At 44.6% G+C, this 144,179-nt stretch overlaps 1 protein-coding gene across 1 annotated transcript; it reads left to right on the forward strand.

Annotated features, from left to right (window-relative positions):
• Positions 1-27,345: 27,345 nt before the first annotated feature.
• Positions 27,346-108,069, forward strand: LOC124719815. Its single transcript, XM_047245005.1, has 8 exons — positions 27,346-27,505; positions 35,909-36,164; positions 63,891-64,057; positions 74,917-75,068; positions 86,480-86,655; positions 95,230-95,438; positions 105,080-105,358; positions 107,912-108,069. The coding sequence occupies exons 1-8, from the start codon at positions 27,346-27,348 to the stop codon at positions 108,067-108,069; spliced, it is 1,557 nt and encodes a 518-aa protein (XP_047100961.1).
• Positions 108,070-144,179: the final 36,110 nt, after the last annotated feature.

The following is a 144,179-nucleotide window of genomic DNA, read 5'->3' on the forward strand; positions in this document are numbered from 1 at the left end:
CTTGTCTGGCTCATCTGACTTGCTTTCCTTCTCCAGGCCATAAACGTGTACCTGTATTCCAGGATTTTGTGCCTCGAATTTAGGTATGTCCTGGACCTTGATGGGGAACTCAATACCATCAAAGTTATAATATGTGTTAATATCGCTGACTGTGTATGTACCTGGATGATGAGGGCAATCTCTATAATTATACTTTCTTTTGCAAGCCAGGATTGACCATGCAAAACAAGCCTGATCGTTATTTTGGACATAAATGCATGCATGTTTATTTGGTGTATGTTTAGGGAGCTTGATATAGCTACACCCTCCATTTAACGGATCATGGACACGTATATGGATGTCCATGTGTACAATTCTGCTGAGTGCCTTAACCCAATACGACACTCAAGGTGAATTTATGAAACCACTCGGCGATTGATGTGCTCCACGTTATCACGTCATTATCCCCCCAAAGATGATGGATGCTGGTCTCTCCATCGCCAGACTGAAGTTTGGGGGGGGGGGGGGGGGGTGTGATAACTCAATGCAGAGCACTGCACTGCACTTAACAGCGGGATAAGAGTCCAACAGGATCGCCGTACCCCCCTGCACGGTTTTCGATCCTAGTGATCGAGATTCGCTCCTCAAGGGCGTCCGCAATCGCAGAGTACTGCAGCTGAGGTATGGTACCGCCGACCTGACCTACTTCTCTAAAAGGGCGGTAGAGAGAACTGCCACTAGCCTCTGGATCACTAATGCTAGAGCTATAACCAGGTGAGGCGTGCTGTACCTCACACGGTGGTGGTGGTGCACGTGCTGGCTGCTGTGAGGGACCAGTCTGAGCAGGTGGGGACGTGCTCTGTGACCTTGGTAGCGGCTGGAGGCGCAGGTGATGCACGTGGCGGCCGGGAGGCGCCAGGCTGTGTGACCTCGGCGACGGCAGATGCAGCTCTGCGCGCAGTGGCGAGGGTCGTTCCAGCCGGAGAGGTACGTCCCCGCGGGCGTTGCTGACGGTCCAGTTTGGCCACGAAAGGCACGCGCGCGACTGCAAGCTGGGAGTTGACCGCTGTAGAGATAAAATTAAATAAGTACACTGTCTATGGCGATTAATTCTAACGAACACAAACATGGTTGTAATGAGAGTGAGTAATTAACTTTCTGGCACTGACTGCAGGGCACGAATAATTGATCTGGGCAGTCTATTGCCCCCTCAAAAAATTCATCGAGTCCATCATCCAATAAGGACTTACAGTCACCTAGAACAAAAAAACGAACGATGCGGCCGACGATGGACGAGTGAGAAAGATGAGCAGGGGGTGGCTCCTTACGTGAATGAGTTCACTAACAACTCTGGTGGCTGAAAGCTGAACCACGCAGATGCTTCCAGCACATGGGGGAGGGCTGAGCATTTTATAAAATTATAGAAAAGTAATTGATCGTATTTAGAATGGAGAGTGATCTGAGGACTTGAGATCATAAAGTGTGTTGAGATGGGTGATTTATTATTAAAAGTATGTTATATAGGTGTAACTGGATGTTCTCGGTATTAAGAATGGCGTTAGTAAGGCTGAAGGACACGATTTAAAAAGTATGGAGATGATTATCGTTAGCTATTTTTTTTTTTCTTCGTAAAGGGAAGGTTAAGTATTTATATAAAATTTTGTTGAGTTCTTATTTTGTGTAGATGTGGATTTGAGTTGCGAACTTCGCGTTAGATCGACTTGCGGAGGGGATTAGCTACGAGCGCGCGATGGATTGCAGTATTTCGCGGTAAACTAGCGAGCGATGTTCTCGACTTAGGTACTGGAAGGCGTGCTCTGGCCAAGTTCTAGATCGCGTGCATTGAACAACAGTATTCAGTTCATAGTTAGAATATTTACGGAGGAGTATGTCAGACAAGAGTACAAAGGTGGCGACTGTGACGTGGGCGGCCTCGCGCTCGTGGCACGAGAGAGAGAAGCAAAGGTGACTTAGGTTAGCGGTTTTGTTTCCTAGAAGTGGAGTACACATTAGTACATGTTAGCGAATAAACATGGATCGGTAAAGGGACGTAGTGGTCAGTAGAGAGTTTAACTATTTCATTCGTCCAGGTGGACGAAAATTGATTTCAGGTCGAGGTGAACTTTGCATTTTCGGAGAAGAGACGTTAATTAAGTGGTCGATTCAATTAACTAGTTCAAATGGCTCTGAGCACTATGGGACTTAACATCTGAGGTCATCAGTCCCCTAGAACTTACAACTACTGAAACCTAACTAACCTAAGAACATCACACACATCCATGCCCGATGCAGGATTCGAACCTGCGACCGTAGCAGTCGCGCGGGTCCAGACTGACGCGCCTAGAAACGCTCGGCCACACCGGCCGGCTAATTAAATAGTGATGGGCACTTTATGTTATATTAAATTAATTGTGCACACGACTAGGGACATGCAATCACTCTTGTATACAGGAGTGTGTTGCTAATGAACGGATATTGTTTGGATAATGTGAATAGGGTGATTAGTTAAGTTAGGGCCGAACACACATGCTGTTGTGGAAGTTTCCAGTCTTAAGGAAATAGCTCTTGGCGCAAAAAGCGTGGCAGGGCATTCTTTGTCCGAGAAATACACGTGGTAGATGGTGAACGGTTGGTCTTGGCAGGTACTAACTTGTTCTGGAAAAACAATTTTGGCGGGAAACGTGTAGGCAACGGACAGTTGGAACGTCAGCAAGTGTGAGTAAAATAAGTTTTTACAAGGGCAGTCGTGAGGTAGGTATGGACAGGGTGCAACGTGTCCTGCAGAAAGAAAATTGGCGGGAAACGTGTGGCATGGCTTTCTTTGTTTCCTAGAGATGTGCAGGTTTCAACATGCTGCTTTGGGCAGGGGGTAGACTCTCCTGTCTGGGATAATATGTTGTTGTTGTTGACGAGAACGCAGGACCGGCCGTAACTTGGGGGTATGCGGTCGCTCCCTTACCTGTGGCGACCGTGGCGGGTAGGAGTAGGTCCCTCTGCAGGCGACGATTTCAACTAAACCAGTTCTTGTGTGAATATCGTGGTGAGCGCACTGGGTGCAGCTGCCATCTCCAGGATGTGTGTACTAAGTGAGATGGAGAACAAGTGATGACCATACTTATTGAAATAAAGACCTGCATCATCCTTTCCTGCCAATTCACAGGAGGTGACTTATGTTAGTACAAGTGCCATTTATTATTATTATTATTATTTGACATGGTTAGGATAGGTAAGCAGTAAAAAAGAATGTAAGTGAGTGGGAATGTTGGCTGTTTCGTACATGTGATAGATTATGGTGTTGGAATTTGAAGTAGGGACAGATTTTTGTTGTGAGTGTAAAGGAAATGATTTTATGACTGCAGATATTGGACATCTTGATTCTATGTTAGTGGAGGCAGGCAAATAATAATAATAATAATAAATGATAAATAATAATATAGGCCAGTACGGTTTTGCATGCATTATCCTGTTGGAATTTGAATTTCACGCCTATTTTTTCTGGAGGCTTAGGTTAGTGGACGTAGCCCAATTGGTCTATTTTCCAGCCAAAATTCAAAATTCCCGCCATTTTTTCTGGAGGTTAGGTTAGTGGACATAGCACAGTTGGCCTATTTTCCCGCCAAAATCGGCCATCTTTGATGACGTCATGCGCTGTTGCCAAGTCTAGATGCCGCCATCTTTGATGTCATCGCCGCCATATTGAATAAATTTGGCAACAATACAGCGTGTCATAGCACATAGTTTGCCCCACTACTCATGTTAACTGACAGTCGCCTGCCCTATGCCGGCGCATAAATACAATGCTGCAGTTCCTTTGTTGTTCAGAAATACGATGGAATGTTTCTTCGGACATGCATGCATGCATAAATGCATGCGTGTTCGAAAGAACATTGCACTGTATTTCTGAATAACAGAGGTAGAGCAGTATAGTACTGATCGAAGAAAGCTCTCGTCCAACGAAAAAATTTTGACCATTATTTTAGTCACATTGCTTTCGTTTGTTTACGTGCGTTGGACACATTTCAGTTGTGGTAATCGTTCAAATAGCTCTAAGCACTACGGGACTTACAACTACTTAAACCTAACTAGCCTAAGGACATTACACACATCCATGCCTGAGGCAGGATTCGAACCTGCGACCGTAGCAGCCCCGCGGTTCCGGACTGAAGAGCCTAGAACCACTCGTCCACCGCGGCCAGCTAAGTTGTGATCTGAGGAAAACGTCAACAGGACTGGAAATTATGAGCAATGTGTTGCAAATTGACTTGCGCACCAGGATGTAACCTATGGATGCTAATATCTGTAAGTAATGTGTGGTGTCACCGCCAGACACCACACTTGCTAGGTGGTAGCTTTTAAATCGGCCGCGGTCCATTAGTATACGTCGGACCCGCGTGTCGCCACTGTCAGTGATAGCAGACCGAACGCCAGAGAGACGTCCTGGCACTCGCCCCAGCTGTACAGCAGACTTTGCCTGAGATGGATTACTGACAAATACGCTCTCATTTGCCGAGACGATAGTTAGCATAGCCTTCAGCTAAGTCATTGGCTACGACCTGGCAAGGCGCCATAGCTTTGATAATTAATATTTTGAGGCAAGTATCATCAAGAGCGATGTTCTACAAATATGGATTAAAGGTAAGTATTACAGCAACTGCGTCCATTTTCTGAGTTCTCATTTCCTTGTAACTGTTCCAGGCCTCACGCCAATTTGCGTGAGCTTAACGCGTGCCTTTCGGCTATCTCTCGTTGTGACTTGGCTGTCTTGCTAAGTCACAACATATTTGGCGACGACGATTTAACGGGTGGTTAACACGCATCTTGGTTTGTACCGATTCAAAAGACTGCCATTCGGGTGTGCATCCGCCCCTGCATTGTTTCAGCAATATGTGCAAACTGTTTGCCGGCCGAAGTGGCCGTGCGGTTAAAGGCGCTGCAGTCTGGAACCGCAAGATCCCTACGGTCGCAGGTTCGAATCCTGCCTCGGGCATGGATGTTTGTGATGTCCTTAGGTTAGTTAGGTTTAACTAGTTCTAAGCTCTAGGGGACTAATGACCTCAGCAGTTGAGTCCCATAGTGCTCAGAGCCATTTGAACCATTTTTTTCTGCAAACTGTTTGTGCGTCGGTCCCTACTGCAGCAAACTATCTGGACGATATTGTGATCTCCGGAAAGACGGAAGAAGAACATTTGGCCAATCTCTGAACATTATTTCAGGTCTTGCGACAAAATGGTCTTCGCTTGCGGAAGGACAAATGTGTGTTTTTTGCTCGTGACTTGCCATATTTGGGACATGTAATCAATGCACAAGGCATACATCCGAGTCCAGAGCACCTACGTGCCATACAGGACTTGCCTTCGCCGCAGAATATGAAGCAGCTACAGAGTGTGTTGGGTAAAATTAGTTACTACCATAGATATGTTCCCCATGCCTCTTCCATTTCAGCTCCGCTTCATCGCTTACGCCGTAAAGGTGTTCCGTTCGTCTCGACGACGGAATGCGAACGCGCCTTTCGCCAGTTGAACTCGGCGTTCCTTCCCAATACTTGCCTAACGCCATTCGATCCCCAGAAACCCCTTTTGTTGATGGTGGATGCATCGGATATCGGGATCGGTGCTGTGCTTGCTCACAAAGATGGCTCGCATGATCGTCCTATTGCCTTTGCGTCCAAATTGCTATCGTCTGCGCAAAGAAATTATTCACAAATAGAGAAAGAAGCCTTGGCTCTCGTATTTGGTGTTACTAAGTTTCACGATTTCTTGTATGGTTGTCACTTTACCATCATCACAGACCACATACCTTTGACATCGCTTTTTCATCCGAACAAGCCTGTACTTCCACGTACAGCGCAGAAATTCACTCGCTGGTCACTTTTTCTCTCGCAGTACCGCTACGATATCTTGTATCGGTCCACTGCTAAGCACGGCAACGCTGATGCGTTGTCCCGTTTGCCTGTTGCTGAGCATAGAGCATTCGATTCTTCCGAACTTGCTTGCATGTTCATTGATTCGGAAACCGATGACGTGGTCGAATCGTTTCCTATTGATTTTCGTCGTGTAGCTACAGCCACAGCTGCTGAACCTGTCCTTGCTACAGTTTTGCGTTTTGTTGCTATGCAATGGCCCTTGTCAAAGTCACGGATCGAGGATCCGTTGGTTCGCCGATTTTTTGCTCACAAGGAGAGACTTTTCGTTCGACGTGGTGTTTTGCTGTTGCGTTGTGATAATGATCAGTCCAGGGTCGTGGTCCCCCGTTCGTTACAGTCCTCTGTCTTACGGCTTCTCCACCAAGGGCATTGGGGTATAGTGCGAACGAAACAACTTGCTCGTCAGCACTGTACTTGGTTCGGAATCGATGTTGCGATTACGAATATGTGCTCTTCTTGCATGGCGTGTGCCGAACAACAATCCGCACCACCGCGGAAATTCCTTGCATGGCCGAAAGCCACTTCCCCTTGGCAACGCTTGCACATCGATTTTGCTGGTTTATTCTGGAATGCTCGATTGTTGGTTGTGGTAGATTCGTTCAGTAATTGTCCTTTTGTTGTTCGGATGTCTTCCACGACGTCATCTGCCACGATCCAAGCGTTGTCTGCTATCTTTTGCATTGAAGGTCTTCCACAGACTATTGTTTCCTACAATGGCCCACAATTCATGTCCGCAGAATTTCAGTCATTCTGCAAGGCCAATGGTATTCAACATCTGACATCCGCGCCGTTTTCGCCTCAGTCAAACGGTGCCGCTGAACGATTGGTCCGGACTTTCAAGTCACAGATGTTGAAGTTGAAAGAGTCGCATTCTCGGGAGGACGCGTTATTGCTCTTCTTGTCTTCGTATCGCTCTCAGCCCCGCGATGGTCGCTCGCCGGCTGAGTTGCTCCACGGTCGTCCTCATCGCACCTTGATGTCTTTGCTGCATCCGCCGCATCAGGTTCCTGTGCAGCGGCAGACTCTTGCTTTTGCTCCGGGCGACGTTGTATACTATCGCAACTATCGAGGTTCACAGCGTTGGCTCGCAGGGCGCATTCTTCGCTGCCTCGGCCGCGCTACGTATCTGGTTTTGGGGGCCTCTGGTGAGGTGCGTCAGCATCTCAATCAGCTGCGCCTCTGTCGTCGCACGGGTTCTGCCGCTCCCCGTCTGCTTTCAGCGACGGTGCCGTCCGGTCAGCGCCCTGGGGACCCATCTACTGCCTCGCCTCATCCCCAGGTGTTACCGACGATGTCTTCCATTTTGCCCCATGGCGACGCGCCGCCGCCGCCGCCGGTCCTCCCGCCGGCGCCGCCCGCAGTGGACGCGTCGCTGCAGCCACCGGGCGCCTCCCTGGGTCACGCGCCGCCGATCGCTTCCCGTGACCAGCTGTCCTCCGACATGGACCTCTTGCCCGCTCCGGACCAGATGTCGTCTTCGTCCGTCGGGTACCCCGACGCGATGGAGGTCGACCCTTCGGCCCCTCCTGTCTATCTAAGGGCGTATACACCGCTTGTTGGCGTGCACCCTGGACTAGGATTTCAGGCGTTTCCTAGCTCCCCTCGGACCGAATGGCCGGGTGCGGGTGGCACAGCCTCTCCTGTTGTTAGGCTCCCCACCTCGTCGCATACGTCAACATGGGGTCCTCCCCCTGGCGGGCGGAAGCCTTATAACACAACCGTACGCCCAATTGCGGGGGAGGAATGTGGTGTCACCGCCAGACACCACACTTGCTAGGTGGTAGCCTTTAAATCGGCCGCGGTCCATTAGTATACGTCGGACCCGCGTGTCGCCACTGTCAGTGATTGCAGACCGAACGCCACCGCACGGCAGGTCTAGAGAGACGTCCTGGCACTCGCCCCTGTTGTACAGCAGACTTTCCTAGCGAAGCCACACGGACAAATACGCTCTCATTTGCTGAGACGATAGTTAGCATAGCCTTCAGCTAAGTCATTGGCTACGACCTAGCAAGGCGCCATAGCTTTGATAATTAATATTTTGAAGCATGTATCATCAAGAGCGATGTTCTACAAATGTGGATGAAAGTTAAGTATTATAGCAACTACGTCCATTATCTAACTTCTCATTTCCTTTTAACTGTTCCAGACCTCACGCCAATGTGCGTGAGCTTAATGCGTGCCTTTCGGCTATCTTGCTAAGTCACAACATAATGCTTTCAGGTGTACCTAGTGACGTAAGGAATTGCCGGTATCTCCAACAATTCAGTGCTTACTTTTCCGATTTTTCTGTACCACCACACACTTCCTTCGGTTACCTAGTTAACGATTCCTTGATACCTGAGGATGTATCCTATCAATCGATTCCTTCAATTGGTCAGACAGGGCCACTATTGATTCTATTAGTTCGATCCCTTACCTCTTGATTATGTATTCGATTTAGCCATCTTCAGAATTATTCTGTATCACATTTCACATTCTACAACGATGAATGCATGACAGTTGTATGCTTGCCATCATCCTCCCATAATACCAACGTATGGGGGGCGTGTGGGCATAGCCACACCTTCTGAAACTCATCTGGACTGGCCCCCTCTAACTAAAGAATAGGCTGCCTCCCACTTCGGGAACCATATGTTGGTCTGACTGCTGTATAGACGCTCCTTCCACGTTGTTGCATCTGTAGTATGGCTGTCTGCATCACTGGTGCAGACACGGCACCCCACCTCTGTATGGCCTTGTTGCTAAACTGTGGAGGAGGAGGTGGGACTGGAGTATTGTAGTCTACGCTGTCCAATATTTTCCTTGGTTCATAAATGACATGAGGGTATCTCTGTATCCTCCCTTGCACTGATAATCGCCAGGTAAGACTGCCTTTACGTCTACTGAATCCTTTAAGTCTTCTTAGTCTTTGTTCTTATTTCTAGAATGAAATTTTCACTCTGCAGTGGAGTGTCCGCTGACATCCTGGCAGATTAAAACTGTGTGCCGGACCGAGACTCGAACTCGGGACCTTTGCCTTTCGCAGGCAAGTGCTCTTCACATTCTAATATAAAATCATGTATCCGCATCTCTAGGTATACAGTTAAAACAGAATGAAGCGATTACCAGTGGTTATAGATATTCCGTAAGGAGAAAATTTATTTTAGATTCTTTATAGGTATTTTGTATGAAGCCCTTGCCGACACAGACAGTATGTAAGCGACAACATTTCGTAACATACATTTAGAAGCGTATGTGGATTAATTGATTCATCAGAAATGAGCGATTTGTGTCGTGGGATGGTTTTGGACAAAGGTATTTCGCATAACCCCAGGAAAAGAAATGAGTTGGTGTCAGGGCCAGAACTCTAGCGGGCAGGGAACGCAGTACCGTCGTGGCAAGGACGACGGATTCAACGTTTTGGGAGGTGCTGATTCTAAAGTGTGCAGCGGCTTCCGATTCGCAGCTCTTGCATAACGATGGAAATTCTGAAGTTAATTTTACATTGTCATTAATGCTTATCAATGTACTGGCAAGTGTTAGCTGCAGTCATGTGTCACCGCTGTAGTGATTTTCGGTTGGCCCGTACGGTGGGCCCCAAACTGTACGGTCTCGGTCCGTGTCGCTGGCCTCCCACGCCCTGCATTATAACGCCCACAGCCGCGCTGTCGCAACCGGGACGCAGTTTGGAGAACAAACAGGATTTCAGCTGACCGCAGACCTCTAACCGCCTGCGGTCGCAGCTGTGATATGACGTCAGTACTCGTGTCCGCTGTTCCAAGACACACACGTAAACACGTGGAGCTTCCCGGCGCACATCCGCAGTGATGTCGGTACGCAAATACGCGTTCCTGCGACAGTGGCTTTCCGCTAAAGGCGAAACATGCCCTTAAATGGCAAGTACGTGTATACTGGATGGAGGCCACGTCTGTGACAGGTCGTGTCACTTAACACTAGCCTTAAAATGGTTATGCAGGTTCTTACCTAGGACTTCAAAGTGTCAGTAAAGACATTCACAAGCTCCACTGACACACGTGTGAAGAATGTGAAATATGCATTTGAGAATAATTAGTCCACGACATTTTTCTGTTAACCGAGTAGCAACAGAGTTTCTCAATCGCATCATATAGCTGACCATCACCAGAAGCAAATCTTGTAAAACTGTTTTCAGAAACATTGTACTCAGAAAATGAAAGCATTGGATTAGAAAAAGGTTTTTACTTCTTGCACCTTCATTTGCCTTATCATATTCACCATGTTTTAAAATTTCACAAAGGTTCCAAAATATACTTTCAATTTTATTTGTGTCGTTAACAAAATATCAAACCAGAACACACGACGTTTCAACACATTCTATTTTTGTTTACTCATCAGTGAGAACAGCGAATTTCGTGTGTCTCAGTTTTCCTGCAAGTTCGTTCTACGTTGTTATGGCTCTCTGCTATAACATTATTTATGATCTGGAAAGATTTAGTTCAAGCAGTTAGCCGCGTGGCCTGAGGCGCGTTACCACGGTTCGGGCGGCCAACCCTCCCCCCCCCCCCCACCCCCCCGGAGGTTAGAGTCTTCCCTCGGGCATGGGTGTATGTGTCATCCTTAGCATAAGTTAGTTTAACTTAGATTAAGTAGTGTCTAAGCCTAGGGACCAATAACATCAGCAATTTGTTTCGACAGGAACTTATCACAAATTTCCAAATTTCCATTTCAACGCAATTGTGTAGCGTCACAAATTTTAGAATCAGGAAAGCGACTCTGAACTACGCCCTCCAGGTGATTTTGCAAGAATGAAACGAAGGCTGTTCTGCCACGAATCCTGCCAAGTCAGCGTGGGCATGTTTATTTAAAGACACATCATTTGTTGCTCATGTACTCAAAATTGTCTACCTTTTATATGACACCACCTCAATTTTTTTGACATTATTTTCAGTTATAAAATGTATTTTGACACACATCTATTCAGTCACAACATTTACGTTACAGATGCTACATACAGCCCTTTCTGAGTACGATTCAATAGCGCCGAACCAGCCTCTACAGTCACGAGGCGTTTCCCACACTTTCCGTATTTTTGTTTTCCAATCTTACATGTAAACGAGGCCGCTGTACATTTCTTGGGAGTACTAGAACCTCTATCACTGTCTTCTATTTCCACTGAGATCGTTTTGCACTACTTAACACCTTATAAATAGCTCACTGCCCTCACCTGAACCAGTGACTTAACTGTAATAGATTTCACTCCCGTAAGAGCGAGCCACTGCGCACATTGCGAGGCAGTCAGTGCATTCAATTCCCCAGCGGATTCACCACGGGGAATGACCTAAATTTACTTACGCAGCTGCAGCATAAGGAAATTGGGTAATCCCACGACCAGACAGACTGACATGTAGGTTGCTCAGAATCGTATTTGTGAAATAAACTGCCATAAATTAAAGAAATCGTAAAAACTAAAATAATAATAAAGATGAACTCTTATCAAAAGTAAGCGTTTAAAGAGCATGATCCGAAGGGTGGGTCGTAATGTCCGTGCGCCATCGTAAAGTATCGTACATGCGCGATCCAGATCGTACGGCTCGAAAAATTGCGCGCCAGCCGAAAATTCCAATTGTCGCCGGACTTTTGTTAAAAAATGGTTCAAATGGCTCTGAGCACTATGGGACTTAACATCTGAGGTCATCAGTCCCCTAGAACTTAGCACTATTTAAACCTAACTAACCTAAGGACATCACACACATCCATACCCGAGTCAGGATTCGAACCTGCGACTGTAGTGATCGCGCAGTTCCACACTGCACCGCCTAGAACCGCTCGGCCACCGTGGCCGGCCGCACTTGTGTTCAATGTACATTATTGATAATATAAAATGTACACGCTTATAAGCTTACGACGAAACAAGAGATCCGGCCACCTGATATTCGTGTGAACTCAAAAACTCCTAAGTCTTGCAGATAAGCAAATTATTCTGCAAACAGGGAACAAACATTCAACTTTCTCCGAATGTGTATAAAGTCAAATTATTCCTACGCTATGAACAATTTCCAAGCCTTTCCCTTGATAAAATACGACAGAGTCATGAATGGTTGTGGGGTGAGACCACGAAGACAACACAATGGGTGTGCTCTGCGAGTGTCCCAAGGATATCTTATTAGCTGCTGTGTCACTCACGTCATGTTGATAAGGGACAAGCCCGTGCCAAAGACTTTACTGTGATTAACTGTACATTTAATGCAAGTGTTTTTGTCGAATAAGAAAGAGGAATGGGCCTATTAACATCTCTTACCGGTGTGTAAAGGCTGAATGACTACTCACAACGGAGCTACGCGTTTTATCGTAGTTATTGAAAATGGCTCTGAGCACTATGGGACTTAACATCTATGGTCATCAGTCCCCTAGAACTTAGAACTACTTAAACCTAACTAACCTAAGGACAACACACAACACCCAGCCATCACGAGGCAGAGAAAATCCCTGACCCCGCCGGGAATCGAACCCGGGAACCCGGGCGTGGGAAGCGAGAACGCTACCGCACGACCACGAGATGCGGGCGTCGTAGTTATTCAGGGGGCATTGTAATACCCCACATTCAAAGTAACTGTGTTTTTTTTTTTTTGAACCTTTGTATTAAGATTGTGACCACAGAGTCGAAGTTTTTCTTTGTATTATCTGTGTAATAAAAGACGGCGCGGCCTTCAAATTTTTTGAGACCAGCTAGGAGAAGCCAGAGTGTTCACACGTGTCTTTCTGCTGTCCAGCTTCCATAATGTGAGCAACAGGGACTGTAATTGTAGTAATATTACAACATACTAGCTTGTCTTGAGTTACTTAAGTGCTGTTTTATTATAAATAATCCAGTTCACGTGTTTAATTTCATCATTCACTGTGTAACAACTTTAATTTTCAGCGTATCTAGCAGGGACGTCGCAACATTTCTATGTGTTACTGATCCGTCACTGGCGTGATTTTATTGCTAATTTAAAATGTTCTTTCTTATTGATTACATGTGCGGCTCCTGCAAACGTTAAAAAAAAAAGTTTGTGTTTTTCCAAACCAGTCATACACCACAGAACGACTACCGAACCGCGATATGCAAATTACATGTACTATAATTCGGTCTGTCTACATCCGCTTTTGTGCTGCGCCAAACACCAATCTCAGACGAAAGTCTTCATTCTGATAGCACAATTCTGAAATAGCTCATTTGGCGAAAGTAGAAACGCCAACTTACATTTTCGTAACTGTTTGTGATTCTGATACTGTATTCAGCCCTCTCCTCTGCATTTAACACTGCAATCCCCAGTGCACTCGTAATTTTACTACTCTTCCTTTTAATATAACCGAAGGTTGTCTTGACCTTTCTATTTGCTGAGTAAGTCCTTCTGACATTTATATATCACTTTTTCGATTTATTCACATTTCATACAGCCATTCTGCCTTAGTTTTCATGCTTTTCCCGTTTACTTCATTCCTAAATGACTTCTATATCTGTATTCCAGAATTTCACTGCACGTTTTTGTACTTCCTCCTTTCGTCAATCAGCTGAAGTATTTCTTCTGTTACCTTCTCTGTGTTTCCTCTCAGTTACCTACTTTCTAGCTATGTTTCTCTTTCCAAATTGTGTAGTTCCTCTTTCTATTAATGTCCATTCCTCTTCAATTGAATCTTTATTTCTTAGTATTTGTGTATCCCAGTTCTTATCGCATTATTTCTTCCTGACCAACTGTTAAACTTCAGTCTAGTCTTCGTCGTTACTAAATTGTCATATGAGTCTACATCAGCTTCTGCGTGTACTTGATTCCAGTACTGGATCCCATGTCTGCTCTGATTTCGGAATCTCTGCCTGGCCATGATGTCATCTAACTGGACACACCCCACATCACCCAATCTTTTCCAAATACATGCCTACCTCTACCTCTCGTAAATACTGAACAGAGGACTCGCAATTACTACCTGCAAGCTAGTGAAGAACACAATTAGTCTTTCTCCTCTCTCATTATTACTGCCAAGCCCATATTATCTTCTACTCCTTCCCCTAAAACACATTCCTGTTCCTCATGACTATTAGACTTTTACCTCCCTTCCATACTTAATTACCCGTTCAATACACTCACATACTTGCTCTATATCTTCGTCTTCTGCTTGCGACATCGGCGAGTACACCTGAACTATCGTCGTAGGTATTGGTTTGCTGCCGATTCTGACGAGGAAAGCCATATCAATGACTATTCACACTAGCTCACTCCGTGGCGTGTCTTCCTATTCATAACCTGTAATACAACTTCTCTACTGCTTCACTCGCCAGACCATAAACCCTTGTCTTCCTTCCATTTCACTTCACTTTTTTGTTCGTGTTAAGGGCACGAATTACAAGGGAATTAACAGTAATTAATAGTTATAAAACATGTAAGTAGACCATGGACATTAACATGTAAACATGAAAAGGACAAAGAAATGTATAATTAACTTGCTTTTGCCCAAAAGTCAGCTACGTTCAAAGCATTACAGTTAGCATGCTGTTAGAAGTAATTGTACATAAATGAAAATTCATAAATATACTTAAGTATGGAATAAGAGACATGAATTAAATTGTCTTCACCCAAAGCGTTAGAACTGGCCAGCATAAAATCTTTTTCAGTGCATGATGACGGGTACAGACGTCAGTTTCGCAGACATCATCTCCTCCTCTCCACACTCACAAGGTGAGGGTCCTCTAGCGTATCTCCATTTTTCAAGAGTTTCTTTACGTCGCCCAACACCAGCTCGTAATCTGTTGAGGGACTTCCAGGTACACCAGCTCTCATTATCACCGGGAGGTTGTCTCCAGTCTAGAGGAGCAGTCTCTGCTCTCTTTCTCCACGTGTCTGACCTTTGGTTGTTGTTGTTGTTGTTTACATAGACCCTTACAAAACTTTTTCTGGGCTTGAAGAGAGACGGTGCTGGCTGAGTGTCAGATGCCAAGGCTCTAAGTCACTTCACTCACCCGCACTATATCTGTACTGAGCCTTAGGATTTCATTTTTGAGTCTTCTGACGTTCAACGCACCGACTCGTAGAAAATTACCCTTTCACTGGATAATCAGTCTCTTTCTCATGGTCTCCTCACCCTAGGCAGTCCCCCCCCTCCCAGGAGATCCGAATGGCGGATTAGTTTGAAATATTTTGCCAATGCAGAGACAGTCATGACACTTTTTCAGTTACATGCCACATTTCGTGTTGATACACTTTGTGTGTCTTTAATGCAGTGGTTCTCATTACCTTCTGCATCCTCATACTGTTGATAACTACTGATTCTTCCGTCTTATAGGGGCACTTTCCCACCCCTAGGCTAAGAGAGGGTCCTGAACCACCACCGGCTGTCCACCGTCTTCCGTCTTTGACAAGGCCATTGGAGAAACGAGGCTGACTTGACTTCTTATGCCAGAAGTCTTCAGCTGCAATTGCTGTTGATTTTTATTCAAAAATTAAGCAGAGCCGAGGTCAGAACCAGCGACACAGGACGTTTTTATTACTAATAGAAGACCCTAACCCACTTTTTTGTAATCTCATTACGGGAGGTTTTAAAGTGCTTAGTAAACTAAGGGATCGAGCACCTACTGCTTATTTTTCTTTTTTTAACAGACTGGAAAAAAATTATATAGGCAGGATTAGATCCTGTGATCCTACGATTCGTAGCTAAACGGTCTACCACTTTTACTTTTTTTTTAAATTTCATTACACATTTTCTATTCCAAAGAGAATAAAACAATATCGTAGTTAGCTGGACATGGTACTGCCACTCACCGTTTCCAGACGTTTTTCTTATTTTTTTAAATTGAAACGAGACCAAGAATGTCAAAAGATTTGATAAACTGTGAATTAATATACCTGGAAACGGGCCATGACGAGAATACAACAAGGACTGGCTAACTCAACCGATACCTTGACGACAAAAGGCAAGGCTCAACATATTGGCAAGTATGTCGCTATACCGCGCAGGCGCAGACACTTCCAGTATGCACTACTCATGAAATGGTAGAAGGCAAGTGGTTCCACACGGACTCTTCATCTACACTGTACTGAACATAGTGTATTTGACTTTGCCCTTGGCAAGTAGGAGGAGGCTAAATGCAAGAGAATATCACCCAAAAAGGCCGTCTCACCAGATAAGGTTGGGGATGCTTATAGTTTTTCAAGCCAGTTCGATTCGTGACCGTAACAGGTAAATCTATCTTGTAGCGTGTCTACTGCTGGAAAGCGACTGCCCTGGTCAGTGACTCTAAATCCATTACGAAATTGACGCTCATCGGCGAACAGAAGGCCATGCACAACGTGCTACCACAAGGACGCCACCGCCACCGTAGAACTGGAAGGCTAAGACGAAGCAACACCGTCTTTCAAGAAGACTGCTGCGATGACTGTTCACCAGCTGCCATAAAGTCAGTCCTCCACTTCACATTAACAAAAATGTGGTAGTGCGACGCTGTAGCTATTCGGAACAGACGAAATTTATTTTAGATTATTTGTCGGTGTTTGGCATGAAGCTCATAGTGAGACTCACATCATGTAAGTGACAAAGCGTGTGACGCCATACATTTGGGTTCAAAATCGCTCTGAGCACTATGGCACTTAACATCTGAGGTCATCAGTGCCCTAGAACTTAGAACTGCTTAAACCTAACTAACCTAAGGACATCACACACATCCATGCCCGAGGCAGGATTCGAACCTGCGACCGCAGCAGTCGCGCAGTTCCAGACTGAAGCGCCTAGAGCCGCTCGGCGACACCGGCCGGCCATAGATTTAGGTCTACATGGCAGAGAGCGCAGTGGCGCCATGGCAAGGACGACGGATTCCGCGATTTGGAAGGTGCCGATTCAAAAGTGTGCAGCACCTTCCAATTCATTGCTCCTGCACAACGATGGAAATTCTGAATTCCATTTTTCGTTTTCTGTACTGCTTCCTTCACTAATACAGTAAGGAAATAAGGTGAAAATAATACTGCATTGAGGCATCAACCCCGTGTTGGGACTAAATATCTGAACAGCTATCATTTCTTTCCTTTTGGAACATAGAATCAGTCAGACTTAAATAACCTTCCGCCGCGTACTTTTAAACTTTGCAAGATTGTATCGACGCTGTTCCCTTGATGAAACTTACTCCACATCGAATTCAGTACCTATGAAAGACAGAGAGGACAGACTAATGCTCTTCAAGTAATCAAAACGAATATTTTCATTACAATGTTCATAGGACAAATCAAGGTAAATATTTTCGTTGTGGAGTCCAAATGTTTCCTCTACAGTCAGCCTTGAATCTAACTACACGTTAGCTAGATAATTTTTGCCTGAATGTCTGTTGACAATCTCTTGCTTTTTTTTTACCAGACCAGGATGTTTCCTAATATTAACCAACCAAAAATCTTATATTATTTTCACAAAACTCAATTTATCCCCAATCATGTTCATAACCATTTCATATATTAGTACATCTGGAAGGGGTCAAATTGTCGTCCTTTTACAGAACTGCCGCATAAGCTGCACGTGCTGCGCCACTCTGTGATGCTGTCAGTGGTCACGTGATCACTCTCGCACTCACAGACGAGCTCCTGCACGTCCACGCAGCCCTGACGCCCGCCAGAATCGCCTTATTCCAGGGGCAGCGGCGACAGGGCGTACAGCTACCACAGCACAGGTAACAGAGCTCGTGCGACCAGACACCTCAACGCAAACTGCTGCGAAACACCCATTAGCAGTGAGACTGTGGGCACCCACACTTCTAGCTCCTCTCCCCTCCCCCCCTCCACACACACACACACACACACACACACACACACACACACACACACACACACACCACAGCATCGACGTGGAGAGCTCGACTGCTGCCACCAGGGCTTCATTCACCTGGAAGAAGGAATGGCGCGCCCTGGTCTTCAGCGACAGCAGCAGATACTGCCTGCATCCAAGTGACGGTCGTTTGTGCATATGGCGAAGAGCTGGTGAGTGCTACCTCAAACCGTGTACACACTGGCCTTACTGTGCCGTTCCTGGACAGGACATGCAGAATGTTGTTAAACTTGCTCTTTTGCTTTTCTTGTAACAGGAAGATGGTGTGTTGTTCCAAGATGATAATGCTCGCCCACATACTGCTCATCGAGCTCAATGTACCCTGCAAGACGTGTGGCAACTTCCCTGGCTGGCACGGTCTCTGGACTCGCTCTCCAGTCCAGCAGGTGTGGGGTATGATGGGACGACAAGTGACAGGTGCGACGTGTCAAGCGAGGACTCTTACACAACGACGTGACATCACGTATCCCAGGGCTGTATTCGCCACCTGTACGACCCACTGGATCACAGATTCAGTGCCTGTGTTGCCACCCGTGGTGGCTACGCCACTTGCTAATATGGATGTCTCAGGTTGGGTCGATGCCTGGTTCGTCCAACCGTGTCTGTATGTGTTACCACTTCATGTACTCCATATGCAGCGCTGCAACAATAAATCTTGAGTGACCTATTAACCTCTAAAAGCACCAATTTTTTTTCTGGCAGTGTATTAGCAACCATGAGCGACCACATTTGCAGACAATAATCCTATACTATGAGATCATCAGCGTCCATCTTCCACCTCTAGTCCACGCTCGCCATAGACATTAAATCAGGGGTAACTTGTAGTTATAATAGATAACTTCACACAGAAATGTCCGTGGAAGCCCTTTAGGCTTGTTATAGCTCTACTATTGATGTGGCGACAATGGTTTGCAACTCATACAGGGTGTGCGGTTACAAGCTCAGACGTCTACTTTATAATTAATATGTATTAAGGAAGAATATTTATAAAATGGCAGTTCAAATATGCCGAAACTAGTCATCACTGTACGATCAATTGCGATTTCGGCAAATGTAGTTTTCGAATCAGAACACTTCATCATTTAAAGCTACAAGACTCTCTCTGTGCCACGTAATCCAATAGATGTGACTTTAATTATAATGAATGTAGTCCAAATAGAGATGTACAGGGCGAATCAAAAAGGAATTTGTAACTTTAGAATGATATAGAAATGTATTGAGATAACTTATAGAATCGGTAGGTGTATGATTATGCAGCAAACAACCTGCATGTACTTCAGTCCATCAGTGCCCCATTCCACCACCAGGAACGCCAGCGTTGTGCACAGTTAGGATGGCTGCTTTCACTGGTGTGGAGCGTGCCCGCTGTGTGTTCTGGTTCCATGAAACGAACTCTGCAAAAACTGTTCGGTGGTTTCATTAAAGACCGCGCGTGTGTTCCTCCCGTAGCAAACAATTCAGCCGACCTGAAAAATTTAATCTACGCTGCCGTTGCTCAAATTTCGCCCGATTTGCGACAATGTGGGAAGGGGAGGTTGACTACCAGTGGGATGAGTCCCGCATTATAGATGGTAGTAACATCGAAAGGAAATGACACTTTTATGCGAAACTTGAGCTTCTTTGCTGCAAAATAACACATCAACCGACTCTGTAAGATATTTCAATATATTTCTGTATCATTCCAAAGCTACAAAGTCCTTTTTGACACACACTTTCTTTTTAGCAATTTTCTAGAATGCTACTGTTGACCACAGATAAGCTCCGTCCAAACGGTAAATCTTTGAACATTAGCCTTAGCCACACTCTTTGGTTAGTTTAGACCCTGTGGAACAAGTGGGAGTTGTTGGCTGTGGAAAGTTTGTTTAGTGCTGTGTGATCAATTCAAATGGAAAACATCAACTACGTTCTCCGATGTGGCTTTTGAGCAATGGGTAAACTGGTGGATGTTTATTACTGCAAGTAATACCATCAAGCTGACCTTGCAGGGTAAGTAGTTCTGTATACGTCGCTACATTCTGTTCTTATTTCTATCGTCTTTTTTGCCTTCCCTGGACTTCATTTAGAGATTATAACAGTTATGCGAGGGTTTACTGGTCTCGTGACATTCGAGGCGGGAAATATCTCATGTGGTAAACTAATAATGGGAGGCGCCGCCCAGGAAGGTCGGGCTCGAGGACACGATCTGAGACCACATTCCTCACCAGTGTTGTTGAGGTCACAACTACCAATCATTCCTACTTAGCATTTTCTCTCTTCTCAAAAGTTAAAAAATTTATAATTTTCGATTTGGAAATTTGATGTATTATAATTTCGAGAAGTGATTACAGCTGTATGTTACACAAAAAATGACAAAAGACCTCCACGCGGCAGTGCACGGGCAGCGCTGCCCGTGACGTCAGCTGCGCAGCCAGACACCGCGATGAGGCGGGGGCCGTTGGTAATCGCCGAGTGCACTGAGTGGAGCACTGAGGTCCGCAGAAAATTATCAGATGGCGGACCCTGGCTGTGCAAATGCAGGCTCGGAAAAGAGAGAAAATGCAGCCTTTGCTGGAGTCACTGATAGCTCGGTTAACTGGCGCCGGTTTTCCAGGACGCTTAGCACGATGCCGCAGCCGTGGCGGCTACCTCGGCAGTGAGCGCTCAGCCCCCACTGCCTGAGAGGACAGCGCCGGCCGCCACCGTCAGCTGCCGTCAGCCTCCGAGGCACCCACTCGGCCGCCCACTACGTGTTTTCACGCGGCTGCACAGACAAGTTGTTGTACTGCATTTGCGACATTCTTAGTGGCCTTCCCTGCACGGAAAGCGAGCTGCCAGTAGTTTGTAACGCTCAGAAGCCGGTGAGTCGGCAGTTTGGCGCCAAACAGCTTTTCAAAGGCTTTTTACAGAACATCCAGGAAGCAAGTAGATCTATCGGACTTTCTTCATTGTAACTACTTCCGCGATTTTCCATGGCCTATTTCTAGACACAGATCACAAACGAGACATTAACACGGAGTTGCCTCTGGCGCTAAAAGTTATGTAATTTCTTCTGATAATCCGTTAGGACATTGAGCTGTGCCTCAAACAAGACTATTTAAGGGTATGGAATACATGTCAGCACGGGACCGCCGTTCAAGGGGCTGGAGGCTCAGGAATGGTGTGGAGAGTTTTCAGTTGCAGTGACATGGGACTCCTGATATGTCTATATACAATTCTGATAGGTGACGCGTACATAGGCATCCTGTTTCATCATCTGCACTATTCATGTCCATTGTAAAGCCCGATTGATTCGGGCAATTCCGGCGGGGCAATGCGGCAACCCACATGTCCAGAATTATTACAGAGTGACTCCAGGAACTTTCTTCTGAATTTAAAAACTTCCGCTAGCCACCAAACTCCCCAGACGTGAGCATTATTGAGCATATCTCGGACGCCTTGCAACGTGCTGTTCAGAAGAGATGTCCACCCTCTGGTTCTCTTACGGATTTATGGACAGTCCTGTAGGATTGAAGGTGTCAGATCCCTCCAGCACTACTTCAGACATTACTCAAGTCTGTGCCACATGAACCAATTTCTTTTACTCTTCAGTGCATACATGTGTGCACGTGTATATGTGTGGTTCTTTTTTCACCTACGCATATTATGTACAGGCAAAAACAAATTAGAAACGAAAAAGTGGTTGACTGGAAAAACAGAGTGCTTATTATTAGTTTTTAATTTGTACATGGAATTAAATGCAAATATGGCACATAATTAAACGGAAAAAGCAGATAGTTTATTAATTTAAAAATGTATATGGAATTAAATGTGAAATTATATATGTGATTAAATGGTATAAATGGTTCGAATCGCTCTGAGCACTATGGGACTTAACATCTGAGGACGTCAGTCCCCTAGAACTTAGAACTACCTAAACCTAACTAACCTAAGGACATCACACACATCCATGCCCGAGGCAGGACTCGAACCTGCGACCATAGCGGTCGCGGGGTTTCAGACTGAAGCGCCAGAACCGCTCGGCCACACCGGCTGGCTTAAACGGTATAGAAAATGAATATATTAAAAAATAGACATCGATCATTTATTTTACAAAAAAAGATTCTTAACAATATCATTGTTATTTCATAGAAAAGAACCTAATCACTACAAATGACTAGCCAGATGTAAATGATGAAAAAGGAAGATTTCCTTAAATCAATATTGTAAGATGTGGCTACTTATTTACAGTGTGCTGCATTACACATGTCTTTTCTTCAAAAATAGACACCTTACATATCAGCACAAAGTAAACTTCAAGGTAAAACAATAGGAATTAAAAAAAATTATGTACAGTCACAGCAGCTTCGCAAAACATTACCGCTGAGTTACTGTAACTATATATAATTCATTATTAACATTAAAGTGCTGACTGCTGCGGGCCACACGCTGTGGCGTGCCACCCCTCTGGCTGCCGTCCAGCTGCGGCGCCAGCACTGCTGTGGAGGCCGTGGCTGGCTGGCTGGGTGGGGAGCTGGCTGCTGGCTGCGGCCCCGCCTCTGCAGGTCTCCTCTGGAGGCGGGCTGGCGGCTCCCCACCCAGCCAGTGGCCACGTGGGGCCCGCGGCGGCAGCTGCCACGGCACTGCCCGGCCGACACGTGCGCCGCAGAGGCGTCTCGCGCACACTGCTGGAGACTCCCGAGTAAGCACTGGCCCATGGCACGTTTATGTGCAGTACAATGGTGCGGACTGGGATGCGGTGGGACAGAGAGAACAATTTATTTTGTATTTTCTTTATTTACATTTATACATTCTATACTTATTGTGTTGAGCATTGTTTTCCGGGAAATTGCTTTATATTTGCGTTAAATTCAGCTTGTACAGTGTTCAGTCCAGAAAGTAGCACATATATGAGTAGATATACCATCCCTAAAGTCTGCTTCAATGGACTTGATACTAATGGCCTCTCCTTGAAGTTATAACCTGCTCCTCCTACATTCAGATACCAGCATGTTAGCCCGTCTGTAGCAGTCGCTAACACGTATTACAAAGTACCCAAATTCCCCACACCCAAATGTTTTATTTAAATTCGCATATCCCCTGAAGTTAATTCAATCATAGCTTCCTATTATATATCCACTATTAAAACTCTCCCCCCATACATTTCAATGTCGGTTGGTGATTTAAATGCACCACACTCTGTTGTCATCTACTTCTTTGAATACTCCCTCATGCTACACAGATAGTCCTTTCGTGCCAAAAACACTTCGAAAGTTTTCTACTTCTACAGCCATCCCAAAGTCACTGCCGGGTTCTGGATCTACATTCACGGGTTTAGATAGACTAACAGTCAAATTATATGTGTTGGTGAAAAGCGATACACTTCTACAACTTAACTGAGACTTGGTGAGTTGAGGAAGCTCTGATGTCTGAGTATAATAATAGAAAGACTGCCGGCCGCTGTGGCCGAGCGGTTCTAGCTAATAGTCTTAGGCATAGTATAGGAGATGTTAAAAACAAGATGCTTTCTGTTGTGTCTAGGCAAGACAGCCTAGACACAATGAGAGGAAGCCGAAAGGCACGCGCTTAAACTCACGCAGGCTGGCGTGAGGTCTGAAACAGGATACGTAATGAATGCTATAAAGAAAAGTACGTAGCTGCTGGAATACTTAACTTTAATCTATAATTGTAGAACATCGCTCTTGATGATACATGCTTCATAATATTAAGTAGCAATTGAATACGGCGCCTTGCTAGGTCGTAGCAAATGTAGCTAAAGGCTAGGCTAACTATCGTCTCGGCAATTGAGAGCGTAATTGTCAGTGATCCCCTTCTGGCAAAGTCGTCTGTACAACTGGGGCGAGTGCCAGTACGTCTCTCTAGACCTGCCGTGTGGTGGCGCTCGGTCTGCTATCACTGACAGTGGCGACACGCGGGTCCGGCGTATACTAACGGACCGCGGCCGATTTAAAGGCTACCACCTAGCAAGTGTGGTGTCTGGCGGTGACACCGCACTTCCTACATCAGGAATTTATAAATTGACTTGTAAAGACTGTAGCAAAATTTACATCGGGCAAACAGGGAGAAGTTTTAATACCAGATTTAAAGAACATACTACTGGAACAGCACGTAATAAATCACTCTTTGGACAGAATTTAGATATGGAAAAACATGCAGAAATCAATATAAGGGATAATCTGAAGATACTGCATGTAACTCAAAAAGGACCTATGAAGGATATTCTAAAGAGCCTGGAAATTTTTATACATAATAAACGGAATCCGGCAGCGATGCTGAATGAAAAAATAGAGTCACGATAAAAAAGTTTCGAGCTATTCGAGAATAGTATTTGTACACAATGATGCTACTTTTCCTTTTATTATTTCAATAATTTAATTCCTTTGATGGGTACTACAAATGTGTCATAAACTTTTATCCTATCTTTAGATTTTTTAGGTTATCCTTGATTGTCGATATTTCCATAATCTCAAATAGGTGACAACTTCTCTGTGAATGAAGAGCCATGACATACCTCTACCACTGCAACGGACGCCGTGACCAGGGCGAAGATAACACCATATACTCGTCTGCACACCCGCTGCTACCATGACGACGGCGTCCTCGCTGCACAGACTAGAGGGCGCCTGATATACGCTTTGTAATCCATGGCAACGGCGTCCTCACCACAAGGAGTAGAGGGCGTTGTAGTCCATCCGTATTAGCCGTTTTAGTAATTGACTCAAATGTTTTCTACGCACATCTACGAATAGATATATTATAATACAAGACGATACCAGTTTTTGTGTGACACAAATTGTTTTACTTTATATTATGGCACATAATGTAATATACTTTTACGAATTTTACGAGTTGACTTCTGAACATATGTTATTATTTTATGATTAACAGTATAATTGTAACTCTTTTTAAATGTAATGGTTCCGTTTTCTGTTATTTACTGTCACTTAAATGTATGTTAAACCAAGGTGACTAATATTTACATATAATAAACTGTATTAAATGCAGTTGGTGCTACCAGCTATTCACGTCATCTCAGCACGCTATTAAAGCCCATACGAAGGGTTAGTCTCGCATAGTTTCCTCAATTATGTAGACAGGAGTGACACCACCAGCAGTCGACCAATGGGTAACATGTTTAAAATTTACTTAATTTCAGCTGTTGTATAATGGAGTCTTTCTGACGGACATTTATAATTTCACGGTGTAGACGCCCAGAAGATGACCCCTACGTCGGCTTGAAACCGGTTGGCGATATAATAATAATAAAAATAATAATAAATGCGATTAAGACTGTTTCTGAATAATTGCTTCAGTCTGGAATCGCGCGACCGCTACGGTCGCAGGTTCGAATCCTGCCTCGGGCATGGATGTGTGTGATCTCCTTAGGTTAGTTAGGTTTCACTAATTTTTAGTTCTAGGGGATTGATGACTCAGATGTTAAGTCCCATAGTACTCAGAGCCATTTGAACCATTTTGAATAGAAAGACTGCAGGTCTGATAAATCTGGAAGGTAGTCTGAGGCCTGCTGATACATTTGAGCTGGAGTTTGTTACCCTGCTGAAGAAAGACATAGCTATAATCGAATATATTTGGTTTTTGGCCCATCCCTGATGATAGCACTTCGCAACGTTCTTTTCACTACTGTATACAGACCTGAAACGATCCTTAATGGGGCGAGAGCAGTGTGGCGGAGGGGAATGGAGGGGGACTGGGGTGGGGAGGGAAGGGAAGGGTGAGCGCACGTCTGCTGTAACACGACACCGGAAGAAAAGTACTGACAGATCCTGAGGCAGCGATTTGGCTCGCAGTCCACAGTGATTAAGTGCTAAGGTGCCTGAGTACAGTCTGTTAACGAATGGACGAGCGTATACAATAGGTTTCTAGATATGTGAGTGGTAGAAAAATTTCTTAATAACAGAACCTCTTACATTGCACTCGAGAGAGCTTGGCGTGCTGCAGAACATAATCTGACAGACAGTATGAGCTGATGATGGTGTAGTGTACGGGGAGATGTAATTCTTGAGTGACTGTGGGACGGTACAAGTTGACTTACACAAAATTTGTAGATGGTGAGATGAATGGTAGTTGGATCTAAACGTAGAAATACTGGAATACAGCATTAGCAGTCACATCGATGAAATATCTCTGTGTAAGGTTGCAAAGCGATATGAAATGGAATGAGCATTTAAGAATGGAGCAGAGAAGGTGAATGCACGACTTCGAGTGGGAGAATTTTAGGAAACGTAGGGTTAATCTGTAGAAGACAGAATATAGGACAATAGTACACCCATTCTTCAGTGCTGTTTGAGTGTTTTGGATCCGCACCAGGTCCTATTAAAGAAAGACATCGAAGCAATTGAGAGGTGTGCAGCTAGATTTGTTACCTGTAGATTCGAACAACACTCACGTGTTGTAGAGATGGTTTGTGAACCCAAATAGGGACCCGTGTAAAGTAGACAATGTTATTTTCGAGGAACACTGCAGAAAAAATTTGGAGAACCGATATTCGTAGCTGACTGCAGAATGATTTCACGGGCATCAACGTCCATTTGGCGCAAGAAGCACTAATACAGAGAAATTATGGTGTCTGTGGGGGCAAATATACAGTCGTTTTTCCCTTGCCGTATTTAATAGCGTAACAGGAGAGGAAATGACTAGTAGTGGTGAAAGGCAGCTTCCGCCATGCACCCTATTGTGACTTCTTGCGAGTATAGGGAGATGTTCATGTACATTTACAACAATGCTCAGCATGCCAGCAAGCGGTGTGTGACGGAGCGTGCTTCCAGCACCCCTAGCTGACAGTCTCTTTAGTGGACTTGTAGCATCTTCTAGGTGTCCTGCAAACAAAACACAGACTTTGGCTCGTCTTCCACTGAAGATTTTCTGCTTGATCGTTCCTATTAAAGTTGGCCCTAATTTTAATCCCTTGGCATTAGGTGAAATGGCTCCCTTTGAATTTGTGTGACTCATCGAGCAAAAGAAATATTACGGAGTCCTTCTAGTTCGTATGTGGGTGACACAAGACTTTTCATTGTTTAAAATCAGCTGCCATGCCGCGCGGGGTTGCTGCACGGTCTGTGGCATCTTGTCACGGTTCGCGCGGCTCCCCCTGTCGGTGGTTCGAGTCCTCCCTCGGGCATTGGTGTGTGTGTTGTCCTTATCATAAGTTAGTTTAAGTTGGGTTAAGTAGTTTGTAAACTTAGGGACCGATCACATCAGCAGTTTGATCGCATAAGCTCTTACCACAAATTTTATTAAAAAAATTAATGTTCAACTGCCTCTTTGTGTACCGCACCGATAAATTCTCTAAATCATTTTGTTATTGCTTTGATCTTCTGATGACTTTACTAGATGGTAAAAGACAGCATCATCTGCAAACAATGGCTGCTCAGATTGCCTCCTAAATCGTTTTTGTAGATTAGGAACAGCAGAATGCCTACAACACTTCCTTGGGGAAGGGCAGATACCACTTTCGTTTTACTCGATGACTTTTGTGAACTGCTACCAGGCAAACAGGAATACGGGTGTGACCCGGATGAGAGGCGTCACGCCACGCTTCCCGTGGTTTGGCCGTCCTGCGGCAGACTTCCGCTGCGCCCGCCGTCATATTGAGCGCGCGCTCCCTGCGGCGCGCACTGCTTCTGTTTGCTCCCCAGTGTCGACAGCGGACAATGCAGCCGGCGGGCGTAATTGCCACAGTGGCAGCTCTGCTTGCAGCAAACGGGACCTACTCGGGGCTGGATTGCGTCTGCTGGCACCTCAACAATGTTACTGACTCTGAACTCAGTGACGTTGAAGATATGTTGCAATGGTTCTACTGTGATGATGAAGGTAAGTGCTTTTTCGTGCAGTACAGACTGACAAGACGTTATCCACAGTGCAGTTTTCACTCACGCACAGGCGCCTTGGCTTTCAAAATGCTCTTATCAAAGGTTATACGTTTTCTCCCTGACAGTGAAGGACCGCCTTGGGGACAAACTGCACTTCATTCTCACCCTTTTCGGTCAATGTACTTTGTAATAACCTTTTGCATGTGAAAAATATCATAAAGTACGATTTGGAAAGACGGTAAATTAAGCATCTATATTTGCGAATTGAGCCCAAAACGTTTTTCATATGTGTGAGGATAGATAGAAGTAAGATGTTGAGAAATACAACGAGTAGATTCTTTAAAACCAAAGCACCTTCTTGCATAATTTCTACCGTACCTCGTCATAATAGCACCCTTTACACATTTTACATAGTTCTGTATTCTACATAATCGTGGACATTGATACTACAATAAAAAACAATTCACAATGAATATAGTGATGTCAAACGGGTCTTACCTACTTAACGTACAGCGATACATCGATAAGAAAGAGAATGAAATACAAACTAAGAAAACAATTTCGTTCGTTGCTAAGCACAATGAGGAGTGGAAAGTTCCGAGTGACAAGAGAAAATGGTGGGCTGCATTCTGCGCTTCAGAAATTAACATTCGCCGTTGTGTCATCGCGGTGCAGAGGACGTATCCTTAGCGGTACAGCACAGATATCGGTGGCTGATGCCTGACGTGGCTGGGACGGAGCTCACTACCTTGACTGCACTGTTTAATTTCCTAAAGTAAGTAAAATATTTTTGTAGTTCTAAAATTACCTTAGAATGAGCCTGACAACGTTCGTAGGGCTGAATCGCCTGTAGACGTAAAGAAAAAGACCATCCTCCTTTCCTTTTTCGTGATGGATCTATGACTCTGTCGTTGAAATTTGGAAACCTGTGAATCGTTTTCTTTGCAATAGATATCATGGCAAGATGAGACAGCGTATCTTCATCTCTGGTACTACTAAGAAACTGTTTGATCCGCGACAACGTGCGGAAACACGTCTCTGCTTCACAGCTTCTCATGGGACAGCAGCCGCTGATTTCAGCAAATTCCTGACGTCGCCAAAAGGTTCTTGCAGATTATTTTCATTGACAAACTTTATAAGGGCTCCTGCGGTTGAAACCTATTTCGAGAATAAATGGTCTGTAGCTCTGTTTTTAACTGAGCTTTACTTAAAACATTGATAGGACTGCGTAAGAGCAGATAGAACATTTTCATTACACTAATTTTTCAATGAAAGAAAGAAGCGCTGTTTGAGTAAATTAGAGAGCAACAAGTGGCTGCAGAATTCAAACCTCTGTTTCTTCTGTGATATCATTAGCATTGTCTCTAATTTTAAAAATTTCGTTTCAGAATGATATGTATATGTATGTGTGTGTGTGTGTGTGTATGTGTGTGTGTGTGTGTGTGTGTGTGTGTGGTTTGCAAATGTTCCACATCCCCTTCTGAACCGATTTCAACCAAACTTGCTACACACATCCCTTACTGCCAGCAGTGAATTGCTGTGGGGGTAATAACTACTCATCTCTCATAGTTCAGGACACATAACGTCATAAACAGTGCCTCATAATGCATGACGTCTAAATTTACTGCTTCTTCCCTACCACCTCTGTTCGCAGCACATTCTGCACACAGTACCGATGTACACCTGGGAATGTACCTGCAAAGTCGTGTCATTGCATGACGCAAGGACCAGGAGATGTCGCGTCATGAGTGATGAGCTGTGTGAAGAAATGCCGCGTCATGTATGAATTTTTAATACATTTATTCGTTAGAGCTGAGACACACACAGAGTCGAGTCCACTTAAGAGAAATCCCCGATACCTGGCAAAGCTTTCATCATCTTTCAGCTGCGAAGCGCAAATGGCTGTAGGCGAAAACATTAGCCACCTGTAGGGCTGCGAAGAGTCTATGCAGGCGTTTACAGAATCGCGGTCTAGACATGAGAATAAGCTGTGCTTACACTTCTGGAAATTATGCATATTTCGTTTCGTAATTTTAAGTATTTTCATGAATACATATAAATGAAATTTTTTCGATATTACAGAAAAACACAGTTCAATTTTTGTTTTCATTTCTCATAGCAAATTGCCAAATGAATACCTGTACATTGCTGGGTTTGTCAGCTAGTTATTTTTATAAAATATCCCTAGCCGAAAGGAAATTTTTGTGTGATAGAGTTTTATCCTTAGACCACATGTTTGATTTACATTTGTTGTCTGGCTGCTGATATCTTCAATGTGTTTAAGACATTCTGGAGTGTCCTCTCTATTCACATTAACTGTGAGCACTTTTCACGATTTAAAGTTCCATGTAATCGCTGATCCGTGTGGGATTCTTTGTTTCACAACTGCATCTGGAACAGCCACTTTTCGAGGTGAATGACAGAAAAGTATTGCTACCTCCGCAGTAGTTCTGAAAAACGGTTTCATTTGTTTGTTTCGACTTGTCGCTTGGGCAAAAATTAAGTTCAGTGAGAGTTCATAACAATGTACGTAGTACACGAAATGAAATGAAATGTCGTGTGACGAGGGCCTCCCGTCGGGTAGACCGTTCGTCTGGTGCAAGTCTTTCGATTTGACGCCACTTCGGCGACCTGCACGTCGATGGGGATGAAATGATGATGATTAGGATAACCCAAGTCCCTTAGCGGAGAAAATCTCCGACCCAGCCGGGAATCGAACCCGGGCCCTTTGAACTGACAGTCTGTCGCGCTGACCACTCAGCTACCGGGGGCGGACATACACGAAATTATGCCCTTATATTACAGTTGATTGGATTTCTGTATGATGGTCACGCATGACGCTGGCGCCATCATAAATTTGAGATATTACGTTTTCTTTCGTTTCTTGGACAACATGGGCGAGTACATCTTTAATTGAATCAGCCAAGGAGGTAGCACTGATAAGCGATTGATTTGAAAACATGCAAAATCTTTCAACCGGCTCTTCAGCAGATAACAGAAAACGAAATACTACCAGTAACTGAAATTTAGAAGCTACATCAGATGTTTCATCTGCTAACAGAGACACAAAATCTGTATTCGCTAGTTCTGCATTATCTTCGTCCTGACACACATGTAACGTACAGTCCAATAAATTCTTCTGTATACCACTGAGTGCACCTAAAAGACAGCAGAATTGTTCACGTGCTCTTTCACATCCGCAGCTGACGCGGAAGTGAAATTTACCCGTTCCCTAAGTATTCTAGGACTGTTAGATTGTACTGTTTCATCATGTACACGTAGCGCAAGTTCAGACTCACTGCAGAACTTTATCTTGGAAAGAACATTGCGAGTTTGTCTTATATCGCCGTTCTGTCTTTCTGTATTTTGCCTGAAAGCTAAGATGTTGCATAATTTCTGTTATTCCGAGGACTGATAAAGCTAAAAAAGTATTCTTATGTCCAATAGATTCCCCACGCTTCTTAAACGTCTCTGTTAGATGACTTACAAGGAAACTGTTAAGTGCGACGTCGCAGGAACAGTCTTTAGTAAGGCTTATTCGAAAGTGAAAATTATGGCCGGAAAAATATTAACTGGTGCTGACACACCATATCCACGGAAAACGAGAGTCTGGGATGCGCAGAGATCAACCTTCTGTGGGGTGCATGTATTACACCTCACAAAATGGACATCGTCGACATCCAAGAAATGTTAGAAACAAACCATTAACTATGACCATGGAAACCGAATAAAAATGGCGCGTCTCAGTGATCACAAAGGTTCGCACCATCGAGATCAAAGACGAGCTCCTTGGCAGCTACGAAGCGTGCAAGGCATCCACTCTTGAAGAATGCATACAGAAATCACATTGGAGTAACAGGGTGACGAGAACTGATGGAAAGTGATGGCGTGCAACCGAATGCGAAACAGCCTGTCGTGGAGCGTATCGTGAAACTGGCTGTCCTTTAAGCCGTTGATGCAGATAGCGCAATAATATGTTTTACACGCACAGAAAAGACAAACATGTGGAGGTTGAATTCATCTGGTGGTTCCAGGTGCTATGAACTGCAATGTCACACACTTTCCAGGAGCGATAGTTTGTGCTTTAGGAGTTTGACTTTTATACGCAGACTACGAATCAAACAAAACCAACTTATTTTGACGAGCTATTAGCCAAATGCAGTGTTCATACCATAGTTGCAGTTATCTAACGCCCGTTCTCCCACTCTTGCTAGCTATGATGTAAATATCCCCTACTGCTCTTGCCAAAATCACTCACATGAGAAAGGATCAAGGGGCGCAAAGCACCTCTTAGTTCTTGCAGAGCAATGAATAGCGTTCCAGCATATTTACCATCCGGTTAAAGAGTCAGTTAATAGTATACGAATTGATATTCCATGATCTTGATAGAATTCTCTTGATACCTTTAATTTCCAGGGTCCCTTTCATATGTGTTTCCTCTTCAAACGCAGATTGGTTGCAGTTGAAAACAAATTCCTTACTCTACGATAAGATAAGTTTGAATATCTCCCCTACAAATTTCTGGGCCGATTCCGTAGTATGCTGTGCATCGTCAAGCTTTGTTTGAAATTTCATTGTCCTACAATTCTGTAGCACAGTTTGACGTTAAGCAAGCATCCACCGCTTCTCTTGAAATCACTATATGTATGTCGCGCGCAGTTTGATGTGGATAACGTAGTAGGTCACCAGCATCTACATCCTGTAAATTGTATCGAACATCCTCGAAACGCGAAAACATTAGTTTTTGTGACAAGTGCGTCTTGTCTGTTCCATAACCGTAGTTTTTCATATGCACTAAAGGTCATATTTCTGCGAACTTCTTCAAAATACACTACTGGCCATTAAAATTGCTACACCGCGAAGATGACGTGCTACAGACGTGAAATTTAACCGACAGGAAGAAGATGCTGTGATATGCTAATGATTAGCTTTTCAGAGCATTCACACAAGGTTGGCGCCGGTGGCGACACCTACAACGTGCTGACATGAGGATAGATTTCAACCGATTTTCATAGGCAAACAGCAGTTGATCGGCGTTGCCTGGTGAAACGTTGTTGTGATGCCTCGTGTAAGGAGGAGAAATGCGTACCATCACGTTTCCAACTTTGATAAAGGTCGGATTGTAGCCTATCGCAATTGCGGTTTATCGTATCGCGACATTGTTTCTCGCGTTGGTAGAGATCCAATGACTGTTAACAGAATATGGAATCGGTGGGTTCCGGAGCGTTATACGGAACGCCCTGCTGGATCCCAACGGCCTCGTATCACTAGCTGTCGAGATGACAGGCATGGCTGTAACGGATCGTGCAGCCACGTCTCGATCCCTGAGTCAACAGGTGGGGACGTTTGCAATACAACAACCATCTGCACGAACAGATCGACGACGTTTGCAGCAGCATGGCAAAACTTCATTTTTTCGGCTGAATCCAGGTTCTGTTTACAGCATCATGATGGTCGCATACGTGTTTGGCGACATCGCACTGAACGCACATTGGAAGTGTGTATTCGTCATCGCCACACTGGCGTATCACCTGGCGTGATGGAATGGGGTGCCATTGGTTACACATCTCGGTCACCTCTTGTTCGCATTGACGGCACTTTGAAGAGTGGACGTTACATTTCAGATGTGTTAGTACCAGTGGCTCTGCCCTTCATTCGATGCCTGCGAAACTCTACATTTCAGCAGGATAATGCACGACCGTATGTTGCAGGTCCCATATGGGCCATTCTGGATACAGAAAATGTTCGACTGCTGCCCTGGCCAGCACATTCTCCAGATCTCTCACCAACTGAAAACCTCTGGTCAATGGTGGCCGAGCAACTGGCTCGTCACAATACGCCAGTCACTACTCTTGATGAACTGTGGTATCGTGTTGAAGCTGCATGGGCAGCTGTACCTGTACACGCCTTCCACGCTCTATTTGACTCAATGCCCAGGCGTATCAAGGCCGTTATTACGGCCAGAGGTGGTTTTTCTGGGTACTGATTTTTCAGGATCTATGCACAGAAATTCCGTGAAAATGTAATCACTGTCAATTCTAGTATAATCTATTTGTCCAATGAATACCCGTTTATCATCTGCATTTCTTCTTGGTGTAGCAATTTAATGGCCAGTAGTGTATATTCGTAATTGTTGTTTTCCTACGCCACGGATGATTTTCCAAATACAAAATTACGTTTAGTACCAACTCCTAGGACAACGACTGTCCTTCAGTACGTTTCACTGGAAACGGCAACTGGGTCTCCCTGTCCGACAGCGTCGATGAAGTGCCCCACACCTGTCTCAGTAAAACTTTCTTTCTATTGCCGTGCACGTATCATTACCACTATACGCCTTTTGTACATTGTTCGCACGACACCACCCATTCCACTGACTCATTTGCAGAAAGGCTAATCCTTCATCCGCCACTTCTTTCTCACTCAGCGAAATTTCTTGGGATTCTTTCTCACGGAATCTCAACTTCGGCTACTGTTACTGAAGATATAACGCAATGTTTGCTTTGTTTATAGTTGCCATTGCTCTGCTTTGTATCACCATTAGCACTGTATCACTATCGTGAGTTACTCGTCGACTAAGCAGTTCAGCTACACTCCGTAGCCTCGTGCTGTCGACAGCATTTGATACCTTCAGTCCCACCCCCTGTTGGCATCTGCAGCCAGTGTTGTGTTAGCACGGTAGGCAAAATGTGGGTCGTCGAATGACGTTAGGTCTGACATGCCAAGGCATGTACAGCTTGTGCCTTTACTCTTAGCTAACAGCAAACACGGAAAACTAAATGGGCTATTGGTAGGAGTGAAGCAGGAAATACAAATGTTGCTTTTACGTCCATTTACATTAACACACCTGGAGGATGCCTTTCCTCGGCTTGTTTACGCTTGCCTTAACTCGAGCTGAGGCGGCGGCCTCTGAATTTCATAGTTCCCTTCGAAGCTTTAAGGTGTTTCATCTAGAGAGATACTTTTTGTGTGTCCAGAGACCATGCCGCAAAGTTTCTGGCAGATGAGAACAGATAAGCACTTTTTAGTGCAAAGCCACTCTCTGCCACTCAGTGCCTTCATTGCTGCTTTATTTACGGCGAGGAACCGTATGTCAACCGCACTTGCACATCGGTCGACAATTTCAGTTCGATTATTTCTAAAATGATCTCAACATTTGATGAGTACTTAGCTATTACATTTGTTTTCTCCCTGCTCCGTAAGCGCTGAACGTTCCCACACAAGTACAAAGGGACAGAAGTGCAACTACTGCCTCGGAAGTGTACAGAACAACGAATGGCAGCGCCTCTGCTACTTACCTAACGAGATACCCTGGGTAAACACGGCTACAGCTAAGAGGAAAACACAGCTCAGAGGCGGATCCCAGAGATTAAAGCGAGAGGAGAGTGGTATGCCGATTGCATCATTGGGAATTCCAGCTTTTCAGGCTGCAGTTATTTGACTGTGACGCAGTACTTGGCAGGTAGACTGTGATGAGACAGGCTAAGTGTGCGGCGCTCCAGGAGATGAGAGTACAGAATGCCCGGGGTCGTCATTCACGGCCCAACCTGGACTGGAGATCTGAAGTCACCAGGAAAGGCTCCCACCGGCTGCCGCTCCAGTCTGGAGCGCCCTGCCGCCTGCAGCCCAGCTGCCTCTCGGCCAGCCTGGAGTCTCCTCTCCAGCCCCGCACTGCCAGCTCTGACACCAACGTAAGACTGTATCTGCTCCGGCGTTCTGCAAAGGTTTATGAGCGCGGGTCCATATGTCTTATTCCCAATCTCGCCAATCAAACCAGTTAACGATAAGTGTGATTTCGACTTAAATATTACTGTCTGCGCCTAGCCAGGTACATCGCACGTTCCTGTGGTAGCGGTGCTAACTCTGTCAAGCTGGGGCAGAACAGCATGGCTGACATGCGACATTAAATAATTTTGTTGAAAGGATGTCGAAAATATCGCAAGCGAGCTGTCTCAAGGACTCAGAAATGTAACAGCTGCGATCAGTGTAACCAATTACGTATTGTATACCAAGTGGCTCCCCGTGAGATGGGCGAGAGTGCAACGTGGCATTCTCCGCTCTGCTCAGGGCCTCGATGCACGGATCGTCCACACCGATGCTGCAGTCAGAACTTCGGCTCATACGGAATGACGGCACAGTGTCCAGTGTTGTACTGTCGGCGCAGCTCTTCCCGCTTCCTCGTCAAGGGGAGCCGCAGCAGTGGCCGCCGTGCTGACAGTCGGCTGACTTGTTGACCTTTTGCTTGTAAAAGTGTGCAGCACACCTCACACCGTGTCGATTATCGTTGGCTGCAGCTCTCTTAGAGTTTCACTTTCAGTAGCTGCTGGTACTGATGTGCATATGAGTAGCCCGTGGAAGCTCGTGAGTCAGAGTGCAGACCTCGAGGTGACTGACGAACGTTTTGCAGCTTGGTCACCGGGGATCGCAAAGTGCGACAGCCTGGAGCAGCCGTCCCCCGCGTGGTCAGCTGCGCAGCGCCTGGCAGACCGGCTCTGGGACTCCGGACTGCCGCCGCCGCCAGCAGGTGGAGCGGAGGAGGGAGGGTGGTGCGCCGGCGCCCTGGCGCAGCTCCGCCGCCTCTCGTGGCCCGAATCCGTGGATATCCTCGAGGAGCTCGACTGCCGGATCGCTGACGACTGTATCGACTCCCGCTGTGTACCGAGGTATGTAGACCACTCGACGCCATTACTACTAACCGTACAACTAACTCTTTCTCCTATCCTTAAATTTATTCTCAATACTGTCACCTACTTTTCCTATTTTGCGATACTAACTATCAGCCAATAAGCGCACATTTGTGAGACCCAAAGAGGAAGCGCGCTAATACCTTCTGCCGCCGCCTCTTCTGTTGACACTTTCCACCGAGCAGTCAATGGAATGTGCCTCGTGGCATACGTCTCTCTCCGCTCGTTGTCTCCTCATATCGCTACAGCAGACAGTAAATCATCTGATGATGACAGTCAAAGACTGAAAGCGGTAACTAACAATAAAAGCCTTTCATCCAGACTGCTTGCCTTACTAAAATTGAATTTATATTCCTATTTCCCAACCGTATTATCAAAAATCAATAAAAGTACAGCGTCGTTTGAGTTGACAACACCTGTAGCTCGATATCGTTGTTAGTTGTAAATTAGTTCAAAAGTGTAAACAATAAACACTGCAAGTGGCTAAATTAATTACTTTTCGAAAGAAGCAATTATAGAGTCAACACCCTGCACCACCAGATTACAGTAATACTCCACAACATTTTCTGTATATACGTAATTAAAATCTCTAACATGGCAGCAGTCAGCAACAGTAAAATTATGGAAGCCATAGGAATCGTACAGCCAACAAGTGGCACGTCAGATGTTTATTCACACTTTTACCTTGCTTTACTGTTCATTAAGCCATGTGGCTATACCTTAGCATTTATATGGTATATGGGTCATTTTAGTGTTGACTGAGCTTTATGACCTGTTTTCTCTTTTCACACAATAAATTTACACACGTTACTACTTCTTCCAAGAAAGAAAGGTTTATATCTGTTTAAAACTAGGTAAGGATTCGAATAAACTTGTGAAGTACAACTAGCTGGTGCATGATTCCCATTCTTTCCATACATCATTAACTTATAGTAAGACAGTCACATTCAAGCCAACTTTTGCTTCAAGGATCATGAAATGGCATTACGGTATTACCGCCTCTAGCCTCGAAGACTTCGTCAACTCGGCGGGGAAGAGAGTTCCGAAAGTTTCTTCAGATACGCAGCATCTGACCGAGGCCTCCCAGTGACGCATCAGATCCCGCAGAGCTACCAGTGTGTGGGGACGTCGGCTGCCACGTCTCGGCTGATGTTCCAGACAGTACCGTGCAACGTCTGCGGCTCTGAGACCACGTAGTCTAGTGGTCGCATCGATGTGCTGTAGCGCGCCTGAGTGTTCGTGAAACCGGGAGTGTATGCACGCAGCCCCGGGAACACGACTGTGTGTGTCATCTTCAACAACGCAAGTGTCCTGAGAATAGGGCAACACTTCGTCACCGACAATGTTGAAATAAACGTGCTGGTTCAGGTTCACACTGACCGTAGTGACTGAATCCAAGTCGCGGTGATAGAAACACCCCTATGACACCATGGAACCACCAGTGGCTTGAACTGCATCCTCTATAGGCCGTCGTCCCATCGCCACCTCCACAATTTCAGAAGAGGCGAAATCGCGCGACTCGTGTGACGCACCTCCACCCAGCCACTGTCCGTCTCTGTGTGGTTTGGCCCACTCAAGCCGCGCAGCTGTGTGTGTCTGTGTGAGCGGCGGTCGCTGACTCCAAATGTCGAGTCTGTGCAGCCGCCTTCCGAACGATTGCTAGGCAGTTGGTTCAGATGGAGCTGCTTTGCCAGGCATTGGCAATTTGCGTCTGGTTTGAAACCGATCGCCAGTCACTTGGAGTGACACTCGTCAACAGCCCTGTCGGCTAGGATCTTTTTACGCCACTGCCTCACATCAGTACAAGTGGTTCACCATTCGTTGCAGATACTTGGACAGTCCACATTGATAGACCAACAGATCGTGTAACTTTACTAGTGGTGTGGTCGTGGACATGACGAAACGCAAAAATTCCTTTCTGCCAATTCTCGACATCTCCACGTCGACGCAGGTGACCGCCCTGATCCCACGCCAGCGACTGGCACGTACACACCGCGATTGTCACCTCACCGTCACCACTGACGTCAACGGTGGAGCGTCACGTGACCTCCTGGTCCCTCCCCTGCAGCACGGCATCCAGCCCTCCAAAGCGACCTCTGTGCTCAATTAAGTGGAGGCATAGCATTTGGTCTGATGACATTAGTTCATGCTTTCCAGAAGCTCTGCGTTTTGTACACTTTTAGCCAACACTTAATTCGTCTATGATAAGCATCAGTTGGCAAATAACTTTGTAGTTGGCGACTTCAAGCACACTTTGTTCGTTTTTAATTTCACTCATAAATGGTGTACCATAATCGGCGGATTACTTTCTTTCTACAAAAGACATACCGTTTTACGATCGCCACCCAAGTGTTGTTATTGCTGTTAGAGGCATATGTGTACTGTTCACTGAACATACATAAATTTCCAGTCTTAGTTCCTCATTTGCATATAATGCCATTTTAATATCATAAAGGAAAACGTTCCTGATGTTCTGTAACTACTATTTACATAATCACGGACTAGAATTTATGTTCTTATGCTGAGATATGATGGGTTGTGATTAAATTCGTAACATCTGCACAACATTGGGAAAATGTTTCCGTTGTGATATTATTTTCGTGCTCTGTCGATCATCGAACGATAATTCATTTACTTAGTTTCATTTTCTGTCAAATATGGTAATGTCTCCGTCATACACACATCAAAAAAAGTTTTGCATCACCCCAGTTCCCAGAACTGCTGAAGATAGACGTTGATTATGGATATTGTATCACAGTTACAGTCCCTTCGACTGTTCAGAGATGTCACTAAACCCGCCCAAAGACGTAAACAACCGTGCATGAGCAGCGCTTATTAGACGGAAGGGATCCGACAGTTCCAGTCGTTCCACCAGGAAGGAGGTACACGGCTGGTGTTGTCTGTAGTTCAACCGTGCCTAGACGGTCAATACCGCGGTTCGATCGCGTCCGCATTGTTACTTTGTGCCAGGAAGGGCTCTGAACAGGAGAAGTGTCCAGGCTTCTCGGAGTGAACCAAAGCGATGTTGTTCGGACATGGAGGAGATACAGAGAGACAGGAACTGCAATTCACAGGCCTCGCTCAGGCCGCCCAAGGGCTACTACTACTTCAGTGGATAACCGCTACCTACGGATTATGGCTCGGAGAAACCCTGACAGCAACGCCACTATGTTGAATAACGCTTTTCGTGCAGCCACAGGACGTCCTGTTACAACTGAAACTGTGCGCAGTCGGCTGCATAATGCGCAACTTCACTCCCGACGTCCGTGGCGAAGTCCATCTTTGGAACCACGACACGGTGCAGCGCGGTACGTGACCCACCAACCAATCTGAGGGATCTACGCCGATTCGCCGTTGAGGAGTGAGACAATCTGGACCAACAGTGCCTTGAAGAACTTGTGGATAGCACGCCACGACGAATACAGGCATGTATCAATGCCAGAGGACGTGCTACTGGGTATTAGAGGTACCAGTGTGTACAGCATCTGGACCACCACCTCTGAAGGTCTCGCTGTATGGTGGAACAACGTGCAAAGTGTGGTTTTCATGAGCAATAAAAAGGGCGGAAATGACGTTTATGTTGATATCTATTCGAATTTTCTGTACAGGTTCGGGAACTCTCGGAACTGATGTGATGCAATCTATTTTTTGATGTGTGTATTAAGTAGTGAAATTCATCTCAACATATCCATTTCTTACTAAGCAAGCTAATAAGACTGCTGAAACGTTGACCTGTCACACTCAAAAGGGTAATTAGATTAGGAAGGAACACTCTAAAGCAGTAGATGAATTGTCCTATTCAGGCAGCAATATAATTATTTGCAGCCGAAGTAGACAGGATATAAAATTGGCTAGGGCTTGGAAAACATCTTTGGAAAAGTGTAATTTTCTTGCTGTTTAACATAAATTTGACCTTTAGGCAGTCATTTCTTAAGGTACTTGTCACGAGTGTAGTCTTGCATGGAGTGAAACATGGATGGTAAGCAGCTGACACAAGAAGAGAATATGAGTTACTGAGATGTAGTGCTAGAGCGAACTGCTGAAGAATAGGTGTTTAGATGATTTAATTAATGAGAAGGTACTGAATCGAATTAGAGACAGTAAAAAATATGCCACAACTTGACTGACAGAAGGGATCAGTTGACAGAACACCTCCTGGGACGTCAGCGAATCGTCAGTTTGGTAATGGAGAAGTAGTGTGTGGAGAAAAACTTGTAGAGGGACACCGAGTGATGAGTACAGCAAACAGGTTCAGATGAATGCAGGCTGCAGTAGTGGAGGGGCTCGCACAGGATACTGTAGCATGGAGAGCGGCATCAAACCGGTCTCCGAACTAACAATGACAACGACAAATAACTACGACAATTGTAATTATAACAGAAATAACGTTATTTCTCACTAATCTGAAATCTGAATCTTGCTGACAGATGGAAACTGTGTGTCAGGCTGGCACTCAAACCCAGTCCTCCTCCTTTTGTGGACACTTCTCACACCGACTGTAGTACCGAGATATGAACAACAATGTGGGCATTGTCGGTCCGCCTTGATGCAAAATATTTTTGTTGTACATTTATTTATTCATTGCCCATGTTGGTTTCAGAGACAAATATCGCCATCAATGTAAAACATGCAGAAAATAGCACAGTTATAAAACGCTGTAAAACGTTATACATGTTTACTGTTTCTTTTTAAATATTGTGTTCTGTGGGTACTTTCATAATAGCTTATTTTTTATACTTTACAGCGTGGTTTTAAGATTCTTGTTGGTGTTTGGGGCATATTTTTTGTGTTTTTCTGTTGTCGTTTTTCTCAAAATAAATCATGTCATTTGCAACTGTGTGAGCGACTATTAGTAAACAAATACGAAAACGTGAACTTACGTATGTCAGCGTTATGCAGTTGGGACTACGGTAGTGTTGTGGATACAGTTTTGGAGTGTACTAGGCTGTTACATAGTTTCTCGTGTACTCATGTTCGCTGGACGGCTTGCAGCTAGTTCTATACACAGAAAAACATAAGCGTCGCACTTCTTTCATAATGCATAACGTTACGCCAACTTGCCGCTGGCGTGTCTCGTGAGAAATGTATCACACGTTGCAAGAAGGTTATGAAATTTAAGCACGAGTTCTGACGACTTCCGTTCCTCATTTATGTGTCTCTGTCTGATGGGCGAGTGGTTCTTTTGCAAGTATGTGCTTTCTGTTGTGTGTCGTGCGTCAGTTCTCCCAGAGCAGTGAAGATTGTGTCGTTGAAAAGTGTTGTTTCTTCGATTATTACGTTTTTCCCTTCCACTATTGCTTTTTGTATGTAATAATTTTCTTCTGTTGTTGTTGGTATAGACAGAAAAACTTCTGGAAGAGAATAAAATGACCAACCTAAGTGATTATCCAACACAAAGATATCAAAGGAACCCAAAGGCATTAATAAAAAGCATCACACGCATCCTCACACAGAACGAGACAAAAAGAATGATACAAAGGAATCCTAAAGCTCCACTCTTAACAGGCCTCCCAAAGGTCCACAAACTTCTCATTCTAGTCAGGCCAGCGGTGGACTTCAGAGAGACACATGTACACATTCCTAGAGAAAACATACACATACCCAAACTTCAAAACGCCAGAAGACATAATAGAGAAAATTAAGAACATCCCCCCAACAGCAAAACTTGTATCTTCTGACATTACATCCATGTACACACACATACTCACAGAAGAAACTATAAACACTATAGAACAACAGCTAAAGTACAAGAAATTCCCAGAAAGACAAATAAATGAAATCTCATCCACTTCACTTTCAGCAACAACTTGTGTTTGCAAAAAGAGGGGCTAGCCATGGGATATCCCCTCAGTGGGAAATTAGTAGGCATATTCTTGGATCGTATAGAGAACACAATATTCAACAACTTTTTAAAACAAGATGAGTACAAAATTATTGACTGGTACCGATACGAGGATGACATAATTGTCTTATAGATGAAACACAAAACAGTTGAAGAGCTACACAGTAACATCAACACAGTACTACCTCAGTCCCACTTCGCAAATGAAAGAGAAAAAAAAATAATAATCTAAAATTCTTGAATCTTACAGTTACAAGAAACAAGCACCAACATTATTTTTCCATCTTCAGAAAACCCACATCCACAACCGCTGCTACCCATATCTCATCCAACCACCATACATTCAGTAAATATGCCAGCTTTGCACCGATGCTCCACAGGATAAACAGAACACGTCTTAAACTGAAGAGTACACACAGGAACTAAATATAATCAAACACAGCCGGCCGGAGTGGCCGAGTGTTTCTAGGCGCTACAGTCTGGAACCACGCGACCGCTACGGCCGCAGGTTCGAATCCTGCATCGGGCATGGAAGTGTGTAATGTCCTTAGGTTAGTTAGGTTTACGTAGTTCTAAGTTCTAGGGGACTGATGACCACAGCAGTTAATTCCCATAGTGCTCAGAGCCATTTGAACCATTTATAATCAAACTGCTGTTGAAAATGACTACAAAACAGATATCATAAACAAGCTCAAAAGCAAGGTAAATATGAAACATAAAAATAGTGGCCACCCACTCAAAAGCACAAGCAAAGAATCTGAAAACCCACAGGCCAAACACACAGACAACACAGCAGGCCACATCACTTCAGGAAACGGAAACATATGGTACACACTGACATACAGTAAAAAAATATCACATAGAACTGGAAACATCTTGAAAAAGCAAGGCATCCCAATAATATTCTATGCAAACAACATAATTCATAAAAGGCTAAGACCAGACAAAAGAATCTCAGAAAAATTCAGCATGCTGGAATATACCAGCTCTCATGTAACTGCTATCAGGCCTAACCCACGGGAGAAACAATCAAAAATATCCGAACGAAGTACACAGAGTCCTAAAAAGTGACAGCACACATTCCACTTTCGCAAGACACCCAATGAACAAAAACTGTACCTCTACTAACATCGAAAGTGAACAGAAGTCGTGAGAAATGGTTCAAATGGCTCTGAGCACTTAAAGGGACTTAACTGCTGTGGTCATCAGTCCCCTAGAACTTAGAACTACTTAAACCTAACTAAACTAAGGACATCACACACATCCATGCCCGAGGCAGGATTCGAACCTGCGACCGTAGCGGTCACACGGCTCCAGACTGTAGCGCCTAGAACCGCACGGCCACTCCGGCCGGCGAAGTCGTCAGAACTTCCGCTACAATTTTCATAGCGTCCTTGTAACATGCGATACTTTTCTCGCGACACATGCTAATGGCAAGATGGCGTAATGTTTTGGATTATGAACGAAGTGCGAAACTTACGTTTTTCTGTGTGTAAAATTAGCTGAAAGCCGTGCCGCGAACGTAAGTACACGAGAAACTATGTAACAACCGAGTACACATCAAAACTCTATCCACAACACTACGGCAATCCCAACTGTATAACGCTGACATACATAAGTTAATGTTTATGTATTTGTTTAGTAATAGCCGCTCATATAGTTGCAGATGACATAACCTATGCAGCGAAAAACGGAAACAGAGGCACACAGAAAATATGCCCCAAACACCAACAACAATCTTAAAACCATGCTGTACTGCATAATAAATAAGGTATTATGAAAGTACTCACGGAAAACAGGATTTATAAAACAAACAGTACACATATAATAATGTTTTACAGTGTTTTATAACTGTGCTATTCTCTGCATGTTTTAGATGTAAAGACCCCATGACCCATTAATGATGGCGACATTTGTCACTGAAACTAGACTCCTGGAAATTGAAATAAGAACACCGTGAATTCATTGTCCCAGGAAGGGGAAACTTTATTGACACATTCCTGGGGTCAGATACATCACATGATCACACTGACAGAACCACAGGCACATAGACACAGGCAACAGAGCATGCACAATGTCGGCACTAGTACAGTGTATATCCACCTTTCGCAGCAATGCAGGCTGCTATTCTCCCATGGAGACGATCGTAGAGATGCTGGATGTAGTCCTGTGGAACGACTTGCCATGCCATTTCCACCTGGCGCCTCAGTTGGAACAGCGTTCGTGCTGGACGTGCAGACCGCGTGAGACGACGCTTCACCCAGTCCCAAACATGCTCAATGGGGGACAGATCCGGAGATCTTGCTGGCCAGGGTAGTTGACGTACACCTTCTAGAGCACGTTGGGTGGCACGGGATACATGCGGACGTGCATTGTCCTGTTGGAACAGCAAGTTCCCTTGCCGGTCTAGGAATGGTAGAACGATGGGTTCGATGACGGTTTGGATGTACCGTGCACTATTCAGTGTCCCCTCGACGATCACCAGTGGTGTACGGCCAGTGTAGGAGATCGCTCCCCACACCATGATGCCGGGTGTTGGCCCTGTGTGCCTCGGTCGTATGCAGTCCTGATTGTGGCGCTCACCTGCACGGCGCCAAACACGCATACGACCATCATTGGCACCAAGGCATAAGCGACTCTCATCGCTGAAGACGACACGTCTCCATTCGTCCCTCCATTCACGCCTGTCGCGACACCACTGGAGGCGGGCTGCACGATGTTGGGGCGTGAGCGGAAGACGGCCTAACGGTGTGCGGGACCGTAGCCCAGCTTCATGGAGACGGTTGCGAATGGTCCTCGCCGATACCCCAGGAGCAACAGTGTCCCTAATTTGCTGGGAAGTGGCGGTGTGGTCCCCTACGGCACTGCGTAGAATCCTACGGTCTTGGCGTGCATCCGTGCGTCGCTGCGGTCCGGTCCCAGGTCGACGGGCACGTGCACCCTCCGCCGACCACTGGCGACAACATCGATGTACTGTGGAGACCTCACGCCCCACGTGTTGAGCAATTCGGCGGTACGTCCACCCGGCCTCCCGCATGCCCACTATACGCCCTCGCTCAAAGTCCGTCAACTGCACATACGGTTCACGTCCACGCTGTCGCGGCATGCTACCAGTGTTAAAGACTGCGATGGAGCTCCGTATGCCACGGCAAACTGGCTGACACTGACGGCGGCGGTGCACAAATGCTGCACAGCTAGCGCCATTCGACGGCCAACACCGCGGTTCCTGGTGTGTCCGCTGTGCCGTGCGTGTGATCATTGCTTGTACAGCCCTCTCGCAGTGTCCGGAGCAAGTATGGTGGGTCTGACACACCGATGTCAATGTGTTCTTTTTTCCATTTCCAGGAGTGTATATTGGGGAATAAATAACTAAACAAAAAGTCGTTTCGCATCCAGAAGGACTCACAGTTCCCTTTCTTTGTATGCAAACACCATCTGGAAGAGTTCCAAATAAAATTATTCTATGGAGACATGACTCACGACTTGTACTCATAGCTTCAGTTTTGACATTTTCTTTTCTCCGGCACCTCGTTCTCGGAATGATAAGATGTCAGCCACGGCATTTTGGTATGCATGTTCCTGTCTTGGAAGAGGCGTATGAAGAGCTGGAAAGAAGACAGGACGACAGGCAACTCCTACGGATAGCTAAAGCAAGAGATAAGGCGACCAAGGACATAACATCAGTGATGCCGATAAAGGATAAATCAGGTGTAGTATCATACGACCTTGAGAAAATCCTGAATAGGTGGTGGGAGTACTTTTAAAGCCTATTGAATGAGGGCCGGTCGGAGTGGCCGAGCGGTTCTAGGCACTACAGTCTGGACCCACGCGACCGCTACGGTCGCAGGTTCGAATCCTGTCTCGGGCATGGATGTGCGTGATGTCCTTAGATTAGTTAGGTTTAAGTAGTTCTAAGTTATAGGGGACTGATGACCTCAGAAGTTAAGTCCCATAGTGCTCAGAGCCATTTCAACATATTGTATGAGGAAAATGTATAAGAGAAGTATGAGTATGGAGATACAAATGAAAGAATGACCCAAAGTATAAGTAGGAAAGAAGTCCAACATGCGATGAAGAAAATGAAAAATGGGAGGCCCTAGGAGCTGACCAAATACCAATAGAAGCATGGAGAAGCCTGGAAGAACAGGGTACTGATATTCTCTGGGATCTAATGTAGAAGATCTGGAAAGGAGAAAGAACGCCGCATGTGTGGAGAAGCAGTATACTTCTATATAAGGGCAATTAAAGAACGCCGCATGTGTGGAGAAGCATTATACTTCTATATAAGGGCAATTATAGAGGGATAAAAGTGATGTCCCACACAATGAAGATCTTGGAAAAGATATTCGAGAACAGGGTGCGTCTAGAAACCGACGTGTGTAAAGAACAGTTTGGATTTATGCCGGGAAGAGGAAGAACCAACAAAGGATGCGAAAAATCTATATGTTAACCTGGAAGGAGAACAACTAATGATCAAGAAATTTAAATACCTAGGCTCTTACATGAAAAGTAATGGAGGACTGGAGGTCGAAATACAGCAAAGGATAAATAGTTATGGATGAACTGGAGGAAATTGAGCTGAGTACTGTGTGATAAGAAGGTTAGCTGTAGAATGAAAGGAAAGTTTTACAAGTCTGTGGTGAGGCCTGCGATGCTGTATAGTGCAAAAACTTGCCCAATTACAAAAGTCCAAGAGAAAAAGATGGAAGTGGCTGAAATGAGAATGATAAGGTGGATGAGTGGGGTGACACGAAAGGATAGACTAAGGAAAGTGTACACCAGGGGAACAGTGAAAGTGGAGCCCATAGGGAAGAAGATCCAAGAAAGTAGTTTGAGATGGTATTTACACGTGCAGAGAAGAGGGGAGTACTATGCAGGGAGAAGAGTTGAAGACCTAGAAATCGAAATATCAAGGAGAAGTGGAAGACCGAAACTGAGCTGGAAAGACAAGGTAGCAGGAGACCCATGGGAGAAAAGATGGCTCAGAGAAGAAGCACTGGATAGGAATTTATGGAAGAGAAGGATCCGGCAAAACAACGCCGACCCCACATGATGCGGGAAAAGGCTGATATGACGATTATGAGGATGACAATGATGTTCCTGTCATTTCTGTGGAATGATTTGGGCAAACAGTAGCAAGCGTAAGTCACAATAGACGGATCAGGTGTCCTTGTTTGACAAACAGTTTAGGAGTTTTTCAAATCGCTGCTTCTAACACTCTGGCCTTGTATACAGGATGATGCTGGCTGTGTAATTCCCACCAGATGTTCTGATTATGTCACTTCGTGATCTTCCTAAATTACTTCAGGCAAATGCCCAGGTGATTCCTTCCATGAGCTCACGGCCAACTGTCTGCTCATCCTCGTTAAACTAGACCTATGGGTGTCCACATGCCTCTATATACATGTTTTCAGTTGTCAACCTGTGAAGCAACCGATGCACAGTTTTCATCAAAGATGGATCCTCGAAGGAATAAAATTGCACTACATCTGCTACACGAACCGGAACGAGGGTGCTCAGACCGGCTGATGGTGTCAGTACCCTCTCCACACACGTCACGTGAGCTCGCGAGGACCGCCTTCCAGGACTGTGGCGGTACAGGCCCGAGGAGCGACGGCTCGGCCATGTGTGGGCAGCACGACGAGGGTCACGGGCAGGCGCGTCCCAGGGGAGCTGTGGGACTCCTGCTGCACATGTCGGACATTAATGATCTGGCAGACATAGTTAACAGTCACTGCACAGACGGTGTAGTTGTCTGTAACAAAGTGAACATGGTCAGGGAAGGAGGGGAAATGTTGGATTTCAGTGCACACTGTGCAAGGAGCGTGCCCAGAGACGGAAGTTACCAGGTTTAGGCCATTCTAGGAGGCCAAACTACTAATTGAAGATGGCAACGGAAGGGGAGGCGATTCACATTAACTGATGTTGGTGGCCGTTCGTGGAACGTCTTCCAAGAAAGACGTCTGTTCTGCTCGAGGTCTGGATCACGAGAGAGGGAAGCAACCGTGTTCTGCATTGCAGAGTGCTCCAGTGTCCACACACGTGACCTGTACCCCACACACGCTACTGGGTAAAACCGATGGCGTGAATCCACTAGCAGTCTCAGCACAGGGCTCAAGGCGTCTCTTGTCAGCGGCTTCAACTGGACAGAAGTGCCACAGTCATGGAAGGCAGGCAACTTCTGTCACGCAGGCACAGCGTAAGTTGCTCTGGGAGAAAACTTGTAAATATTTCATTGGGCCTTTGAAGTAAATTCTTTAAACCATTTCACTGAAATATTCCTTTACGGGCTATCAGCACGTCCAAACGTACTACCTCAAAGCAAAAGCACCGCATGTACCTAATCACATCTGGATAAGGTCTTAACCTTCGAGCTGGACAGTGTCATTTATCACAAATTTCTTTCTATATGCATTGTTAACTGTCTTACGCATTTTCGAGACTACTTGAAACTTTTCACATGTAAGCGCTGTTCTCCCATGCCTTTTGCTAAAGAAAGCTGTGGTCTCAGCTGCAACTTAAGGTGGTAGAGGAGCTTTTCCTTTTTCTCTCGTCCACATGTCACACACCGTCCTCTTTTCTTGGTGGCAGGCTACCCAATTGTTTCAACCCACGGATCTTTTAATTTCTCTAGGAAAGTTGCTACGTCGACAGGAAGTGAAGCAACCTTATCTGTTTTGACTAGCTGAAGCCTCGCAAGGGAAAATGCTTTCAAGAAAAATGCTCCTTTTCTGGATTTACCTCACTTGTGTCGAAAATGATTTGCGCTCTTGTTCCAGCTATATCCATTACAGAATAGGACACGACCAGTGGCCATCTTCTTGTGACTCCTGCTATGGAATACGCTCTTCCCATTTGATCGACTATGTAGACCCCTCCATTCGTCACAGTGTAATAACTGCCTTATTGCAACAAGTTTATCAGTTGCTCTCCCTTCTTGTCTTGAGCTTTTGTCGTCAAAACGGATGCAACGTAAAAGGAACAGCAGTCTTCTATATCTCATCACATCTCCCGTAATCTCCATATTTCTGCCGTCTGCTTTCCACAGTTCGACAACATTAGTGTGGCTGGCTTGCGTAATCCCAAAGATCTGGCTCTGAGCACTATGGGACTTAACATCTATGGTCATCAGTCCCCTAGAACTTAGAGCTACTTAAACCCAACTAACCTAAGGTCATCACATAACACCCAGTCATCACGAGGCAGAGAAAATCCCTAACCCCGCCGGGAATCGAACCCGGGAACCCGGGCGTGGAAAGCGAGAACGAATCCCAAAGAGGTAAAGCAATCCCAGTAATGCCATTATTTCTTATTCTGTAGTGTTTTTAGCATCCCTTTCTCTTGAATACTGTACACTTTCTTTCTTAGACTGAGTACAGAAGAGTGTGTACTTAATATTTTGTCAATCGTTTCCAGGCTAAGTCCTGTCCATTTCACTTATGACCTTTCTGGATACACTTTCTGACCCCGGAAATATATTTACAATATTCTTTCTTCTTGTTTTTATGACTACATTAGCGCATAATTGATTCCATTTTCATTTTTCTCTTTCCTAATAAAAATATAAACAGCGGAGAGCGACTGTTTGCGGTCATCGTCTGAATTGTGTTCCCGTTCGGGATCCGAACCTCGGTCACGTCGTGTGGCAAGCTGTTCCCCTTCTTCCTCAGCGTCATCGCCAATTTCCTTGCCTGATTCGGTGTCGAACCCTGGATCCTTGTCGAGTGGCCACGCAGCCTCCTCGTTGTCGGCCAGCTTTGTTGTGGCCTGTACAGGGTGGCAGGGCCCGCTTGTGGACCAAAGGTAACGAGGTGAGCGTGAAAGGAACGCCACTTACACGACTGGGCGCGTTGTGTACCTTGTATTCTAAGACGTCACACGCGTTGTTTATTTTACGTTTCTGCTGCTCACTTGGACGTGTGACAACACAACTTACCACTGAGCTAGCTGAAGCTATAATGAAGGTATAGGTACGGCTGGCAATTTTATAACATCAATGCAATTTTTTTATTTATTATGCAGAGAATTGGACAAGACAATGCCATTTGCGGTTGGCGCATTTTATGCATAGTCGTACTCAATCGAGAGTTAAACTGCAGTGAAGACTGAAAACTTCCTTTACTTGTTTGTAAACGTAAAACTGTGCACTTAAAAAAAAAAGCAGATAATAGTTACCATACACCTACCATACCAGTGAGTAATATTTGGAATCAGTCGGTTTACAGAAACACGTAGATGTGTACATGTACGAAACACAGAAACCTGTACAGGCAGTCGCAAATATTTCTCTTAATGCCTACCTGTAAATAAAAGTTATTTGAAAACGTCCTGCCTTCAACAAAACACAGTTTCTTCTTTTTCACCCATACATGTTTCGGCGAAGCTTTACCGTCATGAGAGGTTCCCTTCATTTTTCTGCCGAACAAAGAATGTATTCAAACTTCCTGGCAGATTAAAACTGTGTGCCGGACCGAGACTCGAACTCGGGACATTCGCCTTTCGCAGGTAAGAGCTCTATCAACTCAGCTATCCAAGCACGACTCACACCCTGTCCTCACAGCTTTAATTCCGCCAGTACCTCGTTGAGTCGTGTTTGGGTAGCTCATTTTGTAGAGCGCTTGCCCGCGAAAGGCGAAGGTCCCGAGTTCGACTCTCGGTCCGGCACACAGTTTTAATCTGCCAGGAAGTTTCATATCAGCGCACGCTCCTCAGTAAAGTGAAAATTTCGCTCTAGAAACATCCCCCTGGCTGTGGGTAATCCATGTCTCCGCAATATCCTTTCTTCCAGGAGTGCTAGTTTCTGCAAGGTTCGCAGGAGAGCTTCTGTGAAGTTTGGAAGGTAGGAGACGAGGTACGGGCGGAATTAAAGCTGTGAGGACCGGGCGTGAGTCGTGCTTGGGTAGCTCAGTTCGCGTGGCCAGCAGTCTGGCTTTAGCTGTCGCCGCGGTCGCACGCTCCTCAAGTTTGCTCCGTGAACGTTCAGTGTTTACGCCAGTGTTTTCGTGTTTCGTGACTGTTTATTGGCTTTTTGCACGTGAATTAAGTGTTATAAATTGAGCTATTGGTCTTTGTTCATGTCGTCTTTCTACGTAGTCTTGTTGGGATTTCGGCGTTTTCCGAAATTTCTTCGCTGCAGAACACCATGGCAAACTCCGTGAGAAAAAACACCGTGATTTTCACCTTCGACAAGTGCACCAGTACAGCCCTCTGCACTTGAAATACACGACTGGATTACCGAAGTATTTGGGCTTCATCCTGAATCTGTTCATACCATGCAGCTAGACTCTGATGAATACTGCATTTTTGTAAAGTTTAACGATTCCGTGAGTGTAGGCCGCTTTCTGGAAAAATTTGGTTATGAAACGGAATTTATACAGCGTGATGGTACTAAAAGTAGTGTAAAACTCAGGAATTCCGAGTCTGTAATTAGAAATTTTAGGGTTTTGAATATTCCCATAGAAGTAGACAACTCGAAAATGAAAGATATCCTTTCAAAGTGTGGGGTTGTCAGGCAAATAGTCAACGATAGGTGGGCTTCGCATTTCAAGCTGCAGTGCTTTAACGGCATTCGCTCCGTGGAGATGGAAGTGAAGGCAAACATTCCCTCCCACATCGTTGTTGACGGGCACAAGGCGCATGTTATTTACTCAGGGCAAACCCCTACAAGTCATGTATGTAACGAATCTGGTCACCTCCGTCAGGACTGCCCTCGCCGTGTTTTTGTGCTAACAAATAACCTTACGCAACGCCGGAAATTAACACTCAACGATTTGTTGCCAGCCAGTAATACAACAGAGGCGGCGGCTGTCGTGGATCCTGTTACTACTTCTGAAAATGTTGCACTTAATGTTAATGACTTTCCGTCTTTAAAACCTGCATTAACTGCTGAAATTCCGTCCCGTGACAGCGAGACTCCCACTAAAAAGCGTCCTCTAGAGGACACTGAAAAAAATGTTGATGAGGACTCTTCCTGTGAAACACCCGTTGCCAGGAAGCCGAAGCCAAGTCATGTTGGAAGTGGTGAAAGGAGATGAAATGCAGGTCGATGTGGCTCCCACTTCCGCACAAGGAATTATACCGCCACGAACAGATAGTGACGCAGCTTGTAGTGACCTTTCACAGAAATGTGACCCTGAGCCTGAGGTCACAGCTGCAATAACCGCATCGAGTGCACAGCCCATACAGTGCGAACAGTACGAGGAAGTACCAAGTAGACAACCTGCTGGCTCCGAAGCGCAACACCGCGCCGAAGGAGGAAATAAACAAGCATCACCGCCTCGCCAGCAAGACAAGGCAACCGACAACACCCCGGAGCCAAATATTGACGACTCGCAATCCACCGCCGTTGCGCAAGACGGCCACCGTCGGAGGCTGCGACCGAAACCAGGTCTTGCTGTCACGTGTCATTAAGCGAAAGCCACACCAGAGAAGAAAGACGTCAAGAAAAAGAATATTAAATATGAAGTCATCAGGGCCAACACTGACGAGGAGAAAGAGAAGGACCACAGTGACTTATAGCAATGCAATGTCGGGATTTCAGGATAATTTTCTTTTCGATCACTTTGTTTAAAAGCAATAAAAAATTTTCTATGAAGTTATTGCATGTAATGGGCATACAGCTTGTAAAGATCGTGACTTGTAGAGAAGCTCGTTGCTGCTATAATCATACCGACCAAATAGCTTCTTCTGGTATGTCCGTGATGCAAGTTTATAGCACTACTATTAACATTAATGAAATACAGTCACCCGTGAAACTGGCAGAATCAGAAGAATTCTTCAACCAGTCTGGGACAGATATCGCGTTGCTACAAGAAGTTGCGATGACGGCATTTCGGATCCCAGGCTTTTTTGAAATTGTTAATGTTTCTACGGAAGCCATATCGGTACAGCCATTCTTATAAGGGAAGGCACTCCAGTGACTGACATCGAACGACTAGAATCAGGAAGAACCGTAGGCATAAAAATTTTCGATATGACCGTGCTTAACCCTTACGCCCCATCAGGATATTCCCATAAAGTGGATGGTGCGATGTTTTTTCAAGATGAACTAATTTATTTATTGAGGAAAAATCAGGGTTCTCTTATATTAGGTCGACATATTAACTGTGTTTTAAACCAGAAAGATCAACAACCCAATTTCAACTACTCGCCACAGTTAAAAAAGTTAGTAAGTGATCTACAACTCAAAGATGTAAAGGAACTTCAGCACCCGACATCAGTCGAGTTCACGTATATAACCAGCCACTGCCGCAGCAGACTAGATAGAATTTACGTGCCACCAAATTTGGAAATTTTTTTATTAAACGTTGAAACAGTTCCCGTGTATTTTAGCGATCACAGTACACTTTTAACTTGCTTTAATTTATGTGTACAGCCAACCCGTCGATTCAGAGGGCAATGGAGTTTGAATATATCTGTTTTAACTGACGAAGAACTGGAACAGGAAATAAGAGTAGCGTGGACTATGGGCCTCCGCACAGCAGACAAGCACCCAACAGTCATAGACTAGGAAGGCTAAACCAAGGCTGCTGAAAGTTGTCATGCAGTATAGTGTAGCGAGGCGCAGGGAGCTGAGGAATACAATGGAGTTTTATTATAAAGTTTTAAGAGACTTATATCAAGAGGCACATCTACATCTACATCTATACTCCGCGAGCCACCTTACGGTGTGTGGCGGAGGGTACTTATTGTACCACTATCTGATCCCCCTTCCCTGTTCCATTCACGAATTGTGCGTGGGAAGAACGACTGCTTGTAAGTCTCCGTATTTGCTCTAATTTCTCGGATCTTTTCGTTGTGATCATTACGCGAGATATATGTGGGCGGTAGTAATATGTTGCCCATCTCTTCCCGGAATGTGCTCTCTCGTAATTTCGATAATAAACCTCTCCGTATTGCGTAACGCCTTTCTTGAAGTGTCCGCCACTGGAGCTTGTTCAGCATCTCCGTAACGCTCTCGCGCTGACTAAATGTCCCCATGACGAATCGCGCTGCTTTTCGCTGGATCATGTCTATCTCTTCTATTAATCCAACCTGGTAAGGGTCCCATACTGATGAGCAATACTCAAGAATCGGACGAACAAGCGTTTTGTAAGCTACTTCTTTCGTCGATGAGTCACATTTTCTTAGAATTCTTCCTATGAATCTCAACCTGGCGCCTGCTTTTCCCACTATTTGTTTTATGTGATCATTCCACTTCAGATCGCTCCGGATAGTAACTCCTAAGTATTTTACGGTCGTTACCGCTTCCAATGATTTACCACCTATGGCATAATCGTACTGGAATGGATTTCTGCCCCTATGTATGCGCATTATATTACATTTATCTACGTTTAGGGAAAGCTGCCAGCTGTCGCACCATGCATTAATCCTCTGCAGGTCCTCCTGGAGTACATGATGACGTAATTCTTGTGAATGATATCAAAAAATAAAAGCCAAGTTATTAAGCATTAAACAGCAACAGATGGAGGGACTAAAAATTAAATCGAAAGCCACATCAGTAGTAGCTGATGAAACTGCTTCTCTGTATCACTTGGTGCGGCATGCTAAAAACAGACGTCAAGCTTTTATTGCTGAAGTCCAGACGCACACTGGTACAAGGCTCACATGTCAGAAAGAAATACTGGGCCAAGTCCACAGGTACTATGACAAATTATATGCCCCTACCACAGTGGACGATGCAGCTCTCGAGGACTTTCTCACTATTTTAGGTCCACAGTTGTCGGGAACAGAAAACGCTGTCATCCTGTCACCTATTACTAAAGATGAAGTGCATGAGGCAGTGCTGCAATGGAGAACATCCATCGAACTGTGGACCAGGTGCAAAATGTCAGATTCATTAACTCCTGCATTTTGTCTAAAGCATATTTCATTGCACAGGTATTTCCAATCCCCAAACTAGTAGCGAAAGGGATCATGTCCACTGTTACCAATTATTTATGGCGAGGAGACATATTCAGGGTTGGTGCGACTACCGTTATACTGGATGTCAGAAACGGGGGCCTCGGTTTGGTGGACATTCGAAATAGAGCATCTGCTCTGTTCCTCAAACGGGCTTTCCTTATACTCAGAGAACTTCAACAATGTATAACCGCAAAGCTCTTTGAGGCTGTGACACCCCATAGTCTACAAGCACCGATTGATGTGCGAAGGATTAATGCCCGTCTGCAGTATGTGAGGAACTTTTTCCTCGAAGCAAGTTACCTTAGTGACGAAATCAGAAGCAACACATGTATCACAGCGCGCGACATCATACTTGAAAGAAAGTTAAATGAGGGCAGAAACAAAACTGAAAAGAAATTCCCTAATTGTGACTCGAAAGCTGTATGGCGGAACATCAGCTATGCCGGGCTATCTGCAGACGCTATTTCCGCATGGTACAAAACAGTTAACAATGTCATCAGCACCAACGAGAGACTGTATGGGATCGGTTTAAACCAGACACACCTTTGTGGAAAACGCAATCTGGTGGATACACTCATCCACAGATTCACCCGTGGCGGCAGTGTGAATAACTGGAATTGGATCAGGCAACAAAGCGCCTTTCTCACCGATCCTCGACCGAATATATAACGCCATCGCTCCTCCTGAGACCAGACACGACATACATTCCGAAATTAAAAACCAACGCCATTAGCTGGTTACTGGGAAAATGTGTTAGTTATGTCATCAACAAACTTGGGTCGGACAACGAGATAGAATTCCGCGTTTACATGAAGTGTGAATACGCAAAAATCAGAACGTATCGCAACCACAAGAAGCACTACGGCAACATGCTGAAGATCATTTTTGAAGGAATGGGTGTCGGTTAAAGATGTGGCACCACTACAACACCTTGAACGAGAACGAACAGAAGAAAATTAAAAGTCACTTGTGTTCTTATTGTTATTTAGTTCTATGTTACAGGAAGAGTTTTTTCAAAACATTTTGTTCAGAATTACTCGTGTTCGACTTCCAAAGTATTTGTGTGATTCAAGAAGAATTGTTAAGTTTTTGTCAGTGATCAGTTTCTACTCGGAGAAGAGGTTTCTTTGTCTTTCTTACATCGGAGAATGGGAATTTTGTGTTAAGATTTCTGCACACTTAGTGCTATGACCCAACTGGGGACATGAAAAAAGGGGTGGGAGGGGTTTGGGCCGCGACGCACCGGCAGTGCCGTGAAGAGACCCCACTGCTAGTGCGGCGTGTACCACGCCCTGTGACCTTCCTAAAAGAAATAAAAAAAAGTAGTTAGCGCGCGGGAATAGGATACGGAAGGTCATGGGTTCGCGCGTGGGTGGATGCGAAAAATTTTCTTTTCCTCTTCATAAAAAAAAAAGAAAAAAAGTTGATAGAGCACTTGCCCGCGAAAGGCAAAAGTCCCGAGTTCGAGTCTCGGTCCGGCACACAGTTTTACTCCGCCAGGAAGTTTCATATCAGCGCACACTCGGCTGTAGAGTGAAAATTTCATTCTAGAAACATCCCCCAGGCTGTGGGTAAGCCATGTCTCAGCAATATTCTTTCTTCGAGGAGTGCTAGTTCTGCAAGGTTCGCAGGAGAGCTTCTGTGAATTTCAGAAGGTAGGAGACGAGGTACTGGCGGAATTAAAGCTGTGAGGACGGGGCGCGAGTCGTCCTTTGATAGCTGAGTTGGTAGAGCACTTGCCTGCGAAAGGCAAAGGTCGCGAGTTCGAGTTTTAATGTGCCAGGAAGTTTCATATCAGCGCACACTCCGCTGTAGAGAGAAAATTTGAGTCTACAAAGAATATGTTGTTACACGGGGAAACGTATAATTTTAGAATTGTACATTTGCATTCGAAACGTATTAGAAGTATGTATGCGTTAATGGCACATGCTGTTGCTGATGTCCGTGTCTGCTATTTCCAGTTTGGCTGGTATCTCGATATTGCAGATGACGTGCAGCGACATGAACAACTGCATGTGCTACTATGGTTTACATGTCTGTTATAACGTTCTGAGCAAAAATAACACATTCCCAAAAATATGCCTATCCCAATGCGATATTTTCCTCTTTACTCTGCAGAAGAATAAAGGAAACCCGCTGGTGATAATGAAATATGGCTTAAATACGTATCGGTAAAAAGAGAAGAAACAGTGTTTTTTCAAGGTTGAATCTTTTCAAATTTTTGTTCTTAAATCAAAGACGAGATTTAAAAAAATGAGATTTCATGTAGAGAAATCACCTCAAGATGAATACCTACTCATAACATTCCAAGAAGCTGTATGGAGCGAAGAATCTGAGAATACAAGACGGACGCCTGGCTGTCGCTCTCGTAGGGCCGGCAAAGACGAGGTCACACTAATTACAGGGCGCACAGGAGCGAAGTGGCCAGGGAGACGGTCCAGTATGTGCTACTGCAGGAAAAACCCTCTACCTCGCACTTCGCAGGGGTTTGTGGAGTATGGAAGTGGAAGTTGATTAGGATATTACCAACATGTTATTTTTACAGCCTTATGACTGAATATTTACTTTCGCACAGGAAAAATAAATTTCACGAGCTAGGTGACTGACGCAAAAGCGGTAGTGCATGATATAGAAAAATATACTGTCCCAAATAATTTATGATCTCAAGCACATGCACTCTTATTTATTCTGTAATTACTGCTTCCATTTCCTTACAGTTTGCATCCTTCAGCTTTACCTTTAGTTTCCAACATTAAAAATGGTGTAACAAGCAATTTGAGTGAGTGAGGCGCAGGAGTTTGAACTTTCTTCGACGTACAAGACTTTATTATTTAAACGTTTGCAAATCCCGGCCGGCCGAAGTGGCCGTGCGGTTCTAGGCGCTGCAGTCTGGAACCGCGAGACCGCTACGGTCGCAGGTTCGAATCCTGCCTCGGACATGGATGTGTGTGATGTCCTTAGGTTAGTTAGGTTTAACTAGTTCTAGGTTCTAGGGGACTAATGACCTCAGCAGTTGAGTCCCATAGTGCTCAGAGCCATTTGAACCACATATACCAGCTTATTTTAATGTTATTCTCAGATATGTACTCACACAGCTGATACAATCAGCTGGTCTAATGACATTTCTCAATATATTGCAGTGTTCTCTGTGATTATCTCTAGTTGATGGCTCTTGATACTGCTGTATTCCTTGGTAATATTATGCTTTTAATATGTGTTATTCTGATGCATTGTGTTTTACACGCTTGCTGTTTGTCACTTGTAAAAATGGACATCTTTTTCCTGGAATATATGAAACGAACATATATCCGGCCTTCTAGTTAACAGTCAAGGCTAGGAGCGTCAGGAGGAGTTAGGTGCAGCGTACCAGCTCACAAGTTTTGTGAAAACAAATGCTAGGGAGATGAGGTAATTACAGTTGGAGCAGCACGAAACAGCCTGTGGTATGAATCCAAGGTGTACTATTGCGAGAGACTTGGATGAAATAGGAACATGAACTGGCCACACAAATGTGGTGTCTGTGGAGGTCTTTCAGCGCCATGTTCGGTCCTGCGTGAACACTGCTGTAAGGCGTGTTAACACTCTGGCTTGCTATCTAAAGTAGTGGAGGAACGGGATGTTCCAGATACCCCCAAAACCTCACATGCGCGATGTTCCTGTTGATACTACTGGTAGGTGAGGATACACTACGCATGGCCTGCACCTAAATAGGAAGGGGAAAGATAAGTCAGCTTCTCCATTAGCAGACACTGTAAGGGGGAGCCTCAGTCACACGAGGGTGACCCCTGTGGTTAATGGGACCAGGTAGACAGGATTTTTATGTCAAGGTCAAAGTCCAAACAGGCAACACTCAAGAAAAATAGAATAACAGAAGCTTCATGTACAGTAAATAGGGTTGAAGCTAAGGGTAGTATCAACTGACTTCATCAGAATATCAGGTGAATAAAAAATAAAGTAGATGATCTGTTAGCATATGTAGATGACCTATTACGCTGTCTGTCAGACAATAACAGGAAGTTGTTAATCTGTGATGATTTCTATGTAAACTTTCTAACCAGTTCAGATCGGAAAAGTGAAAGTGTTATTAATTGCATATAACATAGAATCAGCTATCAATTTCCCTACACGTATAGCTCAAGGCAGTAGCGCTCTAATAGATAATGTATTTGTAAAGCAAGAGGGTGTAAAACTAACACATGCTTTTCCATTGATAAATGGATTATCAGCCCATGATGTACAATTGATTAAATTAGAAAACACAGCAAAGTGTACAGTTCAGAAACCATGAAATAAAACTGTAAGGTTGCTCAACCCAGTGTTTATTGAGCACTTCAGAGAAAATTTAATAAATGTTAATTGGGGAGATGTAAATAATGGGCCAAATGCACTTGTGCCTGGGCACGGCCCGTGAGCCAATGTCTTGGCCACCCCATTTCTACACTCCCCGTTTCTTTTGTGATTCCTACAAACACTAACACCTGTACTCGTACTGATAACTAATTTAAATACAACCTACTGGTGAATTTTGCTTAATGGGTATTAGGCCACTGTCCATGGCTTATTTGTGTGCCTAAGTCTTCGTCTCCACCAGAGACACCACCAGAGGCAATAAACAATGACACAACACTAACTTGTGGAAAGACACCTATCCGAGATTTCAATTCTGATGTATTCTAGAGCTTCCAGCAGATAAGGGCAACGCTACAATGCTCATGAAATAATGAACCCACTGCAGAAAAACTTGTGTTGTATTGCAACCAAGAAGGTACAGTGAGATTAAAAGCAATCTCCCAAGATCAGTACTTAGGGTAACGGATCAGCTAGTAAAAGCCTCTTTGATTTTTCTCACCAACTAGAAGTGTCTTACTAAATCAGAACTGGTCCCATCAAGATTGTGTGGTATACCAAAAATTCACAAACCCGTCATTCCATTAAGACCAGTTGTTAGCGCTATGGACTGTTCGACAAGCGTGACTGCCAAATACCAGGACAGTCTTCTACAGACCTCTGTAGCAAAAAAAGACGTATAAAAGGTTCAGTTCATTATAAAAAAATAGAATCCCTCATGTCCACCAGATATTAGCCCATTTAGACATTCTATTACTGCTTACTATAGTTACTCTTAATAAAACGATGTCACATATGGAAATTACACTCTTAGACAAAAAAAGGAACACTCCGTGAAGGAAATATTCGAAAGATACAGAAAGTAGTAGTTGTGCTGTGCATGAGCAGACAAACGAGTGGATGACTTATTCAAGAGGGAAGCTTAACAAGTTAAGTAAGTCAATAATGCGTCCTTATGTAAGCAATTTTTCATCTTGACATTGATTGACAGAGTTGTTGGATGCCTCCCTGAGGAACATCATGCCATATTATGTCCAAATGCTGCGGTAGATCGTCAAAATCCCGACCTGGTAGGACGTCCCTGCCTATATCGCTCCAATTATTCTCAATTGCGAAGAAGTCTGGCAACCTTGCTGGCCAAGGTAGGGTTTGGCAAGTCTAAAAACAAATAGTAAAAACTCTCCCCATATGCGAAAGGGCATTATTTTGCAAAAAAAGTTAGCCAAGAATGGCTTACCTTGAATGCAGCAAAACGGGGTGTAGAACAGCACAGACGAACTGCTGTGCTGTAAGGGTACCACAGATTAAAACCAAAGAAGTCCTGCTGTGAAAAAAAAATGACACCCCACACCATCACTCGAGGTTGTCAGACCGTATGGCGGACGACAGTAAGATTGGTATACCATGACCATCCAGGCAGAAATGCAAGTCCTGAGGGATGAAATAGACAGGATGTGTAGGAAAGCTAAGACGAAATGCCTGCCTGAAAAATGTGAAGAAATCGAAAAAGAAATGATTGTTGGAAGGACTGAGTGAGCGCATAAGAATGTTAAAGCAACCTTGAGTGAAATTGTTAGCAAAGGGTGGTAACATGAAGAGTGCAGTGGGAATTTCACCGTCAAAAAAGGAGGAGGAAGTGGATATATGGAAAGCGTACATTGAAGGCCTCCATGAGGAGGGAAGATTTGTCTGATGTGATAGAAGAAGAAAGAAGAGTCGATTTAGAAGATCCAGTAATAGAATCAGAATTTAAAAGAGCTTTGGATGACTTAATACCAAATAAGGCAGAAGTGATAGATAATTTTCCATCAGGATGTCTAAAATCATTGGGGGGAACTGGCGACAAAGCGACTATTCATGTTGGTGTGTAAAATGTATGAGTCCGCCGACATATCATCTAGTTTTCGGAAAAATATCATCCACACAATTTCTAAGACTGCAAGAGCTGACAAGTGCGACAATTATCGAACAGCCTGCTTAACGAAATTGGAGAATACATCCAGCAAATAATTGAGGACGTAGGTCGCAAGTGCTGCACTGAGATGAAGAGGTTGGCATAGGAGAGGAATTCGTGGTGGACCACATCAAAAGAATCAGAAGACTGATGACTCAAAAAAAAAAAAGAAAAAAAAAGCAACGAAAGGTCTCTAACGTTTCGTCTCCAAATGCTGGAGACATCTTCAGAGGCTATAAAGGCTCAGGCAGCAGTTTGAAACTTCTATAAACTCTACAAGCTGAACTGTTTGTTCGGATCCCTGCCACAGTCGGGCTGTGATGTCATTAGACGGCTGCTTAAGAGCGCAGAGTCACGAGTGCGTGTGTTGTCGAGCTTCTGCTGGGGAACACTTGGCGCTGGTTTCTGTATTCAGCACTGAGGTCAGCAACTAGTCTAATTTCTCTCATCCTTCTTTCTGTTAAAGTTGTTGTATTCCTGAATTTCCCTGAACATTTTTGAACTTCCCTCTTTCATCATGGGTAATAATATTTTAATTGAAATGGTTTCTTCGCAGTTACTTTCTTTGTACCTATGTTTTCCTTTCCAACTTTTGTTATTGTCATTTTCAGAGATATCCATTCCTCTTCAAGTGGACTGCCTACTGGGATATTCCTTGTTGCTGTATCCATAGCCTTGAAGATCTTCAAGAGTATCTCGTCATTCCTTAGTACTTCTGTAACTGACACATTTGCGTTTAGATTCTTTCTGACTTATCTCTTAAACTGCAGCGTACTGTTTATCATTACTACATTGTGATATGAGTCTATATCTGCTCCTGCGTATGCCTTAAATCCACTATATCCTTTCGGAAGCTCTGTCGGACCATGATGTAATCTAACTGTAGTTCCCCATATCACCCAGCCTTTTCCAATTATACATCCTCCTCTTGCGATTAAGAGTATTCGCTTTTACTAGCCGAAATGTATATCAGGGCTGAGTTAGTCTTTCTTCTCTCTCATTCCCTATCCCTACCCCAAATTCTCCAGTAACCATTTCTTCCACGTTTTCCCCTACAACTGCATTCCAGTCTCCCACGAGCAATGGAGATTCATCTCCCTTTACGTCCTGTATTACCCTTTCAATACCTTCATATACTTTTTCTGTATCTTCATCCTAAGCTTCCGACGTCGGCATGTACTATCTGAACTATCGTTGTCGGTGTTGGTTTGCTGTCGATTGTGATAAGCGTAACTGTATCACTGAACTGTTCACTGTAACGCACTCTCTGCTCTACCTTCCTAAAGAATCCTACTCCCGTTATACTGTTTCCTGCTACTGTTGATATTACCATAATAGTAGCACAAAATACGACAGTCCCGCCCCACAGCAGAACCCATGGATAGAGAGCTGCACCGGTGCCTGGTCACCTACACAGCCTTGTACGACGATCCCCAGTCGACATTCGAAACCTGTACTCGCCGGTGAACACAAGCCCACTCCACTGATCCAAGTTCTGTTTCACGTGTCCCCTTAGCCAATTTCTTCGCACTTCAAGGTCCCAGGTAGTTGTTTATTGTTGTTCGTATTGGTCGCCTAGTGACCACATTCATCTAGTGGAACTGGCTACTTACTGACTGTGTCGACGAGCCCCCATGTTGACATCAAACAGAGGGAGTACTTTCAGAAATAGAGACTCCTGCAAAACACAAGCGGAACTGAGCCCACAGAGTTCTACCTCCATGATACAGAGGCACACAGGCAGTCATATGTGCCCCTGGATAGGACCAAAATTTCCTGCAGCTACTTCCTTAATTACCTTGGTGTCTCCCTCTTCCTGTCACTGTCATTTATGCAGCACTGCACGGACCTGTGAAAGTCATTAGGTTCTATTCTAAATCAACTGCACTACATTCCTGCAAAAAACTGTGGAGCAAATGTAGACAAACAAAACAACGCTGCAATTTCTCTTGGTTATTGAGCTGTCGCATATTGTGCTAAAGCGTGGGAGAATGGCACTCATACAGTTAAGACGTAAGGACCCATGTTGACTATTAATGACATTGCTACAACAGCTCCCACTTAGGGGTTGCATGTTCTGTCAAATTTTGTCCCTGTTAATCTCACAATCAAGGATGCCAAGGTGCTAATTCCTAAGACAGAGTGCTATAAGAATTCAGTCCAACCGAGTAAGGTAGCGCAGTATGGTCTTTCTTGTCACGAAAGATCAAAATTCAACCTCATCCAAACGGCACAAGAGAGACATGGCAACGTCTTGAAAACGTGGTATTATAGTGGAAGTGCTGCTCGTGACTATGGCGCCAAGGAGCAGACGGTGAGCCATGTTGTGTGGGAGCGCCCACTCCATGCCTTTGAAGGCGGTCTGCCGTGCTTGTCCAATCATAATTCTGGCTGCATGTTTGTATGTGAGTTCTTGTATTTCATCAGAAACGATCAATTCGCCAGAATATGTTAGCAGACTCACATACCAGCCGTAATGTACGCCATAATTCCTGACACCTCGATTCGTCTCTAATGGGCTGGCGACCTCTATCAAGGGGAAACGTGAAAGCTGGAGAAGTGCAAGTTGAGTTTAGTTTTCACTATTCTATTCTACAAAATACAGTAAAGTTTCATAATATCATCTGTCACATAAGCTGACTCCATTTTATTTTGAAAGGTTGAACAACATGGAATGGAACGTGACAACGCTGCAAACGGATGATCTGAGGCATCATATCCTGTCCCAGTCAGTGCATGCTGTTCGACGCATCACAAAAGCCATGGCCAGCAGAGTGAAGTGTGAGGGGTGGCGTTATGTTCAGTTTGAGTGGAGCGATAAACCTGGTGAGTATATTATTTGGAAGTTCGTTATTGTTAAATAAAGCGTAATGCGCTCATTTAGGTTTTCTATAAAATCTCTCGTCGAAGTTAATCAACACATGGTGATGGAGTTGCACCACATTTGAAAATTCTGTCCTAATTAAAGTGCACAGAAATAAAAACATAAGAACTAAATAATAATCACACTGAAGAAAAGAAACAGTTACCTAATCACAACCGATTGCATCTAACAAGAGAAGATTGCCAACCTGGTCTCATATACGAAACGCACACTTGCAAGGTGTGAGCCCCGGCTGCCTATGTCGCGAGGAGATTTGGACCATGATTATGACTGTACGCAGTTAAGACCTTCTGAACACATAGCTTTTCAACGCTCGTGTACCACTTGTTTCAGGCACGCTCCGCTGCGTTCGCCCATTGTCGTAGCTCGAACTACTGTGCGGTACGGTGAGTAAGAGGTTCGTGTTTATAGTGCCGGTCAACCGACAAGCGACAGTGTGGCACCTCCAGGAGCAGTATACAGCGACGGTCAAATTGCCACGTTTAAACGTCAAAGCTCGCGACAGTAGTGACCGGTAAGCGTCGTTATATGTGGCTATTCGACTAACTCTTACATGAGGCAAAAGAAACTCTATGAGCGTTTCTTTGTGCTACTATTTGTACCTTGCGACTTAGTTGCGGCAGTCATACAGAAGATCCGTTAAATGGAGAGAAGAATAGGTGATTGACGTTAGACTATTCTTTATGAGAGGATGGTGGTGACAATGATGACGATACCCTTTCACCACGATCATTTTCGTCAAACAACTTCATTGGCACAATGCGACGGAGACGTAAAATCACGAACTGACTATTTAGAAAGCTTGCTTTGAAGAAGTAATATTGTCAGGTTTCACCTTGCCTCTGTCCGTAACAGAGATCGGTGTGTGTGTGTGTGTGTGTGTGTGTGTGTGTGTGTGTGTGTGTGTGTGTGTGTGTGTGTGTGTGTGCGCGCGTGTGTGTGTTTTATATAAAACTGCTGCAGAATTTGTCCTAAGATATTGCTCAATAGTGTTGACCATATATGCGCATGCCATTGAGATACTATCTGCTCATATTGCTTACCCGTTTTTCATGTTAAATAACATGTGTTCTACTTGAAGAACAAACTTTCGAAACACATGGGGCAGACGTGACCGGCCCCACACACGTCTTCCCACACTTGCGACATGAAGCGGCTCTGAGGGCTCTGGACGTCTCCCCGCTGCACAGTACTCTGCACTCGTGCATCAGGCAGCTGCAGTGGGGCGGAGCCAGTGGCAGGCAACCTGCACCTACAGAACTTTAAAAACTCTGCATTCAAGACGTCTAAAATGAGTATTATCATAAGTATGGTCATTTATTTTAAGATGGGGCGGGTGTTTGGTATCTAGGATTGAGATCTCGCAAGTGTACGTTTTTCTCCTTACAAAACAAGGTCGAGTTAGTTATGTTTATGTGGAAGTTTACAAGTAATAAACGTGAAGGTTGAGGACAGATTTCATTCGATGTCACATAATGAGAGATCATGCTGACACAGGAGTAGAGCACACCACCTCTAGCCCTGACAAGGGCCTGAGTTGGCCGACAAGGAGAGTCCACGAGTCTCTCCAGTTGTGTCGTGTTCAGCTGACGTCACTCAACAGGTCCCGTAGAGCCGCCAGATCGCAGGGACGTTGAGACCGCCGCTGTCCACACGCTGGTGCCAGACATTTGCTGTGAGGCTGAGACCGGATGCCTTAGCGGGCATGTCGGGATGTGGCAGGACGGCTGAGTGGTCGGTCGTCCAGCCAGGAGCGTGTCCACGCGGTCTGTGAACACGGCTGCTGTCTTGGGAGCGTCCCCAGGATACTCAGGACGAAGGTAGCGCACAGGTCCGGATTAAAAATCACTATGCGATGTGATGCGATCTAGACTGCTCGCTCACTAAACTTCAGCACAGATCTCTTACACGTGACGTTTTAAGACTCCCGTTCATTGTCGTTGCGATAAAAGTGACAATGCAGGAAGGTACTGTAACTTTTACGAAATTTTTAGACCTTTAATGCCATACGCTACTGAGCGTATGGGGATCCACTACACGATGCCAACCCCAGCAGAACAGACACTAAGAATCGCAAGAAACGACAGAGCCCGTGTCCTTAGAAATAGTGTAAAGTGCGTTATAAAAAGTAGCGGAATTTGGCACATTGTGTACATTTATTTACTTCTTTATGCGTTTATTCCACCTGATAAAATTAAGGCATTCGTGCACTCTCTTATATATAACCTGACATCTCAATGTGTCAACATTACGACATGCGAAGTACACAGGCAGCACACGGTAGTGATAATTATACTACTTCTGCTAATAACAACAACAACAACAATGGAGACACATAAGAACACACGTTTCTCTTGATGGGGCATGCACAACTGTTGATACACATCCCAGTGATAAAATCAACTGCCGATGTACAATTTTGCAACTGTAGCAGGTATTATCACTGATGACAGAAACTAATGTATGGGGTTTCATAAATTCCACATGTTATGCTTTATATCAGAATACACATACTACAAAAATTGTAGCTCTGCCTCTTTACGTTGACTCAGATGTAAAACAGTGTAAGTGTTTCAAACTGTGGATGCATTACTTTTGCATATTTGTTCGCCTTTCTTTTAACAAATTACATGATAAAAATATCAAAACTTTACGTACTGCTATTACATAACATTATTGCTTCAGTACAAACTGTCATGATTGCACACGACGTTTGACCTTGGAGCGGAGTGGAAGAGAAGGGAGTCCCTTTCTCTTTCCCTCTGTCGCTCTTTGTTTTAACTCGCAACCGTCGGTAGCTATAGAAAACTCTCGCTTTCCCACGGGAGGTACGCTTTGAAAAGGGTCGAGGCACAGGAAAGTTCCATCTGAGGTAACGTCCTGGCGAGGCTCTTGTTAACACTCGTACATCCGTATTTATGGGAAGAATTTTCCGATTATCTACGTCTAGAAGTCGAAATCTATCGTTTTGTAAATCCTGTTCGTAGATTGTGTGGCACGCGCAGGGCCAGATATAAGCTCAGATCTCAATTGAATTGCGATGAAGAGTGGATAGGAGTTTAAGAGAATTGTCTGGAAGAATAAATGCGAAAAGGAGTGGGACACTAAAGTGGAGAGCATTCATGAAATGCCTCTGAATTTCTCTTGGGTTGTAGATACTACGTTGATGAATACCACACAGGCAGTTCATTTGAACAGGAATGGACGTCTATGAAAAGGGCATCACAGAAGTTGTACAAACAAATAACTGGCAACCAATGCTGTACAATCGCTATAAAGTCATAAGATGTTCAATTGAATCTTTTATTAGCACACGTTACGCGTTTCGGGATTACACCCATTTTCAGACATATGTTACAAACAAGTACCAAACATAAGCGAACAGCATACTCAACACGTCTCGACGTTACAGACAATGAGATGTGGTCATATGAGTTACATACCTCAACCTTGAACTCCTTCCTACCATACCAGGCGTACAGTCTTGACAACGCAAAGAAAGTGTCGGGGCGCTGCATTCACAAGTTATTTAATAATAATATACCCAGAATACAAATCTAACAGGGTGTAATTGCGACGGGATAACGGGTACTAGGAAAAATTTATACGAGAGTTTGCAGCTAAAATATGTCTGAAGATGGTGTAATTCCGAAACGCGTAACATGTTCTAATAAAAGATTCAATTGAACATCCCATGACTTTATTGCGATTGTACAGCATTGGTGGCCAATTATTAACATAAAAATTATCGCAGACGGGATTTTATGTCCTATATATCAAACAAAGATAGATATAAGGAGCTAACGGAAAAGAAACCTTGGCAAACAGAAAAAACACTGCAACTGATCGGTAAATGTAGAAGGTGCAGAAACGTTCAGAGGAACACAGGAATACAGCAGTGTAAGTCACTTGGGGACGAAGTAACTAGGGGTAGATGTGAAACCAAAGCGAAATGGCTGTTGGAAAAATGTGAAGAGAAAGAATAACACATGGGCGTCTGAAAGATTTATTCATTGTACAGATTATTCAAAGAACATTTGACGTAATCTTTAAGAGTGCATCAGGAATTCCACTGTCAAATGCAGAGGAGAGTGCAGGTAGGTGGAGAGAGTAAACTGAAGGCATCTACGAGGGGAAAGACCCGTCTGATGACTTGACAGAAGAAGAAATGAGAATCACAACGCAAGACACTGGAGATCCCACATAAGAGTCAGAGCTTAACACAGCTTTGGAAGGCAGAAGCGAAAGGAACATACCTTCCGAGTTTCCGAAATCATTGGCAAAAGTGTCAACCAAAAACTACTGAAGTTTGCGTCTAGAATATACGAGAATGGCGCTATACCATTAGATACAACGCTGAAGATATAAGCAGATACTTGCGAGGCCTATCACACAATGCGCTTAACACCTCATGTCGACAGGAATAATATATATAGAGGATTGGAAAAGATAATAGAGGATATGATAGATGTCGATCATTTTGACTGTCAGAAGGCTAATAGCACGCGAGAGCGGCACGTCTGACATTGTAACTGATGAGGGAAGCAAAACTTGGAAAATAAAATGGACACACTCATAGGCCATGTAGACCTAGAAAAAGCAACCGGAAATGTAAAATTCTGCAAAATGTTCGAAATATGGAGAAAAATAAGAGTAAGTTGCAAAGAAAGACGGGTAATACGTACAAGAACCAAGAGGGAACAATAAGGTTGCATGACCAAGAATAAAATGCTGTCCCACCGTCCTACCAAAGTATTTGGTATGTTCCATTCTTGACTGATTCTGCTGAGAACCTCATCATTTCTTTTCTTATCAGTCAATCTAATTTTCGACATTGTTCTCTAGCACCACATATCAAACGCTTCAGTTCTCTTCTGTCCCGGTTTTCCCACTGTCAGTGATTCACTTTCATAGATTACTGTGCTCCAAACTTACACTATGAGTTACTCGTCCTCCAACTAAAACCGACATTTAATTGGATGGATAAAAAAAAACTGCTCACCAAGCGGCAGCAGAGCACACATATGAAAGACTGTTGTGATAGAAAAGCTTTCTAGCCAGTGGCTCCTTCTTTAGGTAGGAGGGTTGAAAGGGAAGGAAAAAGGGCGAAGGAAAAGGACTGAAGAGGTCTAGGAAAAGGGGTAGATTTTGGGAAAGTCACCCAGAACCGCAGGTCAGGGGAGACTTACCGTACGAGATGAGAAGGGAAGACTAATTGTTGGGGACTGCATCGGACGAGATTTGGAAACCTAAGAGCTTAAAGGTAGAAGACGAGGTGATATGTACGACAGAGATTACTGCTAAGACATTTATCATAAGTTATAAAGAGTAAGAAGCTAAGTGCATTGTACATAACAGAGGTGGGATGGGGCGGTGAAAAATAGATGGGAAAGACAATGAAAGATGCAGGAAACTGAAATGGAGTGAAGCAAAGAGCAGTTACACTGATAAAAAGCTGAGCGGCGAGAATCAAGGACATGTTGTAGAGCTAATTCCCAACTACGGAGTTGTGGGAAACTGGTGTCTGGGGGAAGATCCAGATGGTGAAACAGGCACCGAGGTCACGGATGTCATGCTGTAGAGCACGCTCTGCCACAGGATATTGTGGCAGTGTATACCCTCACCCTATACCCGTTCATCCTAACTGATAATCTGATGGTAGTCATGCCTATGTAGAGGGCTGAACAGTGTTATAATAGCTGGTATATGACTTGTGTCGTTTCGCACCTGGCTCTCCCTTTGATAGAATATGTTTTGCCAGTTACAGGGCTATTATAGGTGGTGATAGGAGGACACACTATTATTAACTTGTGATCACTGTTTTAGCAGTAATCTCTGTCTTGCATGTTACCCTGTGTTCCACCTTTAAGCTCTCAGGTTTCCAAATCCTGTCTGATGCAGTCCCCAACAATCAGTCCTTCCTTCTCATCTTGTACGGTAAGACCCCCTGACCCGCTGTTCTGGGTGACTTTCCCAAATTCTACCCCTTTTCCTAGACTTCTTCAGTCCTTTTCCTTCACCCTTCTTCTTTCCCCTTCAACCCTTCTGCCTGAAGAAGGTGCCACTGGTTCCAAAAGCCTGCCAATCACAACAGTCTTTCATGTGTGTTCTGCCGCTGCTTCGTGAGTTGATTCTTTTATCTATCCTATTAAATAATTTTATCAATAATTGTTTTCGTTGTTACAAAACTGACATTTGATGTTAGTTGACTTCGTTTGGCCAGGAACATCCGCTTTGAATGTTCTTCTCTACTTTTTATGTTCTCTTTAACTTGTCCATTATGAGTTACTTTATTCTCAAGGTACCAGAATTCTTTCAGTTGGTCTAGATCCTCGTCTACAGTTCTGACCTTAAGTTGAACACTGATCCCATTTCTGCTAGAGTTCATTAATTTAGTCTTTCTTCGGTTTAGTCTTAATTCATAGAGTGTACCCTCTCATTGATAGCCTTTCAACACGAATTTTAATTCCATTTCTGAACCTCTCATTCCTACTTCGATGTACAGATTGAATGGTAGGGGCGATTACATGTATGTTTTTCACCTTTCCTAATTTGAGCTGTTATTGGTCTTCCTGTTTTATCCTCTTATTTGATGTACCTATTGCACGTAACCTTTCTTTTGCTAGAGGTTACACCCATTTTCCTGAGAGTTTCGGAAATCCTGCATCATTTTAAAGTATCGTGGGATTTTTATCTAACTACAAATCCTACGGACGTTTCTAGATTGGTCCCTAAGTCTCCCTTTAATCATCAATCGCCAACCCACAAGTCCTTCTCTGATGCCTTTACCTTTCCTAAAACCAAATTGATCGTAATCTAACACTTCCTCAATCTTCTTTTTCCTCTTATACACATATTCTTGTCAGCAACTTGAGTGTGAGAGCTCTTTAGGTATTTGTGCGGATGTCCTCGCACTTATGTGCCCTTGCAACATACAGAACTATGTGAATGATATTTTCCAGAGATACTGATTGTTTATCTCGAGAACCAATTTGAATAATAATTTGGCTTCCAAATTTCTCAAGAATTTTCGAAATTCCTAAGAACTGTTCCACATGCCTTTCACATGATTTGATCGCGAGTCTTCCTAACCCCCGTTTGTTTCTGTGGGCTGGAGAGGTAGGCATCTCGACGACCGCTGCTTCCCGTGATGTCTCACGAGGCCACCTGAGGACAGAGCAGCGTCGACCTGACCACCACAGGCAAAAGCGGCTCCCGCCGCTGAACACCACAGAACGCCCTACGCTATGCTGCTTGTGGTGTGGTGTCAGTGGTAGCCACAGATCTCAACCCAGGTTACATCGGTCTGTCTGTGATGGCTGGTGAACTTCTCAGCTCTCTGTTGTCTCCACCCCAACCCGTGGCTATACATTCTGCAGTCGTTGCCCTACAGCCAGATGCCAGTGTAATGTGTCGGTACGATGCTCTCAAGTCCCTCATGCCGATGATTCCTTTTTTTACAGAGACATAAAGATGCACCTTCTTTGGACTTTCTCTTTTGCGATTTGCCGCTGAGTAATCCCAATAGCATTAGGAACACAATAAACATCGTGTACACACATCATTCACCATCTGTAGCAATGTCTTTTCTGTACTGAAAATAAGCTCGCATAAGGACGAAATGCGAAAAATTTCGCACAGGCATAAAAATAATGCAGTATATTTCTTAAAGACGTCGTATCTGCCATTAACTGTAACATTATTTGTTTCCACGACTACAGTTTCGATCCTATGCCCTTTATGCAGGTATACAGCAATAACCGAAAAGTGAAGGGCAGATGGCATGTATAGAACGCCACTATCATCCCATACATGAGGCAGTTATATTAGAACAAATGCTATAAACTGTACGTCACTTGCATTGGGCCACTGGAGGTGTCAAAATTTACGAATCTTCTGACGTGTGTATATCTCACTGTTGTCTCTGTATGTTCAGTCTCCTAACTCCGAGTGTACATCAACTTTAGATTAGCGTAAGGATCATAGTTATGCCATAAGGTAAATTTATTGTTACTGATGTTAACTTCACTAACATGAATCCCCTCAAATCACTGTTCATGTTACTTATATGGCAACTGAGGCGGTTGGTGGGGAACATATTCACAAGTCGTTTCTTCTTTGTTCTTAGCAGTGATTATACTTCCCACAGTAAACGTTTTATATCAGAGTATCTTAACAGTGTGTTTACATTCGTTTACAGAATTTGCCACTCTGTTTACGATACAATCATTTGATGTAAAGAAATAAGATAAGACACTACTTTATTATGATGAGGCGTAATAGTACATATGGTATCCATCGTCAAAGGCTTACAGTAGCTTGGCTGCTCATGAAACCATGGCAGTAATAATCATATATATATATATATATATATATATATATATATATATATATATATATATATATATATATATTTACGTATGTATTCTTTGTACCATAATAACATCACAAAGGCATAAATCGCATTCACAACAACTTTCGTACATGAATTGATCCACTGGACAAATAAAAAGAAAAAGGAGTACAAAAATGAGATAAAAACATGTGACTGGATACTTGTCACAAATTACAGAACATTATGTGTATCACCATGTAATTGCGAAATGTACTGTTAATATGTAAGATATTGTACCAGTACAAATATAGTCGTACATTTCCATGGTCCTTAGTACGTTTAGGCCGAGAATGGCTTTTTCAGCTACACTTGCAAAACACCTTATTCATTTTTTTACTGAATTATTAAAATGTATTACTTATGTTAAAATAAATACACCCTAATTATAAATACACTCCTGGAAATTGAAATAAGAACACCATGAATTCATTGTCCCAGGAAGGGGAAACTTTATTGACACATTCCTGGGGTCAGATACATCACATGATCACACTGACAGAACCACAGGCACATAGACACAGGCAACAGAGCATGCACAATGTCGGCACTAGTACAGTGTATATCCACCTTTCGCAGCAATGCAGGCTGCTATTCTCCCATGGAGACGATCGTAGAGATGCTGGATGTAGTCCTGTGGAACGGCTTGCCATGCCATTTCCACCTGGCGCCTCAGTTGGACCAGCGTTCGTGCTGGACGTGCAGACCGCGTGAGACGACGCTTCATCCAGTCCCAAACATGCTCAATGGGGGACAGATCCGGAGATCTTGCTGGCCAGGGTAGTTGACTTACACCTTCTAGAGCACGTTGGGTGGCACGGGATACATGCGGACGTGCATTGTCCTGTTGGAACAGCAAGTTCCCTTGCCGGTCTAGGAATGGTAGAACGATGGGTTCGATGACGGTTTGGATGTACCGTGCACTATTCAGTGTCCCCTCGACGATCACCAGTGGTGTACGGCCAGTGTAGGAGATCGCTCCCCACACCATGATGCCGGGTGTTGGCCCTGTGTGCCTCGGTCGTATGCAGTCCTGATTGTGGCGCTCACCTGCACGGCGCCAAACACGCATACGACCATCATTGGCACCAAGGCAGAAGCGACTCTCATCGCTGAAGACGACACATCTCCATTCGTCCCTCCATTCACGCCTGTCGCGACACCACTGGAGGCGGGCTGCACGATGTTGGGGCGTGAGCGGAAGACGGCCTAACGGTGTGCGGGACCGTAGCCCAGCTTCATGGAGACGGTTGCGAATGGTCCTCGCCGATACCCCAGGAGCAACAGTGTCCCTAATTTGCTGGGAAGTGGCGGTGTGGTCCCCTACGGCACTGCGTAGGATCCTACGGTCTTGGCGTGCATCCGTGCGTCGCTGCGGTCCGGTCCCAGGTCGACGGGCACGTGCACCTTCCGCCGACCACTGGCGACAACATCGATGTACTGTGGAGACCTCACGCCCCACGTGTTGAGCAATTCGGCGGTACGTCCACCCGGCCTCCCGCATGCCCACTATACGCCCTCGCTCAAAGTCCGTCAACTGCACATACGGTTCACGTCCACGCTGTCGCGGCATGCTACCAGTGTTAAAGACTGCGATGGAGCTCCGTATGCCACGGCAAACTGGCTGACACTGACGGCGGCGGTGCACAAATGCTGCGCAGCTAGCGCCATTCGACGGCCAACACCGCGGTTCCTGGTGTGTCCGCTGTGCCGTGCATGTGATCATTGCTTGTACAGCCCTCTCGCAGTGTCCGGAGCAAGTATGGTGGGTCTGACACACCGGTGTCAATGTGTTCTTTTTTCCATTTCCAGGAGTGTACGTGTATGAGTGGACGTAATTCTTCCTCATTTCCATACATATCATACAACTCACGGGAAACGTCGTGAAGACTACTCATATTATAAAACCAGCATAGACACGATCCTGTGCAAATCGTTACGTCCTGTGCTTCTCAGTAAGTCAAAGTCAAACAGCCAAACTATTCATCCTCATTAATGTTACTTTCTATTATTAGCACATAAAACTGACTGGATTTTATCTCAAGATCTCTTATTTCTTAAATCTGTCTTATTGTTGGGCAAGCCGTGTGGGTGATTTTTGAAATAGTTGTATATTTCCACTTCTTCAGGTATTTTGATACTTCTACCCTTAGGTTAATTTTTATTACTAGATCTACGTTAGGTGATGGTACTCCTCTCTCTTTGCGTCATGTGCTCTTTAAATTTGTCGCTGGAATATGAGCGTTGTAAAGTTCGGTCAAGGTGTCCATGCTGTAACTCATACGATTACTGACATTGTATATTGATCTAGTTTCAAAAGGTAAATGCTCTACCTGTATACACTTTGTGGGTGCAGAAAGTGAAAGCTGTGCTTCCTACAGAAGTCTGATCCACTGGCTTGTTCACCAGTCCGTCGTCTCCCGTCTTGTGCAGAACTGCAGGCCCAGGCGGCTGTTTTCCGGGAACGACTCTCCAGCTACTGGCGGGACTTGGCGCAGCTGCTCTCACTCGATGCGACGCACGCCTCGCAGCTGTTGGTTCCCCTCGCATTCGAACGAATGGTAAGTGGAGTTTTCTTCCTCCTCTTATAAACTGTATTGTACGTACAGGGGGTGACGAAATGACACACACCACCTGGTCAGTTCTTGGAGAGTGTTCCCCAGTTTACCTTCTTCACACTGTAGCTATCTTTGGCTCTCCAGTTCTAATACAAACCATCTGGAAGAATTCTGAACCAACGTCTACTTCTGTGAGCCATTTGGGGCTATGATACAGGGAGGCTAAGCTCGGAATGGTTAGAGATCGAAGAAAATCGTCTGTATCTTTCTTTTCTCGTATTTGCTAGCTACTTCTTTAACAGATTCAGATAACTTTGCATCCTGCTTTACAAGCTGAAGCATGTTAGCTTCATATTTAGTGGAGAGTGAAGTCTCAGTGTGGCATTTCAAGTCTCCATCAGCATCTTCTCTTCCTAAGAATCTCTACTCCATATGGAAGGCCTATAAAATTACTTCTCTCAACATGGAGGTTCGTCAACTTCAAATCTCGTAACGAACCTGTATACATACCACATAATTTATACAGTTCGTTACAACTGCTCAAACTCTTCCCACCTTAACATTCACGTGACCATTTCCCAGGACTCCATGACCAGACGATAACGCAGCTGACAGTTGTGGCTCGACGCCATTGGTGGCCCCCTGTGCTCACCACTGCCAGCCAGCACTGTCCGTGTGACACGGCAATGCCCCAGCCGCCGCAGCCACAGAGGACGCGCGTCGATAACGAAAACCTGCAGTTGAGGTCCACCAGTTAGCGTGTGTTGCGTCTGCGAGTGGCTTTGTTAAATGCACTGTGCTACTACAGTCACAAGTGGAATATCTAGTGACTGCGTCAAGGCCAATGAAAATCTGTGCCAGACTGACGTGAAACCGGATGCTGCTTTCTGAGAGCATTCATCTCAGTCGTTAGCCTTTCTGCACGTGTCTCGTGGCCTAACTCGAACCATTATCGAGTCTGAATTCTCTGTCTATGATTTATGAACACTACCACCAGTGATTTTCCCACTACCAAGAATAAGAGCTATGTGATCTTAACACATACACTGGACTCGCATTCGGGAGGACGACGGTTCAGTCCCGTGTCCGGCCATTCTGATTTAGGGCATGGCCGACTTCCTTCCCCATCCTTCCCTAATCCGATGAGATCGATGACCTCGCTGTCTGGTCTCCTTCCCCAAACAACCCAACCTTAACACATAGAATGGCCACTGTGCATTATGACTGTTTGGATTCTGACAGTAGTATATATGGAAAGCAAAAGGACGCAGTATGATCTGTGTCTTTGTGTAGCTTTTTGTGGCGTATGTAGCAACGTGGCAGTCCCTAAAGTGTCGTGTGAGCCTCATTTTGGATCCTTTGAGAAGAGAATTAGGCGATACCTGTTTTAGTGAACTGAAAAGGTTCTGGGTACATTAAATCTTTTTCCTATAAATTTTACGGATGTTTTCTGTATGGTAATTTCAAAGACTGATAGTTGCGGGTTCCGTATTTAAGAATGGTTTCTGCAGACATCGTATCATGTCCTGTCATTGCATCTAGTTTTCGATACCATCATCCATGCATTTCACTGCAGCAAAGGCAATTTACCTGATACGTATCCAATATTTTGTAGGGTTAGTACCTCACAGCTTGTGAGAATGTTTAAAGGACGACTTCTTTATTACATTTGCGGTGCAGCTACGCTTCGTTGATCATACACTGCACCTGTTTAAGATAAGTGTAATTGTGAAAAGTTATTCAGTGAAACCAATGTTGTACAGATAGTTTCGATTTAAAGACACACTTTGCTTCCTGAATGAAACTTAAGTCTTCAGACAGCTGCAGCAGTCTTGAGGTTTTCGTATTCGAGATAATTCCTCTCGTGGTTCTTCACTACAGCCCTGCAGAGTAGTATGGCAAAGCGTACTGTGGCCCAGGTAGCGACGCAGCTTACGATTTTGACCCTGTGCCCCTGGTAACTGGGCTCTCACATAATACTGTGTACAAATATGTATGTATGTATGGTCAGAATAGTTCAAATGGCTCTGAGCACTATGGGACTCAAATTCTGAGGTCATCAGTCCCCTAGAACTTAGAACTACTTAAACCTAACTAACCTAAGGACATCACTCACATCCATGCCAGAGGCAGGATTCGAACCTGTGACCGTAGCAGTCGCGCGGTTCCAGACTGAAGCGCCTAGAACCGCTCAGTCACACCGGCCGGCATAGATTAGGTCTAGATGGCAGAAAGCCCAGTGGCGCCATCGCAAGGACGACGGATTCAACGTTTTGGAAGGTGACGATTCAAAAGTGTGCACCACCTTCCAATTCACTGCTCCTGCACAACGAGGGAAATTCTGAATTTTATTTTTCGTTTTCTATACTGCTTATCGACGTACGGGTAAGAGTCGACTGCAGCCACGTGTCACCACTACAGTGATTTTGGGTCGGTCCGTAAGCCGGGCCCCCTACTGTGTGGACTCGGCCCGTGTCGCTCGCTGGCCTCCCTCGCCCTGTGTTGTGACGCCCGCAGCAGGGCTGTCGGAATTGGGAAGCGGCTCAGATCACAAATGGGATGTTAGCTGCCCGCTGACCGCTAACCGCATGCTGTCACAGCGAGGACGTGACGCACGTCCCACACACACACACACACACACACACACACACCTAAACGCGTGCAGTATTCCGGGCGCACATGCGCAAAGCTCTACTTTCGCAAATACGAATTGGAGGCGATAAATCGCTATCCCGCCTGGAACCGGTCGGCTATGTATGTATGTATGTAAATTTAAAAAATACTGTATTCGAAAAGGATTTCTTTTTTCTCTGCCACCTGCCATCAATATAAAACTGATAAAGGAGGTATTTCATTCAAAAAATATGAAAAAGAAGAACAACTGTATTGTGAAAACAACTGAAAGCTTTTTAATTTCCATTTTTTCTCGTATTTGTGATATACGTAACAGTTTTGTTATTTCGTAATTGATTCATTACAATATACACATTCTTTTGTGAATAAGGTAATTTTTTTATTTCCAATGTCTATTAAACACTTATTAGTAACTCAGAGAGAGAGAGAAGTTTTCAGTGTGTACATACTTAGAACAGCAACAGCAATGGCAGCTTAAAAACAACACACACACAGACACACACACACACACACACACACACACACACACACGCACCATAAACATATAATATACCTTCTTTACACGGATGCATATTGTACATGTTCCACACGAAATATATACTCTGTCTCTCTCTCTCTCTCTCTCTTTCTCTCACTCTCTCTCTCTCTCTCTCACACACACACACACACACACACACACACACATGGACGCACGCAGTGTGCAATGAAACATTCATAATCTCAAACATGCAGTCAGAACTGTGACAAACAGCTCATCAAACTATTCCACACACACCCAGTCAAGTGGAACACCTTTAACCTTTTTACTAACAAATAAACCCACCCAGACACATCAGTAAATAGTCTGGGTGCAGCAGATTTCCACACCTATGCCCCCCGATGAACCACTTGTGATCGTGATAGGACACCCCTGCTTCCAGCTGGAACTGCAGTATATACCTCAGTATATAACCTCGGTCGAAAGGTCTCCTGATAAACATTTGTGGTGCAGCGTCAATGCACTAGAGGAGGCACCTGTTGACGTCCCTGAACGTGAAAGTCTATCAGGCTGTGCAAATCACCGTGTCTGTCATGCAGACTTGTGGGATAGTCCAGCTCTACCTCTAGGACATATCCCTCAACAGCATCAGCAGCCACATATTTGATCTCCTTCCTCAGTCTGGTGATTTCCCCTTTGGACATCCATGAGAGCCCTTGAAAAGGGAGACTTTGTTGCATGGTTTGCCTTTAGAGACAGTTTAAATCCAGGTACAGTATGAAACTGAAATCGTCAGACAACCTGTACTCCCCATCGATTATTTGCAAGTTATTTGCCTTGGCATACCTGCGCACACATTGGCAAAGTCACTCGTGGACCGCATGTTTCAGGAAGACATGCATCTCAACGTTGGTCAAGAATTCGATGCTGGCTTGTGTCTTTCTTAACATGGCATCCCACGAAATCTCAGCCATATGCTACAGAACTTCTCAAAGATGTTGGCGGTCAGATGTACATTGGTGTTCGTCATTTTACATGTTCTGATAAATCAGAGATGCCGAAGTCCTGCTGTTCATTCATCCAGTGCCCGTTCTTTCCATTCATTATGGAAATGCCTCTTAGTTTACTAGAGAATCCAGATATTCGTAAGGAAAGACCCCTTCTCCGTCGCAAGTTGAAACTCTTGAAACTCTACATCATCGAGATAAGTGGCTCCCTTTGCTAAGAATATCTCCAGAACGCGTTGGTTCAGCAAATTTCTAAAGAGACGTAAGGATGAAGCGTTGTGAATTCAGGAAGTGGTGTGATCCTCTTTGAAGCGGCATGTATTTGTCAACGGTGTCAGCAATGACACTGATCTTATCATCCTACTACCCAGACTCGTCAAAGTGCTGAACTAGAAAGTGGGCATCATGCTCACTGAAATTGTGGAAAAGATGGCTGTGTGCTGTGGCAGTTGGTACTTAAAGTTACATGGGTTGTCAGCTGCACTCTGGGACTTCCCCGTTACGTGGCAACAGACTCTACAGGGAGCTTCCTCACCTCTGTCCAGTCACAGTCCACAGATATAACGATCAGCTGCCTGCTTGTACAATGCATCATTCTCCTTCACGTTGGTCATGAGGACGTTTTCACTATAAATGTTATAAACATCCCGTACAAGACTTTCAAGCTCAGTGAGCAACCATCTCGCACTATTCCCTTGACATAAGATTTTAATTTTAGGACCACCTAATTTACGCTCGACTTCTTTGTCGATATGCCACACAGCGTGTCAATGTTTGTCTTCTTCTTATGGCTTTCCTACATTCGGCCATAAACAAGAAATTGGAACATCACTGGACATCTGGTGTTTGTTGTGTATCTGTATGCCCTGTATGTTTTGGTTTATTTCTATCACTAGTGAGAAGCAACCATGGAAATCAATTTAAATTTCTCTCGTCATGATTCTGGGCATTAGGACATGCTTTTTGTTAGCAGTATATACTTTTGAAGAGAGATGTAACTGGACCCCACAATAAGTTGATCAAAATCTTATGAATATAAATCAAGGTAGAGCATACAGCTGAGTGTCTTACAGGACTCCCTTTCCTGCACCTCAGAAAAGTGACTCAGTATGAACACTCTGGTATCGACTCACCCCATGATGTCACGACAGCTCTCCCCCTAACTTGGACAATGCTCTTCCCCTCAACAACACGTCGAACTGCTAATAACTCTGCACACGAGAAGGAGAAAGAGACGCAGTTGATAAGTATCTAAGGAAGGAGAAATAAAAATCCGCATTCGTATAATAATAATAATAAATTCTGAGTACTTACAAGTAAAACTGTTGTTGTGTTCATTACTGGAATACACTTCCAGCAACTCATCATCAGTGGGCATGTTTGTCATTAAGGGCATATCCAGCATGGGTACTAGAGGAGGTGTATGACGTCGGCAGGGGAATGTGTCTGAAAGAATATGGACAAACCCAAACGAAAACACAGGTGCAAAAGAACTAGTAGCAGGTGGTCGTGTCAAAACACAGATATTCGCATTGAGAACATCTACAAACTAGAGCATCTCAAAAATAACAAACAAAAAATTTAGTACTGTAGAATAAGCGATATCTGCCTCTGAACAATCGAAGTCGTTCCCCAGAGATCATCATCATCGTCATCATCATTATCAGCTGCTGGGTTCAGATCCCACAGCGGGTAACGCCTGCTCACAGCTAGAAAAGAAGAAGTAGAACCCACAAGAATCACTTACACTACTAGCCATTAAAATTGCTACACCAAGAAGAAATGCAGATGATAAACGGGTATTCATTGGACAAACATATTATTCTAGAACTGACAGTGATTACATTTTCATGGAATTTCGGTGCGTAGATCCTGAGAAATCAGTACCCAGAACAACCACCTCTGGCCGTAATAACGGCCTTGATACGTCTGGGCATTGAGTCAAACAGAGCTTTGATGGCGTGTACAGGTACAGCTGCCCATGCAGCCTCAACACGATACCGCAGTTCATCAAGAGTAGTGACTGGCGTATTGTGACGAGCCAGTTGCTCGGCCACCATTGACCAGACGTTTTCAATTGGGGAGAGATCTGGAGAATGTGCTGGCCATGGCAGCAGTCGAACATTTTCTGTATCCAGAAAGGCCCGTACAGGACCTGCAACATGCGGTCGTACATTATCCTGCTGAAATGTAGGATTTCGCAGAGAAAGGGTAGAGCCACGGGTCGTCAGACATCTGCAATGTAACGTCCACTGTTCAAAGTGCCGTCATTGCGAACAAGAGGTGACCGAGACGTGTAACCAATGGCACCCCATACCATCACCCCGGGTGATACGCCAGTATGGCGATGACGAATACACGCTTCCAATGTGCGTTCACCGCGATGTCGCCAAACACGGATGCGACCATCGTGATGCTGTAAACAGAACCTGGATTCATCCGATAAAAATGACGTTTTGCCATTCGCCCAACCAGGTTCGTCGTTGAGTACACCATCGCAGGCGCTCCTGTCTGTGATGCAGCGTCAAGGGTAACCGCAGCCACAGTCTCCAAGCTGATAGTTCATGCTGCTGCAAGCGTCGTCGAACTGTTCGTGCAGATGATTGTTGTCTTGCAAATGTCCCCATCTGTAGACTCAGGGATCGAGATGTGGCTGCACGATCCATTACAGCTACGCGGCTAAGATGCCTGTCATCTCGACTGCTAGTGATACGGGGCACTTGGGATACAGCACGGCGTTCCGTAGTACCTTCCTGAACCCACCGTTTCTATAGTCTGCTAACAGTCATTGAATCTCGACCAAAGCGAGCAGCAATGTCGCGATACGATAAACCGCAATCGCGATAGGCTACAATCCGACCTTTATCAAAGTCGGAGACGTGATGGTACGCATTTCTCCTCATTACACGAGGCATTATATCAACGTTTCACCAGGCAACGCCGGTCAACTGCTGTTTGTGTATGAGAAATCGGTTGGAAACTTTCCTCATGTCAGCACGTTGTAGGTGTCGCCACCGGCGCCAACATTCTGTGAATGCTCTGAAAAGCTGATCATTTGCATATGACAGCATCTTCTTCCTGTCGGTTAAATTTCGCATCTGTAGCAATTTTAATGGCCAGTAGCGTATAAACAAAAACACTGTAGAAAATATGTATACTTGCTTTCATCCTCAGCCAAGGTGACCATGATGAATGACATCACACCGTCGTTGGTAAACAGTGACAACAGTGCGGCGTCATCATTGTTATCCAACGTGCGTGGCCATGACTGCAGTCACCATGGTCGTCACGGATACCGCACGAGCGCTTGACTCCGATATCAGGGCTGGCTGGCAGTCGGAGAGAGAGCAAGACTCGGGTCTCCCTCCGCAGTGCTGTTTACAAACCCCTTCAGCCACGCAGCGTGCGCTGATCAGCAATTCAAGTCGCAATTCATCACGCTTCTTCTCTCCCCACTAACATTACTTACACATAGCGCATTGCGACAGTGCCCAGCGTGTTGGTACACATTTACACATGCCTCTCTCAACTTGCAACTGCTCTCATTACTTACCAAGCGTGGACGCAAGGCAGAACAAACGGGTTTATTTCTCGTAAGAAAAGAACTTCCACATATTAAACGAGTGGGATTGTGCTGTGACAGAAATGCGCGAAATGGAATATGCTGGCTGCAAGTAGCTGCTGATCGGTTACGTTTAGAGCGACACATTGCAGAAACTTGGGAAATCATCTCGACAGTTCTTCAAAAAGTGTGTAGATGTCGCCTGGTAAATAAACATAGCTGACAAAAGAACTGTAAAAAATGAGCTCGGGAGTATTTAAATAAGTACAAAAATTTTATTAAGAAAATAAATTTTGCACATATCTGCAACACAAGTAAATCCGTTTTTCTCTCCACCACCGTACACTTGCCTAAGGTGTCGGACTGACATACAGTTGAATGATTCCAAATTCAGGATGGCAGTGTTCTTGAAAATATCCCACATTCATACCACCACCTCACGACCTTTGACGTGCATGACGCTCTCTCTGTGATCACAGTTTCGGAGTGATGTCAGCATATCCTCATAGGTCATTCCTGTATCGTGGCGGCTACTGCGATAGTGGAATCGAGTCAATCACGCTACTGTCTTCCAAGACATGTCACACTTCGTTGTTCTGAGCAGCTGGGCAGAAGTGACAACTGTGTAGAAACTTGACGAAACACAGACTGAGTCGATGTGTGTGACAACAGCTACATCTTTAATCATCTTTAAACATGAAGCGGCCGCATTGGTCGTGGAGGCCTCGCCCGTGAGCAACAATGTTGTACCAGGAGGCAGGCAGCTTGGACCCTGGCAAGCAGGTCTTCAGCTGCATCTACAGGTGTTTCGTACACCTACATCTTGGCATAACCTCAGAGAATGAAGTCGAGGGTTGTAAGATCCAGCGATCGCAATGGCCATCAGAGAGGACCCCCCTTTCCAGTCCTACAGTGAGTGTGAGTATTCTTCAGGTGCTTGGTGCTTGCAAACATTAACATCAAAGTGGAATGATCTTGGATAATGCCTTAAAATACCGTGACTGAGAATCTTTGCTGTTGGCCTCCGATATGGGTGGCGTGGGTGTTGTCCTCATTCTAGATCTGCCTGTTTGGCTTTTGAAAACAACATCACGGATGAATGACGCCTCATCCACAAACAATACAAACTGTATGAAGTTGGAAAGTACAGCGCTGTGAACGATACTGGATTGACACAAGCAGACATAGGGCTCAAAATCCGTTCGTCCCAGTGCTTGCACATTTCACCTTTGATTACTCATTGTGCACTGTACACAGCAACACACCTCACCATGAACACGACACAAGCTATCTGATGCAATGGACAGCTGACAGCAGGGTCAGTGGTGTGCTTGCGTCACAGGTTAATGCGCCACTGCGATGCTTGAGTGCTACGGGCCTAGTTGTGCACAGTAGGTCCGTTTGGTGGTCTGGTGTGTACACAGTTTATCAGCTGCTACTGTTCGAGTGCACAACGGACACCCGAGATCTTTGCAAGAGTGTGAAGAACTGCAGGCATCATTGCAATACATGCATTCAGACTGACAGTCGTTGCTTTGAAGAATTACTATGAACTACATTGTTGTTAGGTGGTGTATGCAGTGTATGCCCTTAACAAAATAAATATGCACTTTCGAGTATTGGTTCCCTATCTCAATATAATCTATTGTGGAACCACAGTCACCTGTTTCAGTGTGACCCAAAATGATTGGGGACTCCACGTACACAGAACAAGAGCAGTTCCGTCCCACTTCCTTCAGACACTCCCGACGGCACCCATGTCTGTGGTGAGCACTCATCTTCCAGAACAACATACTGGTTGATGCTAGGGTAGATAGAAGAAAGGAAAACAGAGTGGGCAAGTGCGAGAGGGACTCACGCACTAAGGGTTCTGTACAAACTCCCCATCCTGGGAATCGAGATTCCCAATGATTTTTGTCTGTTATCGACACTTTGTAACTTTACTGGCAAGATACTGGTCCCAGCTATACCAAGATCGATTCAAAAATTCTATGTTATTTCCTCAGCCCAAACAAACAAGAACAAGCAAGCAGAGGACTTTAGTTTATGTATGTAGGGAGACAAGATTTAATAACACATTTCTGTTTACGTACTAAATCATGAATACAACATACAATTTATTTTTGGATGCAGTAATGTTCGTATGTTATACTTTCAACAGGTCATGAATACAATGTATGTCCAAATCGAAAACGACATTTTTGTGTGATATAATTAAAAGTTAACAAGTTTCAGATTTTTTACTTTACTTGTACCGGAAAACTTAGTTGTTGCCAAATCTCACGATTCCAAGTCAATGGAGGGCACCCTATAGGTTTCGATGAGTGAGTTTTCGATTATCAAACCACGAGACATAAACGGCCGTCCGTATCTGTTGACTGGAGTGAATTATAAGCTTACAGTTTTTACGCCGCCAAGGGTCCACATACCTTTGTATGTGACATAATTTGAACATAATACCCAGAGAAAAAGATTCCCAACAGATGGACAGACAAATAGACAAACTGATACAAAATAATACAAAAAGTATTTTCTAGAGTTATATAGTTACCAATTTGGTTCAAAAATGGCTCTGAGCACTATGGGACTCAACTGCTGAGGTCATTAGTCCCCTAGAACTTAGAACTAGTTAAACCTAACTAACCTAAGGACATCACAAACATCCATGCCCGAGGCAGGATTCGAACCTGCGACCGTAGCGGTCTTGCGGTTCCAGACTGCAGCGCCTTTACCAATTTGGGATTTTAAGATTTTTTCCTTTATTTGCAATGTGAAATCTGGCTTCTTTCAAAATGTGATGATTCTAAATCAACAGGGAGCACCTTATAGAATTTTGTGAGTGATTTTTCAAGTATGAAAATATGCCATTTAAATGGCCATGTCTTTATTGCAGTGACTTAGAAACCTACAATATGTACAACGTCAAAGGAGCATAGACCTTAATATGTGACATAAATGTGAACTTCGTACCCGAAAATGGTCCAGAAAAAATGATCTTAACACTCGGACAGTCAATACATTCCTTCAAATCTGCAATATTCGAGACGTGTTCAGATACAGACGACATCGTGTTAGATGACGAGCAACAAACGCAAATTCTCGGCAAAAGCGATCAGCCAGGCAATAGACAAACGCTACAAAATTTTGAGTCAAACTGACATTTCGTGTGTGCACAATTAACTCAGATAATGTTTCAGATATGGAGCGGTTGATGTCTATCATTGCGTTTGTAGAAGGTCATAACATGTGTTCAAGTTTCTTACAGCGTTGGTAACGAGTAGGATTTTGACGGATCTGTCAACAGTCTGGCCATTCAATTTTCGAAAATCGTTCAAAAGTTTGAATAGAACCTCCTCAGAGTTCCAGCCCCGCCATGTGGCTTTACACGTAGGAACTCAACCCTGCTGGCAGCTCCAGAACATTTCAGTTGGATACATCGTCACGGGAGTATACATTCATACATTGAGACGTCTGTAATGTCAACTACCAAGAAATTTCTGCACCTCTCTTATCTGATGTCACAGTTTGAGAAATGTATTTATTTAATAAAACCCCACTAGGCATCTGCTGTGCATTAATGTTTTTATGCCTTTACAAAACTGAATGTACTACACTCATGCGCTGGCAGTAATTTCAGTGTCATGTAATAGTGCTACATGCAACTGTATATTAAGACAGGCTGCTGCTTGTGCATGTTATGAAAGTAATTTGAACTATTTTCTGTGTGTCTCAGGGTAACCACGCAAGTGATCAGCAACTCCACAGTTGGATTAAGGACATGGAACGTGTGAAAGATATGCTCCGCACGAAATTAACCGGATGGGTACAGGACTTGCAATTCGCCAGCAAACAGGTGGAGCACTACGAGGTGGAAGAAGACAAGGACAGGCCAGGGCACTTGATATTCAGGTATAAACCAGTGTACACTCAAATGTCTGTCGTACTCACTATGGTTTATTGGAGTTTATCTCACTTTTATCCATGGAAGTATTCATTAAAGTTATAGAAAACACAGGGATCATTTAATTCAGAATGGAGTAAAGAACTAGCACTAATAGACAGTAGTGAAGGACAAGGTTACAGAAACTCGTGATTTACAACGGCTTTTTACTCCGTTTAGCCTTCAATATTTTGATTCGTATTGTGTCTTAAAATGTTCCACGTATTACGTAACAGACCAGCGGAGAAAACAGACACAAAAAAACGATGTTACTGCATTTACTAGAGAAAATATTGATGGTTACAGATACTTCCGAAGTTTTCATAATTTGTGGAAACAATGATGTGGAACCTGACACGAAAAGCGATCGTGTCCTCGTCTTATTCGAGACAAAAAAAAAGAAAAAAAATAAACACTTCGGGAGAAATTACGGTAATACCATGTAGTAGCGACTCTAGTCCAGATACTGGCATCCAGTCGGTGAGGTAAAGAGGCCACAAGTCATGTTCATCTCAATAGATGGAGGAAAAATCTAAGCAGCGATGAGGGAAGATGGGAAGACGTCAGCAGAGGGCAGGAAGCGGATAGCCATCGTTCTTATATTGTGTCCTGTGGTTGGTGTGTTTAAATCAGTCCGTAGCATAGAGAGTAAATACTGGAGGTTGCGAGCGAGAGGAAAGCGGAATAGTCTCTCGAGTGGTTGACATATGGGGCCGTGGAATGGAGTATTGTTGGAGATATGTTGGCACTATGGAGGGTGACCAGGTGGCTTCCTATGTGGGAATGGGTAAGCACCCAGCAGGCACCGCAGGTCTTGTGGCGGTGTTGTTGGACTCTATCAGGTGGCTTATTGTGGGGTAGCTATGGAGGTGGAGAACATGGATTAGGATGGACAGTTAGACTCAGTCGTGATTGCTATCAATTGGATGAAAGACTTCTGCAGTTATATCTGAAGCGGTTGGTAGGGGTGTCACTTTGGGATGAGTGTGTCTGGGAAATGGACTAGGTCTTCTGAAACGAAGGTGATCAACCGACCTCCACAGTTAAGTTCATCATGAGAATTGATGTGGATAAACAGCTGTGGAGAGGCAGTGGTCAGTGTGAGGAACGAAATTATGTGCTATAGGATGATGACAGAGACAGGCAGTAGTACAGATCACGGCCAGGGTGGTAAAATACATACTCAGGATAAAGTATTATGCAGGATGATTGAACATGATTTGTAGCCAACTGGAGCTGTTTATGAGGAACGGTATTGTTACTCCACAATGTTTATTGTGAGGGGATTTTTGGTTTGCTACTCCACATCTGTCATCAGAATTGTGAGTGGGTTACTGGATCACTGTGTACGGACACATGCAGATAGTGTGACGGGATAAAACTATCGATATTGTGTCAGGCAGTGGGAATGAAGGTAACAGTGGTTGGGAAGGTGAACTGAAAATCGGAGATGGGTAGATTTCAAGACAGGGGTGCACTACACAAAGGTAGCAGCTAATCGGATAGCAGAGTACTTGTGGAGTGCACATGGGGGGTTTCAGGCTAGCCGGTAGTTTGAGGTACTCTCATGAACACTCGCCAGTTGGTACACATTTAGGAAATCAGATAGCTTCCAGAGTAAAGTTAGTTTGACTCTGAAACTATTATCAGTCAACTGTCGAAGTATTTTAACATAGTTCCCAAATTTACTCTCCTCCATGAACGTTCTCAGCCTCAAATTATTCTTGAATTGAGACCCAAAGTAAAAAAACTCTGATATATTTAGCGAGTCTTGGAATGTTTATCGGAAAGACATATTCGACGCCGTAGGAGGGGAAGTGTTCATTGCAGTTCAAAAAAAATATTCTCTTTACTGAGGTTGAATTTGAGTGCAATAGGGAAGTTACGTGGTCGCACATAACAGGACAAGGTGAAACCATATCAGTTGTTGGATGTTTTTACCACGCACCCGACTCCGCTGGGACGGATGTGGAGCCATTCAAAGAAGGTAAATAGTCAGCATTGCATTAATATCCAGATCACGCGACACTAGCTGGCGGTGACCTTAACATACCGAGTATAGACTGGGACGTCTATGGATTCACTGCAGGTCATGCAGAAAGACAGTCTTGTGAAGGACTTTTGAACACGTTTTCCGAAAACTGTGTTGAGCAGCTAGTTCGGCAGCCAGCACAAACAGGCAGGACCTTATCGATGGCGTCAGCATAGAGATGGGGATTAGTGATCATGATGTTATCATAGCGACTATGGTTACGAAAGTCAGTACATCAGTCAAGAACACTAGGAGAGTTGATATGGAGTTGTCAGCGTCTCACTTAGACAATAAAATACAATCATTTAATTCCAGAATTATGGCCATAGAGGAATTATAGCTAAAGTTTAAAGAGACTGTAAATCGTGATCCGGAAAAGTATGCGCCTACTAAGTGGATCAAGGGCGGAAAAGACTCATCGTGCTTTAATAACAAATTTCGGAAAATGCTGAGGAAGGAAAGGCTGTTACATTCTCGGTTCAAAAGAGAACGCGCAAATGAGGACAGCAAGATTTGTAGACATTCGTGCGTCTGTGAAAAGATCATACAACAGCTACCACCGGAGAACCGGAAAAAGTTTTGCTCCTCTGCAAAATCGTTAAGCGGATCCAACGCTTCTATTCAGTCACACGTTGACCAGTCTGCTTTGGCGCTAGAATATTCCAAAAGGAAGCCCGAAGTTAAAAATTCCTCGTTTAAGAAATCGTTCACGTGGGAGAATGGTACAGACGTGCCGTCGTTTGACCATCGCACAGAGTCCCGTATGGAAATCATAGTAATGAGTACCCCTGGCGTAGAGAAACAGCTGAAAATAAATAAGTGGCAATGCCTAGATGGAATGCCAGTTTGGTTTTACAAAGAGTAGTGTACGGCATTGGCCCCTTACTTAGCTTGCATTTACCGCGAATCTTGCGATCAGCGCTAAGAACCAAGCGAGTGGAAAAAATTGCAAGTGACTCTAGTGTATAAGAAAGGTAAAAGAACAGACCCACAAAATTAAAGACCAATATCCCTAACACCTGTCTGCTGCAGAATCCTTGAACATATTCTCAGTTCGGACATTATCAACTTTCTTCAGACTAAGGAGCTTGTGTGCACAAATCAACACGGTTTTGGTAAGCATCGCTTCTGTGAAACTCACCTTTTCCTTTTCTCGCATGATGCACTGAGAGCTACGGATGAAGGGCAACTGGCAGATTCCATATTTCTAGATTTCTCGAAAGCATTTGACACGGTGTCCCATTGCGGGGTGATAACGGAAGAACGAGCACATGGAATAAGTTGAGTGACTGCAGGTTGACACAAGATGACGTCGACAAAATTTCTAGTTGGTGTGATGAATGGCAGGTGGCTCTTGCTGTAGAAGAAAGCAAAAACGAACCCGTAATATCCGGATACGGCATTCCAAGTGTCCTGCTTACCACAGTCACTTCGTTTAAATATCTGGGCGTAATGTTGCGAAGCGAGATGAAATGGAATAAACGTGTGAGGATTCTGGTAGGAAAGGCGAACGGTTGACTTGGGTTTATTGGGAGAGTTTTGTGAAAGAGTGGTTCGTGTGTAAGGGAGACCCCGTATAGGACGCCAGAGCGACTTCTTGTTCAGCATTGCTCGACTCTTTGGGATCTGCACCAGGTCGGATAGAAAGAAGTCATCGAAATACTTCAGGGGGAGCAGGTAGATTTCTTACCGGAGTTTCGATCAGCATGCAAGTGTTACGTATATGCTTCGGGAGCTCAGCAGGGAATTGTTGGAGGGAAGAAGACACTCATTTCGAAGAAAACAACTGAGAAAGTTTAGAGAATCGGCACTTGAAGCTGGCTGCAGAACGATCCTAATGACGCCAGCATACATTTCTGGTAGGGACCACGAAGACAAGATACGAGGAATTACGGCTCCTAAGGAGGCATATAGGAAGGCGTCTGTCCCTCGCTCTGTCAGCGAGCGGAACAGGAAAGGAAACGACTAGTTGTGGAACAGGGTACCCTCCGCCACGCACCGCACGGTGGCTTGCGGATTATGTACGTAGATGTAGATACAAAGGACGATAGTTGAGAGGAATTATTAGTTTCATGTCCGTAAATTTAGTGAAATCATTTTTGGCTTGGTTTCATTTTGAATCGTGAGGTTTTATCTATTCTATTTCATTTGTTTGGTCTTATGACTGCATGCATGAGGCTTGTGGTGTAATAGGTGGCCCCATTTGTGTGTAGATAAGGACATTGACAGGAGTTTATGACGACGGTGACGAAGCTACAGTGGTGGTGGATGTGGTTGGAACTTCCTGCACCGGCAGTGGTGGGGGCGTTGGGGCGGGCCGCGGTTTGGCACTGGCGACGGTGTTGGCGACAGAGGCAGCGACGCTGCTGGAGAGGGAGTCGACGGTGGCGCAGGTGGCGGCGACGGTGGTGGAGCATTTGACGGAGGCAGTGGCGAAGGAGCTGCCAGACTACGGCCCTCTGTGAGTGGTGAAGCAATGAAGACGACGACGAAGGGTGGGAGATGATCGGCGAAGAACCACTGGGAGAGTCCAGGTGAGAGCTGAGGTGCTGGCGAAGTATAGTGGGGCGTGTCAGTAAAACGGAGGATATACTTCGTACTGGAAATTTTGGTTCACATGAGTAAAGCGAGTCAGTGAATATACTCCAGCCGAGAATGTGCTCATCGCGAGTAAAAGGGTGAGGGATGTTGCTCAAAACAAAGAACGTTCTCCGATTTCGTGTGAACAAAACTAGAGGAGCTTCTCACAACCGGAAAATATTGAAGCGAGATCTGTAGCATTCTTCGGGCTGAGTAAGTTCTGTTAAGTTTTACCTACATTTTGCCAATGATGGCAGAATTCATATTGCTTGGGAGGCAGAAAAAGAAATATATAGCCCAACGAAGTGCTGAATTGAGGAGCTGTAGAAGTTTATATCGCTTTGACAATAATACCATTATCTGCGGACGACCTCTCAAAAGAAGTGAAAATTGAAATATTTTTATTGCTATTTAGTAGACCCAAGTTTTCAGACTGACGTACGAGAACATTTAGCTGTAGGCCTACACCAAACAACCGTGTCGCTGACATTTCGAGACGTTCACCTTCATGTCTTCTCACAGCATAAGTCTTATATAGTGTGATGTTAGAAATAAGTAGGGTTACCAGAAAAATTAATCTGGTTTATTGCAAACCTAGCGACCTGTTACTCGTAAGGAACGCATGGTTGGGCGCTTATGTGCTTGCCACGCGAGCAGACAGTTGTGCGCCGTATTTAGCCAAAATTATCTCGTGTTGGAGAACTGTGACAGAGTTCCGATTTGGTGTCATTTAATCTTATGATTTCGTTCGCATAATGTGTTCACCGAACATCTATAACTGAAAAGTTTTCCACATGTTGTAAATTCCGTAACATCGCAAGTGAATACATTTTCGTAAACTGTACGTAGTTGTCTTAATAATTTGTTGCCTCACATAAAATAAACAAAATGAAACGTAGTGCAACTCTGCCTGAACACACTGATGCCTGTTCCAGACATGTCGCCCGTTTGAGCGAGCTGAATGACACGTGACACTGCGCGTGCTTTCTGTGCCGGACCAGGCAGACCACACACACCGAGAACTCCGCAGGGAGCAGAGGTAGTGAGAATAAGGAACACTCTCGTCACAGATTATGGCTTCGAATGTTTTGCTCGTAAGAGCTTTCTCAGAGGATGTCCTTTTGCTCCGAGAATCTTCTCCGGAGAACGTCGTCTTGTTTATTCATACGACCCAGCGTGTTTACCTTCTGTTGGATGTCAGTACAAAGTCGAAAACCGGAGATGCAAGAGGGGGGGGGGGGTCACAGAGCTCCAGCGGCAGTGGTGCAGCTTAGGTACCGCCCTCCTAGTTCAGGCAGCGCACCATTTCGTGTCTCTTCTGTAGTTCACGAATCGCCATTTACAGTCGGTCATTTCTAAATTCCTCCACTTCATTACTGGACTCGCATGATACCTTTAGTAACGGCTCCAGCACTACAGGCCAAAGCCGCCTATAGCACACTGCCCTTGCCTCTGTACCCTAATTGACGACGATTGCCTTCCGTGGTAGCGGCCTGCCTCGCTCATCGACACTCCACGTCCCTGTGGCGAGTATTGATTGCGTCTTCTGTGGATTCGCCACTCTGTGTGCCAACGCACGTTCCCCCAAAATGAATAAGGCAGTCAGTTTTGTAGTATTACTGCTGTGTAGTACATAGGCAAATTGTCCAGAAGTTTCCGGGCTTTCTTTATCATTTTAGTGGAGATTGTATGTTCACCTCAAATGGTTCAAATGGCTCTGAGCAGTATGGAACTTAACATCTGAGGTCATCTGTCCCCTAGAACTTAGAACTACTTAAACCTAACTAACCTAAGGACATCACACACATCCATGCCAGAGGCAGGATTCGAACCTGCGACCGTAGCAGCTGCGCGGTTCCAGACTGAAGCGGTTAGAACCGCTCGGCCACACCGGCCGTATGTTTACCTCCGTCCTCCACTTAAATACTTTCTTTGGTCGCCTTATGAAATGAACGGTTCCATAGCGTTAAAAACAGCCCTTTCCCGAAATTCTTTGCCAAAAAAATCTCAGTATAATGATTATTCAGATCATTGTCAGTATGCATCCACTTCCTGGATCTGTGGCATGCAAACGATACATTTTATCACGGCACGGATTCTGAGTCCCAGCTTGTCAGTGGAGTAGGTGTGGTACTGTACCTCCAAGCAGAACAGCGTGCTGGTGTACGTAGCGTGGAAATGATTTGCGAGCCTTAGCACCATGGCACCACATGTCTTATGGGAGGGACAGCTTTCCGGTCAAACTGGGGACCCAGACATCACACGGAACTCGTTATGATGCAGCTTCATACTTTAATTGACAACGTCGTTGTCAAGTAACAGTGATAACCAAGGACCATACTACAAGGAGTACAGAGAGTAATGATTGTTCTGCATTGTATCTCGCAGTATGGAAACTTTCCATCGTTGATGGGCTATAGGGAATGCAGTCGTGGATTAATCAGGAAAAAAATTGCCTCATACCCGATTCTGAGGGCTCCATTCTCATCATAAGATGTACCTGACACAGATGCATCGAATCGATGTACGGAACACTGACCTTAGGACAAAGTTTTACGGCCAACAATTTCTGCATGATAATTTCTACTGCCAAACGAGAGACCCGCACCAACCACTCACGAAACGAGACCGAGCGAATGCTTCAGAGCCAAGTAAACAAACATTTGTATGCAATAGTCAAGCGTCATTTTGTCAAGTTTTTCGTCAGCAGACATGTACTACTGCACGTCAGGCACACAAGTGTGAGATGGTGGGATGCACACTGCCGGATGTAAGCGGAAACATTATGAAAATGCCACAATTGGTAAGGGTATAATGAGTAAAGTAAAACACGTATTGTGAAATAAAAACACATGTTTGGTATTGGCAAAGACGGATGTGAAATAGTTTAACTCATCGTATCGCGCTGTCCTTAGCCGTTGGATTAGGTGGAAAGGACTGAATAAGTGGACCTGCTTGACGGTACATTCACGTTTGTCCATTGAACTCATCTTCCTGTGTCATACAGTCTTTACGGAAAATTATCGCAGATGTCACATCACCTAATGCAGATAGGAAACTCCCTGGCAAGTCGGATCCCCGACGTTTCAAGTGACTGCACTCGCCACTACAGAGTGAGGATTCGCCCAGGAAGCAACTCCCGAGGCCTCTGGTCACTGCAGTGCCCATCCTTCCGGGAGCGCTGGTCCCGCCAGCCGTGCAGGGGAGCTTCTGTGACGGCTGGAAGGCAGCGGCTGAGGTACTGGCGGAAGTAAGGCCGTGACGGCGGCTCTCGGTTCGTGCCTGCCCAGCTCGATGTGTATTATAAGGACGTCATATTCGCCATTGACTATAAAAATTGTTTTACAATTGCAGTTTCGGACTTTTGAGCCATTTTCAAGTGGTAATGTGGAAGATTTTGCTTCAGCTCGTGACAGACATGTCTACATGTCAGCGTCTAAAATCATCTATAGCAAATTTGAACAAGTCATTCATATCCTTAACATAAATATCCCATGTTCACTCTCTTGCAATGCATACGAAATTCTTCTTTAAAGAAAAGAGGTATTCTGCGGCAAGCGCTGCAGCTCTGCTGTTTGATGTGCCTGAAACCAGTCAAAACGATATAGCAGCACAAAACGGAGTGGATGACCTGCAAGAAATAGTTATAATCGGTGTCTCACTCAAGTGCTCCGAAATCTAAAGATGAAATCTCGATGCGCTAAAATGCTAACAAGACCAATGGATTTGCGATTGTTTGCTGTGTTACTATGCATCCTTTAAAGAATGAAAAAGTTCCAGCTTTGTGCCCCAGTCTGGCACACAGTACTCATCTGCCAGGAAGTTTCTAATCCACTGCTGAGTGGAAATCCGCTCTGGATACTTGTACGTCCTTGCATAAACTATACATGCTAGGTTTTCAACTTTTAACCTGGCAGCTTGTGTGCTACAGGCGGCCGCTGTTGAGTGAACGCCTGCTGCGCTATCAGCCGTGGAGCTTCTCCTCTGACAACGACTTCAGTGCGCTGTGCAAGGAGCGGCAGCCAGAGGCGTCGCAAATGTTCAGTCTCGCTGAAGAACTGTCCGCCCTCCATCGTGTCTACTGGGTCACTGCAGCTGACTACATCGATTCATTCTACGATGATGGTTTCAAGATTGTAGGTAAGTTTAATACTGGGACCCGGCCACTTCATGGCTATGCGCTGACAACTGTTCAGTTGTTCGAGGAATGAGATTCAAATATCCTTCTGAATATATGTTTTTAGCTCTTGCGTGATTTTGCACGCCACGCATCATCTCTGGTGCTCTTTCCAAAGTCAGTTTTTCGATTCCTTGGCAACTCTCCGTCTGGATCTATGTCAAGCTAGTTACTTCATTTCGATGTATTATTGACTTCTTCATTATGCAGGGACTAAAAAAGACTACGTACACAAAATTTTGGAGTGTTTAGAGAAGATTAAAAAGAACAAATTTTATGTGACACAAATGTCACAAGTGCGATGTTTTAGAGACGTTACTCAAGTGCCAGCTGGGCGCTAACGATTGTGTAACACACTCGAAACAAGTGGTGTGTGTCACAAATTATGTTTGCAGCCTCAGCCTAACAGGCGACCACCTCACCTGGGGTGTCCGCCAGTGTCTGGTACACTGAACAACTCGTCTCCCTCCCGTAGGAGGCACGCAACACCTCTAAAACAGTGCCCATCCCACAGCACTTTGAACACCGTCTCTGAACGCCAGTGCAGATAAGACCCTCATACATGCGCGACACGTGCCTCATATAAAAAAGTGTTCCTTTTTATCTTCTATAAACACTCTAAAATTCTGTACATGTAGTTTCTTCAGACCTAGTCTAAGGCTTTTTAAAAATGGCGAATGGTCTCTGCAACATAACGGCTACAGACAAGCTAATTTTCTGTCAATACTGTAACTGGTGTAGTGTTCTACATTTATCATCTATGATCCTAGCACGATACTGTTCGTATTTACTAATTTTCTTTGACGAACAATATTTCGATTTGTAACTGAACAGTTAATTGTATCAGATACACTGTTAATATTATCCTTAGAAGTATTAATACTATGAACTGTAGTAGGACTGAGGAAACACAGCTATCGCACCTGTCTGCTAAACAACTCTATTTGTTCGAATCACTATATTTTTTAAATTTATTATTTTATTCTCGTTGCTGGTCTTTATCTCTTACTCGATCATCTATCTATCGTGCACCAGACATAAAACGAGTTGTAATCGTTTAATTCTCTCTTTGTACCTCCCTTATAGCTACTTGTTCGGTAGGGAGTAACTCCATTTAAATGAGAGGAAGGGAGGACAGTGGGCTTGTGCTCTCTCAGCGGAAAAATTATTTATGCCTGACGTTGTCACTCTTGACCGCCTCAGGCAATCGAGCTTGCAGGGTTTTCATTGGTAGTAAGCCGACAAATTAAGAAACTAAGGTGGTCGAAAAGGGTTACAACAGATAAGGGAGTAAGTTATCATAAGAATATCCGTATATTAGAACCAGGAACTGTAATACTGAGAAAAAAGGCCTTTCCAAAATTTCGGCTGTCGCCGATAATTTACTGCAGACAACCATAAGAATAATACTGGCACATAAAAGGAAATACGCATTGTTACAAAGTTACCAAAGAAGCAGACTCTTACCCCACCTGTTGCTAGACTGAGCTGCACTCTGCAGCATGTCTATAATTATGACTGAAACTGTTATGGACACCGAGAACAAACGTGTGAGCTGTAGTTGATGTTTCAATTCCTCACGAATGGCGACAAGATATTAAAGAATGAGCAGCGACAAAACCTTACAGAGTTGTGGACCACTAGCTGTTTGTCTGGAAGCTAACTTTAAGCCCGACATTGAAGATATCTTCAGGGGCCGGCCGGTGTGGCCGTACAGTTCTAGGCGTCTGGAACCGCGTGACCGCTACGGTCGCAGGTTCGAATCCTGCCCCGGGCATGGATGTGTGTGATGTCCTTAGGTTAGTTAGGTTTCAATAGTTCTAAGCTCTAGGGGACTGATGACCTCAGATGTTAAGCCCCATCGTGCTCAGAGCCATTTTATCTTCAGGGGAAAGTTGTCGTGATAATCCAGAGAGATGGGAGAGGTCGTGGCAGTTCGGTCGAGATAGGGAGGGGGAGGGGGGGAGAGAGGGAGAGAGAGAGAGAAGAAACGGGTGCGAATCTCTTCTGAGCACGTGGCGATGTTGTAGATGGCTTGCGACATCCAGCAGGCTGCTACAACGGCCCTGTCTGAAAGAGTTGCCCTCGCCACTATTAAAACCGTGGCGCTTCTCTACCGGCTTCTTTACGCATCACTGTCCAGCAGAACTAGATGCTTGCCCACAACAGACCAACGAGATCTTCATCACTCACATGTTATCTCAATGCTACAACTATACTTTAATGAAAATTGTTACAGTCACGTAACACAGTCCCAGTCATTCTACACTCCACAAAGCACAGATAATTGCTACAACATACAATCAGATGGTACTGCCAATAGGTGCTTGTGAGACATCCTCATAGCAGCACCTCATTCTGCAGACCAGAAACCCTGGGATTGGTGATCCACATGAACAAAAACACTGCCACATTTTCCATAAACTGAACAATCTATTGAAAAAGGATTCATTCTCCTCTCATCCATAACAACCACACGTTACCAAACAACCTCAACAACCCAGACTCAGTGTTCATATCTCAAAGATATACTCACTGTATCTAATGACTGCTCGACAATTCGGTACATATTTTTTAATGACTGCTCGACAATTCGGTACATACAATGTCACACAAATACGACCACCATATCTCTTGGTCCCAGTTTAAAATACCTGTCTATAACGCCACAAATCGAATTAAATATAGCATTTACAACACAAGACTATAAAGCCACACATTTTGTGAGCGTGTGGGCTGGTGCTATTCTGTCATTCTGCGCAACAGATTATTCTGAGATGTACCCTTTACCCTTTGGCACCTGCAAGATGCAATTTCCACCCCCACACTACTACAGAAGTCAGACGGACACTCCTAACGTTCTAAAGAGAAATGCCTGAAAGACTTTCAGCAATAAATACCTTCTGGAGTCGTCCACTGTAAGGAAATGACACAAAAATTCACAAAATGTGTTACGTAACTAGTGGGATACTTGGGTACTGGAGTAGTGTTAGTTAGCATAAGAAAAACATGAAAGTAACGAAAATTATTATTTATTTTGCAAAAATTCTGAGAAATCACAATAGCACTTTTAGTTATGAATTGAACACATTATTTGTGGGTTCTTTCAGAATGTGAAGTTACCTCTTAAGGATAGGATTCGGTAATGAAATTTCTATACAAAGTTTAAGATTGTTATTGACTTGGCAGAATGTCTGAGAGCCGCACCTACTCAGCTTGAATAATTATCACTTAGAATGTTGCTAGGTACTGTCAAGGCTGTCACATGTGAAATGCAGTGAAGGGTACTGTTGTGGAGGAAATGTGGGGGTCGCAAGAGCTGTAGCTGTGATGACTGCTGTCTGCGCTGCTCGCTGCCGACAAATAAGATAACTCTCGTTCTATCTGGATTGACCTTCGCCAATCAAACTCTCCCTACGCCTTGATGAAGTCAAGGACTCCTATTCGCCCCTAGTCTATTGGTGTGGTACACCGATCAGATAACCAGTCCACCACGATGCCACTCAAAAATTCGCTCGCAGGCGTTTAACTATTACTCAGTCCGTTCACACCACACAATAAGTGTGGCGGCCAACACAGTGAACAAAGCTTAATCGCAAGGACTCAATATACAGTTGCACTTCGATTGGCTCTCGACAGAGATGCTCTCCCAGTGAAGTACTGAGAAGAGACTTGTTCCTCACTCTTTGAGTACATGTATGAGCGCGCACGCTCTCGTTACGTGTTCTCGCTCCAAGAGCGGCAACGGAACGGCCCCTCTGCACACCAGACGTGAAGGGGTATATCTTTCGATCTCTTCCATTACTCCTTCAGCTCAAGGCGTCAGAAATATCGTCTGCCAATCAGCATTGCTCTTCTAGGGAGAATGACGCTTTGTTTAAGGCGATCCATCCGAAAATCTGTAGTATCGGTGTTTGGCGTTTGCTGCCTCTCTGTGAAAATCTCTGAAACTGCGTGCTATGTGTAAAGAATGCGTAGGCTAACCACTCCCACACAATGTAGCGGAATTTGCTTTTAAGGCGAACACGGGTTCGTCCTTTCACTCGGGCTAACGCTGTCTGCTCTACAGGCGGCGGTCACTGGCCGACGTAGATAGCTTGGGACCGGCCTCCTGGGGTGCAGTTGCCTCTCTCGAGCTACATGATCCTGTGACCGTTGTGTCTGAAATGTATGTGTGTACGCTAGCCTCGAATATTTCAACCACGGTGCGCACTTGCGATTTATTAGTTATTTGCATATCGCTTACATGAATTCATACAATACTGACTTTATCTTATCGAGTTTGGGCTCGAATGAAGCGCCTTGATGTGCAGAATATGATTGTGAGGGCGGAATATGTAAGCAATGAAGGAGACCATGACGTCTTACAATTTCAGGAAATTCTTATGAGAGGCTGCTCATGACACCATTACTTTCGACCTCCTTCAAAAAAACAACTCTTATTTCCTACTAGCTCTAGTCAAGTTGTGTGATATCATACTGTATGCAAGTTTATATCCCACAGCACACCTATGATTTAAGGGTAGCGTCTTTGTATACTAATCAAAACGTCATGGGACCTAGGTTCGAACCTCGCTACTGCTAAAATTTAGGATAAAAATCATCAGTAATGATGGATGGGCGGATAGAGCTTCAAGGCACTTTTTTCCCCTCCTCCTAAAACCGTGAAGAGTCAGCAGTGCTCAAAGGCATGAGAATGCAGAAGGTAATGGGAACCACTGGTGTCTGTCCACAGGACATGTGGCCTATAATTGAAAAGTGGTATGATGACTTCTCCACTGGCGAAATATTCCGCAATAGTCGCACATTCGGATCTCTGGGGGGAAACTGGCAAGAGCCAGGTGTCCCAATGAATTATGTTTACTGTATAGCTCCTTGTCTGGCACACCATGCTTCTTTTGTTACTGTAAATCTTACTCAACAGCATATCTCCATCTGCCTCGATAACTTCACCTCTCGGTGTAGCCTCTGCTACATCAAAATCACTTATGTTAAAAACCCAAGGAATTACTACAATAAATACCACCAATCATTTCTCTCTCCCTAACTTCCACCATGGCACACATAAACATGACTGTGTGGTGGTACACTCTTCAAAGGTAAGCTGGTTCGAATCCAGGTGATGGAAGAAATTTGCATTGCTGGTATTTCTCTAGTAATGGGAGGGGGAATTGTAGCATACAGTTTCTCATCACCAGACCTCGTGTCAGTGTTCTACATTACATTACCTCTCCTCAGTGTATCATGATACACTGATGCCTGTGACACTGATGAGGGTGACACATGTGGTGTCGACGATAATCGCCTGCAGCAAATTGTCAATCGACCACCGCAGAGATGCTGTACACGTAAGCAGCATCGCCACCGCCTATGAGAAAGAAGTAGTAAGCCACTCCTCCTGTAGCTTCGAGGCGCCACACACGACAAGTATTTCCAGCTCTGCCAGTGCCTGGTACGAGTTCTGCCAGAGTCCAGCCTGAGTTCTGTTCTGTCTACGAGGGTATCAACAGTTCCATGACGACTGCAGAGAAGCGACGAATTTCTGCCTTCAGAGTGCAGTGTCGGCGTAACGTCACTCATTCAAGCCTAGGCCAAGCATGCACGTACAGAGAGTCGAGGGCCAACAACAGACACATATTTGACACAGTTGTAGTAAACGTTCAGTGCCCATCATGTGCAGACTTGCACTGTAACACCGCTCAGTGTTTTCAGCAGCTCCTGTGTATTTGGACCCCAATTAATACCACACGTGCTCCCGCAGTCACAGTCGCGAGGAGCTAAAGATAAGTGTATTGCTTTCCAAACAATAAGGCGTTCTGATGATTGACTGTTTCATTTATCTACTTGTAAATTTATTAAAAGCATGACACAACATGTGTGTCAGATGTAGATGTTAAGCTCTTAACGCGTCCATTACAGAGATAACTCCGAGTCACAGTTCTCTCACAATGCAAGGACAGTGCCCAATTACGTGGAGGAAGATAAGCGCTTGCAGTAAGGCGGTGGACCTGTTGCTACATTCCTCTCTGCTGACATGGGCAGAGGACTCTCACTTTCTCATATCTTGGAATAATCACGCATCCCCAGCTTGCAACAAACTCAAATTAAGAAGACAGGAGGAAACTCTACAATGTGGGGATTCCATCATTCAGCCATCCTCTGTACTTGGGTAAAACCCACTGAACAAGGCGATGCTGTGGTAAGCTGTTGGCTCCAAACTTGATTTTCGACCATATTTAGTTTCTCTGCGATGTCCCTACGCAGCTTAAGGGGAATGACACGACGGTTCCTATGGATGGACGCAGCTGTCCTGCTTCCCCATTCTTCCCAATTCTGGGTTATGCTCTAATAGCTGTTTCACCAACAGGACGTTAACCCCTGATCTTATTTCTTCCTTCGTCTTTTCAAAAGCCTTAGTGGCCCCAATGTTACTTTCGCCAATGTAGCTTGGATCTCAAAAATTTACTATTCCTTACAGCCTTAGAACACCTTACACTCTGTATCATATTTGCCGTCTCAGACGCAACCTCTATCAGCTGATTACATTGCCCTCTCTTCTGAAGTTCCTCAGACTTTGTCACAAATTGTAAACGTTCCATAAACGTGGGGAGCAAAAGCAATTTTTCTCGCCTATCCTCTGGATACCTAGGCTTCTGGTGCGCCTATACCAACATGTCATATCCACCCTCCACTTGCCACCCTTCTGTATCCTATTCGAGCGGAACTTCAGCTGGCTGGTTCTTCCTGTTCCAGAATAGTATGTAGACACTTACTCCTCCAACCAGCTATAATCCTAGCGTCTACGCCTCTTCAATATGTAGATGATCCCGCTTCCAGCCTCCTGACCACTGTCATCCCTCCCTCACACCTCCCTCTACCCACATCAACTTGTCAATCATACTACCCAGCCCACTCCAACACCTTGAATACATACATCCTTTCTGGCCTGCACCTGCATCATACTGTATTACCCTCGTAGTAGTTATTGGGAACTGACTGCCAGTGACTTGCCAGAAGCACGAGCCTTATCTTCACCATAGCACCATCATCAGCTTCAATGTACATGTGTTTATGTAGAGACGCTATGGCTTTTATTTTTTTGAAACCTATCATTTTATTCATTCTCCCATAAAAGCTATACTGGCCTAACTTCGATAGGCTGAAGAGCAGCAAAGTGTCCGAAGCTTGCGCCCTACACGATAATGTGGTGGGAGTGGAATGAATAACAAAGAAAACGGAGTGTTTACGACAAAGTCGTGCATTCGGCCTTTCACAGAATGTGCCTGTGCATAAGAATCTTTCGGAGCTTATTCGTCTTACTGGGTCTACATTTGCGCTCAACACGCCAATGAACTATATACATTGGATGATGTGTAGCATATCAGTATCATTCTCCTTTGATTTGTACTCCGAACAGGAATAGTGCTCGAGGAAAACGACCATCAGGACTTCTCAGAATGCAGTAGGTAAAGCCGTCATCAAGCTGAAGCCTGGTTTGGTCACCACAGTGCTTCGCGAGCCATTGTCCTACTGCAGGTTGTGGTCACTCGCCGTCTTCCTACTTTTGAACTAACTTACCCAGTTAATAATTGTGGAACAAAGTTAATTATTGGGTCTCCGAACAATTCTACAGTTCCAAAATTTTCGATTTCCATAAATCAATGTCAGAGGTGAATGAAGAGATAAGTGACAGAAGGAATCTCGGGAGCAATGCCTGAATCCCAAATCTCTGGACTTGTAATCCCACATTGATCCACTCAGCAGCTGAGGCATATATGTCCCAATTGCATTTATTGCTGCATTATTATCATTACACAAGGTACGAGTGAGACGAAGTAATTACATTTTTCTGCTGGTTTTTGAATGTATGCAAACAGAGTATTAACAGCAAATCGTTCATTGTGGTAAAGGTACTTCCAAAATCGTCAGTCACTGTATTTTGTTGTGCTTTTTCTCGACAATCTCGTGCTAACGAAACAAACAGGTGACAAATATGCTCCATCACTTTTTTTTACGCTGCATGATGGGGTCACTGAGTTCAAGGAGGAAAGTGAAATATCACAAAGACAAGAAGTCAGCCTGCATCCTATTTCTTTGTACAGGACGCCTATGGAGTTATGTCAAAAGAGTATATTCTATATGGACGTAGTTAGATATAAAAACAAATACGTATCCAACGGATCAGTGTATGGACGATCACACCTTCCTCAGATATCTATGTGTCTCGCTGTCCCCCTTGCTTTATTGCGGATCGTTCTAGTAATTCTGCTTAGAAAGACTTCCTCAACACTTGTGTCAATTTTTCATTAATCTTTCAACGTTGAGCCACAAGAGGTTTTATTATTCTTCTTATTCAGTTATTTGCGTGGTAAGATCAAACGTTTGTCATGACGATTTCAAAAGGTTGTTGAGGTGGTAATGTTGGGATTTCGTGGTAACCATTTTAATGTGGCTTTAAATGCTGCAGAACCAAATAGAATCCGAGAATAAGTTGTTCATTAAGAAACCCACACATCTGAACAACAAAACGAGACTCAAGCTCCTTCCTTCCACAACCACACAAGATCCGTCACTGCCTTGTCATGGAGCTGAGATACTGAAAACTTCTGTTGTACGGAGAAACGGAAGTTCTCATTCATGCAAGCTTCAAAAGAATGTGGTCCTAACAGGTAATCTGATCACACAATGGCCCACATAAGGTGAGGTAGGTTCCTTTCCAACTCTTGCTGATAAAGGGTACTTTCCTTAGACAAGAAAACAATATTTTTCCTGAGCAAACAGTGGTATATGGCACATTTATAAGTAAACAACACTCTTGAGCGAGACATGGCACAAGTCGCCACAACGAAGTACGGTAGGTTACAAATCGTAGCTCCACACCACTGTCAGATAATTTAGTAACAAACATGGTCCTAAATCCTTTCGTATTCATATTTTTTCAGTGTGGTCGTACATTGTTGAAGAAGATGCTTTAAGTCGAACTGCTCTTTTGCAAATGGTTTTCATTGGAGACTGCTCACCTGGTTAAGAGTGGGTGACACACGTTTCCTCTCACTTTTTATTTCTTCCAATACGTGGCCTGTCTTTGAGACAGCCTGAAAATACAGGACATTTATCTCAATCAGGCATGGCTACTTTACGAGGTGGACTGAGGCAAATGGTCTCATCATGCGTTACATAGTTTTTCCTATCTGCGGATGTTCATGCACCCACAAATCGGCCACTAAACTCTCCTTTACAGGATGGATTCGGAACTCAAAGACTGCAGTGCTGAAACAAAAATATAATTCTGATAACATTGTTTTTATGCCTTCTTCAGTGCAGGACTATCAATAAAACCTATTTACTTCCTCATTTTTACTATGTCAAGAGCGATACAGGGACTTGTTGGACACCCTGAAGATGAAATAGACGTGCATAGTAACATGATATCTGTCTTTGTTAGTACTCTTACTTTGTGTTGTCATGCCGCCTTACATAGCTCTGGGTAACTGAACCTGGGTAATGTGGGTAAACAACGCCCAGGCTCGTCATCCAGAGAAGACTTTGGATTCAGCTGCCTGCAGTGTACGGCCACCACCTACTTGCTGTCGTTTTCTTGCAGACGAGGAGTGGCAGCTGGAGGACAGAAGCCACGATACGCTCTCCGTGAACACGGACTGCGTGCAGCTGTTGGTGAACGCCCTGGAGCACCCCACGTGTCCGCTGGAAGACCTGCCACTGGAAGCCTTGAAGCAGCGCGAGCAGTGCCGCGAGCAGCTGTGGGACGACGTGGTGCAGAGGTCGCCCCACATACCCGTCACCAGCTACCTGGCCTACACGCAGAGGATAAACGTCAACCTCTGTCTGCTGGCCTGGATGGCTGTCAACTCGTACGGCATTTGTCAGGACGTCCCGTTTAGTACGATACAGTCCGTGCACGATGCTCGCTGCTATTTCGATAGTCCCGACGATCAATCATGTCTGCAGTCGAACGCTACAGACGCCATCTGCTCTGTTTCCAGAGCTATTCTGTTGCTAAAGTGTCGCGACTTTTCCTCCATTAGGACTTCCTATAATTGTACGATCGCTGGTTTCGCAAATAAAATATTCCGTAATAGTAGCAGTGTACTGTATCAAAAGCTAACAGAAGAAACACTGAACTACAAAAACGGTTTAAACAACGCCACCTTGAAATACAAGGATTTCAAAGTCGACAGCTTGAAGCCTTTAGAAATCTCATTTATACTGGTAAATATCATTTTCCGTTTTTCGACTGTCGGAGTATACATGTACCTTCCCCAGTTACGTAATTTGCCTGGAAAGATATTCTTGTCCTTTCAGATCACGTGCATAACCCAGATCCTGTGTTCTGAGGTCGTGTATCGTATGGCAGGCGTCCCTGACTTACCTACAGCAGTGCTGATAGACAGCGCCCTCACACTTCTCAGCTGTTTCTGGCTGAACTCATTCTGCTACCAGATGTATGCTTGTGTTCGCCATCTCAGGCTTCCTAACCAGCTACTACCTGCTGAAGTAAGCCAGTTATTCCGTCGTGAGGTGCTGTGTGTGCTTATACCGTGGAGTACAGTATGTGTGGCAGCTGTTGCTTTGGAAAAGACGAGTAAATATTACCTTATCCACAGTCGCATAGTAGTCCTTGCAGGGATTTCAGTGTCTGTGGCATTCAACTTGGTTTGTCTCGGACTGATTGGATACATGTACCTACGTACTCGGTGCTCCATGCGGCAACTCAAAATTGTTGATAACAACAAATTTGCCTCAAAGAAGCAATGTCTTTTTATGTCAGTTAAGGCCATTATATTAAGCGGAATAGGAATTATCATTAGAATTGGGTTCCACCAGGCTCAGGGAATAGCGCAGTTTGTGTACTATATGCATCTAGTTACGATGCTGCAAGGACCAGTGCTCTTCGTCTGTTTCGTTTGCAATGGAACGACGCTCCCCATACTGAAGAACAGGATACTTCATTGGTGGAACCCAACCAACATCCATGCAGATCTAGAGCTGTGTTCCGCAGCCGAGAGAAATCTGGCCAGGAGAAACAATGAACAGTCTCCCTTTTCAGAATCCTCGCTGTAGCCTCCTTCAGTATTTTTCGCAAATAACTGTCTCCACACTACACTGCATTAAGCCCAGCAATAAAAATGGACTCTACCTGGTATGACAATATTAAATGTCATTAAATCTGATATCGTACAGCCAGTACTTCTCTTTCCTAACGTCTCCTTCATTTATAACTGTGTGCTTGTTTGTGAGTGGTAGCCTCTGTCTACCTATTCTAATGCACTGAGACTACTTACTAAAATTGTTGGGAAATGCTTTGTGTATACAATAGGCTGCGTCAATCACACGGCCTGTTGTATACAAGGAAAACGCAGCACGTTGTCGGAGGAGTTCCCGTTCGTCAGTGTCATCAACCGTGGCGATGGTGCATTTCTGGACACATGTTCGTAGGACGTTTTTTCTCCGGTTTCCTTCGAGGATCTGTCTTTGCAGTTTGCCGGTTTTATTAATGTATAATGTATGATATTAGTATATAACATTATGTCCGCAACAAGGAAATTTTCCATGTGTGTGTGAAAGATGTACTTTTACATGATTTGTAATTCAAGTACCATGACAAGAGACATTCAGATACTTATAAAATCAAAAGAGAGGGGCCAATGACTGAAGTGGTGTGTGCATGAAAGTGTAAATGGGTTTGTTGAGCTTATTAGTGGTTCGATTACATAGAGTGGCTCAAACAGGTATAGTAATGAAGTAACAGATGACTTGTTGTGTGAAATGTGGCTTGAAGTGAGCGCAAAATGTCGAATGACAGAGTTATATGAGATTAGCATTATTGGGTTTGTGAGACAAGATGGTGGTTTGTTAAGCTAGAGGTTTGTAAGGGTACTATGGCAGATGTTAAAAGTTAATGTTCCATGTGCCACTCTTGAGCAAGGAAGAACATTACTGAAAGGCGTATTTACAGGAACAGTACTGTGGAAGGACAAACTTGTGCCAGTACTGTGAGTCCTGGAAAACATGTGCCATAGTAGCTTCACTAGAAGCACACAGTACGCCGAAATTGTTGTGATTCGTAATCAATAGATGATCTCCCATTTGTTCAAATAAAACCTGAGAGAGCAAAGTAAAGGAGTGTCTGTGTGAATTTAGTATCCAGCCCAACTGAAAATCCTGTGATAAATAGAACTACGTGGAGTGATTTTCGTGAATTGTGAAAGTACAGCCATCATCGCCCACTTAGCAGGCACCCGCTGTGTTACCCGCGATTTTCGTACTGGACGCAGTGGAACCAGAGGTCGCAGCGCCACGAGGGAGGCAGGTGCCGGGTGCAGCCCGCCTGGCCGCAGGGGGGCGCCCGCAGCTCAACACATTCTGTGAAACCGTTTGACGAAGATATGCAGGCCGTGCGCCTCGATTCTGTCAGCGCAGCGCCAGGCCAACCCTGGCCCGGTCTGCGTGACGCCACAAGAGCGCGCCGCGGCCTTCTCTTTAGGTGGTGGCGGCCAGAGCCGACACGGGGCGCACTGGGGGCGTTTAGCGGCCCACCCTGACAAGCGTCCTGCACCACCGGGACACGCGTAAAGTCAGTCCGACACAGTGGTCGCCAGCCGAGCCTCGACCCGCTGGGAAGTATCGAACCTCATCGCTCCAAAGCCAGTAGTTAACGGCCCTCATGCTACCTACTTACCCCCAGGCAAGATCCCGAGTTCCGACCGCAGTACTGGGAACATTCACAGCCAAGTCCAGGAAATTACTTTCGACTGGCTGTACGAAATACACAGTTCTAACTCAACAGGATGACGGTCACTCAAAAAACATTACTCCCAGATTTGGATAACAAACTGAGATTATCGCTATCCAATTACCCCAGCCAAGTCAGTCTGAGTCGGAGGACCACTACCACTTAGCTAACATCACCGAGTTTTCCCTGAGCTACAATTCGCCGTAAACGCCCACACTAATTACTATGCAACATTCGCAGATAACGACAGGAAAGTTCTTAAGCGGTAATGGATGCGCGCAAACGAGAACGCGTTTGGAAACTCGTGAACACTGTACGTCGCGAAACAGAACTCCGCTCCAGAGCGCCCGGGACCCGCCACGTCGGCCACACGGGCGCCGACGGCCAGCTTTCGATTCCCCGAGCTCCGAGCCTCACCACGAAATCATTCTACACGTGGGCCTTTGAGCCAATCGGGAGCAGCAGAGGACTGCAAGCCCCACCACTGGCCACTCCCTGCTGCTGCTTACAGCCACTGCTGTCACGTTCTGGTCTTCAAAAAGGCGAAGTAGCGAGCAGATATGGGTGGTCGGGGAATCACCTGTTACAACCTTTGACTCGTGGGTTTCAAGCATTAACTTCTGCAACCGATATACCTATTAAGGGCTTTCCTCTGATATACCTGGAGACAAGCATTCTTGAACTGTTGTTACTTGTACGTAGTTGTTCGACAGCACACATGTTACTCAGACGATGTCCCCTGCAAAGTGCATCATGCGTAACTCGCGCCACTGTCGCCAATTGCAGCATTGTCAGAGCGACTCAAACTTGGGATCAGCAGTCTGCACAACCGCCACACTTTGAGACAGGGACGATCAACTCGCATCTGCCGAGGCTAAAGGCACAGAACTCAACGCTGACTGCGAGCGTTCTCAAGCAGGGCGTGGGGACTATGGATCGTCCTGTTTCCGATATGCAACAACAGTTTTCAGCGCACCAGACTGAAGTAGAGAACTCTGTCTCCACCAGATCTCCAGAAACGCAACGCTACGCGAACTAGCCGAAAACCCGGACAAAAATCCCGAAGTAAACAGGCAAAGCCGCCACAAACACGATACTCCAATTACAAAAAGTTTACACTCATCCAAATACATCTCTCGAAGAACAAGGTTTACAACTGGTTGGATGCAGATGGAATTAAAGCACATCTAACACAACTTATGGCACTTTAGCAAACCCTTCAATAAACTATAAACTAAGAAGGTGGCAAAGAAACCGCCAAATCATTGTAACCTGCACTAAAACAGTTGCCTGGGCCACCAAGTCGTTCACAAAAAAATCCGAAAAAATTTGCCAACATCACTACACACCCATCAGATATCGAAACCCGAGATAACAGTTTGAGTTACTTACCGATCTGAAGCAACAGTAGCAGAAATCACACCGCACGCCAAACACTAAGCAAAAGAGAAACCACACTGACTCACGCTCGCCTTTGTGATAACCAATTTTGACCGTGATACAACAAACGAAAAAACTGAAGGGGACCTAAAGGTACCGGGAAACTAAATCAAAATTCCCCGCTATTCCTTCCAGTCATCTATAGTTACAAACAACCAACTAACAACATACTTGTTCACCATTTAAGAATGCACTGTGTACCTCACAAGGTTGGACTATTTAAACACTACCTCCTCAATAACAGAAACGTCCATACTGCAACACTTTCCAATAAGACACGAAAAGCTGCGATATAAATTGAAATGTGAAGAACGGAGTCTAGCACATCCAATTTTTAATTGCAAAATAGACCCGAAACAAGAAGCACCAAAATGCAGGAGCTGCAACACTGATGATGTCAATAGTGATGAGAGTTGCAAAGAAAGACCAAAACAGCCTATCTCAGCAAACAAAACTGAAAACATTAGGCGCATTGATGAAACTATCACGGTCTTCGTCCAAGAATGTCACGAAAACAATCAAACGGAAAACATACTCTGAGTCTTCACTATAGCCCTTCGCAACAAGATATCTGAAAGAAGGGAAATAATAACAACAGCTTCTAAAAAGCTCCTACTACGTTCTTTGGCGAACACGGATCCACGTCTGTATCGCCATATCGATAGACAAGGAGGCCTATGCCCAACCTAGCCTGAGACACCAGGAAACAAGAATTAACCTTTACATTCAAGCCTAAGAAAGATATAGCCACTATCTGCATTGTCAACACACTGGGTTAAGCTCTAAAAACAAACTCCCTAAAGGCATAGTAAAAGAAAAAGAAGTTGGTATTATAGTCGCACCACATACCTCATGAGCAGGTAGAGAAATCAATCTAGATAAGTGTATCTGTCACCGACCTGATTAACCCAAACCAGACCGTAGTAGAAGCTAAGATAGATGCTTCAGCATCTTTCATATAAAACACCATAACGATGTATCCTGCCGAGGAACTGCCAACTGATCTCGTTAATTACATACCCTCATTTTGCCCAGCTAAAGGAACAGGAGACTCAGTGCTAGATCTACGATATTTTCTGCAAAATTGAACAAGAAAAACATTAAACTTGTTGTAGTCATTTTGAATCACGCCAGACTGAGAAATGACTCGTCGCCTTTTATCAATCACTATGGCACTTGTATCTTAGAACATATACTACGTACAACATAGCTACCCAGATTCTGAAGCTATACTGAATTTGGCGACTGCATATCTAACGAATACCTTCCATTTATTATATGAACTAGTGCTGTGAACCACAAAAATTAGGAAAAAACTTAAAACGATCATAAACTCACGAAATCGGATAGTCGAAAAATTCAGATTGATACGTTTTAACACAAAACCTAACGAATCAACTATTCAAACCACTCCTTATAACATATTGTAATCACCAAATACAAGTGGAAGCAATACAACCTGCTATACCTAAAACTACCCTAAGAAGAAAATAACATAACAAAGAGAAAGACTCCTGACGTACATAAGAAACAAAATTAAACAGTAGGGAAATTCTATAGACCATAGGCACTAACCAAATGCATATGCTACGATTGGTTTGAACGTTTTCAATGACCTAATAAGAAGAGAAACCCACCAAATGATGCGCGAGGTAATCACAAGAATTAGGTCCCACAATAGCAGTAGTTTTTGGAAAAAAGTTCCAACAGGTCATAGCACACCGTTTGCGAACAGCCATCCTTAATAGCAGATGAGAATGTCATTCATTACTGACGACCTCAAAGAAGTTCCTCAAAGTGCTAGAAAAACATTCACGGTCATCTATGGTATCCAAAATTCGATGAAACCGACGAAGAAATAATACTCGAAAATCCGAATGCAACCGCTTAACATCCACTACTTTATAAGACTGCCGAATATGAAATGGAAAGAAAGCAGCTCAGAGACTGGAGGCACTGGAAGATAACAAAGTAAATCACTCCTTTCACAAGACACCTGCCTCAAACACATCAGACGTTTCTTCATCGCGGCCATGAAACTGAAAATAGTCTCTCTAAAATAGAAGCAAGCTAAAATCAAGATGATTTCCCAACCCGAAAGACCAAAAAACAACACCAAATCATAGGTTACGGTGGTCTCAGTGACAGGGAAAGCTTTCGAGACAGACTAAAATTATTCAAGGAATAGAGCAACATAATCGCACAAGAACAAGCCGGGTTCAGCGGCAACCACAGCACAGGTGACCCGGTCCCAGGACTGAGCAGCAGAGCGACGCAGGCTGAACGCAACACGGCGGGCGCGACGCCGGCACGCTTTCTCGTGGACGGCGAACGCGCCTTCCATTGGTTGTGGCGTGCTGGGCTGCTCTTTGAAACGTTACTTTTGAACTTGCCACCCCAAAATCTGCAGTTTACTAAAAATGTTGCAGGAAATAGGTAAGTACAAGCGCTGCTTGGTGATCACCATTCGACAAATATTATGCCAGCCGCAGAGACGCCACGTGGGACCGTCACGTCTCCACCGCTACACACCAACAACACGGCTGACATCGCTAAAGGTAGAGGATCGAAACAACAGCCCTGTACACAGATGACACTGCGTACTGTTGTCAGGGCCCGACATGCGGCAGAATTAACGAGCAGGTCAGCCCCTTCACAAACAAGCAGGAACCATCGCTAAGCGAGTCGAGTAGATTAAAATACAGTGGATCCACGAAATCTATCCTTCAGCACCAACCTGTGATCTTCAACTACCCCCACTTTAAATAAATATGTATTCCTCACGTCATCTTCAGAGGTACTCTGACAGTCAGTTATAAACAATGAAGAAATACACCAACTGGAAAATAAGACGTTATAACACAGAGAGATGTTGTTTAGTCCCTCAGTGTGAAGACTGGTTTTAAAAATAGCTCTCCACTCTACTGTATAACTTGGAGGCCTCTTCATCTCCAAGTACATACTGCAGCCCACACCCATCCCAATCTGCTTACTGTATTCACCACCTGGTCTTCCCCTACGATTTTCACCAACACTTCACTTCAAAACTAAAGTGGTTACCTGTCGACGTCTCGGAACGTGTCCTACCAACCGCCCCTCCATTTGGTCAAGTTGCGCCTCGCATGTTCCCACGTTTCTCGGTAATCCAAACTTATCTTCCGTGAGGTCAGCGTCTACCAGTTTTTTCATTCTTCTGTAAAGAATTTGTGTTAGTATTTTACAACGATCAGTTATTAAACCGATAGTTCAGTAATTTTCACACCTATCAGCAACTGCTTTCTTTGGAATTGATAACATTACATTCTTCTTAAGGTCTGTGGGTACTTCGCGTGTCTCATACGCCGGGCACAACAGGTGGGAGAGCTCCGCCGTGGCCGGCTCTCCCGAGGTTGCCTGTAATCCTGCCACAAGACTGTTTAGTCCCTGGGCCTCGTTTCGACTTAGATAGTTCAGAACACTGTCAAATTTGATCTCGCAGTGTTACATCTCCCACCTCATTTACATCCATGACTACTTCCCTATCTGTAATATTACCTTCAGTGAGATATAACTGACATAACTACATTTGCTGAAAACAAAACCTATGTAATGTCATGACAGCAGAAATTATAAATATGATGTAGCTATGCTATTGACTATACAAAGACATAGATCACTACACCATTCAGACAGCACTTTCTCCCACATAACACAGCACTTACCACCGACTTACAAAGTTATCTTACAAATCCCTTCGTATCATAGTAGAGATTAGTTTCTAAGCATTTGTCTTAAAGACTACCAATACAATGTAACAGGAAACAAAATGCCTTGTGGTGTCACCGCCAGACACCACACTTGCTAAGTGGTAGCCTGTAAATCAGCCGCAGTCCGTTAGTATACGTCGGACCCGCGTGTCGCCACTGTCAGTGATTGCAGACCGAGCGCCGCCACACGGCAGGTCTAGAGAGATTTCCTAGCACTCGCCCCAGTTGTACAACCGACTTTGCTAGCGATGGTTCACTGACAAAATACCCTCTCATTTGCCGAGACGATAGTTAACATAGCCTTCAGCTACGTCATTTGCTACGACCTAGCAAGGCGGCAATATTCAGTTAATATTGATATTGTAAATAATGTACAGACAAGAGCTACGTTCTACATTAATGGATTAAAGTTAAGTATTCCACCAAGTACCACCTCTTTTCTGAAGTCTAAAATCCTTGTCCTGTTCCAGACCTCACGCCAGCCTGCATGAGCTTAAACGCGTGCCTTTCGGCTTCCTCCAAACTCCGTGGGTTGGCTCCTGCCAATCCACAACATGCCTTAACGATGGACAAATAAACGCAGGTGCTGCTTTTTAAAGGAAGGTTTTAACCCACTCATAAGGCGAATGCCAGGACTCAGCTGTAAGAATAACATCGTCCTCCAATCCGCCAGGATTACACGCTGCGTCAAAACCAAATTAAGCACATTTCCGTTCAAAGAGTAACACGTTTAGTAAGCCACATTACTGCTTCTACTAAACCTAAACATTTTCATTTTTACCTCTCCTGTCAACTGTGACTGTAATTGGCATCAGAAAATTAGACACAGACATTTTCTAACAAAGTCTATCTGAAGCAGGCGACGAATGATCTTGACATTAATCACATGTTATTAAGACCTGACTTATCAGGTGCTGGAGATAAGTGATCTTATGTGTTACTAAAAGATTAAAACTAAATTATGAACCCTTTTAATTTTCTTGATCGCAAAAACACATTGCTTTACCATTCATTACACGTTTTGGTTGCCAATCAACTATTGTCAGGCTTGTAAAAGAAACAAGAAACAGGGAAATGCCTTAGATTTAACCAAATTTAATAAAGTTACTTAGTATTGCGTGATGATTTGCCAATCATGGTAAATACTACCTGGCTAAGAATTCTGTAGGCTTGAGCCCCATCATCTAATAGCATTTCCTGGAGCTGTGTAAGTAATTGGAAAGTACCTATCAGGTGAATGTGAATAGTGAACTGTTTTCAGATATTAAAGAAATAAGCAAATAGAAATAATGAAAACATACCATTCTGACTAATGAGCCATGTTTTCTATAGACTGTTGGTTACACCAACGAAGTTACAGAGTGCAACTCACAACATATAGTAACAATCAAAACACACTCTTTCGTTAAAAACAAAGGCTTAAGAAGCGAAAGTAATTTAAAGAAGAGACACTCTCTCTAGTTACTTATATCGAAAATGAGTATGAACTGAAATTAATAAGTGTAGCTGCCTTTTGGGCCCTATCAGCTCTTTACGACACCGCTTGGTGAGAAGCACTTCTTTAGAAATTTACGATTGTGTCGTAAATTTAAGGACTTACTTAACAACATGCTAAGCAATAGATCATTTCATATCTATTCTGACAATGACAGATGCAGGGTACTTAAAACAAATGATAGTTTACTTCAAATGTCTGTTCTGAGTCCACTACCTCTTTGGTAGCTTACCAAAACCTCTTCAAAAAATTGATTTATGCGGATAACATTTGCTTCGTAGCTCATATCTTCAACGTTTCTGATGCTGAAACCTCTTTATCCACTGACATGGACGTCTTGGATGTATACATCAAGAAATAGTGGCTCCACCTAAATCCACAGAAAATAATAGTATCTACATTACGTGTATGCAAGAGACAGTCAGAGTGCACACCAGAAGACAGATTCAGAGACCATGTCTCGTTGTACTGCATTACTCCATAATATCTAGGAACAGCGCTAGATAAAACTCTTGACTTACAAGTAGCACCTAAAGTCAAAACGAGAAACCACAGTCTTATAAAATTTGGTGCTATCTTATGCGGAGCTAATGCTCGTATTTTGAAATCCATAGCTCTAACCCTATCATAGGTGCTCTGTTGCTGAAGATTACTATTCGATCAGGATCAATAGTGCTCATACTAACAACATAGATGCCCAACTGAATCAGGCCTTACGACATGTATTCAGAGTACAATCACCCTAACACTTCCTGTTCTCAGCATCATCCCACCCCCAGCTCTAAGAAGACCAGCTCTCCTAAAGGTCTGGAAAAACATTCTGAAGAATCCTCAGCTATCCAGTCATCGAGATGCTGCACAGGCAGAACATCAACACTTGAGATCAAGGAAACCCTCATCATGCACAGCAGAAATCCTTGTTGAGTCCTCTTTGATTGTCAACCATTCACGGAAAATTCAGTGGGGTCCCTCATAATAGTCAATAAGCATCTAGTCAAGGACCCACGTCTCCCCAGACATCAGTAGAGGATATGGATTAGCAGTGGAGCACGCTGATGTGTTTATCTTAAGCATGGGGTGAGTGTTCTATTTACAGACAATTCAATGTCGCTTTCTAAATATTCCAGTTTCAATGGTCTCAGTATTATCATAACAGAAACAGGGTCACATGTTGCAACACGCTTGAGGCAGCTGCATGCCCTGCCCGCTGCTGTGACGTCACATGAGGATCAAATCTAATGCTAACTCGAGAGATCTCTTTATCCTCACACGTGCTGATTCGATTATGTGCATGCTTAATCATCAGGATATGTAATTACCCAGGGGCTGTCTTCTCGATCCTGAGGTGTATGTCATAATTTCATCAAATAATTACAAATGATTTATCAGTTCTGCTTCTCCCATTGTCTTGGTCTCTGTATCCTGAAGTGAATTGGACTGTGGATACTGAAATAGTACTTACCGACGAGAGTCGTTGCACAGTGTCATTTTCACTATGTCTTCACTGCTTAGAAAGTGTGTTAACTGCCCTGTCGTCGTGCTATATAATTTTTGCATGTTATTGCATTAAGTCTTGGGATTTCGAGGTCATCTATACTGCAGAGAGGTATATAAACCATACACCTCTATGATATTATCAGTTCATTTCAGAATGCTACTATTTACCAGTACATACATGTTAGCTTATGGTTCAAAACACGTTAATGTAGGATTAGCATGAGATTGTGAGTGAAGTTATAGTAGAAACTGAGGATGTCCGTCGTAATGTAAAACACAATTTAGAGGTATGAATTAGGACGAGCAATGTTGGCCGATGAAGCACACTGAGAGGTTGATGACAACACACTACGATCCATTTCAACTTCCTGTTGACATGAACATCAGTAGCAATAAGGTAACCATCATCGACCTGTATAAAACTCCTAATTAAAGTTCTCATCGTCAGCAGAGGACTCTACACAGTGTGTTTATTTAAAACTATCAAGTGTCGTGAAGTTGTATTGGTTATGCAGTGCTCTATGCAGTGCAACAGACAAATACGGTGGCAACTATATGTGAAAGCGTTATTAAACGATGTTGTATGTTATGTAAGTGAATGTTGCATACAAGATGATTTAGAACAATATGTAAATATATGTATGCTTGCAGCACCGATGGCTGCTACTGTAACTCCTATAAATATTGAAACTGTAGAGCCTGGTTTACAGACAGAGAACGGAAATACGTCGTTGCTCCTGTTGGTTTGAACACAATGGAAGCAGAATTTATAGCGTAAAAAGAACAGTTATTTAAAGAATAATGTAGGGAAATAAGATGGAATGAATAATAAGAAATGTGTCAACAATTATTATTGTATTTGCTGCATGTACAAAACGTAAATAAATAAAGTTATTTGCAATGTGTACTTGTCTTTCAATGTAAGAGCACCAGTGCAAAACAAATATTATGGAAGATGTTCACAGATATGATAAACACGTCATAATATTCCGCAAACCCTCAATCATATATACAGTAAATATATTCACTCATTCAGTGAATAGAGCCACTATGGTACACTGTCAATAAATTTCGACGATATAAACACACATTTAAAACAGCTTATAAAGGGTTAAAGTTACTTGCAAATACCCACATACTTAAAACTGATATATGAGCAACCGAAGACGGTATTGACTTTGTAAATGGAGGTCCAATAATACTACCTTCAGGCTTTCTGTTAGGACAATGCTTAGCATTTGATGCTAAAAAGGTTTGCAAATCTGATCTGCCTGTAGATACACGCATCAAAATGTATTACATCACCTCGGTTCCGAGAGATCCAGAACCTGTACAGAAAACTGGAATAGAATCAAGATAAACATCATTTCCGCTCTTTATATTGGTCATGAAAACCACACTTTGCATATTGTTCCACCATACAGCGTGACCTTCAGAGGTGGTGGTCTAGATTTCTGTGCACAACGGTAGACGCAGTAGCACGTCCTCTTGCAATGATGCATGCCTGTATTCAACGTGGCATACTATTCTCAAGTTCATCAAGGCACTGTTGGTCCAGATTGTCCCACTCCTCAACAGCGATTCGGCGTAGATCCCTCAGAGTGGTTGGTGGGTCACGTCGTCCATAAGCAGCCCTTTTCAGTCTATCCCAGCCATGTTCGATAGGGTTTATGTCTGGAGAACATGCTGGCCGTGAGATACAGAAGGATTCCAGTTATATTACGTTATAGTCAGGCAGAGGTTCCGAAATCAGGTATTGGATTGTAACGCATACCCAGGAGCAGTTATAGCACAATTTAATAGTGGTGAAGAGTAGACTGAAGTTTGAAACATTAGTCAGGAAGAAACAATGCGCAAAAAAGTGGAATACGTAAGTACTAAGTAATGGAGAGGCAAGCTTAAATGTCTCTGGAGCTACTGATACTGCAATATAGCGCATTAGCCAGTTCAGTAGAATAAGAAGGACACTTCTATAAAGGGCGATCAGAGAGAAACGGTCCAGTAAACGAAGTTCTAAAATGCATACCTTATGAGCTATGAGCACTTTTTCACGTTCGATCCTGTGGAACGAGCACTAAATAGTTTACCTCTCACTCTTTTTGACTTGTCAGTCCTGTTGTATTTAGTTCTTTGTACCTTACGAATATGTCTATAGTTTTGGAAAAGGGCAGTCACTTGTGTCCTGATAGAACAGTTTAATCATCCTCCACTCGACCGTTATTTCAGCATCGTCAGAGTTCTGAGGTGCAGCGATCATGGTTCATTAAGTTACTTCCTGAGTTTGCACACATACCTGCAAATCCATCGCTATCTTCCGGTGGAAATGATGAAAGTAACTGTGGCTGTTGACATGTATGAACTACACGTGGGCATTATCGAGGCATTTCGAGCCATGGAACAGAGAATAATTTTAGGAACTGGAAAATATTAGAAAATGCTGCTTGTTCCAGATACAGGCACAGAAGCTCAGGACGACTCACGAGAAATATGCTCAGACAGTCCAGTTACGCTGGATTCCCTGAAAAATTACAGTAATCTTAGATAAATAAGGGCATAAATGAGAACTGCGCAAGGGGAAGTGGCACCTCATCTTGGAATGATCAGAAGTAAAAGTCTGCAGTCCTGTGAATGAATTAGGACACAAGCTGGCCAAAGAGCGAGCCCAAGAAAGTGCAACAGGAAACTAGAGCGAAAATTTTGCGTCAGTGAGGAAATGACACATGCAGCGCGAAAGGGAAGTGAGAAAGGGTGGTCTGAAACCATGAAAGAAACTATGACAGCAAAATTTTTTTCAGCTGTTCAACATCGCCATTCTACCATTTACCACTGTCGCCTAGTCTTACCGCTGTGTTGGCTGTGCAGGGGAGATTAAAGGCTCTCTCCAGCTTCCTGGAGTCTGGTGGGCCTGGCGGTTTGGCGCGAGCCCGGAAACCGAGGCGTCACTCGATGAATTCTCCTCGGGTTATCAGCCGAGTGGTGGCGTCGTCTTGTCGCAACGTTTTAATGAGTTTCGTACCCATCATCTTCTAGCGAAGTCACTTTGTCGAATCCCAGCACAGAAATTCTGAGTCTGCCTTCAGTCTGAGCCTCACCTCTTGGGAGTGAACGTTGTGTAGAAGAGGAAAAGAATGCAGCTCGTCAGTCAACAAACCAGTTTTACTAAAACTATCCAAAATGAGAAATCGCATCATTTGTTAAAGGTGGAGAAATCACTGTTATACCTGCAAACCTCATATGGTGTATACAGTAGTTTTTTAAGTACCAATGCTTTCCATATTAATACAGAACAATGTTATAAGCTACATGAAGTGTATGATATATACTGCAATGACAATAGTTGTATGCTGTCGTCCGGAAAATCCTAGTTCGTTCTATTTGGTCTTGTTCATCGCGTATCTGGTATAGAAACCGATCCTTGCCATGAAGAACTGACAAATTAACAATGTGATGGAGCGTTTTGCCAAAATAACTAAGCACCTACATCCCTACTCGTCAGACAGCTTTGCGGTGTGCGACGGAGGATGCCTGCGACACCAAGGCCACTGTCGTCCCCACCGTGACGTCAGCCTAGCTGCTGCACATCCCCCCTCCCCCGCCATGACAGCCAGTACTTTTCTGCAGGTGTGGCCGCACTGCGTCAGCTGCTCGGGGAAGCCCCAGCCTCTGTCGAGCTTCCTGCCGGCAGTAGAGACGGGTCGAACTCGTTCAGTCGCGTGAACTACTTCATTCATTTTACTCTTGCCGTGAAGCGTTCAAATGAAGTAGTTCATTCACGAAGTACGGAAGCCTGGCGAAGTTGCTCAGCCGCGGCTACGCTCGCTTCGTCTCGCTCGTACAACAAAGCTTCGTAATACTACATAATTTTACCAACAGATGGCCGAACTATGCAGTAACGTGCACGCTACGTTTTACGCTCTTACAGCGTCTGAGTTAACTTAAATAGAGCATGGTCGAAGGGGACAAAGGAAAGATAAACAAAGAAGCCTGTCACATATAAAGAAGGTATTACATTTAATCTTGCTCGGCAGTTTCTCATGAAGCGCCCAAAAAAGTCGTTATGTGCCAAGTGAAACCTTATTTGTTGTGTTCATGGACTGCAAACTAGGGCTACCAATGAAATGCCATCCAAGTTTATGTTCCTTTTAAAATTTTATCCAAAATAGAATGAATATGTTTACCACTGTCACAAAGTCTATATACCTACGTTAAAGTAATTATTCAGAAGTTTTCCTGTAGATTTTATTTTTGTTGAGAATAATAACACTCCAGATTCAATACGTAAACTGTCACCTGTAGTCATTGGTACAATTTCAGGTAAAATCCCTTTTTATTTTATTCGGAAACCAGTCTTTGTGTCTGTTCACTCTTATTCTATGGCTAGCAACTCGCGATCGCGTAAAAGTAGTGAAATTTGGGATTTCTTCACAGATTTAGGTGATGGGAAAGCAAAGTGCAACTGATGTTCTAAGTGTGTTTCATATAAAGGAGGAATTACATTTAATCTAGTGCGTCATGTTCGAGTGCTGTACCCAACAGTGTCATTGTCAGTCAGGCGCTTAGCGTCCCCCGCTCCTGCATCTTCTGATATTTCTTGGACAAATAACGCGGACAATCCGGCACCAACACCAGCAATTGTCAGAAGCGAACAGCAGTCAGTGGCAGAAAATAACAGTATCATTTCATTATCAGACAGCAGGCATCAATAACAATCTATTTCTAGTCTCTGGCTCGAATTTGATGAAGTGCTTTCCAGGCTGCAGAGTAGTTCACACCCGAGAGCTGCTGCAATGGTGGAAGTGGACAAATACTTACAAGAGCCCCTGCTACAGAGACAAGGCAGTCCACTTCAGGGTGGTCTGAACGGCTGTCAGTATACCCCTCGCTCTTTGAAGTTGCAAAAATACGACTGTGTATTGTTGCAACCTCCACGCCGTGTGAAAGAGTGTTCTCGAAGGCAGGATACCTTATAACTGACAGAAGAAATCGCCTGACTGGAAAAAAAGTGGAACAAATCATGTTATCAAACGGAAATCTCTGAACATTCGCCAAATCCGTTGATGTTTATTCATAAATATATATGTATTTTTTAAATATAATTAGTACAATCCTTAAATTGACATTTAGTGTAATTATTTCAATAATGTGTACGAGATAAAACAATCCAACATGAACGATTATCTTTCAAGCGTGGATTCGACTCACACTTCAGTTCCAGACTCAGAAGGTAAGTATTTTACTTTCATATTGGCTGTGCGTGCTCACACAGCCAGACTCTTCGTTTGTATCTTTAATATTCATTTGTCTGCAAGCGCTGCCAACGGTAGGCTACCCGTAGACGCAAAGTATAACTGCACAAATAGTCACGGGTAATGTTGTCAGCCCTGCAGGAAGCAACCCCTTCTAAACCTATCGTTCCCCACAAACACCGCGCGATTCGTCGACAGGCAGTGGAGGGAGGACTGAAGTGAAGGGAGAATGAGTGACGTAGCGCCGATGTAGTGGGAGAGGCAGAGAGGAAGAGAGTGAGTGAACTAGAAAAAAGTGTGGAGTGTGCTATCTGTGAAGAATTTGAAGTACCAGTTCATTGAAATTGAGTGGTTAGTTCACAGTCCACTGGAGTGAAGCGTTCATTTGAACGACTCATTCACGAGCTCCCCATCACTAGCCGGCAGTCCACTGTTTCGCGATGGCGATCTACGTGCCCAGTCGTCAACCGGTCAGACTTTCGTGTCCTGAATGAGACTTCAGCCTTGAACCTTGACCCTAACTTCTTACCGGATGATCAACCCGGCCACATCTAACGACACTGGTCAAAACACATCTAGACGTGCAATGTTTATCTACGCCGTACACTCATCTCTATGTCAAACGGTTCTGTACTGCGCCACGTCGGTTGTAGTTCACTGACGCTTTTAATGGGTTGCCAGAGTACAGACACAGTTCTACAACTATGACTGGTGTCGTTTTTACTTTGACTAACGCTTGCCCTAAAAGGTAAATTCATATAGTCAAACTATGCTGTCTACTATTTGTAGAACTTTTGCCCCACTTCGTTTTCTGACGCTAAAGTGTCAATTTTTATGTAAGATGACTATTCTGAGCAAATCCTTACTTTGCTTTTGCTTCCATTCCATCATCTGGTAGCAAGGTGAGCTGATGCGACGAAAATGACGTCAACAAAGTAACATCCTATGTTCTCCTACATTTTGAAATCACTAAAGGATTCTTTTACACATCAAAATGAGTAAATATATAGAATTGTGAAATTCGCCTGTACTCCGCCTCTCCATAAACTGATGTCAATAGCGTTAGCAGATTTTTGTGAATCGAGCTTACACACTCCATGGTTAGCGGCGCCATCTGGCAGTCGGCGCTTTCGTGTAGTAAAAACATACACACATATATACATTACATACGCGGCCAGTTCCCTGACGGCCGTAGTACAGCCACTCCCTGGTTCCTGCAGCGTTGCGAGTGACGGGCCATATCTACATCCACACATGGGCTGAGTGATAGTTACCTTTGTCACAGTCTGTGCATTCGCACACAATAGTGGCATTGTGAGCAGTGGACCTGTATGGATGACGTTGCACACTGCGTATCCAGTACGACCTACTTTCGGCAAGTTCAGTGCTTGATTTGTGACGGTACGCATAGGTACTCCCCACTGGTGTCTCGGTCTTGGGAAAAAAAGGATCTATACTGCAAATTTTGAGAAATCAAGCACCAGCTGAGGTTAAAGCTGTACACCACTTACCAAATGCACTTCATGTCATTATTTTTGTCACGGTATATAAAATTTTTCAGTGTGTGCATGGCAACAAGAGCGATTCAGCTCAACAGATTATGGCGCTGTGTAATGCCTGGTGGCTGATACGTACCAATAAATATTACTACTTGTGTGTGTGAATGGAATTTTAAACATAAAACGTATTATGCTATAGTTGACCTCTTTTATGCTACCTTTTGGTATTTTAGATCTGAAGAAGTCTCGTCAATGATCTGAAACTAGTAATCAGTAGAGGAGTTTTGGCGATCTTGTAATACGACTTTTATCCACACATTTTAACATAACAGATCGCGAATCATCCCGTTTGAAAATGGGAAATAATAACGAGAAAAAGTGTAACTTTTGTGCTCAAGGGCATATTTTGCACTGGGTTGGCGCCACCTGCGACCGCAATTCTAATTCGGTCTAAATTTGTTTTAGCAACAGAGAATGCAAGTTTGATGGCGCATTGTTGAATGTCTAGTTGCTTAGTTTCATTTTCATGGTTGATTTATAGACTAACCATTATTATTAGCAGTTGTCACAGTCGAGCAAACGTGTTTCTTTCGAGGAAGATTTTCTACAATGAATCATAGAGACCTGAACGAGGCGGAAATTTTCGCTTAACGTCTCACAGACGAACAAGTATCAGAGTTAAGGGATTTCGAGTCGAATTATATAGACATTGAAGAGAATACAAATAAAGAAGATACGGGGAGGGGTGGGGGCAATGAAGAAACAATGCACACGACAACACTCCCAATATGCTACAAGTTCTGGTAGTGTGTATCCAGAAGCAGCTCCAAGAATACGTAAAAGTGGTTCTGCGAACTTGGCCCATAAACCTCAGCGAAGAAGTACAGCTGGGAAAAAAGTATCTGAATCAATCAAAAAAATTTTCACTCCTGAAATGGTTAGGAAAATAACTGACGATACAATTGTATCACGTGAATGCAAAAAATGGATCTCTTGTTAGCGATCCTGAACTATACGCTGTACAGTAACACATACTACAATATACTGCCCTACTTAACGTAATCTGTTACATTAGTTTGCTTTTAACATCTAAGATGTACGTACTCACTTTGCATTTGACGATGTATTCGTTGTGACGCCTGATTTGAAACCAAAAATCTGCAGAAATCGAATGTTTGAAAATAAGAGCTACCTCCCCAAATAAGCAACAAAAAAAACTAACATCGGATCTTACAGCCGAAACATTTGTCCGAAAATGGAATAAAAATACGTAGTTTTTATCGGTAAGTCGGAAAAAGAGACGTCCTAAGGGACTTTATAAATACAGCGTTCATATAGGGCTTAGATGGGACCATTAGATTCCTGTGTTATAGCCTAAATACAGCATTGATGTAAGGTTTAGATAGAACCATTAGATTTCGATGTTATAGCCAATAAGTCGTTAAAAGTGATGTCGCCATGAACGGTCTCGACTGAATGTATCCACAGGACGTGTGGCATGTAATTGAAAAAAACGCGTCTCCTCGAGGCTTTCAGGCTTGCAGCGAAATGACCGCGACGAGAAAAATTGAGGAATTCCAGCCAATATAAGAGGCCTTGCCGATGAATTGCCCCAACCACGCGACATTCGCGAGCGGAACAGGAGTAGGCGGGTGACAGTATGAGGAGAAATGTTGTTGAGAATAGGTTCTGGGTTCGAGCCCCAGTCCAACACAAAGCTTCACGTCACGGCATTTCAAATAAGTTACATGTGAAGAAGCAATATTTAACATCTCTCGTAGTTCGTTAACAAGGACAATAGATGCTGGGTAGGAATCAGCGTCCGTTAAAAATGTTTACGTTATGTAATTTATAGTTGATATTTGCTAAATGATACTGTCATAAATCGAAGTATATCATTCTCTGTATGCCTAGTCAGGAATGACTGTTAGTTTCCGTCAGTCACATGATATGGGTTTGATTCCATATGCAGCTAGCTGCTCGTGAATAACTTAAATTTTTAATGTCATTTTGCGTTAAATAATAAGTACGGTATGTTACTTTGAAGAAAAAATCATGAATATGACGAACTTACTACGTGCATTACCTATCCGACGTAACAATGAGAGTGGTAACATTTGAGGTATGTCATTTATTGTAATAAATGTGAGCTTAAGAGCGTTAAGGACAGTTTATATATGATAAGGGGTTCCCTGATATTTGTACTATCGTGGTATTTCTTTACATCTTGAGCTACTGCGATACAGAGCAGTGTTTCCTAGTGGTGACTCGTTGGAACCATTTTCAACAGTCAAACGACTGTACTGAGAGGCTATTAGAGGACCTGCTAAACAGATGCGTTATGTGGGTTGCATGCGAATCAGGCGAAATGCAATTCGATTCGTTCGGATACTTTTGAGCATGACTGTACGTACTTAAGTTGTGTACCAGAAAAGAGTATTATGGGTCCGATACAAGTAGGCTATTCTCACCATTTACGTACGTAATCGTTCATTGCTTACGTAAAGATTCCGGACAGTAACGTACACAGTGTAAATACTGGCATCAGAGGCGGTACCTTCAGTGTCGGCGCTGTGTGGTCAGGAAGGGGCAAAGTGCAAGCACGTTCTGTGAAAGAAATATTAGGCGCTGCTGTGATTAATAGTAAGGGCACAGAAGTATTATTGTTTGTAAACATTGTCGGGGGTGTTCTTGGAGGCAGAATATCTGTAAAAATATTCCTACGTTATTCAAAGAATTCGTAAATACAATATTCTCAACCTATGTGACTAAAAATTGAACTAATTTTTGGCATGACATAAAACCAGCAAGCGGATCGAAACCATGAGTTGAGTCGCTCAGTGACCATACTACCACAGAAACGGAAGATGACCGACAGAAGGCGAAAAACAGAGCTGCCATGAATCATTCACTCGTTTCCAGAATCCTAAATTTTCGGAAATATTGCTTGTACAAATATGATTGGAGCATGAATATAACAGCAAACTCAGCGAGTTTAAACTGTGCTGACCACCTGACATTAACAATGCAGCGCCTTGCTAAAATGCCGACAAAGCGAGAGAAGAGTTTTCTCGTATTGTAATATGCGGGATATTTGACCGAATGTGGCAGCTGCAAACGTGTAGGGGGGGGGGGGGGGGGGGGGGTGAACGAGATTTCTGTACGCGGTCCAAAGAAGTCAACAGCCGGCGCAAGCCGCGAACTCTAAACACCGCAGCAAAGTGTGTGGAACACCGTGCGTCGGCGGTCACACATCGAACCGCGCCGTCTGCATTTCTCACAACTATTAAAAGCAGAAGGCTGCGGCCGGCGCCTTCAGATTTGCACCACAATGCACGGACCGGTTGAGGATGGACATTTCGTCCCCACGCTCATATTCAGCAACGAAGCAACCTTGCATTTATCCGAAAATGTTTATCTCCGCAATGTGAGAGTGTGGCGTACTGAGGATCGTTGTAGTTCCTTCACAGAATAAAAACGGCCCATTCAAGCTTTGTCTGTGACACTGGACAGAAAACATTAACCATCTGCGAATCTGGTTCATGCGCCGCAATTTCATGAGGATTTTCAGTAGCCCACACTCATATTGCGGAGATTAAGTTTTTCAGATAAATTCTAGGTTGCTTCGTCGCTGAAGATCAGGATGGATGTTCAGCATGGAGGTTCATCCTCCAGTGATCTTCCGTTGTGGCGCGAATCTGAAGGCGCCGGCCGCAACCTTCCGGGCTGCAGACGGTACGGTTCGAAGTGTAACAGCCGACGCACGGTCTTCCACACACCTTGCTGCGGTATTAAGAGTTCGCGGCTTGTCGCTGCTGTTGACTTCTTTGTACAAAAATCTCGCTCACCCTCCTCCACGGCCGAAGCTGCCGTATTTGGTCAAACATCCCGTACTGTCCAACACACGAAAACTCTTCTCTCGCCTTTTCGGCATTTTCGCAAGGCGCTGCATTCTTATTATGAGGTGGTCGGCACAGTCTAAACTCGCTGAGGCGAAAAATATTTCGGAAAATGTAGAATTCTGGAAACCAGTGAACGATTTATTGGTAGCCCTGTATTTCGCCTCCTGTGTCGTCTGAGCGACGCAACTCATGATTTCGATCCCATTGTTATTTTCATATGAAGCCAAAAGTTGTCTTAATTATTAGTCGGAAAGTCGGAAAGTTTGACAATGTTGTATTTACAGATTCTTTTATTTGCACACAATACCTGCCTCCAAGGATTCTCCTGATAATGTTAAGAATCAAAGTACTTCTGTGCATCTCCAATTAATCACCGCAGCGCCTAATATTTCATTGACAAAGTGTACTAGCACTTCTGTACTAACTAATTACACAGTGCCAAAACTATGTAGTGACTTCAATGCTACTACCTATATTGCGTACATTACCATCTGCCATCTTGCTGTAAGCAATCAACGATGACATACGTCAATGGTGAGTATATGCCTGCTTATATCCGACTTTTATTACTCCTTTCCAGTACACTATTCAGTAAGTACGAACGTGGAACCCAACGCAATTTCGCACCTGACTGACGTACTCATAGACCAAGACACAGGTATTGTTAATAGGTAGCGTGTGTTTGAATTCCGTAATTAAATCTAGAACTTCTTGCTGTGCAGCCTCAAGAATGAAAACTTAATACCCCAATAACTTTATTCTTCCTGCAAAACAATGATGAGAAATTTATGTATGATAGTGTTTTCTAACACGTATGGTGAGCTATCAGTGCTGCTATTCATTTACTTTTAATTCACGTCTTACTGACAATTTACTTATAGAATCAGTGACGAGTGGCTCCTTTCCTTACCTGAAATACCGATTACAAGATACGAAGTGCCACAGTAACTGACCTAACTTTCTTTAAAGGGCAGATGGGCCTGTACTATATCGATGACATGTACAGATAATGTACATAATTTTCGTTACCACTCACGAATGATTCTGCGTCCTGTTTATTTTTCATTTAAGGCATACTGAATCTGTAGCTGATTTCACTGTTGCCTTTCATCTAGTATGTAGTGCCCGAACACAAAGCTCCGACGTCATTTGCATGGGAAAAGTTAGTCGATAATTTCAAATCTCCAGAGAAAAACCGATCGTGAAGATTTGATATTTTGCACAGAAAGGAATATTCTTTTAAATGGCGGTTAACGTAAGTACTGATCAGCTTTTGAAAGCCACCTAACAACTTGTTTTTGAAAATCGGCAACCGGTAATGGTTTTGTGTAAATAAACTTTGCATATCATATTCGTGGTTGACTGCTCTAATTAAGTTGTAATCTTTATAATTTTACTACAGCCTACTTTCTCATGCTGTTTTCGAGAATGCAGCGATAGCTAGCAGGCACTATATAGTGTGTCTCAAATCAACATGAATATTATTCAAAAGGCCATTAGTAATTGATAGGCGTTACCACTGCATTGGAAAGCACGTTTCCTCATAACATTAGCAGTAAAAAGTTCAACTCGATTATCCATTATACCATTCAGAAGACACACTAGATGTTACAGATAACTCGCGTCGTAAGCATGCAAGATAATATTCTTCAGATCCATTTGTTCCTTTTTAGGCCACTCGGCCAATGGGTTAACAAAAATTTGAAAGCGCACGAAAGACCAGAACTTAATAGTGCGACGCAGCAAAACGGAGCAAACGAAACAAAACCGTGGACGGGACAGCACGGCCTGTATTCGCCTGGGACGTGTTGATTGCCCGCGCCCACGTGTCAACAGGCGTACGAGGCTGGCTGCACCGATGCCTCTTTGTGCAGAGGCTGCGTCCGTCTTGTGCACACGCAAATTTACACAGGTGTAAACGTACGTTTACATTACCTACGAACTGTTCCCAATGCTGAAAAATACTGAACCTGCCGTTCCAACTGTGTTTCGATCCATGACGACATCAAAACGGACATAAAACACTCGTCGAAATGTAACGTGCATAAAATATCTGACACAGCAATAATTATCGTTACTGTAACACTCCATTTCTTTGGCCCCGCTAACTGACAGCCGTACTGTAACCTGTCAACCCAGCCTAGACCTCGGGCTATGCAACACGTCACTTTTCCACCACAACCTATATTAGAAAAAATACGTAATATAGCAGTCATGTAAACAACACCGCGTTCTGTTGTATCCGTAAGTATATATGACGTCACACAGTACATCATTACGCCACGGGGCAATGTTGACGCCCCCTATTGGTAGCTGCGACCTGCTCCAGTTTAGACAGTCGCCTGTACTGGGAAGACGGGTATTTGCAGAAACTAACGAGTGTTGACGCTTCAAAAAGGTGAAACAAGACGGAAGTCAGACAACTGCAAACTTTTTTTAACTGGCTAACTACTAAATGGTTTATGACCAAATGGGCCAGAAATGCGACAGCTAAATCTTCGCGAATCGCTTTTTTCTTCAGCAGAGCCATAGAAGTACCGGGTCCTCGTAAGTAAAATGTAGCCACTCACCGAGGTCCATTGTGTTCTGTAATTACCGTATGGCAACGAAACTTGGCAGGTATGCCAAGGCGATAATGCGAAACCAGTTTGCGCCGGAGGAAATCAGTTCTGATTTTAGTTACCAGGTGCGAATCTGTCGTTGTGCAACGTCTCGCCGAAGTCTTCGGTGCTCATACTGAACAAATTGTGCAGCTGGCGGTCAATAACAAGACCTACATTCTGCCTTTCTCACTTGTTTGACCCTTCCTGCCCACGTTCCGTTGCCAATCCATTACATATGGAAACATTTCTATACGTCTTTCTTCCGTTGATAGAGCCATTTGGTGGCCAAAATCGAAAACAATTCCTTTCCAGTGTAAATCGGCTCCGCAAGGGGGCTTTCGTACACCAAGTTTCGCTACCATACAATAGTTAAAGTCCACACTGGACCTCTGTGAGTGGCTCAACTCCAGATTATGAGCACCCAGTGGTACAGTACCGTTCCTGCCAGCCCAAGTATCGTGTGAGACACCACACTGTCAAAGATTCTGCTGGTGGACAGAACACGTGAAGAATTAAAAGCACCCAGAAACGTTGTACACATTCGTAAGTCACCAGCGATCTTAATCCGTTATTATGGGCAATCGATGTGTGCCTCAGAGAGCGAATTCCGCACATTCTCGGTTAAATGGCGGCCTTTTTCTGAACCTGTTTTGGCTCCGGCCACTCTTCATCCGTCAACGTCACATTTCCCGACAATTCAGCCAACTGATCTCGCTACTCACGAGACGTTTTGGACAGGTCTTCAATACGGTGCTTCAATTGCGTTGCATATTTTGTGACAGACGAGTATAAAAACGGTAACCACCACACACACACACACACACACACACACACACACACTCTTTAGTGTCACGAAAGTGAGAGCCATTTGGAGCTCAGATTTAGGGTTACGCATTATTCATAAAATTCGTGGAACTTTTGTTTAATCATCCTGTCCCTCACATGTGAAGACAGTCACGTTTATGTGACATCACGCGTCCTGTGCTGCGATTGGATGCGGGGAGCAAACTGGACAGTTGCTGTGCTGATCTACCTGTTTGCGAAGTTAAAGTTAGCAGTTTCACAGCTTTGGTACTCAAATTTGCGTTTTATGACGATATGTAGTCTAAATGATAGACGACATCTCAGAAGTCTTCCAGATTTTCAGTACTTTATAATGCTAAAATGTCGGTAAATCTGACGTCAGTGGCTACCGATAATTCCCAAACAGTGACTTACCATCAGTAAAGGGTAAGGCTTCTGTACCAATATCTGCCTAAACGAAATAATATTTGCTATAGGTTTCAGTCAAATATAATTAGCAAATGCCGCCACAAATGTAGTTCCGACGTGATTCAGTGATCTGACGGAAACTAATAACAAATCGACCTCGATTCCCGCAAATACTGCACTGGAAATGGCACGAGTTAAATCTAGATTCTGCCGTCGTTATAGGCCGCATGTAAAAATTTACACTGCACTTTAATTGTGTCATTTGAACGTCAGATAAAGAAGTTTTCAAGTGACAGCCAATCACCATCATTCATTCTTTGGTCACGTAAGATACGACTAATGCGCAAGCACGATTGCGACAACTTTTCTGCACAACAAGCCGCAGAGAACACGACGCGTCTCAAAGACCTCTCATGTGGTGTCACCGCCAGACACCACACTTGCTAGGTGGTAGCTTGAATCGGCCGCGGTCCAATTAGTACATGTCGGACCCGCGTGTCGCCACTGTGTAATCGCAGACCTAGCGCCACCACCAAGGCAGGTCTCGTGATACGAGAGAGCACTCACCCCAGTTGGACGAGAACCTAGCTACAGCCCAGTTGTATGAGAACCTAGCTACCGCCCAGTTGTACGAGAACCTAGCTACCGACCAGATGTACGAAGCCTTTCGCTCTCATTAGCCGAGAGACAGAATAGCCATCAGCTAAGTTAATGGCTACTAACTAGCAAGGCGCCATTTGTATCAGTGCCTATAGCTTACGAGTATTCAAGAGAGATGTATTCCAAGAACTAATTAAAAGATAAGTAATAAGCATCTACATACTTTTCTTCTTATTCATTTATAAGTTCTCATGTTCCAGACTTCACGCCCGTCTGCTTTAGCCGTGCGTGCCCTATCGGCTACAGCGTTAGTCTAGAGTTCATTTTCAGCCATCTCAACTTCACGGTGTCGGCCCAGCTACCGACACAACATTTATTGGCGACGAGCAAAAGAGTTTGTATTAATTCGTTTGCAACATTGGCGACGATTTAAAGTGTTCTGATTGCTTACATTTAATTGTGTCATGGCTTCGCCACATTCTCCAGATGTACTGTCCGAATTTTATCGCTTGCAGAATCAGCAGACGCAGGCGTTACTGGATGCCCTTGGACAGCTCGTCCAGGGTCAACGTACCATTCAAACCGATGCGGCCGCCGCCGCTTCTTCGCTACCGCTGCCACTGAACGCTGTTGCACCTCCCTTTCGACCATACGTGGCAGCCGATGAGACCTGGCACGAGTGGTCTCGCCAGTTCAACTTTCATCTAGCAGCCTACAGAATTCAAGGTAAAGAGCGGCAGCCGTATTTGCTTTCTTGTGTCGGTGTGTCCACATACCGTGTGATAGTGAAATTGTTTCCCCGACGAGACGTAGCAACTCTGTCCTACGAGGAAATTTTGTCTGCATTAGATGCCTATTTCAAAGAAACAGTTAATGTGGTTGCAAAACGGTATACGTTCTTTCGTACAAAACGTACGGCCGGTCAAACTAATCGGGAGTGGGTAGCAACATTGCAAGGACTTACTAGGGACTGTGCCTTTGAATGTGACTGTGGTCTTTCTTATTCAGATACAATGGTGCGTGATGCAATTGCACAGAACGTTTCTGATGTTCGCATACGGGAGCAAATTTTGAAACTAGTTAATCCCTCCCTTCAACAAGTAATAGACATATTGGATAGACAGGACACACTTGACTGTGCTCAGGAATCTTTTGAAACTTCGCCAGCCGTGTGTAACATTAACCGGCCCGCTGGACGCGCTGCGCGGCCCGGTAACCGGGCCTTGCGCACGTCGCCACAGCGACCGCCGCGTGCTAAGCCAGGTGTGCCGCGCCAGCCCACAAATGTAGTGAAATCGTGCCCGCGGTGTGCTACTAGACATTCGCGTGAACATTGCCCGTCACGCCAAGCTATTTGCTTTTTCTGCAATAAGAAAGGACATGTTCAAAGTGTTTGCCAGAAAAAGCTCAGATCAGACAATCACAATCATTCCAGGCCCTTTGCTTCGCGCCGGAATCGAACCAAGGACACTCAGGCTCGTGGACCTTCGCCTATGGACATTCATGTCGTTAATTCCGCTTCGTCCAGTGACACTTTCTCTAACTGTAACTGTGTTCGTCCCACACAAACTGTGCGTCGACGTCGCCGGAAATCACGTCAATTAGCAAGTGATTCTGTACCAGTGTCTGTTCCAATTGCACAAAACAGTCGCTTTTGTCGTCAGCAGGACAATAAACTTTTTGTGGACTTAGACTTTGAAGGCAAAGTGATACCATTCCAGCTCGATACCGGAGCTGCAGTTTCATTGCTCAATCATGACACGTACAAACAACTGGGCAAACCTCCGTTGCGTTCCGCAAATGTTAAGCTAACTACATATTCCGGACAGACAATTCCTGTGTTAGGACAGTGCAGCCTTCTTGCAACATACAAGGGACAAACAAAACTTGTGTCATTTTACGTTCTTCGTTCTTCTTCTGCAGTGAACTTGTTTGGGCTAGACTTGTTTCAGTTGTTTAACATGTCTCTTGTAACTCAGGTCCTATCGGTGAATCAGACTGTGCCTACAGACAGTGTTTCTCGGCTGTGTGACGAATTTGCAGACATTTTTGCACCGGGCTTAGGTTGCGCTAACAACTATGAAGCACATTTAGAACTGAAGGTAAACGCGCAACCGACATTTTTCAGGGCGCGCAATGTTCCCCACGCATTGCGTGATGCGGTCGCAAGAACATTGCACAATGTAGAATCACAAGGTGTGAGTGAATGTGCGCAATGCCTCTTCTCTTTCAGCTCCGCTTCATCGCTTATGCCGTACAGGTGTTCCGTTTCTCTGGACGACGGAATGCGAACGCGCCTTTCGCCAGTTGACATCGGCGTTGCTTTCTAATACTTGCCTTACGCCATTCGATCCCCAGAAACCCCTTTTGTTGATGGTAGATGCATCGGATTTCGGGATCGGTGCTGTGCTTGCGCACAAAGTTGGCTCCCATGATCGCCCTATTGCCTTTGCGTCCAAATTGCTCTCGTCTGCGCAAAGAAATTATTCACAGATAGAGAAAGAAGCTTTGGCTCTCGTGTTTGGTGTTACTAAGTTCCATGATTTCTTGTATGGTCGTCACTTTACCATCATCACAGACCACAAACCTTTGACATCGCTTTTTCATCCGACCAAGCCTGTACCTCCACGTACAGCGCAGAAATTCATTCGCTGGTCTATTTTCCTCTCGCAGTACCGCTACGATATCTTGTATCGGTCCACTGCTAAGCACGGAAACGCCGATGCGTTGTCCCGTTTGCCTGTTGCTGAGGATAAAGCATTCGATTCTTCCGAACTTGCTTGCATGTTCATTGATTCGGAAACCGATGAAGTGGTCGAATCGTTTCCGATTGATTTTCGTCGTGTCGCTACAGCCACAGCTGCTGACCCTGTCCTTGCTACTGTTTTACGTTTTGTTGCTACGCAATGGCCTTTGTCAAAGTCTCGGATCGAGGATCCGTTGGTTCGCCGATTTTTTGCTCACAAGGAGAGACTTTTTGTTCGACGTGGTGTTTGGTTGTTGCGTTCTGATAATGATCAGTCCAGAGTCGTGGTCCCACGTTCGTTACAGTCCTCTGTTTTACGGCTTCTTCACCAAGGACATTGGGGTATAGTGCGAACGAAACAACTTGCTCGTCAGCACTGTACTTGGTTCGGAATCGATGCTGCGATTACGAATATGTGTTCTTCGTGCCCGGCGTGTGCCGAACAACAATCCGCACCGCCGCGGAAAGTCTTTGCGTGGCCAAAAGTCACTTCCCCTTGGCAACGCTTGCACATTGATTTTGCTGGTCCATTCTGGAATGCTCGATGGTTGGTTCTGGTCGACGCCTTCAGTAATTTTCCTTTTGTTGTCCGGATGTCTTCCACGACGTCCTCCGCCACCATCCAAGCGTTGTCTGCTATCTTTTGCATTGAAGGTCTTCCGCAGACTATTGTTTCCGACAATGGCCCACAATTCATGTCCGCAGAATTTCAGTCATTCTGCCAGGCCAATGGTATTCAACATCTGACATCCGCGCCGTTTTCGCCTCAGTCCAACGGTGCCGCTGAACGATTGGTCCGGACTTTCAAGTCACAGATGTTGAAATTGAAAGAGTCGCATTCTCGGGAGGACGCATTGTTGCTCTTTTTGTCTTCGTATCGCTCTCAGCCCCGAGATGGTCGCTCGCCGGCTGAGTTGCTCCACGGTCGTCCTCATCGCACCTTGATGTCTTTGCTGCATCCGCCGCATCAGGTTCCTGTGCAGCGGCAGACTCCTGCTTTTGCTCCAGGCGACGTTGTATTTTATCGCAACTATCGAGGTTCACGGCGTTGGCTCGCAGGGCGCATTCTTCGCTGCCTCGGCCGCGCGATGTATTTGGTTTTGGGGGCCTCTGGTGAGGTGCGTCGGCATCTCAATCAGCTGCGCCTCTGTCGTCGCTCGGGTTCTGCCGCTCCCCGTCTGCTTTCAGCGACGGTGCCGTCCGGTCAGCGCCCTGGGGACCCATCTACTGGCTCGCCTCATCCCCAGGTGTTACCGACGATGCCTTCCATTTTGCCCCATGGCGACGCGCCGCCGCTGCCGCAGCAGCAGCAGCAGCAGCCGCCGCCGCCGCCGCTTGTTCTCCCGCCGGCGCAGCCCGCATTCGACGCTTCGTTGCAGCCGCCCGCATTAGACGCTTCGCTGCAGCCGCCAAGCGCCTCCCAGGGTCACGCGCCGCCGATCGCTTCCCGTGACCAGCTGTCCTCCGCCATGGAACTCCCGCCCGCTCCGGACCGCATGACGTCATCGCGCGTCGGCTACCCCGACGCTATGGAGGTTGACCCTTCGGTCCCTCCTGTCTCTTTACGGGCGCATACACCGCATGTTGACGTGCACCCTGGACTAGTTTTTCAGGCGTTTCCTAGCTCCCCTCGGACCGAATGGCCGGGTGCGGGTGGCACAGCCTCGCCTGTTGTTAGGCTCCCCACCTCATCGCATACGTCAACATGTGGTCCTCCCCACGGCGGGCGGAAGCCTTATCACACGACCGTTCGCCGATTTGCGGGGGAGGAATGTGGTGTCACCGCCAGACACCACACTTGCTAGGTGGTAGCTTAAATCGGCCGCGGTCCAATTAGTACATGTCGGACCCGCGTGTCGCCACTGTGTAATCGCAGACCTAGCGCCACCACCAAGGCAGGTCTCGTGATACGAGAGAGCACTCACCCCAGTTGGACGAGAACCTAGCTACAGCCCAGTTGTATGAGAACCTAGCTACCGCCCAGTTGTACGAGAACCTAGCTACCGACCAGATGTACGAAGCCTTTCGCTCTCATTAGCCGAGAGACAGAATAGCCATCAGCTAAGTTAATGGCTACTAACTAGCAAGGCGCCATTTGTATCAGTGCCTATAGCTTACGAGTATTCAAGAGAGATGTATTCCAAGAACTAATTAAAAGATAAGTAATAAGCATCTACATACTTTTCTTCTTATTCATTTATAAGTTCTCATGTTCCAGACTTCACGCCCGTCTGCTTTAGCCGTGCGTGCCCTATCGGCTACAGCGTTAGTCTAGAGTTCATTTTCAGCCATCTCAACTTCACGGTGTCGGCCCAGCTACCGACACAACATCTCATGCGCTGCTTTGTCTCTTACCAGGCAAATAATAACACGTGACAGCCAGACAAAGCACTGCAGAGTTGGGTTCAAATGGCTCTGAGCACTATGGCATTCAACTTCTGTGGTCATCAGTCCCCTAGAATTTAGAACTACTTAAACCTAGCTAACCTAAGGACATCACACACATCCATGCCCGAGGGAGGATTCGAACCTGCGACCGCAGCGGTCGCGCGGTTCCAGACTGTAGCACCTAGAACCACTCGGCCACTCCGGCCGGCGCTGCAGACTTGTATAGAGCAAAGAAATTGTGGTGTGTGATCGCTTCTCTTTGATCAGCAAATCACAAACGAAGCGTGACGTCACCGAACGATAAAAGAGAATAAGAAAATTTTATTTCATGAAACGCAAACATTACGATAAATTTTCAAGAATTCGCCAACAAGCAACCAAATCTTCGCCTCAATCTAACGTAGGTTGGGGAAAGCAACAGATCGCTCGTGCATCACAACCTAAATTCCAGAAAACTCTAAAAGTACTGAAATAAACACAAGTGCTGCGTTTCATCGTCAGAAACATGTCGGCATGACGCCACGAGTTCTGATTCGCGAGTGCAGTACAGGATTCGGAATGCCTATGCACTAAACAACTTCGGACGTCTGATTACTTTGCAGACGAGTTAACGTCTGTAATATCTGACGTTAAGCATGTAAGCGAGCAAAAGTTTAGGAACGGTTTGAAATTATTCTTGACGTGTGTTCGAAGTCGGCAAGTGCTCAAATACTGGGTGTATAACGTTCGCGTATTTCAGCGCCGTGCGTTACGTTACCTCGCGACACGCCGTAAAGTTTACAACTGTGATACTTTTCTTACTGTGTGAAAGCCGTAACGTCAGGTTATACCTTTGAATTAGTACCTTACAACATTTTAGATGTTCAAATTCGGCCAAATTAAGCGAAATATTGAAACATAAACTTCTGTCAGCCCTGCAAGCCGCTAGATAGACAATCTGCAGTCGCTCTCGGCTGGCGGTCCAGAATTACAGACGACTACGGCTGCTGGATCAGTGGCAAAAGTCGCCGTGTCGCACTAAAACTCACTCAGTCCGAAGTGATGTTTGATGGTTTTCGCATACTTGCGTCCTCTACGAACATTGGTTATTTCGTTGCAGTGACGTAGCCAGGAACGCGTGGTTTTCGTTTTCAACAACTGTGGTACGAGAAATCTGCAGGAATCGACACTGATACATCGAAACACCGCCCGACTGCATGTGGCGCTATTTTCTGTTCGTTGCACGCTATTCTCGCTCAAGGTATCAGCGATTAAACGACTGTAACAAGGCGATAAATAACGAATAATAAATTATTAAACACTCGACGCGCTAATTTAACACACTATTCGCCATCCCTAATGTTCGTACCGATCCTAATTTTTAAAGTAAGACAATGTATTAAACAAGAGCAGCTCCGTCGTGAGTTACGCGACAAGCCACACAAAAGCGAGCAGAACGACAGCCGCAGCTTCCAAGTAACCCAGTGGAGGCCGGCCGCCCGCCTCACCTGTCTCTGGTGTTTTGGCCGAGAGGCGGGACTGCGTCGCACGCCGCCACACGCCTGGCCGCTCCGCCGCAACTGGGCCGCACAGACAGCCGGGCCGCGCGGCTGCCCCATTTCTCCCCCCCCCCCCCACCCCCCCGCCCAAACACCACGCTGACGTCATCAGGCTGAGTTGGTAGCTCGGCCCGCGGCATGCGAAGGAACGGCTGCAGCAGAGCGAGCGAGGCGTCTACGTCCGTGTCGGCACTGCCGGACCGACTGCGTCTACCCACGCCACAGTCCGTTCATCTCGTTCCGTGCTATACAGCTGGTAACAACCCTCCCCCCCTTCCTACATGGGGCTCCCAAAACCGGATTTCGTAAACCGATTTCCCAATACCACTTCTGGTGAACGCAACAATGGAAACAAGACGCTGTATTTTCGTCACAGGATGAGGATAGATGCGAAGATTGTATTCGTACTTACGCATTAGCTATTCACAGTCATATGACACATTTGTAGTCGATGCAACCGACGTGGTTGTGTTGGGTCCCTATGGGACTAAACTGCTGACGTCATCGGTCCCTAGGATTGCACACTACTTAATCCAACTTAAACTAACTTACACTAAGGACAGCACACACACCCATGCCCTAGGGAGGACTGGAACCTCCTAAGGGTTGAGCCGTGCAGATGCAACCGACGCGATGTCTCCGGACTGTTACAGACAACAGTGGGAGGCAGGCGGCAGTTACAACACAGTCTTCGGCGAGCTCACTTTAGTGCGCCCCATTGTCTGTTGGCTGCCGTGTGTAAAACTAACTCGCGTCCCTTAATACGAGGAGAAGAAAGTGTTCTTCCTCTAAAACGATGAAAGAAGAGTTCCCTTTCTTGAAGTACACCACGACTATACAAACATACGCTGTGTCGTTCGGTGTTTCTCATTGAACATGGCGGACGTGTCGATAAAACACAACACACAAAGGGACACAAGCACCAGTTGCCAGTTTTTGCAAGAATTTCTAGCAGCGTAACTTTCTTTTCAAGTACGAATAAACTACAAACAGAGGAAGACTTTGGCGTATCAAGTTGAAAATTATGTCACATTCTAGCGTCGATGGCGCGATGGCAGTGGAAAAGTTTTGTGCTTGTGCCTGAAGCCAGGGAAAAGTTACGGCCACTTATCTGACACGCTTGGACAGTCGAAACGACGAGCGGTAAGAATGTCTTTTAGATCTGACGACCAACATGCATCCATACTTTCAACGCGTGCAAGGATTTTTAAACAGGTTTGTACAGTCATCTGGGTTAGAATTGTTTCTTTTGAAAGAGAGTGTTCAAGCATTCCTCATTGCTCCGTGACTGGCCAAACTATAACGACTTTTGTTCCACGTGTCAGTCTGCAACCACTTGCATATTAAGCACTGCCGATAATTCACTGCCGTCCATCCAGCCCGGGAAACGCATAACGTGGAGATGTAGACGCCTACTTTAGAAAATGTACACATATTCTGTACTGATCGCGGCCGGCCACGTTCCGTGATACACAGCCGTGACGTCACAACATGGACACACTCGTCCTGTTTATTACGGCCGACTCTGCAGCGCCACATATACAGCCCCTACCATCGACAGAGCTTGGCCTTACAGTCTTCTTACTCACCATGATACGTTTAGTATTGCAAAAGATTTGTCCTATTATTAAGTTTTAGCATTTGAATCGTGTAATTTTTGTGCTGCTACAGCTTTTATATACTCTGAAAACATATAAATGGCGTACATCTAATCGATCGTTAGGAAAACGATGATCACAAGTGCCAAACGCACAAAATTCCATTTTATTTTCTGCATCTACAATAGAATCGTACTACCTTTGTTGTCAGAGGGTTTTTGTTGGAGTATGCTTCCTCCTCCGCCAGGTAGTGCTGTGATTTCTTACACATTCCAGCCACGTATCAAATCAGCATGAAAGTTGCCCTGATGAGAATAGAGAAGAATTTTATCATTACTAGGTGCTCGTACGAAGTTTGGTGTCCGCTCTCCGACGTGTCCGAAAAGTCCATACTAGGAAACTGTAGTACGAATTGGCACTCATCGTACATGTACCTAATCTTTGAAAACCATGTCCCAATTAGGGCAAATACAGTTGCTAAGCTAAAACCACTGTGTTCTACTAGAATCTTTAATTTGTTTTTAATACACAGACTTTGCATAAACAAGCGTGTCACGTGCTCAGCACATTTCTGTGGATGACAAATACTACTTTTGTTTCGTTCAAGCCGATGCTTCGAAGTAAATGTCGAAACTAGCAGTTACTGTTTTGGAGTTTATCCACATACGGTTCAAGAGGCAGAATTAGCAGCTTTCAGTCTAATCAAGATTTCTAATAAATGAAGCTACGTTGTCTTCTGATCTTAAGAAACTGATAGCACCTCTTAGTTCCGACAGATTATGTTTAACCGTTCCTCTACGTGGACCACAACGTCACACACGCTATGAAAGTGTTGCGGCGCAGGTATATATTGAGACCAGAAAGAAAAAAATACGATGAAATCATAATAAGTAAGTTCCTCCCATTGATTTCTGTGTATGTTATTCAGGTTTCTGTGTATGCAATGCTTTATTTGAGAAGTAAGGATGCGTCTCTAGTTAGTAACGGCAGCAAACTTTTGTCCACAGCTGAAACTCCGGTCGTAAACCACAGACGCCATGAAATGACGTCGCCCTTACTAACGAGGCGATGAAGCGAGTTGATCAATTCTGGGTTAATTTTCTGTTTTTTAGTTTCATCGCTTGCGGGAATAGACTGAAAGAGCATTGTGTTGTCTCCCTCAACCCACAGAAAACGCGATAAGAAATTTTACGCTCTCCCGATTAAACTACAACTAAGAAAAGCCTTCACCTCATCACCGTAATCGCAATTCCTTCCAGTTCGCGGCTCGGTAGTTCCTCAGTTCATATAATGGTTCAAATGGCTCTGAGCACTATGGGACTTAACATCTATGGTCATCAGTCCCCTAGAACTTAGAACTACTTAAACCTAACCAACCTAAGGACATCACACAACACCCAGCCATCACGAGGCAGAGAAAATCCCTGACCCCGCCGGGAATCGAACCCGGGAACCCGGGCGTGGGAAGCGAGAACGCTACCGCACGACCACGAGATGCGGGCTCCTCAGTTCATATAAACGGACGATTAAAACGGCACCGCGTTTATAGTAAACTGCCCCGACACCTGCTGTGGCCAGAAAATTCCGTTACAACTGGGAACGGAGTTGCTCGCGACGGCATTCTTGCGTCAGACGCCGTCCGTGTTCTTGTCGAGTTAAAACTTTAGTAGCAGTTCGACGTTATTTTAAAAAGGTCCATCGCCCTTTTCCTCGGCAACGTATGGCCGCCGTCGTGCTGCCAGGGAACATGTCGGTGGCTGCGACGCTGTTTCCTCACGTAAGGACGTAAATGATTCGACGAATTGGTCTGGAGAAACGCCGCTGTCTCGATTGAAATTACTGTTGCGAAATCTGACCTGTGTGGCCTCTCTGATAACAGAAAACGTTAAGCAATGATTTAAAAAAGTCTGTAGCCCCGGTTTTGCGTTGATAACAGTACTGCAAATATTTTTGTCTGAAACGAAAGTGCGAAACATTATACACAGATAAGTAGAATTTATTTTTTCGTTGACAGAGCTTTGTCACTGCCTCAGCGACTGATTGTTGCTGTTAGCATCGCGGATTGTTGCCACTTGTAACTCTCCCGCGAATAATGGCTGTTATATGAAGTAAACGAGAACGACAGAGAAATTTGCATGCATGAGTTAATCGTCTTAATAAGAGCGAATCTATATTTGACGCAGAGACTGCATTTTTAGAATGTGCCCACACCACAACCTCGCGTATCCCTCAAGTTGCGAGACGCGTGTCCACTCCCACATGTGAGTCACACTGACAGTCGCTGGCCAGTTTTACCATCTTAACGCATCCGCACACTTCCTGTTTCGCACTCGACACATTCATGGACGGCCTTCTGTCTCAGTTGCCTCCAGCTGATGTTATTCTACAGTCCCGAGAAGGAGGCGATTGTGTGAGAAGATCTTCCGGAAAACGTGTAGAAATCGTCAAAAAATACCGTCTAAACGTTTTTATACAAACCAATTAACGCATGTGATACGTTTATTATACTCACCTGGATGACTTGCGTAGTGAGGAATAGGAATAGCAGTAAGGGGTGGAACGTATTTACAGTCCATGGTTTTGAAGACGTGTAACTGCCTAGCAAAGTCAAGGCGAACTCCTAATCACGTACATAGTATTAGCGGATATGTCACCAGCCACAGTTTGAGAACAAGTAATAATGAAGTTGACAGCATCATCTGTTTTTTATCGATGCGAAATCTAAACCCAAGTGTGAGGCCTTGTTTTACTTCGTGACAATGTATCAGCTGTGCACCTTCTGTTTGTACAAATTGCATTCGTTAAACGGTAACAGATAAAAAACGATTCGTCGAGGGTCTTTACACACTCCACATCAGAGGAGGACGGCCACATTAGAGCCAACAATTAATTTCTCTGAAAAAGCGATGAACAGGGAAGAGCTTTTTTCAGAGGTATTGTCGTGTCGCAGGGCGGCGCCGATCGGGAGAACGAAGATCACCTAAGCTTTATTTTACTGCGCCTGATTGCGTTATAGGCCGTTCGTTGGCGCATGTGAAACTGTGGACTCACACCAAGTTTCATGCGTTCGACCACATATACACGGCGGGTGCATCTATCCTTGCCGTGTTGACATTCGAAACCAAATGGATTAGACAGTTACATTATCTACACCTGGAATCAATTACTGATTTCAAAAATGATCTTGTTGTATTAGTGTCACACATGCAGTAATTCAATTAACCTACTTTCTCCAACAGTCGCAATGTTAATGCGACAACTGTCCTTGTTACGTTTGGGCAGGTAGAGCGACAGAAAACGTTTCAAACACTGTCCTGAAAATTCTTTATTTAAACAAACGACAGAATTGCAGTAATTTGAGAATTCCTGTTCCTGTTGGACTGTGGCTCATTTAGCTGGCCGCTTCCACGGAAGACTAAATGTCAGTTTCACGGGAAGCACATATTTTTCTGGCCCTTTCCTCAGGACTGCGTGTCATTATGTTTTAATAAGAAACATCCGTAGTGTCCAGTTTTTATACGGAATGAAACGCTATGGCTTCTGATTAATCCAGTACAGATGCCGACACAGTATCGAGATGACGTCACTTGAAGAGTAAATTCATAATAGTGGGTTAGAGAGAAACGTTCTGTCGTGTCAAAAATTTTCGCCATTCGTAGAGTTTTCGATCTGACGACCAACATAGCCTAGATCCCTACATTCTTCCAACCCATGGATTTTGGGAAGTGTTTGCTGCGTAGCTTGTGCTATTCCGTTTTAACATATAAATGGCGTATAACTAACGGCTCGTTTGGAACAGTGTGGGCTACACGTGCCAAACGCACAAATTTCCAGCAGTTTCATCTCTGTCTCGACAATCGAAACGCGCAACTTCTGTTGCCAAAGTCTTAAAGTTGTAGTTGCATCTTTCTCTACAAAGTAATTCTGCGACATCTTACACACTCCGGCCACGTATCACATCAGCATCAAAGATGCCTTGATGACAACAGAGAATAAATTTATGATTAATATCTGCTTCTACCAAATGTGCTGTGCACTCTCCGTCGTGTTTAAATAGTCCTTACTAGAAAACTGTAGTAGAAATTGGCGCGAATCGTACATGTGCATAACCTTTGAAAACCGTGACCCAATTACGGGAAACGCAGTTGCTGTACTTGAATACGGTGTACTACTAGAATTTTTAATTTGTCATTGATACACTGACTTTTACATAACAAGGCGTGTGTTGTACTCTGAAGATTTCCATGAATAACGCACACTAAAGCCCTCGTCATCTAGGGCGGCGCTTCCTCATACAGACGCGGAGCGGAAAGGACGGGTGGGCTAGGGGGGGGGGGGGGGGGGGGGGTGAAAACTGCGCACGTGCCAGCAGCAGAGAGCGGGCAAACAAAGTCCACGTGGAAATAGTAAATATTCGAGAACAGCTGACACAGTTTTGTG

Source organism: Schistocerca piceifrons, chromosome 11, assembly GCF_021461385.2.
Source record: "Schistocerca piceifrons isolate TAMUIC-IGC-003096 chromosome 11, iqSchPice1.1, whole genome shotgun sequence".
Taxonomy (NCBI): Eukaryota; Metazoa; Arthropoda; class Insecta; order Orthoptera; family Acrididae; genus Schistocerca; species Schistocerca piceifrons.

What these genes read in the sequence shown, in the direction of transcription:
- LOC124719815 (XM_047245005.1), top strand. Translation starts at nt 27,346, where the DNA reads ATGCAGCCGGCGGGCGTAATTGCCACAGTGGCAGCTCTGCTTGCAGCA. An exon ending in GACTCCCGCTGTGTACCGAG is followed by an intron (nt 36,165 to 63,890) that starts GTATGTAGACCA and finishes TTATTTTGAAAG; the next exon opens with GTTGAACAACATGGAATGGA. An exon ending in TGAGTGGAGCGATAAACCTG is followed by an intron (nt 64,058 to 74,916) that starts GTGAGTATATTA and finishes CTTGTTCACCAG; the next exon opens with TCCGTCGTCTCCCGTCTTGT.